This window comes from Catharus ustulatus, chromosome 9 (genome assembly GCF_009819885.2).
Source record: "Catharus ustulatus isolate bCatUst1 chromosome 9, bCatUst1.pri.v2, whole genome shotgun sequence".
Lineage (NCBI taxonomy): Eukaryota > Metazoa > Chordata > Aves > Passeriformes > Turdidae > Catharus > Catharus ustulatus.
In genome coordinates, this window is record NC_046229.1 from 20,324,561 (window position 1) to 20,435,911 (window position 111,351).

The 111,351-nt window shown below is 39.0% G+C and overlaps 5 protein-coding genes across 10 annotated transcripts; 3 read left to right on the forward strand and 2 right to left on the reverse strand.

Moving 5' to 3' along the window:
- Window positions 1–2,488: 2,488 nt before the first annotated feature.
- On the reverse strand, window positions 2,489–11,304 carry EXTL2 (exostosin like glycosyltransferase 2). Of its 2 annotated transcripts, none has more exons than XM_033067834.1 (5): window positions 11,125–11,304; window positions 9,409–9,478; window positions 7,069–7,496; window positions 5,643–5,713; window positions 2,489–5,076 (listed from the first exon to the last, which is right to left on the reverse strand). In XM_033067834.1, exons 2-5 carry the CDS (start codon window positions 9,411–9,413, stop codon window positions 4,585–4,587), a joined length of 996 nt encoding a protein of 331 aa, XP_032923725.1. In that variant the 5' UTR covers window positions 9,414–9,478; window positions 11,125–11,304; the 3' UTR covers window positions 2,489–4,584. The 2 variants fall into 2 exon arrangements, with proteins under 2 accessions (XP_032923725.1, XP_032923723.1); XM_033067832.1 differs by having other exon boundaries at window positions 9,409–9,481.
- Window positions 11,305–11,723: 419 nt separating this feature from the next.
- On the forward strand, window positions 11,724–39,270 carry SLC30A7 (solute carrier family 30 member 7). Of its 2 annotated transcripts, none has more exons than XM_033067413.1 (11): window positions 11,724–11,845; window positions 12,012–12,113; window positions 16,221–16,334; window positions 17,793–17,880; window positions 19,535–19,661; window positions 20,431–20,580; window positions 22,147–22,197; window positions 23,901–24,036; window positions 31,683–31,773; window positions 32,676–32,825; window positions 33,613–39,270. In XM_033067413.1, exons 1-11 carry the CDS (start codon window positions 11,766–11,768, stop codon window positions 33,658–33,660), a joined length of 1,137 nt encoding a protein of 378 aa, XP_032923304.1. In that variant the 5' UTR covers window positions 11,724–11,765; the 3' UTR covers window positions 33,661–39,270. The 2 variants fall into 2 exon arrangements, with proteins under 2 accessions (XP_032923304.1, XP_032923305.1); XM_033067414.1 differs by having other exon boundaries at window positions 16,226–16,334.
- Window positions 39,246–58,012, reverse strand: DPH5 (diphthamide biosynthesis 5). Its single transcript, XM_033067417.2, has 7 exons — window positions 57,878–58,012; window positions 54,647–54,771; window positions 51,345–51,453; window positions 41,934–42,054; window positions 41,539–41,578; window positions 40,361–40,464; window positions 39,246–39,495 (listed from the first exon to the last, which is right to left on the reverse strand). Exons 1-7 carry the CDS (start codon window positions 58,010–58,012, stop codon window positions 39,272–39,274), a joined length of 858 nt encoding a protein of 285 aa, XP_032923308.1. The 3' UTR covers window positions 39,246–39,271.
- A 232-nt stretch (window positions 58,013–58,244) lies between these two features.
- Window positions 58,245–102,449, forward strand: LOC117000065 (uncharacterized oxidoreductase ZK1290.5-like). Of its 3 annotated transcripts, XR_004418703.2 has the most exons (9): window positions 58,245–58,343; window positions 71,064–71,312; window positions 77,514–77,615; window positions 89,578–89,669; window positions 94,714–94,896; window positions 95,429–95,488; window positions 97,574–97,675; window positions 99,749–100,364; window positions 102,233–102,449. XR_004418703.2 is itself a non-coding variant. In XM_033067415.2 (8 exons), exons 1-7 carry the CDS (start codon window positions 58,259–58,261, stop codon window positions 97,667–97,669), a joined length of 867 nt encoding a protein of 288 aa, XP_032923306.1. In that variant the 5' UTR covers window positions 58,245–58,258; the 3' UTR covers window positions 97,670–97,675; window positions 102,233–102,449. The 3 variants fall into 3 exon arrangements, 2 of the variants coding, with proteins under 2 accessions (XP_032923306.1, XP_032923307.1); XM_033067415.2 differs by lacking the exon at window positions 99,749–100,364; XM_033067416.2 differs by lacking the exon at window positions 102,233–102,449 and having other exon boundaries at window positions 99,749–102,226.
- A 1,224-nt stretch (window positions 102,450–103,673) lies between these two features.
- Window positions 103,674–110,800, forward strand: S1PR1 (sphingosine-1-phosphate receptor 1). 2 transcript variants are annotated; one of them, XM_033067412.2, is made up of 3 exons: window positions 103,674–103,754; window positions 106,002–106,105; window positions 107,999–110,800. In XM_033067412.2, the coding sequence occupies exon 3, from the start codon at window positions 108,131–108,133 to the stop codon at window positions 109,268–109,270; it is 1,140 nt and encodes a 379-aa protein (XP_032923303.1). In that variant the 5' UTR covers window positions 103,674–103,754; window positions 106,002–106,105; window positions 107,999–108,130; the 3' UTR covers window positions 109,271–110,800. The 2 variants fall into 2 exon arrangements, with proteins under 2 accessions (XP_032923303.1, XP_032923302.1); XM_033067411.2 differs by lacking the exons at window positions 103,674–103,754; window positions 106,002–106,105 and adding an exon at window positions 106,664–106,792.
- The last annotated feature ends 551 nt before the right edge of the window (window positions 110,801–111,351 follow it).

Consider the following 111,351-nt stretch of genomic DNA (forward strand, 5'->3'; position numbering starts at 1 on the left):
GCCCCACGGGCACCGGGCGGGAGTCCGTACAGCCCGGAGCGGGGCAGAGCCGGAGCGCTGCCTCAGCAGTGCGGGCGGGCTCCGGACGGGGGCGGGCGGAGCGGCTCGGCCGCCTCAGGCACGGGGAGACCGACGGAGCGCCCATTGCTCTACCTGGGACACCCTTTGTGGTGACAGACAAGCCATCTGACCAATCAGAGCCCGCCATGCTACGCCTGCAGCCAATGAGCTGGCGGCGCTGCGGAGAGCGCCCCGCCCCAGGCCCCCCGCGGCCGCCGCTTCCCGCCCGGGCGGTGCCGGCCGCCCTCGGGCGCGGGGCTGCGGGGCCCGGGAGCCGCTGGCGAGTAGCGAGAGGCGCCGCGCACGCCTGAGGCGCGGAACTCTCCCAACGCGCTGCTGCGAGCACTGGGCGCGTTCTTCCGCCTCTGCCCTTCGGAAAGAATTGGTAAGTGCTAAACAGGGCAGACTGTTCGTCTCAGTTTCACAACTCACGGAGAGATTCCTTGAGGTGAGAAAAAAAGGGGGTAAAAAAAGTCACTCTTCCCCCAGACAAACTAACAAAAAAATTTCCACACTTGCAACGCTTTTAAAAGATGTTGTAATACAAAGCCATATGTAGCCCTGAGGTTCACACTAGTGTCACCAGCTTTCCCTTACACTATAAATAACCGGCTGTAGCCACCAGTTCATATAATTAATCCTGGTGTGTCTGCTAATGAGGCTAAATACGAGTGTGAAACACTTCTGACTTTTCAGTTTTTAATCTGGTGTCATAAGCATTGGATAATCCTTAAAGCTTTACAAATAAGGTGAAGTACAGAAGACAGTGCAGCTGCTTTGTATTTGTTTATTTAATTTTTTGTGTTGATTCTAATGCTTTGTACCAATGTTCGTACAGTGGTTTTTTTCAACTCTTTTGGAAAAGCTCCAAAACTAATGTGCTAAATACGGCACTGTTTGTGCCTGATTCTGAAACCCGAGAAAACCCCATTTTCAGTAGTAAGTACTATTCCGTACAAGATGCTTACAAGAATGAGACTGCAGTTTTATGTAGCAGCAACTTAAATAAAGGTTGTTGGAAGGTATTTGCTTTTCATGGAAAACAGTGTTTTTCTTTAGATTGTTCTTTACAACTTTAACTTGTGTGTAAGCCTTAACAAAACCAAGTATTTCACTGATTTTTTTTTTAATTACAAGCAATTCTCTAAGAGGTACTATGGGGTATTAAAGTATATTGTCCAGAACCGCAGGTTTTTTCATGCCAGTTTTTACTCAGAGTTTCACTACAGTTCCATGTAATAATACAGTTCTACGTCAGGGCTGCACTCTGCTGAAGGGGAGTTTGAATGGGCATATTCAAAAGAGCTTTAGCAACACTCTTATGTAACAGAAGGAAAGACAGAAGAGTCTACAGCCCAGTGTCCAATAGAAACAGTTTGTGTTAAAGCCTAAGATATGTAAACCCACCCAGCTAGACTGGTGAATCTAGGTGGCACATATGACTAGAAACTGAAGCCCAGCTGCCAGTTTTTTCTATACTTCTTATGTCTTCTGCAAAGTTAAAAATACAGTTTTCATTGCAGAAAAGTTCTCATTTGTGGCCATCAGCTGCAGCCTTTGTAAGCATCAGAAATAAGCTAAACTTTCTTTTCTTCCCTGTAAAAATAATTGCAAAATAACCTCTCAATTCCAGTATTGTGTCTCATAGCTATTAGTAAGATTATTGAATGAATTTCACTTTGTAAAATGCTAGCTGTAAGAGTATCTTCAACTAGTACAACTTAAGTTACTCTAATCAATACTGTGTACTCGTTTTAACAGTTGAGATCAAATATCAAGGCTGCAGTGACATCTTGTGGCATTTTTTTGTAAAGAAGCAATTTTCTTGTGCTGTTGTATCATTTTAGCACTATATACTGATTTTTATCAAGGATTTTTAAAATAGATATTTTAGATACCATGTTTCAAATCCTGTATTGCATTAACAGTAATTTTAACAGAAGATTCAGAGATGGGGATGATTCTGATAGACTCCAAAATATTATCAAATGACATGTGGATCATCTCTCAGAAGAAATAATCACATACATATTATTTTGTTTAAAATACAATTTTTGGTAATGTATTTTCAGTAAAGAATCTTCAGGCAATTTTATAACTACCACAGGATTAAAAAAAAATCCACTTTTAAAAAATAAGCAAATAACTCATTTTGGTTCCAAAGTACAATGAATTATGTCTGGTACTTGTCTTTTCTTTGTATTTTCTTTGCTAGCTAAGACCAAATGATTAAGGCTGTTGGGTTTTTTTATGAATTTTCTTCATAAGTAGGCCTTACCTAAATTAAATGAATGTATGTGCCAACAAGCACACATTTAAAAAAAAAAAAATCTTAGTGCTGCTCATGACTATGCAAACTGTGAACTTACTTCAGAAATCTTAACACTGAAAAATTTAGTCAATAATCTGAAAATAAACACATCACAAGTCTGCTTTCTGTATTTTATTTTACAATGGTGCAAATTAAATTTAACAGTATCACTATAAGCTTGTTCTATTAATTCTTTCACTGATACAGAGGAACAAAAAAACACCCCCAAAAACAAAACAACTCCTTTGCTCCAACAAAGAGCCCAATAATAAGATTTGGCTGAGTTGAGAGTTCATTTCACATTTCAAAAATAAGGTTAACAACAACTGTGAATCTTCACAACTCTAGCTGATACTGCACAGAAATCATGGAAGACGAGTAAGCAAATGAAATACAGTAAACTACCACTGGGAAATTTGCATTTCTGGAAAGATCATAGACCTGTTTGTATACTACTTAGCACTACAGCACAATAATCAAAAACTACTTCACACTATTACAACAAAATTTTCAGACTTTACATTGCCATGTTAAGATTCTGCCCTTTAAGTCTTACAAAAGTACTAGGAAGACTTACTGAACAGAAATCAAATCCTTTGATACTGATAGAACAAGGCAAAAGAATCCTTCATTCCCCCCAGAGACTGACACCCTGCTGTAAAGAACTTGTCATCTTTTTCACTCTTTGTTCAGCTAACTTATTACAAAAAAATTATCAAATTATACACCATTTGTGCAGATGCTATTTGTGTACTAGGTATTGGCTGTTACTGGTTGCCCACAGCTACCTTTGAACTGATTCTAAGAATCAATTAAAAGCTGATGCAGATGAAACTAAATCTGCTTTGGATGCCAAGTCTGATTCTGTGATCCAGGAAAATCACTGTCTTTTATTCTCTCCTCCATACCACAAGAAAAGCCCAACCCTTCTGCAACTTCATTGGAAAAAGTTTGTCCTGTCTATGTCAATAGCAGGTTTCCAGAACTACAGAGTCCCAATTGAACAAAAGCCATTAAGAGCAGCTCTGTTTCTTCCTATAAATTAAATCAGGGAATTCAGAGACTGATCATAGTCCATCCCTGTCAAATATCACTGTACCTTAAAATACTTTTTTTTAATAATGCTTTACCCATTTATTGTACATTTTAACTCTGTTGTCATAGCCACCAAAAACAGAGGAAAAAAGGAACTAAAAAGTAAACACTCATTGAAAGAGTTGCTAAAAAACCAGTAGACCTGTAAAATTACAAAATGTACACTGTAACACATGTTGAACACCCTGATCTTACTAGGAACTGTAAATAAGAAATTTTTAACTAATTGAGGATTTCCCAGGGTGCACGTTTGTAACAACGTATATGCAAACTATCAAAAATAAAACTAAGTACTAAAGAGAATATTAATAAGTAACATTCCATTCAATTCTTCTGGTTGCTTATGTAAGTTTCATATTTCATGTATTCATATTTCTTATATTTCCAACCACTAGGATTTACCTTTCAGCTGCTTGCAGTGTTTCAGCAACTCTAGACAAATCAATAATAGAAAAAAAGCCACATCAGAGATAATTTTCCATTAATTCAGCAGGTGTAGATATTGTAGGCAATGGTTTAAGGACTATCTGAGATTAAGGTGAGGTACTCTTCTGGCTTTCATAGCAGCTTCAAGAACATCTCAGAACACCGAGTAGCTTATATACAAACTTCAAAGGGGTTTTGTACAGGAGGCCAGAAGCTTGGCCAGCAGTTCACTGTAGCTCTTCTACAGCTTCACTGGAAACTGGGTAGGAGCAGGTGAGAAGTGGGAAGGCAAGAAAGCATCTCAACATATAACTGTCAAAAATATGCCTAGACCTCATTTGACTGCATATGTATATTCAAGGGAAAAAAAATCCAAACCTTAAGATCTGAAGAGTAGGAGTGCATTTTTGTCTGCATATTTCTGAAGAACTGGCCTAATTAAGAGTAGCTTTTCAGGTTTTAAGGAAAGAGGATGATTTTATCACAGCTAAGCATGACTATATGTTCTTTAAGTTTTCATAAAACTTAGCTTTGTCAATTAGTTAGGAAAGAAAACACATTAAAAGCATAGTGAAGAAAAATCAGAGGCTGCAAAGAGGGATGGCCAAGATGCAGTAATTACACCTTCTCTCCTTGAACTCAGTACAATTCACTGAGTATTGTTTAACATTTAACACCTTAAATTCATTGGCTTACATTTTATTTTTGTGATTGGCATAATTAGGAAAACCAAACTGAGAAATCATGATATTAGAATATTTTAAGGGCATGCCATCATAAATATTAACCAGTTTATTTACACAGTAGGATCTCTGTAACAAATGCTCTGCTCGGTGCCACATTCCAGAATAGCCACTGTTAGTGTCTTTTTCTAAATTTCTTATGTCAACAGGCTTCACAAACACTCCTGAAGGCTTTCCAGTATGCTTGGCTACCAGAAAATTCATGGCAATATCATCACAATTTTGAGTTTCATCTATTAAGGCATAAACTGCTTCTGGCTGCTGTTGAAAGTCTTCTAAATACCCACTGTGAAAAAATGCTGCACCGATAAGCACCATAGAATACTGATCTCCGTTCCCAAGTCCAGGGTTCTGCAATTCAAAGCTGCCATAACTGTACACGCCTGAGGGAGTAGAAATGTGCTTTCTAGGAACAAATCCCACTATATGCTCTGGAAATTGCTGAAAGAAAAAAAGAAATGCAACACATATTTCACAGTGTATAATTCACTTAAGTGCGTTCATAAGAGAGATTTATGCATTTTTTAAATGAAAGGAGGATAATATTATTGCCAGGAAAGAAATAAATTGTTGGCATATGGTCCTTTGATCTGCATAAATGTTGCAATTAAATACAGTTTCAAAAAACTGACAGTCTGCCTCATTCCACATCACATACTGCCAACAAAACATCCACCCACAAATGGCAGCTGTGTATTTGGCATTGAAAATAACTTTACAGACAATTTCTCGTGTTTTGCAAAACAAAACACACAGACTACTACACTTTTAAATAAATTCAGCAGTTAGCAACTTCATGGTCTTTTAGAGTTAAAATTTTAGTATGGATTACAGATACAGATACTACTAAAGAACAATTTTACTATTCAACACTTCAAACTTCCTAAAACGTAACATTAAAGCTAGAAAACCAATGGTAAAACAATATGATACAGCATTGCTCTACTTAAAACTATTTATCTCAAGTGCAACTCACAAATACTGCCTGCCAAGATGCAAAACATTACCTGCCAAACGGAAAAGGCAAAAGCAAGGTCATGAGCACTGACTAGTGTGTCATCATCCATCATTAAAACAGCTGAAGGGAGGAAAATAAGAGAAACTTTTAATTGATCAAAAGATTGAATACATGTGCATAATATGCAGCACCATATTTGACAAATGAAACATAAAATTTCTACAACTATTAAGCTGAATTGCGATTCCTTGAAAGTAGATTGATAAAACATAATTAGATTTCAAAGCTAAAGCAAGGTTACAGCTTAGTGGTAACTGGTAACTAAGTAATCTAAAACTAAGTTTCAGATTATTTTCCAGGCTATTACAAAACTTAGCAACCTTTGATCACCTGTTGTACAGCTGGAGAAATATGTGTTAGAAAATTTGGGAATGTCTGGCAAAGCAACTTAAAATTCTACTAATCTCCTGTTAAGATACAACTAGATTAGGGTTACATACTTTAGCATATGAGACTTAAAAGGATTCTTAGTATAAAATTTTACTCATCTCACTACATAAGCAAGTTAAATTGCCCAGGCAACATTCAGTATTAATAACTACAGAAGGAAGACTCTTTGCCTTAAGTTTTAGACAAAAGGCTACCAGGAAGTGGAAAAGGAAGGATATTCTTAGATCTGAACTGCAGATGTATTGAAACTTTCAAGTTTACAGTTAGCACATATCTTACTACAGTAAGTAAAACACTTGGGAAGTTGAAGTTTCCAGAGTCTTCCTAGAAATTGTGTGTTTGGACTAGTAGGCATGATAGGAAGGGGGCAGTAAATAGAATTACCTTTACTAGTCATGAGTAAGGCCAGGTCTGTAATGCAACATATAGGGTTTTTTCCCACTTGAAACAAACAGGATTTATTATTGCACACCTCCTAGGAAGAGCTTAGGAAGAATATTTAGATGAATACCCAATAGACTGGGGAAGTAATCTTAAATAAAAGGGTGGGTAATTTGAGATAGAAAGCCAGACAGCAAGGGAGGAAAGTTTCTTGGAAGAGCAGAACATGCTTGAGAGCTTAGTCTTTAGAGGAATGGACTAAATCAGGTCTTTATCAGATGACTTAAATCCAGATTAGTGCAGACATTCAACAAATACATGCATTTTGACTTTCAGTTTATGCTACAGAAGGAAGAGAAGCTGAACTACCTACATCTGCCTCACAAAGGAAATAGAGAACTGTTGCAAAAGACCTTGAAATGCATTTGACATTCCTCTTTTTTTTCCTTTACTTTTCACTGACAGCCTGGTGATGGTGTGCACCTGATACCATAACATATTTCCTCTATACTACCCACACTCTATTAAATGTTCCAAAAGATCCATTGATTTATTACACAGTATAACTCAACCATCTCTCTTTTAGCATTCAGATTTCAAGCATGGAAATAATATTAGTAATAGTGACATGAACTGCTGCTTACCTTTTGTTTCCAGGTCAGGGAAATTCTGCAGTCTGTTTCTCATACGATTTACAGTTTGAACTTTAAAGACAACAGGGACAGGGTGAGGCCCCAAGGAATTCCACATTTCCTCTGGTGTCTTCTCACCAATGTTGTTCCATACAACAATTACTTTATGTAGGTGGGGTATTGCTTGATAATGATTTAAAAGCTTTAGCAGTAAATCAGTTCTATTGTATGTCTGCATAATAAGAGTGAATGAATCCAAAGCAGACTGACTCTGGGTTTTTGGTTCCCTTCTTGAATTGGGCAATTTGTCATCTTTGATAGTGGGAAGCAAAGCTGTTAAAGCACCTGCCACGAGAAGCAAGACGATGATCACCACGGAGGTGAAGCGCAGTAGGCGGATTCCCATAACTCTTCCTGGAAGCTTACAGAAGTGAAAACACCTTTAAAACAACAGGAAAGGAAGTCAATAAACCCATCTACAGTTTTCTCTCTTGATCAAAACTACCAAAATATTAAGTACATTTTCATTTAAGTAAATAAGGAGAACTTCAGCACATTGGCAAATTACTTTCAACTATCAAGACAGGTGTTTCTGGTACTCAGTTTTTATGTTTACTTGCTTTTCATTTTTTTCATTAACTTTGGATTTCATTTTTTGTGAAAATAAATCTAGAGTAGTTCTTTAAAGTGTTCATCGTTTCCTATTTTCTTAGTAATACATTTTTGATTGAACATTTATGTACCTCACCGAATCTATCCAGCTGAAAGTAGAAAGCAAATTTGTACAGAGATTCAGTGTTTTCAGCATTGCAGGAGCTCCACCTTAACTGGGAAGCAAAAAGGAGAGAAGGTGCCTTCTCAAAAACTGTGGCAGGAAGGAGGAAATAAAATGCTCAGTCTTTTTTTGTTGCTCAGGCACCACACAGAAGGAACAATCTTTATAACTGATTTGCTGGATATGTTGTCAATAGTTTGTATATTTGCTTGATAATGGTAATCAGTACAGAAAATGTGATGCTGATCATACTAAGGTTATAACACAAAGGTGGAGCAAAAGAAACATGCCAAACAGAGTAATACAAGAATGACACAATCTCAGCAACAGCTGAGCTGATACATCTAGAACTCTGAGAAAATGGTAACGTCAGATGCTAGGTGCTACCTATCAGCTAACTGTGAGTGCAGATTTAGTTTAAATCATAGGTTTCTGGATCCTCATGATCTTGGAACTAAACAGAAGCCCTTAAAAAGCAGCTTCTAGAAAGATAGCCCCTCAAATGTTCTTCACAGAGTGATAGGATATCCCAAGTTGGAAGGGACTCACGAGGGTCACTGAAGTCCAGCTCTTGGCTCTGCACAAGAAAGGCTCCAAAATCCCACCATATGCCTGAGGGCATTGTCCAAACATGTCAGGCTTGGTGCTGTGATGATGTCCATGGGGAGCCTGTTCCAATGCCCAACCACCCTCTGGCTAAGATGGTTAGATACTTCCTAATACCCAACCTAAACCCCCTGACACAGCTTCATGCCATTCCCTCGAGTCCTATCACTGGTCACCAGAGACAAGAGACAAGCTTTGCCCTTCCACTTCCCCTAGTCAGGAAGCTGCAGACATCTGGGAGACCTCACAGACCCTTCTTCTCCAAGCTGGACAGACCAAGTGACCTCAGCTGCTCCTCAGATGGTTTCCCCTCAAGTCCCTTCATCTTCGTAGCTCTTCTTTGGACACTCTAGTAACTTTATATGCTTAAACTGCACAGAGCCACCAGGAGGTGGCTGCATCAGCAATCCCCTCCCTTGCCCAGCTGGCCATGCTGTGCCTGGTGCCCCAGGACAGGGATGTCCCTCCTGGCTGCCAGGGCATTGCTGACTCGTGTCCAACTCGCCACTGACCAGGACCCCCAGGTCCCTTTCCATGGCACTGCTCTCCAGCCTCTCATTCCCCAGTCTGTCTGTACATCCAGGGTTGCCCCATTCTAGGTGCAGAGTTTGGCACTTGTCTTTGTTGCAGTTTTTAGAGTTTTCCTTTTCTCCTTCTTTACTTGCAAGATTAGTAGGAATTGAAGAGAAGATGAACATTCTAAGCTTGCTACTAACTCATCTATACATATTATTGTAATACTATTACTCATCGATGCATATGATTCACATTACTCTGAGTAATTTCTAGGTTTTCAGCAGGGAATACTGATCAAATTCAGTGATCCAGGACAGCCAAACAAGTACAATTTTTGACAGAGTATCTGTGTGTTTTTTTTCACAGAAATTTGAATCATTGTTTTCCAAAGTGCAAATACCATGCTTGAAAATATGAATGCAAATTATTTCAGTCTAAAACACCTCATAACTTACCTCATTGTTGCCGCGTAGGATTGTTTTCCCAGCTTGTTTTTTACAGGGCAGTTGTCAGTGATCTTTGAATCTGCTGGAAATTAAAGGGACTCTATAACTGCAGATCAACAGTTATCCTCTCAGTTATTGAGTGATACATGCATTCATGGCAATTATCCCATTCCTTTTCCTATTGCTCAGTTGAATAATTATCTCTGCCTTCAAATGAACACTCCTGAAAGAAGTCATACACCAGATGGTCATAAAGAAAAGAACAGTCTGTTTATCTGCTTGTAAAATTGCTGCCTTGTGCCAGTGCAATGTCTGTGTCTTCTATCCTTAAGTTCAGCCATGGAGATACAAGTAGGTCTCCAGAACCTGACAGCTGTTCCTTTGTTCACCAGGCATCACTGAAACATATATTTGGCTACCACAGTAAGGCAAATAAAATTTTATCCCAATAATATTTTATTTTCTGGGTCATCCTCTTCACACTCTCACTAAGATTATCAGTCGCATCAGAGGTTTAAGACACAGCATTTTGGTGTTCCTTTGAGGCTTGGCAGCTTGGAAAATATGAGTGCAAGCACATAAATGAAGGATATACAAGATGCAGGACAGCAGTATAAGAAAGCTGTGCTCCTGGGTTGTTGGAAGGATTTTTGTTCCTTTAAAACTGGCTGAGCAACCAAAGAGTCACTAATTCTGCTTTGAAAATGGTACCATGAAAACTCAAAACAAGAATTTGTTCAACTTGTTGGATAATTGAACCTCTGTGAAATTCCGTAAGAGTAATTTGTTTGGGCTATATAAATTTGCTCCTTAAAACTACAGATTTGTCATTTGTGTGTATACCAATCTGAATATGTATTCAGATATCCACATATACAGGTCTTCCCAAATCTGAGATAAAATCTTACTTTGTGACAAGAGGTCACTGAAACTACCTCCAGAAGTTAATTGCTTTTTCTGGTTGCTTCATTTTATAGGAACAATCATGCCTGACTTCTAAAAACTATCAGCAGCAGTAGCAACAAAGCATTTCTGAGGTCCACTATATCCCCATCAAATGTGCTTTTGAATAAGTGAAGTTCAGGTCTTTTTTCAGCAGTTCGCAGCCTAGTTGCAATACCTACCAGTGCTATTGTAATGACTAAATAAACTTCAAAAGCATACCTGAAATGTAAATATAAATACTGCTTGTTGTTTATGAGACATGGCTTGCCATACCTTCTAGTGTTTACAATAGATGTAGTGATAGGCAATGATATTACTGCATATTCTCAAAATAAGCGTCTGTTTAGGTGTTTTAAAATCAGCATTACAGCCCTTTCCAACAAGCAAACGCAAGCAAGTTTTGCAAATTAAGTTATGAAATTGCAATGCCGGATTGACCTTTTTTTAAAAATCATACAATACTACCTGCAGAGAACACAAAATTGACAAAAATAAAATCCCTACATCGAAGACCAGTGTATGAATTCTCGTTCCAAGAAAAAGAGTTCTCTAACAGGGTCCCCACCCTTGGCGGGCAGCACCTCTGAACAGCACCCCGCAGTAGTTTGGGACAGCCAGGCATCAGCATCGTCCAGCACCGCGCAGTATGGCACGGCACAGTATGGCACAGCACGGCACAGTATGGCACAGCACGGCACAGTATGGCACAGCACGGCATAGCACCGCGCAGTATGGCACGGCACGGCACCGCACGCCCCGCTCGCCCACAGCCTCACTCACGTTCCACAGGCGCCGCTATCGCCGCTCCCTCCGGCGGACTGTGCTTCCCGGGTGTCACCGGCTGCACGCAGGGCAGGGCAGGGCAGGGCAGGGCGGAGGAGGTACCGGCCCGGCCCCGCCGCTCAGCCCCGCACAAGCCGCTCCGGTGACTCAGGGGCGGCCGTGCGGGACCGCGGCAGCGCTACGGCGGCGCCGCCGTGCCCCGCTTCCTGCGGCGCGTCCCTGCGCTTCCTCCCGGCAGGCTCCGGGTTGTAGTCCAGGGTCCTGCGGCGGGCGGAGCGCTCCGGCGGCTCCGGCCGTCACACACCGAGCGCTCTGCTCCCCCGCCCCGCACCCAGCGCTGCCACAACAGCTGCCCCGGGAGCAGCCGGCATCGCAGGCGGGACGCGAGCGAGCGGCTGGCAGAGGCCGGAGAAGCGTTCACGGTCGGGGCGTGTTGTGTTTTATTAGCGGGTGGCGCAACCGCGAGCCCCGGCAGCCCCCGCAGCCCCGGCCCGGCCCCCGGCGCGCCCCCGCAGCCCCGGTCCGGGCGGCGCAGGCGCGGTGGCGGCCGGAAGCGGCGTGTGGGCCGGCCGGGCAGCGCTCCCGCCCCGCCTGCCCGTCCTGCCGGCCCGGCGCGCCGCGGCCCCGCCGCCGGAAAGATGCTGCCCCTCTCCATCAAAGACGATGAGTACAAGCCGCCCAGGCTCAACCTGCTCAGGAAGGTGTCGGGCTGGTTCAGGTGAGTGGCCCAGAGCTGGCCAGGCCGGGAGCTGCCGGCGCCGCGGCCGAGCCCCCGCCGAGGGGCTGTGCCGGCTGGTGCCGAGCGCCCGGGCCGCCCGGCGAGCGACTCCGGCCTCCTGGCGCTGTTCCGGCGGCCGGTGACCCGTGGTGTGCTCCGTGCACAGGTCTATCCTGGCGGACAAGACTTCCCGCAACCTCTTCTCCTTCCTCTGTCTCAACCTCTCCTTCGCCTTCGTGGAGCTGCTCTACGGCATCTGGAGTAACAGGTAACCGGGGCGGGGGCGCGGCGGGGCGAGCGCGGCTGCAGCGCGCAGGAAGCGGCGCGTCCCGCCCGGCCAGTGCCACGTCTGCTCTCGGCGGCGCCGGGCCTGCTGGCCCGCCGTCCGGAGGGGCCGCTCGGCAGAGCCTTGGGGGCCGCTGCAGAGCTTCGCCCGACCGGGACCGCTGTCGTGGGCTGGACCGGCGCCGCCGTCCCCTCTGCCGGGTCCCGGCGACACGGCGGAGGCGCTCCGGCGGGGAGGCGCGACTCGGAGCCTTGCGGAGGAATGCTGTTTGGAATTGCTGTTATACTCGGTGCTTTGCTGAGGAGGAAGCCTGGCCTTGGCCCGATGTACGGGACTCTGGGGCTATAGCTGCTGCTTGCCACCGAGATCCTCTGTTGGGGAGTGTGGCTTTATCCGTAGGTTGATACCTAGATATCGCTGCCTCAAGCATCCTTGCCTCGAGAGAGAAACAGGATTTGACACATCCCTGTATAGCTGAGTCGTACTTTACATAGCACCAAAATTCGCAAGAGTGGAAGAAATGGAAGGCTGAATTGCCACTGAAAAATCTGTAGCAAGATGTAAGAAGAAATGCAGAATAACTTCAGTACTGGTGTACAGTATAAAGGTTGAAAACAGGCAGTGGTGCTACTATTTCTGTCATGCTTCATTAGTGACAGAGAAGTGTTCTATGATGACATTTCAGTCTCTGTTAATAGTTCAGTTCAGAGTGGACTGGTGTGGAAATGTCATTCAAGTCCAGCAGTGTCCTCCTTACCCAAAAGCTATAATTTGTACACAAATTACTGGAGCTCTTAAAAGTCCTGAGTGAATGCAGCGATGTGAATTTGGAAACGGTTGCATCCTAGTATTTGCCATGTTGTTCTGAATCTCTCAAATGACACTATAAAATCCTCAGCTTTGATTACAGTAATTGCTACTGTGGCACCAGAGAACATGCAGTGGTGGCATGGGCACAAACTGTCTTGGCAGCACTCAGACCATTTTGAATGTGTTTGGTTTTGGCTTTGATGTTAATTCACTTTGCAGTTGTGTGAGAGTTGTTATTGAATGCATGGTCTGACTATTTGAGTATGGATTTTTTTTCTAATGATTCAGCAGATGTAAATATTTTTCTTAGCTATTCTAATGTAAAGAGCTTTGCATTCATGTGGCTTTGTTCAGATATCTGTCTTTCAAAAGTAACTTTTTTTTTTGGTTGAGTGACCTTAAAAGGTCCTGTATATGAGATAACTAAACTGAGAAACTTTAATGACACAGAACTTTGTCACTGCAGAATATAGCATATTGGAATTCAGAAGACACTTATTTTAATTCATACTTGAGTTTGAGAATTAGGATTTACTGCATAACCATTAGTTGAAGCTTTTGTTTGTATTTCAAGTCACTAGTTCTGGGTATCTCTAAGTTTAGATTTTGGGCTAGAGCAAAACGGTGTCTTAGCAAGTTCTTCTTAGCAGAGAGGTGTACTAGAGAATATGCTGAGGAATGTCTTCAGTCAAAGCAGATAGGTCATGTCTTGGAAGAGCAAACATGTACCAAGCAAACAAGGAACGCTATAGGGTTCATTTTGTCATTTGAAGACACAGTTCCATTGCTCCTCGCATGAGAAATTCCCCTGAGCTTCTATTTGCCAAATAGATTGTTTCCTGAACTCACAAAAGAGTGTTGTCCAGATGCTTCTTGAACTCTGTCAGGCTTGGTGATGTGACTACTTCCCTGGGGAGCTTGTTCCAGTGCTCAGCCACTCTCTGGGTGAAAAACCTTTTCCTAATGTCTAATCTCAATCTCCTCCGACTCAGCTTCATGCTCTTCCCTCGAGTTCTGTCACTGGTCACGAGTTTGCTGGCTGAGAGCTTGTTTGCTTGTTTAAGGTTGAAATTTGATATGTGTGCACATTTGTTTAATTTGATGTTAAACTAAAGCAACTGTGGAAGTGCCTTTATTTAGACACAGTGTGTTTGAGTACAGGGTTTCTACTAATCTACTCTAGATCACATCACTCTGGATGATGTATTTGATTTTACAGAGCTCTTGCATGCATCCCATGTTGCTGGTGGTTCACTGTATTGCTGGTTTTTGACTGGATCATTGATTACTTTAGTAATTATTTTGCACCCACTTTTTCTAAGGTCTTGTTACTTTACAGGTCATTTAAAAAAAGCCTCAGATGAAATGAGATCGGTCTCTTACCAGGCTTCCTGCCATTTGTGCAGCTCAGTCACTTGTAGCTGTACCTATGATACAGAGCAGTTATGCCAGGAGGTGAATTGCATTGCAGATGCAGTCTGCTGACCCCTGCTGATAAATCCACGTGCCTCTGGCCACCTGGAATTGTTAGCTTAGGTCTTGAAAGCAGCAGAGCTGTATTGGTGTTGCACTTAAGGTAAGTCTTGCCTTAGTGAGATTTGCAGGTGTGAGCGCAGTGCCATGGTAACTTGCTGCATGATTTCTGGTTCTAGAACTTGTATGGGAATTTGTTAGAGTAGCAGTCCTTATACACTTCTCTTTCCCAGAAGATTCTATTAAAAAAAAAAGAAAAAAAACCCCAGCAAAACCCAAACACCTCAGAAAGCAGTAGTTCTCTCGGCTTAGCTGTTCTTATTCCGTCCATTTCATAATCAGTACAACTTAGGGTTACTGTCACTAATCACCTTCTACCTGAATGTTTGGTGTGCTTTGTGGGTGGGTTTTTTCCCTCACTGAATCTTCCTAACTGCTCAGAACCAGACCTAAAATGAGCTGTTTCCCTAAAGATATCACCTGCTTTTGGGGAGGGGGAAGACATCACCAAAACCCTTCAAGAATTCAATAGCAGTTCCATTTTGCTGCTTTGTAGGCATTCAGCCTATGGATCTTGTTTTAAAGTTTGTTCAGAACAGCTTCATCTCTCCTGCTTTGGTGGCCGCAGCACCTGAGAACAATATACCATGCCATCATCCCTCTGCCTTTAATGTTGTGTGTAGGTATAACTCTGTATGTGTCCATGTACATAAATACACAGAGCAAGACACTTGCTCCTTCCTCCCCTTCAAACCCACTTCTTCCACTGTTGAGCATTTCATCTGAAACGCTTAAGGTTAATATTGTAATTGTTTTCAGTAAGGCTGAAATGGTTTGGCTTTTTCATGTGAGGTGGTGGAGCTTTGGCTAATGAAACTTTGTATTTGACTTCAAGGTGATTATTTGTCTATCCTCTAGAACTTGTTAAACCAGTAATTGCTTCCTGTGCTTCAGTTTCCAAGAACTGAGTTGTGTATGTAATTATTCTTAGATAACCAAAGAACTGGGAAAATGAACTTTTGGAACTGTTGATTAACAATTGCTCAACAGTACCTCTCTATCAAATGTCTTTTAAAATGTGAACCTTTTTTTTGTTGTTGTTGTTGTTTTTGTTTCAATGCAGGTACTTCCCTGCAGACTTACAGAACCTGTTCATGAGTAACTTGGTAAACTGGCAACGCTCATGTGTGGTGTTAACCCAGGTTTACCTATAGCTTAAAAACTGATACAAATTCTATTGACTGGCTAACTCATGAACTAATTTAAGTTGCTTTGAACTTTTTAGCATGCTGGTTGACTTTAACTGTTTCTCAGTCAAGATTGACAAACACTTGTGCATTGGTCTTTGAAATAAGCCATTTAAGATGCGGTCTCTAGCCTCTGATTCCTTTAGCTTCTAGATCTCAGAGCTGTGTATCTTCTAGTCAGCGCCTTGCCACTGCTAAGGCAAAGATTTAAAGTTGAATTGTGTTGATGAGAGATGTGGCTGTCGGTAAATCTGCTCCAGGAGTTTTGATTTGTGTCTGTGGAAGTCACCTTTCACTATCACCAAAATGATATGCTAGGAGGATTTTTTTTGCCAAGCACTCTTCCAAAGTGCCTTCTCTATGCTGAAAAAAGCAATTTTGGCATCTTATTTGTGTTGGTGATGAAGTGTGGATTTCTCCTCTGTGTCAGCAATACCATGCCTGAAGCTTAGAAACACAGTAGATTCTGCAAGTGTGTAAAAGATTAATGTCTGAGGGGTTTTTTCATACCCAACATGTAGTATATTGAACATAACACTTTCTTCCTGTTCTCTTTCAGTTTAGGTCTAATATCAGATTCCTTTCATATGTTTTTTGACTGCACTGCTCTATTGGCGGGATTAGCAGCTTCAGTTATTTCAAAATGGAGGTCAAACGATGCATTTTCATATGGGTAAGAAACTTCAGGATATTACCTTAATATACTATAGTAAATGTTTAGGTAGCAATTTTTCACTTACAAACAAAAGATTTTTTGCAGAACATGGGAAAACTATGTTGAAAGTGAGGGTTTTTTCAAGGTGAGCTATGTAAACATCTGAGTTAATAGAAATAATAAAAATACGAAGGCACTGCTTTTGGGAAGAAGGCTTATCACTTCCAAGATCTCTCTGTTCATACTAATGGAAACAAGTTAGAGAGCAGAAAGTTGCCCTGCATTGCCATGTATTAATGGCACAAACAGCCACGTCCTGAGTTTGTCCTCACAGTGCAGTGAGGAGCATTACAGGGATTCCCAGACTGCTGGTGTCCCACTCCTGCTTTGGAACAGAAAGTTACAGCTGAAAGGAGCCAAGTCTCAGTGATGCTGCATTGGAGATTATAAGGCATTATTCTCAGAAGCAGCAGGATTTGGAATGGTGACTGCCATTCACACAGATCCTCAAGGCTGAGGTGTGTCATCCCATACTGCCCTTGGTGGATTTACCTGCTGCAGCTGGCATTTGACAGGCACTTGGTTCCACTGAACATGGCAGTTGTGCCCTATAAAACAATACTGGTGGTACAATATTATTAATTGATAATACTGATCACCAGCAAATGAGTTGGTGGGTTCCATTCCCTATCCTTTCACTATCACCTTAGCATTCTTGACCTGCCAGCATTTAGCTTCAGCTGCCTTGTTTAAGTGTGAATCATATAGTTTGAAACTTAAAGCACAGTTTAATTTAGGTGGAAGCTCCAGTGTGCATAGAAATCAATTTAGAGAGAATTGCACCATGAACTAATTGCAGTGAAAGCACGTTCTGTATTAATTACTGCTGAGCATTTAAACAGCTGGTGTTCCGTTTATCAGAGAACAGCCACGCTTCATTAAGTCTGATGTTTGCTGCATTGAAATTACATTTTATTCTACACCTGCCAGTTTGTTATTGTCAAAATTTGATGTTTGAAATAATTAATTTCTACTTAAAATTTTTACTGAAAATCCACCTTCTAGTGGGGAAGCAAATTAATATGTGTCTGTTTGATATTAAACATAACTTAACACCAGAAAGCTTTGATTAGATTTCACATGCTTATCTTAGTTTGTGGCTTCGAAATTACATTTATACTATAACTTTGAGTAGAGATAATCTTAAGTGGAAAGATTTTGACATATTGAAAGATTTCTTTCATCTAGATCAGGGAATGGGTAATCTGGATCAGGTAGTTTCTGTCAAAGTACAAAGTAGTTAGTTTTATATACTCATCTGTAATTTTTATGCCATCTTCCATTTAGCAAATTCCTGTGTAATGTAATTGTTTGAGATATAGAAGATTGCACTCAAGTCTTATAAGTTCTAATTTTCAGTATTTAAATTAAAGTGGTAATATCTGCTATTACTTTTTTTTTTGTTGTTTCTTGCAGTTATGTTCGAGCAGAAGTACTTGCTGGTTTTGTAAATGGTTTATTCCTCATCTTTACAGCATTCTTCATTTTTTCTGAAGGTGTTGAGGTATGTTATGAAATCAATTACACTGTTACATTCTATAACTAATATGGACAAACATTTTTATTTTTAATAGTAATAAATCTTTGAAATTTATGAATTGAAAATTCAAATTATGCTCATAATTGATTAAAAGTCTGTGAATTGAACAGTGAATAGGGCCATCTGAAATTGTTGTTTAATGACAGAGAAACACAGCTTTTTCAGTGTATTTGTACTAGGTTCTTAAATAGTGTATTTTGTTTATGTGTTAAGATTCTGTGAGATGGAGCCTGTCCTTTTTTTTCAGCCAGTTAAGGATGTCTTAGAAAGGTCTTCACTCTCATTGTTAAAGAAAAAATGAGGCCAAGAAAGAAAGGCCCAAACTAGTCATTAAGAGAAGTTAGTCATGAGTAACATGCTGAGAAGTTGACCAGCTTGTTAAAGAAAGAGCACTGTTCTCCAAATCTTGAAGTCTGATATAAATGGCAAGTAGTAATAGCTGAAGCATTTACAAGGGCTCTTTTCTTGCAATTTTTTTATATGGTGGTTCAGGTAATAATTTCAAGATTGAAATTTAGATGTTAAGGGCAACATCAAGGATTAAGAGTAAAACTGATAGCTATTTCTAATCAGCTTGAATTAATGCTTTTAGTTTTTAATGGGAAATACACTATAAATTTGTTTAGACTTCTAGTTCAGAGAAGTCTATTGAGTTTTTCTTTTATTAACAGAATTGGGAAGAGCTTTTTCTACATTAAAGATTTTTCTACATTGATAGGCTTCTAAATACTTCAAAATCAGTTAAAACTGGGCTGAAATTCCCTAAAAGCCTGGAAAAACTTCAAATCTAGAAACAGGAGCAAAACTTACTAGAAAAATTAAAAACCATGACAGGGTCAAGGGTAATATTGAAGTATAATTTTCTTGCTGATCTGAGCTCCCATGCTAAGTATTCTCTTTGCTTGTGTTGGTATCTCTCTTTCTCTGTTACTTCAAAATTTTATTGTGCTAAATGTTTTGTTGTCTTACTATTTACTGGCTGTACCTTTCATCCTTGTGGAGAGATGGTAAATGTTTTTCTCCTCTGTCAGTAGTAATTTACACTCATCAACACTTAGCTTCAGATGCAAATTGTATTAGGTCTATAATGTCTCTGAAAAAAAAAATTTCAGAGGAAGTAGGGTAAAAAAGAACTGGAAAAAAAAACAATCTAGAATTGAGAATTTCTAAAAAATAATTGTCATAATTTGTTCTGAGTCTTCATTTCATTCCCCTCATTGCCTCACCTTTCTAAGGACAAAGGAAGAAATGGTATTCTAGAGGCTTAGAAGTCTTACATAGGTGACTTGAGCAATCCACATACTGGAACAAACCTGGTGTGTTCCACCACTCAGATGGTGTTGAGCCACATCCCACAGCATAACCAAATTTTATGCTAAAACTGAGCTAGACTCTCAGAACATTCTTCTGTACTTTCACAGCTTTAATAATAGAACTTTATTTTCAGACACTGAGAATTGGTCTGTGTATCATCCCAAAAACTGGAAGTCCTCAGTAATTTTTAATTATGTCTATATGTATGAGAATGCTCCTGTATCTAAGTAGTTTTGTGGTGCCTTTTAATGATGTTATAGGATTGTAAAACTACATTTGGTTTTTGGTTTGTTTCTTTTTTTAGAGAGCACTTGAGCCTCCCGATGTGCATCATGAGAGACTTCTTCCTGTTTCTATACTGGGATTCATTGTAAATCTTATAGGAATATTTGTTTTTCAGCATGGAGGTCATGGGCATTCACATGGCTCTGGTAGGATTTCCTTTCTGTTTCCTTTCCTGGCAGCCTGTGTTCCAGGGCCGTACTGTCCCCCAGTGAGAGCCCCAGTATTACATTTGATGTCTTGGTAACGACAATCCCAGCCAAATGTGTATGTGACCTCTTGCTATGCTGACTTCTGTGTTTTATTACCAGCCCTGCTGTACCACTGTTGTATTCCTCATATTAATATCCATTAACTGGAGCACCTAGGAGTCCAGAAGCTGCTTTCTGGAGTTCATGCACTCTCCTGCACCTTATTGAGATTTGCAGAGCATCTTTTTGGACAAACTTAAGCAAGGTTCTGGCTGGAAAATTTAGAAATAGTATTTAAACCGAATTTTAAGCATGAGATGATTCTGCTTCAGATGCTTCTCAACTTAGTATCTTTTGAATTTAAATGCAGTATTTATTTGCCTAAATACACATGGTTAACACTATGAGGTTTTTTTTCTGCAAAGCCTGTGGGTCTCTCTTTGAGCTTAACATATAAATTTATATAGACTGGTGGAAGAACATAGTCTTTGGTCTTTAGGCAGCAATCTAAGCTTGAATTTTTAATCTGCAAATGACAGTCAATTTCTGCTTGCTTAAAACAGCTATTTTTAAAGTGCTTATATCTAATGAAGCATACCTTTTCCAAATTCTACTAGAAGACCTAAAAGATGAGTAGGTTTTGAGTAGCTGAGAAACAAATGTAAGTGTATTTTATTGATCATTTATGTGTTCATAAATTCACTCTGATGGTGATATTTGTTTATAGGGCATGAGCACAGCCATTCTCTATTTAATGGTGGTCTCAGCCATGGGCACAGTCACGGAGATCATGGACACAGCCATGAACATAAACATTCCCATGGACACACTCATGGTCATGGCCATGGGCACTCTCATGGTCAGGATTATTGTCATGGTAAGTACTGAGTTGATGTCATAGACCATCCTGACTCAATCTAAATCTGCAATTAATAACTTACTGAAAAATAAAAAGTGTGTTGTCAGCCTGTTGTGATCTTACATGGAAGTGGTTTCATTAAATGTCTGGTATGCTCTGCCACCACCACGTTTTGTGCCTCATTTTGTGTTTCACTTGCAGTAATTTTAATGTTAGGTTTTAAAGATTTTGCTTTACCTCTGGTTTTTGAGTGTGCACTGTAATGCTATGTGTTGCAAAAGATGGAACAGCTGTATTGCAATATAGTGAAATTAATTATCTAGTGCCCTGTTTCCATTTTTTCATTAAAATCAATTGACAAAGTTGAGCGGTTTTGCTATTGTTCTGCATTTTTTCTGTATAATTTTACTCAAGATATTAGAAAAAATGAACCAGTAAACTTTATATACATATGGATTGTTAGTTGTACTTGGTTTGTGATCTCAGATAAGATTTTCCCCATTTTGTGTAGTTGTAATCTGTTTTAAGATGGTTATGGAAAAGATACTTGCTATGTTAGCTATGCTGAAATCTTTTCTATGAAGCCAAACAATCTGAGAAGAGACATTCATGTAAAATGTAAAACCAGCAGCCTTCACTGTGGGTGGAGAGACTGTGTAGGTACCACCTATTTGAAGCAATGCAAATGAAAGCCTTGTGGTAATGGAGGGTTGTCAATCCTTCCTGTCTAAGCCATAAACCGAGATCTGATGTCACTCAAAATGTGCACATTCAGAGCAGGGAATAGTGTGGGAGCTGGCAGACAGGAGGTGACAAAGAGTATAAAAATATTTACTTGTCCGTTCCTTGCTATTCTTAGAAAATTGGTGTTTGTTTCCCGGTAGTTCTCCTGGAATCTGGTTGGAAAACAGGAGTTCCCTGCTTCTGCCTCTTCCTTGCCTTCCTCCTGGCCCACCCTTGTAGACCAGTGGATGTAGTTATCTGTCTTGTGCAGTTTGATATTCAAATCAGCTGTTGTGTAAATTATTGTATATTTATACTGGAAGCCTTTTACTGTTCTCTCACAAGTTTTTCTTATAACATCTTTTAGATTATTGCTACAGAGGCATTAATCTGCTTGGATGAGAAGATTTTTTACTTGCTTGTTCCTTCTCCAAGTCTTATTCTTGTTTTTTTTTTTTTACATTCGGTATAAATGCTTGCTCAAGTGAAGTATTTCTGGTTAGCTAAGTTTTTTGAACCTACTCTTCTGGCTTGTGTTTGTGGCTTGGGTTCTTGAGGGGTCTTATTTTGCTATATACTAGCAAGGTCTTACCTGTTTAATTAAGAACAAATATAAATAATTTATTTATATATATATATATACCTATGTAGAAATCTATTGTGTAAAGCAATGCTATATTTTGAAAAATGCACTTATAGACTTCTAACTTAATTGCTGCATTTAAAAACAATATCTTGAGTAAAAGCTGGTCATTGTGATCTGCCTGTCAGTCCAAGACATTTGTGAAAGGAAGAGTGTAACAGAAGGACCACTAGAGAGAGCCTTTGTCTAGGTTAATGTGTCAATAATTGCCTTCACAGATGACCATTCCCTTGAAGTAATGCCTGGATCCAGCAAACAGATTTTACAAGGTATGATGAGAATAAGTATGATGGTTTACTGGTTTTATCACAGCCTGCCTGCCTGCCTGGGTCTGTCACACACCTGTTCTAGAGGGTTCCTCTGGATAAATGCCACATTTTTCATAAAGGAGCTACTTAATGAAGTTCCATTCTTCCTGTAAACAGCTCTGCTGTATCCTGTGTGTGACTAGTTGTTGAGACATTCACAGAAGTCTAAATGTAATGCAGTGTACACACAGTTAAAGAGACATCCTGAAAGCTGGGATTCAGCTTCTGTTATTGATGCTGAAAAATCAATGAAGAACTAGGAAAGAGTGGTTAAAAGCAGAAAGCTAAGGAGCCTAATTGCAATATATATTCTATAACACAAAGATGCAGCTTGATATAATGCAGATTTATATAATTGTTAAAGAGTACCTGAGCTTAAAACTTGCATTTTATCAAGTTTTTAGAGTTGGTTTTGAGCAGATGGCAATGCATCTGAATTTCTTGAAGTGGTATTGTAGTCCCTGATCTCCTGAGCATTAGTTATGGATAATTTAGATGTAAGTTCTTCCAGAATTTACAGTACACTGTATTGTATGTATGTATACTCAGTACTTCAGTTGAAGATATTTGAAAGTCAGTCTTTTGGTGAAAGACTCACTTTAATTGAAGCATATTAAAAAGACCTGATTTTATTCTAATTTTTCAATACTGAGGGAAAAGCCCCACCAAGTGATATGAAGAAAGTCACTGTCAAGACAATCACTCACAAGCAATCCCATCCCACCAGCCAATAAATGCCTAGGGAAGTCTGAGCAGCAGCTGTTTGGTAAAAACAACACTGCAGTTTTATTGGGGAGCATGGTGTTGGATGAAATGTCCCTCTGGTCTGTTTGGATCAGCTGGCCTGGCTGTGCCCTCCCAGAATCTTGCCTACCCCAGCCTTCCTGCTGGGAGTTACAAGAAACAGAAGGTCTTGATGCAGGCTGCTGTGGACAAGTCCAGCTCTGTCCCAGCCAGACCCAGTACAAATGTAGACTTGGAGAAATCTCCAAAGAGCTGGTTTATAGTGGTGTGTTGTTTTTACAAGAGGAGGTTTCACCTGTCTGGAGAATTGCATTCAAAAAGCTGTTTCTGAGTGACTTCCAGTCACTGCCAGCAGAGAGCTCCAAAGGCTAAATTTTGACTAGCTGCAAAGTACGTGTTCCTTTGTACTTGAAGGCAGTATTACTCTTCAGAATAAGGCTTTTCATGTTTAATTCTCAAAACTAATTGTCTTGAATTTCTTTGCCAAATATCTTCTGGAAGGTGTTGTCAATTATACATTAGTACATGTCAAAGCTTTACAGAACTGTTCCTGTTAACAGTCTGTCCATCTTACACAGAACTCACTACTGTAGGCATCAGGGAATATGGGTTTCTGTACTATAATAAGGGTGGGTACTGAATGAAAAACGTCTAGCTGCAGTTGTTAATTACTGTTCAAGTTAATAGCCTTGCTATGAAATACCCATTACTGCTAACTGCATAACAGAATTTAAATTCTTCAAATGGCCCATATTCTACAAATACATTAAAATCTTTGTGTGCTTGACCCAAAACTGACCACAAATTTAAAAGTATAGCCCATATTTAGTTCTTGAAATTCTTTTCTGCAAAACATCTCTGAAATGCTCCATTAGCTTTAAGAGCAGCAAGTTGTAATGGTATCACTTGATCTCTTACAGGTGTATTTCTGCACATTGTGGCAGACACGCTGGGAAGTATTGGTGTAATCATATCTGCTATACTGATGCAGAACTATGGTCTAATGATAGCAGATCCTATTTGTTCAATGCTGATAGCTCTGCTTATTGGTGTAAGGTAAGTGTTGCTATCACTGGTATTTGGTAGGATTTTTTATGCTAGTTACAGCAGAAATTGCAGCTCAGAAGAAAAAGGGGTTTTGTTATGCTAATAACTTATATTTGCTTTTCTTCCAAGAGTGGTGTGTTACCTCTGTTCTCTCCAGCCATTCTGGTGAGCTCTTACATGAGCTGTCTTTCCTTTTTCTACTGCTACAACTTTCACTCTTAAAACTGCGTATTTTGTCCTTCTTTGCATAATACTACAAAAATGTCTTTCAGGTTCAAACCGTAGAAAGCTTCATCTCTGTATTTAGTACATGCTTATATAAACCAATGTACTCCAGTAAATGGAGCAGAATGGTTTCAGGGCAGCAGAGTTGAGACTGCTGGCACAGGATGTGCCCTTGTCCTTGACGAATCAAGGCTGCTAGGTTTTAATTTTGTTTTCTTATCTTGACAAGAACTGTCTTTTCCTTTGTATTTGCCTCTGAGATATCCTTATCCCTTCTGGATTTCACAGTTGTTTCTTACCAAGATCACTGTGGATATGAAGCTATTTGGATTAGACTGGTCAAGCAAATATTTCATTCAGTGATGTTATGAGGCTTTTTTGGCAGCAGTTTCAATGGTGCCATAGGGCAGTGTGCCACAACTCCACTTACAACCTAATGACTGAACACCTTTGTCTGTTCAGCAGTGGTGAGTGTCATCTGATGAGCTGCAGCTACTTCTGCTGATACCATGTATGGCATGTTTATGGCTTGTGCATGGCAGCATTCACAGGATTATTGATGTGAATCTCCCTGTTAGTCAAAGTAGGGCAGCCGGCTTCAGACACAACACCCACAGAAATGGCTGTGCTAGAAATCACTGTTAAATCACCACTTTAATATAAACTCTGGAGATTTTGACTTCAGCATTCTGTAATTTTATAAATGGCAAATTATTACAAGCTACTTCTAGTACTGAAATCTCAAAAAATGGGAAAGAAAATGTGCAGATTTCCAAGGGGGAAGAGACTATTGCTGAGGTAGAGGTAGTAGCTGAGTAAAACACGTTTCAATACACTTTGTATTTTAAGGGTCCAGCTTTGTGGACAGCAGAAGATACCACATGAATGACAATTCTTTTATTTCTTTCATTCATACAGTAGTTGAAATAACACTGAATTCCACAATAGAGGTGTCATAATAATGCTGTTTATAGGTTTGCTAGCACAGATGGAAGGAACATTTGAGACCTGTGTTCTATGCTGAAAATACTTGGAGAAGTTCACTATTTGATGTGTCTTTTGATCTGATGCCTGTAATGTTAATTTGTTGGTCCACAATGCTATAAATGATCAGTAGAATAATTCTGCTATCAGTGCAGTCAGCTGCATCATAGTTGATAGAAGCCAGCCTGCCAACTGACACCTCCTGGCACATCAGTGGAGCAAACACTAATTGCAGAGTTGGGTAGTTTTGTGTTGGTATTTTATTTGTTTTCTAAGCAGTCCAACAGACTGACCTATCGATGGTTTTGCTTGAAATGCACTTTAAGATCATAAATAAGATGACTGGCAGTTTCAGATGGCTGTTGAGAACTTGAGTCCCTTTTTGTGGGGTTTGACTTTAGTAATCTTCATTTACACTTCCAGATATAAAACCACAGTTAATTTTGCCTTATTCTTCACTATGTTGTGTTTGAAGTGTCAATTAAGAATTAGTGCAAAAGGGTTTTCAGATCTTCCCATAAAATGGTCTTCTGTAACAGTAATATGGGAGCCCAGGTGATACTTGTTGGATATTTAATAGTTTTGCACTTAATCTTTTAAAGTCACCTAAATCTAACCTGGAGAAAAAAACCTGCTGAAGTTCTGTGAAATTTAAAATTTGAGGGGAATAATATTGCAAAAATACTTTAAATTGATAATGGCAAGAGCTGTGTCTAGTTTGGGGGGTGGGGGGGTACATTTGGGTTTTGGGGTTTGTTTGGGTTTTTTAAATTGTCTGCTCATGGGATACCTGTGGGTTTGAGGTGGGAAGGACTGGGATGTTCAATTTCTAGTACAGGAGTAGCTGTCGATTTCTATCGAATTTGAAACGTTGATAAATAATTTTGGGGGTAAATTTGGCTTCAGATTAAATAATTATCTTCTGTTTCAAATGAATATTTGTCGATTTTGTTTGTGTCCCTTTTACTGTTAAACCAACTTTGGTAAGGTAAAGTGGATTAAGAGTGTGTATGTGTGTGCCCCAGCAAACAGACCCCATTCATGTGTGTTTAAGAATCAGGATCTGTTCTGTAATCAGGATCTTTGTGGCTGTAATACAAGAAGCATAGTTTTGAGCCAGAGATGCAAAATCCAGTGTGATAAAGTAATTCAAAAGTTTTAATGGTGTTTGGTGACTTCCCCCTTATTGGAACTGTATCCTCCAAGTTATTGCTTACAGAGTTTGTAGTATATGAGGTTAGATCCAGGACTTCTGTTTCTCTGTTGTTTTGTTACAGTGTTTTGTTGTGGGAATTTTTTTAGTTTGTTTTAGTTGGATTTTGTTTGGGGTTTTGTTTTCCTTTTTAACCTGTATTCTTTCTGTGATACTTTTGTGTACAAAGAAGGGATAAAGGCAGAACAGAAGTCCTTATTGCCTTTTATGGAACTGTGTCTGGGGAACCAGTGGAATATCAAAGCTATTGCATGAGAATGCAGAGGAAAATCATTGCTCTTAATCCAGGATTGCTTGTGGCTACGTGAGATAACTGTTCATTCATTTTATATTGTTTGCTTGCTTTAGTGCTGGGCAGTTCTCTCTGGTTTATTTCAGCCTTGCCTGCTCCTATTAGTGGGTCTTCTTTGTCCAGGTTTCTGAAATGATGGCCACACTCTCCAAAGAAATCACAAAAATACCTGCATAAGATGACTAAAAAACTCACTGGTGCAGTGCAAAGCTGTACAGACTCCACTTTGTAACATGTTTTGCCTTCTGCATGTGCAGAAGGGTTAAGCAGTGCTTCTTCAGAGAAGTCAAGCAGTGCTTTTAAATAAATGGTTGAGCCTTTTTGTAGACAACATCTCTAATTAGTGCAAATTGTCAGCTGCTGACACAGTTACTCTGTTGCTCCTGTGATCCTTTGCTAAGGGTGCTATAGAGTGACATTCTCTGCCTAACTGCTCATGAGTTAGCACAGAACATTCTGACTGCACAGTGAACATCCCATGTGGGATCTGAATTTTCCTAGATGCAATCACTAATACCTAATGGCTCTTTCTTCGATTACTCTGTACTGTCTCATGCAAGTGAAGCATAAATAGGATGTGCTTCAAATAGACAAGTCTGTCTAGCATTTTAATTTTTTTAAACTAAAGCTTGACTATTTTATTGTAGTTTAGGCTGACACTCTGCAAGTTTTTTCCAGTGTTGTTCACATAGTTATATGTGCCTTAAATCAGTAAACAATTTCCCAAGTCTCTGAACTGCTGTTAATATTTAAGGCTAAATACTCATTTAGTTTTTAACCTTAGTGTTCTAAGCCTTATTCTGAAATGTTGAAGCAATTTTAGTATTTCAGTCAGCTATGTGAAACTAGTCACCACGCAAAAGCCGCAACTCTGGTATAAATCAAGTTTGTCCTAAACCACTATTAGACCCACATGTTTCTAGAAAGGCACAGTAGACTAAATCTGATACTAGATTGCACAGAGCATGCAAACTGCATATTAAGTGGTCAAAGAAATGAGGCAATTTACTTTAGTCATTTAGTGGATTGTTTCCATGGGTTACATAAGTTTTTGCATAGAATCTTGAGCTGCTTGAACATGACAGAATATGAAAGAGCTTTGGGGGAGGGGGTGCCAGTAACATTTGAGGTCTTTCGTGTTTGGGGCATAGCAGTATAAAAAAAATCACTTTTTTTCAATGAACTGCTGCTTTCATTAAGATTCAGAAGGAATTTTCTATAGCAAAACTACTCCACACTAGTGTGTTTGTTGTTGGTGTTATTTTAAGCCATTATTGCTAAATGTCAAGTACTACCTTTATTTACAGGGTAATGGTACCTGCCAGCCTTGCTTCACGTGCTACATTGTTACAAGAACAAAGAATTCAAAATCAGTAAAGCAAATGTTAAATCTGTGCTCCTTGTCTTGAGCAAAGCTTGCAGCCTGATTAAAATTGCCATTCCCTAATAAAAAAATTTTATTAAAGTTCTGAAATAGGCCAACAACAGTCTTCACACTGGGGGTATGGATGGTGGCTGGGAAAAAAACCCCAGAATTTGGAAAATTGGCTGTAGATTTTGAGCTGTGATATTTGAAGAACCCTGGCTGGTCTTGATCCTTAGCAATGTTTGTTTACCTTCCACAAAACCTGTCACAAATCCCCCCCCTCTTTTCTGTAGTGCTGAGAGCACTGAATGAATTTCCTGCTACGCTCTGAGTGCAATGTCTGTCTAAAAGGTTCTTTACCCAGAGCTGTTTTCAGCTTTGCAGTCCAAGATCATGACAATGGCAGGGTCTTGCTGGCTATGCCTACAAAAACAAAGGCATAAACAGGATGGCACTGGAATGGGCATGAGTGTTATCTGAATGTGATGCAGTTTAAATAAGAGTCTGATGCTTTCACTCTTAATTTTTAATCCATCCATGTGTAGTAGTGGCAGGCTGGATTTATCAGATTCATGTCAATAGTAAGTTTGTTTTGATTTGTTTGAACATCTTTCACTTCTTCAATAACAGTGTATGTGCAAATGTGATGTGCTGTAACATTAGCTGCGTTGGTTTTTCTGGCTTTTGTAGAGGGTATGTTTTTTTTCCAAATCTTGCTGTGCGTTAGTTCCTCTTTCAAGTTTTATTGTCTTGTAAAAGAATGTGATATTTTAGATTTAAGGCTTGGTAATCAGAAAGTAATGGAATTGTGTCTGCTTTAATAGCAAAACTTACTGACTGCTTATGCATGAGAAAGCTTTCCACTTGGTGACAATTCAGTACTATTTGTTTTCCACAATAATCTTACAAATTAAAACAAACAAGGGGGGAAGCATCAGTGCAATAGTTGCTGTGGAGGCAGCCAATTTTTTTTTTCACTAATGACTAAGCAAAAAAAAAGAGAAAACTTGGTCAAAATCTCTCACTGTATTTTCAGCCAGCTTGGTTTGTCATCTTCCCTTATGTTTTCTTCAGTCACATGAAATGGAACTGATATTTCCAGTGCTTCCTAGTGATTAAGTAATACTGGTTTTAGTTAATGTTTGAGAAAAGAGCATACTTTGTGGCATTCTGGTTTTTAAATTAAAGGTTTTGTACTTCAGTAGTATGCATGAAACAATGGAAAACAACAGGCATCATAAAACTGGATTCTGTTGTTTGTTGTGCTAGTTTGGCTTACAGTAAGATACCAGGAGTTAATATCCGTTTGGGTGGAGAGGGGCATCCATGGCTGCCTTTGCTCTGAACAGCATTTGTGAGGGCCTGTCACATCACTGCAGCTGTCTTTTGGCTTTTCAGCTTTGCAAAAGATAAAACTTTGTATCTTAACGCTGGCTCTAAGACAGAGGAAGAAGGTGTGACTTGGGATATGCTTCAGCTTTCACCAACAGTATCAAGCCACATCCTGATTTACCTCTATTCTTTGGACTTTTAGGATGTTCTTGTTTCATAGCCTGTCTCTTCAAGTATATTTTACAGTTAATTTCTCTTCCATCACATAATGCAGATCAGTTTTATTAAATAGTGCAAATAAGTTATACAAATTAGACATTTCTGTTAGCTTTCTTTCATGGCTTTTCTCACTTTACTGGTATGTTTCAATAAAAAGGCAGACTACTCAATTCTCTATTCCTTTAGTTGTTTCCCTGGGAAAAAATATGCAGCCTGTATGTGTGTGGTTTTTGAAACCTTTGGATGCATATGCTAGAGAGGCCTTGTTAAATTTCTGGGAATGGAGTAGTGTTCAAAATTTTTGCATTCACTTTGCATCCTGAACTTGTGTATTGGTCTTTCAAGGATTTTATTAAGAAGCAAACCTGCATTTTAAATAGGGAGTTAAACTGAAATCAATTCATCAGTGGAGTGTGTTGGCAGCTCCAGCTCCCTTTGATGTAATGCTTGTGACATGGACATTATTTAGTGAGATGGGTCCATTAATAAGAGAACCTTTTTCCCCTAAACTTCTGTAATCCACTGCAGAATGTGACACTCCAATTAAGCTTCCTTTGGACAGATTGACAGTTATTGCATTGCTAAATGTTTGTCTTGATGACAGGTCTAGTTTAGGCAACTCCTCTTGCCCCTAATTGCTTCTTCCTATTTCTGAACTGATGCCTTGGTGGCAGTGCAAACGTGGGAGGCCATGTGCAGGAGGGCACCAGGCAGTGAATTTGGCTGGAACAACCTTTGTGCCTGCAAGAAGATTTAATTTTAGGGTGGTGGTTTTTCCAGGGGTTCATTATACAAGAGTCACGCAGCCTCTTGCTCCCTCCCACCCTGGCCAAAGTTTAGCCAGGGAGTGAGCTGAGCAGTGCATCAGCCAGCACTGCCCCATGTCCAAATGGAAAATCTTTTTAAAAAATGATTAGGTCATTTGTTCACATCTGCAAATACACAGCTGGTCTGTGCCATGCATTCCTCGTCACTTAATGAGATTTTAAACAAAGGTTCTGCAATGTCCTTAACAACTGGTTCAGTTAATTTCTTGCAAATGTTTTAGGTGTGCTTTTAATCCTATAACTCCATGTACTGGAGCTGTGATGCCAGTGCTGAACTCTGAAATGCAGCTTACAGTTTCTGAAATATAGAATCACTTTCAGTCCAGAATGTTAGGTGACTTGTATGTTCTTGAAATTAATTTGCTATTTAAGCTTTACTGTTGGGCTACAGATATTTGTCATCCACTTGAAAATTTCAGAATGCTTTACTGAACCAGACATGGTGCACTACTCCTAAACAAAAAAATCACCATGCTGAATACTTAGAGTATAACCTATTAGTAGTAGCTTTAGGGTATAGGCTTTCTGGTCGCCTGGTTTTATTAAAAACCAAAAAGTAATAATAATAAAAAAGGGTATTAAATGTCTTCTTAGTTTGCTGATTAAACAAGACCATTTGGCCAGGAGGGAACCTCTAATTGCTTCCAAATGTTTAACCCTTGAGCTTGGATGAGACCCTACACTTAGTTCATTTCCAGAATATGCCAAGTTGTCTGACAAAATAACTCTGTTGTAGCTGGACTGTTCCACAATAATTTTGTTTTATGAGAACCCCATTATTATCTTAGTTCATAAGAAAAATATGCCTTAAACCAAACACAAAAGCAAACCCAATTTCAGTTGAGTATTTTTATGGTTGTTTGTGAATGATTTGCCATTGAAGTTGGTTTTGAGCTATACAGCTGCTTTATTGTATAACTTCCAAGACACCAAGAGATTTCATCTTAAATCTCATTATTAAACCATTAATCTTTTGTGACTGACCACCAGTTGACTCTGGAAACCGTGGGGGACAAATAATCTTGCCTCTGGTAGGACACCATAGCAATTTTGTCAATCCTTTCTTTTTCTGTACTGAGTTTTCATGGCTACTTTCTCATCTTTTGATGGAAAAACTAAAGAAAAATTTCTCAGCTTAGGTTGCTCTTTGCACCTTTTGCAAATGTAATAATATCTAATTTCCTTTTTTCTTTCTAGTATTGTTCCACTTCTAAAAGAGTCCATTGGGATTTTGATGCAGCGAACTCCTCCTTCCCTGGAAAATGCCCTGCCTCAGTGCTACCAGAGGGTGAGCTCTTCAGCTGTTTTTGCTCTGATTGATCAAGCTGCTGATCAAGACTGACTGAGCCTCAGCTGTGTGTATGAGGATATTTTATGATTTTCCAATAATGCCAGTGAAAGGTACTTTAGAATACAGAAATGGAGGTACCAGTTTAATCCCGGAGTCCTCAATTGCATGTAGCTTCACCTCAGTTTGTGTTTTAAAACTGAAGCTATTCCTCCCAAAGTATTTTGTGCTTATACATAACATTGGAAGTGTATTTATAAGAATACAAAGATTACTCTGGAATTGGCCTGTTCTACTTAACTTTTCTATTAGGATGCCATGAAGTGCCTTTGCAAAGTTAATACAAAGCATTTGAAGGAGTGCTGCCTTTCCTCAGGTGTTGGGGTTGTAATCATCACATGGAGGGTTTGCTGAAAGTGGAAAGAAGAAAAAATTAAGGGATTGGCAGGACACATCTAAGCCCTCACAAAATTGTAAATGATATATGGATATATTTTTGTTAAAGTTAGAATCTCACAAATTGTTTCATGGCAAAATTTGCACATTTGCAAAAAGGGCAGTTTTAACTGAATGCCATCTCAAATCCAAGAACTGACTTTTCTCTTGTGAACACCTCTATTTTCATAAATGGTTTCAGTAAAATATATATGGAAGGTAAATGCAGCAGGGTATAAAATCACAGCACATACAGAAAATCATGACATGGACACAAATCCATATGTTTTCATCTTCGTTAAAATAACTGAGATAGTAATAAGAAATTTTGGTAAAAGACGACAAAATGCACAGTGAACTAGAAGTAAAAGAATGCATTACTTTTATAATACTTTCTGCACAGACTACTTTCTGTACAGACTATGATTTTTTGAAATACACTTTCTAAAAGTTGCTTCTATTTTTAGGTGCAGCAGTTGCAAGGAGTCTACAGTTTACATGATCCACATTTCTGGACCCTGTGTACTGATGTTTACATTGGGACTTTGAAGTTATTAGTAGCTCCTGATGCTGATGGAAGGTGGATTCTCAGCCAGACTCACAATATTTTTACTCAGGTATGTCTTACTGGTGGAAATCACATCTCAAAGTGTAAATTGGTTGTTGTATGATGTGACATTGTAATTCTTATCAAGGAAGGTTAAATATTTCTGAGTTTGGTAGCTGTTTTGAAAAGCTTCCCTGCTCCAGCTGTCTAGAACAATTTCAGAATACTCAGTTGTACCTCTCTGCATTAGTTTTTCATGCCACTTTATGGAAATAACAGATGTAATTGTCTCAGGTGTATCAAAGGGGCTTGATCTATATTGACCTACAAGGAACTAAGAAAACAGTTGAGGGTTCTCTTAGGATAGAGTTTCTTACCACAGACTGGACCACTCAGGCTTGTCACTGCATTGGCAGCAGCTTGCACATGTGATGGCTTTCTGGATAGGTTCATAATGTAGAACTGGTCTGAACAACAAAGTCCCACGTTACGCTCAGTGGAGCTTAGCTCCATTTTAAACTGACAGTTCTTCAAGCAGCTTGCTTCTCAGGAAGTTAAACTGGCACAAAAAGTAAGAATTGCTTTTGTGCAGCTTCACATGTGACAGTTATTTAGGATGAATCAGAAGAGGTAATGTGGCAAAGCTAATGTTAATAATACATCATTATGTGTGTGCACTTGACTGTGTGAAGAACTCCTTACTCATCTGGTGTTCTCTGAGTGATGTGCTAAGTGTGGAGATGAATGACAGAAAAATAAGATGTTGAGGTTTTTTGCTAGGTTACCTACTGATGTGGGCTGATGTTCAGGAGAGGAAACTGCTTTGGCATTTTTAACCCTCCTTCCCTTTTCCACAGGCAGGAGTAAGGCAGCTTTACATACAGATTGATGTTGCAGCCATGTAGTCAGTTTCTGGACTGGTGCTGTTGGACCAAAGTTTTCAGTACTGTACTGGTGTAACAACACTTCTTGAGACAGAGCCTGCCTCCACCACATCTGGAATTGACTGAATAGATTCCTGCCCTCAGGCTACGGAGGGAGTTCACTTCTAAGGAGTAAATATTGAATGAATGTTATGGACTTCGGGTCTTGTTTTTTTTGGGGCCCCTAAACTTGTAAGTTTTTGAGGGTTTTTTACTTAATAAGATTGTGGTACTGGAAACCCTGTCATGTCTTCAGTAAAGCTGCTGAAACCACTGCTCATTCCCATAAAACCAGTGTTATTGGCAATTGGAAACTTGTTTTGTAGACAATGTCACAATGGCTGACATGCTTCAATATAATTGTATGTTTGTACAATTGTTTGTACTTTGCAAACTTAATGAACCAAACCATATTGGGTTTTCAAAGTGCCTTTTATATCAGGAGATCTATTTGCCAGCATAAATATGGAGCATCAAAGGGTTTTATTACTTTTACAAATAATCTTGTATGCAGTCTGATTATTTACTAGTGATGTATGTGGGGGGGGTTGTGTACTTACATAACTGTAGATGTTAGACTTCCATTATATTTGCATCTTACCAGACAGAAAAATTCTAAATGTAAACGACAAATCTGTTGTGAAGAGACTTGCTTCTGAGACAAGCTGGGTATTTTGTTGCACGTGTCTTGTGAAAATTATTTTAGTCCAAATATTAGATTTAATTCCAATGAGTCTCTTCATACTGTTGAGAATTATGAGACATTACATGATGCTGCTCGTGTTCAGTCACTTAAACAATGGGCAGTTGAAGGAAGATGCTGGTGATGGAAGCAATGCTTGAAGATTGTTTTCCAAATTATGTGGTGGAAAAAACTAAATCCTGAAATTGTGAAAGCTTAAGTCTCCTTGATTTGATTAGGTTGTTATAATTTTTATTAAAGTGATCAAGTTCAAATTTTGCCTTTCCAAATGTTGAAAATAGTTGTTTCTGGCAGTTACACCCAAAATGGAAATAAGGACTGCTTTTCATGCTATTTTAGCTTACACTTTTCCCAGGCTGACAAATCTTACATCTTCAACTATTTTACTGTAGCCATATATGTTTTCATAGGGGAAAAAGTTCTCCGTGCAGTAAGGGTTGTTAAGATTGGTTTTTTTTCCAGGAACATTCTTCCATCATATGTTTTCTAGGATTTGTAATTATTTTACTCAGATATCTGATTGTCACTTTCAAAAGCAATCTGCTATATTTGGTATTGCAGATGATAGTTCCACTATGCTGTAGTAGTTCACCTAGTAATGGAAGACTTTTCAAGAGGAGATTTTACAAACAGAACATGGGGAAGTAAAAAGCAAGACAGGCATTTTCCTGAGAAATCACAGCTGCCAGTGACTGGTGTGGATTTTGTGTTCATTTTGGTACCTGTCAGAGATAATACTAAAATCAAGGCCCTGAGAAGCTGACAATGTCTGTGTAGTAAGTGCTAGGCACTATGAAATTACTGAAGATTGATTTGCAGAAATGGTTTGTTTGCCACCGATATTGTTGAATCCATCACAGATACTAAGAGTTTCTTGTTCCAATATAGCACCTGATTTCTTTTTATGTGAAAACACACTTCCCAAATTTGGTGGTTCCTGAATTTTCCAGTTGAGATATTGAAATGTGAATATTGATTTTGTCCAAGTCACGGGGGTGTACTCTTGTGCTTGGAACTAGAAACTGGGTGCAAAAAAAAAAAAAAAGACAGTACAAGGCCACCTAAAATACTGGTTTTAATCTTTGCTGTCTCTTCGTCTTCAGATCCTTCCACTGCCATTTCCAATCCTGTTTGTTGTCCCTGGGGATGCAGGCACAGCGTGCCCTCCTAGCAGGCTGCACGTTCCACATCTCCCTTTGCTGGCCTCCTGCCTGGCACTCTGTCAGGCTCTCTCCCTGTGCCACCTGGCAGATGCTGTGCCAGGCCTAGAGTTCCAGACTGAAAGATGGAAATTACACAGCACAGGGTGGGGTGCAGGAATCTGCTAAGCAGATCTGAGCGCTGCTGTTTAAGATACCATGTGCATGTATGTTCACAGACAAGGTGATGAAAATCTGGTTGTGATTATAGGGTGGAGGTTTTGTAGTGTGGTGCATAAGACTCTGCTTGCTGGCTGCCAGCAGGACTTCCTCATTTTTTAATACTTACTGTTACTGCTATTTGAAACTAGGGAAGATCAACTGATATCACTTTAAAGGCAAGCACCAGACAGATTCATTGCAATTGTGTACACTATTTTAGTTTCTTAATGAAAAGATAACTGCTACTATTTGTTTCCAAGTGAGAACCTGGCAGAGTGGCTGTTTGTATGATGGTGGTGATGATGTTCTACCAAATTTTTAATATGGAAAATGGAGTGAAAAAGTGTATAAGCCTGTTATAATGATACAACAGTTTTAATAACTTTTGGTAATTTTTTTTTTTGCTTATTATGATTTAGCTGATTGTTGGAAGCATATGTACAAGTGTGAGTTTTCTAGTCATGCAAGATAGCACTTCATTATGCTTAAACTTTTATAGTAAGAAATATATCATCTGTCAAATATAATTTGGGATAGTGTAGGGAAGTCAGATTCAAAACATACTTTTTAGGCTTTCTGAAAAAGGAGAAACATCACAAAATTCTACAAACACAGTATATGACGTTCAGCCAGTAACTGCAGTCACATGGAGTAGGTTAGTAAACAAGGGACATGTGATTTTTTTTTTCACCTCCTAAGAAGATACTTGCTCAGGTTTTAGGAGAGTACAAACCATGCAGTTGAAAGCAAAAGTGCAGCTTTCCTTATCCTAAGAGCCAAAGCACCATTATTTGTGTTTTGCCAATTACTTAAAACTGGCTGCTTATGTAACACTTTGCTATTGACACTTTATTGGAGATGCAAGGCATGATTTAAACAAAGACTTGTGTGAATGACTCCAGAGAGGGGTGAATGTCTGCAGATCATTTGCTAAAACTCAGCTTCCTGGTATCCACTTCTGAATTTTGAATCAAGTTTTCAAAGTGTGGATTTCTCATGTTTTGAGGTAGCTGTTATTTACTGTGGGGTTACTGGTCTATCTTTGTGGGTTATTTTTTTTCTGTGACTGAAACCAGTAACTTAAAACCCTATTGTTCCAAAGACCAAGCCTGCAAACTGCATGATTTTTACCACACCTACAGCAAAATAAGAAGATAAAACAAATGTTACAGTGTCTGCATTAAAACGCTTCAATGTTTTTTGTGCTAAATAACAGTGGAAGAAAACTCCTCTTATGAATATGCACAGTAAGAACTGATCCTTTATAGCTAATCTGGTAAGTGCAAGCTCTGGATAGACTGGCTTCTTTCATCAGGAGGGCCCCTGCAGAGAGCTGTTACTCATGTGAGTTGCTAAGCTAAGATGAAGAGTAAATAAGTGACTCTGCTTTTTATGTAATAATGCCTACTAAAGCAAAAGTTTAGTTGCATCATTAGTAAAAGCTGCTGATGCTATTTTTACACAAAAATTGAAGCTGCTACTATTAATTAAATGGACCTTAGTGACTTAACATTCTTAATTATCTTTTGTTTAAGAAGTAAAGCTGGGTTTAAAGGTGAAGGAAAATCAACGGTTTCTCTTTTTAACTGTTGTAAGTGAACCTGTTCTGGGAATGTAAACAAGATACAAGAGGAGAGAATCTGCTGCTGAATTGCAATCTTCCGTCTTCTGCACATACTGTGCAAACAAATTGTAAAGTCCATGGCTTTTCTTTTACAGTGCAGATTGCAGTGGCACAGTGCAGGTTTTCAGTTGCATGCTTTTATAAATGCAAACCCATATCTTTCTTCATGACATGCAGTCTTTAAATACAAGTGCAGAGCAACAATTTTAGTTCATAATTAAACCCTGTCCTATTTTCTTGAGCAGCCATCAGATTGCTATGACTCTTGATTATCCCACCCCTTTAAGCAGGATTTTTTTTTTTTTTTTTTTTTGGTAATAATCTCTCTGATCCTCAATACTGACTCGGTAGTTAATTCCTCCTTTACACTTCTGTGAAAATCCCTATCTGCAGCTTGCTGGGGTTCCCTTTGGATTTGTCTCCTGTTCAGGCTTTGTTGCAATATCCATCCCCGTGGGGACTTCCTTGGCCAGACACTGCTATAATGTGAAGCAATGCCAGCCATGCTGTGCCTGGCATGCAAAGACTGAGTCTTGCTGTGTGCAAATACTGCTCAACCTACTTGTCTGTTTCAGTGAGCCACAAAAGGTTCCTGCCTATGTGGTAATTTGGCGGAAATAATGTGTAAAAAGAACTGGGTATTTCACTTCCCATGTGCATTGGAGCCTCTCACATGTATGCCGGGATCTTGTACAAGAGTTAAGTGAATCGCTACAGTATCTTGGCTGAAGTGTGAAATAATGTGAATGAAGCAATTGCCAAAATCATTCCTGGTAGCATACAGCATATTGCTTGCCTTTACCTTTAAATTACAGGAATTACCCTTAGCAGTGAGCTTCAGTTCAATAACAAAGTGTGTCAAAATACCTGTGAAGAAATCTTGCAGGTAACACCAGGCGGCTCACTAAAATTCTGAAGACTATGTATGATTTTGTTCTGGAATGCTAATGTTAGTAGCTTAGCCACGGCTTGTCCCAAGTGCAATATTAAGAAATTTTTAATGTAATCTTTTCTACTTGAATACAATCTATATAAAATGTTAAATATCCTATATTGCTGAAAAGCTATGGGATCAATTTTCTTTCCAATAAATCTTCAGTTTTAAAAAAAATATGCATACAGGTCTGCTTTGTTTTCATCATACTGTGAATAACAGTTGAAATAGCAACCACCATCATCTACAAGCTGATTTTTAAAAAGAATTCTTGCAGTTTGTTTGTTGAGACTTGGCCTGAGGTTAATTGTGGTTGCTGCAGTTGAGTCTAGCCCTTCTTAAATGCTAAAATGCATAAATTTCTGTGTTAACATATAAAGAAATCCAGTTCTAGTTTAAGTTGCAGTCTTCTGAACTAAGAAATTCTGTGCAGCTTCTTCCCCTCTTCCAGCAGCTGTCCAAAGGGAAAGTTCTTGGTTTTCTCTGGTTTAGAGCATTCTCACCTGTCTGTATTTGCTCTCCCAAAGCAAAGATGGACACAGACCTAACAAATTTTGGACACTAATTTTTCTATTGATAAGAGAACTCCTAAGTTTCTGCAAAGTTGAAAGGCAAAATTTAACATCTAATGCACTTAGAACAACGTATGCAGTAGGTTTGGTTAATGCACTACAGCAAGTGATGCCACACAGATACCTGGTACTTTTATCACAGTCAGCAGCCCAAGACTGGTGTGGATACCAATAACCTGAATCAAAGGTTTAGAAGCTTCTGGAGGTGTCTGCAGGTAGAAGCTGATACCAGCAGATGCAGTTTGCAGCCTCAGGTAAAAGCAGGTCCATGTTCCTGCAGTGTTGTCCTCTGAAGCAATGTGGAGTCTAACTACCATTAGACATGTCTTAGTCACAGCAATATCTTCATGCTGTAATGCAATTAAAGATGGAATAAAAATGTAAATGCCTCATTTTTATTTAAGTAGTCCTTTGACATGCATTAGTTTCAAAACTGGAACTATCTACAGAGAAAAGTTTCAGCATTTCCAATTCCAGAGGATGCATAGTGCCTGTAACAATTAAGGAATGTAGTGGAGCACCCAATTCCACAGTGGACATCTGCTGTAGTGTGCCTGAAGCAATCTTCTCATCCAGAGCACCCACACGAGCAAGGCCAACACAAATTGTGTTTTCAGTAACTTCTGTAAGAAAGAAGATTAAATGTTTAATTTATTGACTAATGGTCCTATCATAAGGAAAAAAGTACTCAAAATGCTTAAATATTAACACTGCTTTCTTAAACCTCTAATTATTAAATGATTGGAGTGACCTAGAAAGAAACTTGCTCTTCAAAGAAAATAAAGCTTAAGGATGTTTATAAGGAAGAATTCATTCAGGAATTGTGTTCACTTGGAGGAAACTGTGCTGCTTCTGATTCATTCTATGTAAAGGATAAAATGAAGGGATTTTCATTTTAACTGTATTGAAGGAATAAACTTTTTAAATGAGGAGTAGACCTAGATGAATTTATTAGAAAAAATTTCTGTGACACAACTGCACCATCTTGATTAGCTGTTACTTTATCCTTGATCTCAAGAAATATTTCAGTTTGCTCTTGACTAGTGAGAAGGTGAAAATCACAGTTCTGCATCTTTGGGTTAACCTAGATTCCTGCTGGTGTTCACATACAGCAGAGTGTAACCAGTCTAAGTAAAACAGAGCTGAGTTTTTTTTGAAGCCTGACTGATCTAAAATGCTCAGAATCCTTCTGCCTCCTGCAACTCTTAATGGCTCAAAGAGCTCAGAGTTCCACATGGGTGGAAACAGGGTTTCCAGACTGAGGCTTTGACTGAACCTCCAGGAGCCACCAGTGCACCTTCATCGATGCTCACTGAACTGTGCTGTGCTCAAGTCTGGTCAAATCCGTCTCGTGACTAGGATTTAAGGCAGCCCAAATCCACTGCAGAGCAGAATTCTGGGAGTCAGAGGAAGGGAGTGGAGTTCACAGACTCATCAAGAAGTGTGGCTGGAGAGAGGTGGCAGCAGACAGAAGCAGTGCAGTCATACCTGGATTTTCTCCTTGGAACCTTCTGTTTTGAATAATGGCAAGAAGCTGTTCCGCAGCTTGATTCACACTCATGTAGCGTGGTGGCTCGTAAATCTTTCTTCCTCTGCAGAGAAGGAAAAGCAGAGAAATTTATATATAACCTATTTTTGTTATCCCCAGCAATCTTACAGCTTATTTCAAGAGACCTCTGGACCAGCAGGTTGAACTTAAATAGGCCCAGGCTCTCAGGCTGGTCTTTCAGACAAGAGTGGAATTTTTAACGAATACAGAAATCTGTTGTGCTCTCAGCACACCTGTGAAACAGCTGGGCTCCAGCTGCCAGATCATTTAGATCCTAAAAGCAAATTCAGCTGCTAGAAGCAAGATGCAGGTTTTGCAGCTACTCTTGAAGGATGCATTAGATTTAAAACCAAGGGCATACAACTGTTTTTCTGTTAAATGCCCTGTAGACAGATGATTACAGACTAGAAATATATTCTTAAATGAAATGCTGCTTTCTTTGCCAAGTGTGGATTCAAACAGATTTTATTTTTCTTAACTCCAGAATAAACAAACCTCAATGATACTGTGAGACTTCACAAATGTTAATTTAGACCAGTTACAGCATGTGTATAAAAGGAGCCATTTATATTCACCACTGTCAAAACATACAGATTGCAGAGATGAGTAAGATGTGGCAAAAGCTTTTTGAATATAGTTAAACGAGCAGAAGAGCATTTTCTGTATATTGCTTATTTAACTCTTTAAGAAGGGTGTTAGGTATTCTGCACTTTGCACTGTTCCAGCCAGTGTAGAGAAGAATAAATTTAGAACACTGGTTCAGATATTAATCGGTTTCAGGAGGTGACAGAACAGTAGAGAAATAACACTTCATTCACCAAGAGGAAAGCCTATCCCTTTCTGACTTAGTGCAACTTAAAGGAACAGGTACAAAAAAAAGATTATGTTCTGCTGCAACTTCATTCAGTTACTGTAAATAAAGCCAGGCCCTATTGCAAAGAACAAAAGTTTCACTCCTTGTAAGAAACAAAAGTCAGTGGCCACCAAGAAGCATGAAAGGAGAAAGCAGGTAAGTTCAATATTAGACTATGGGCAAAGAAACCTTTGCTCCTTGTACAAAAAAAAGCCTTTGTAGGGGCACTGTGTGTTTCTATGCATTTTCAAAACGGTGACTCACTTCATGAGATTCTCCAGAGACTGCTCCTTCACTTTAATATCTGTAGAACAAAACACATTAAAACACACATTCTCTACAAGTTTCACACTTAGTTTTCTATGTAGGTAAAGCTTTAACAACATTTTAGATATTATTAGTATTATAATATTATTATAGTCAGCTATTAGAATGTGGATCACAATGTACTGTTTCATCTGTTAATCTCAAAATCCTGTGACTTTAAGATTTTAAGTGCCCAGTTGACCAAATTGCTTCTACATCCGTGAAGTCACTTTCAGTTCAGAAGTTTATCAGCACTAACCTTTTTAATATTACATTTGCTTATCTGGTGATCTAGTCAGTTGGGTAAACACTCAATGCATAGACTAAAAGGCAGGAGACTGGCTGCTGCTCACCAAGTAAGCACAGGGTGTGCATTCCGCTCTGCCTGTTCTTCTCAATCTTGTCAAAGAAGCTCTCTGGCTTCCACGTATCTGTCCAGAACACTATGGAAACCGTTTCTCCAAAATTGTACAACTGTAAAACAGAGCAAATGCAGTAACACACATGTGCAATAAGAAGAAATAAGAGCATGCAATCATGTTGAAGACCAAGTCATTAACTACCTGTAAAGCTTTTACTGCATTCACCTTTCCAATAATTAGTAACTTTCAATATATTTCCTATTGTTACTTAATTCTTTTAAAGGCAAAAACTTTGTATGATTAGCACCAAAATTATTTGTTATTTCTTACTTTGGTTAAGAGTTTTTTATTTCTTACTTTGATTAAGGTAAGCTTTGAATAATGCCATAATTGATTCTACCGATACAGTAGTGTTTATATTAAAATGGCATTTTGCTGCAGATGGAAGCTCTAGCAGACAAAAGAAGTTACAGACTGAGAAGACAGTGGATATGAAGATCTGAAGACAGATTGTGCAGAAAGCAGAGAGGTACAACATGGTTTATGCACATATGGTAAGAGTATTGCTAGCAGAACACTGCTAGCAGATTCTATGTCAGGCATACTCACTGACTCTATTCTCAGTCTTAACACATTCATTACCCTAAGTCCCTCATCTTGGTGAAGACATTTGAAGCAATAGTCTTGCCAATGACCTCTGGTGATGCAAAAGTGAAAGTCATATGTAACTTAAGGCAGTATTTGGCTTGGAAGTAGTTTTTTCCCTGAAATAGGGGAAAACCATGCATCAGTTTTGGTCTGTTTAGCTCTGGAATGGGGCCACCCCAGATGGACTTTTCAGCTTGCCAATATTCTGTCTGCTCAAGCCCACCAGAGAAACAGCAGCTACATGGACTTCCCACTTTCTCTGTACTCCTGGAAGGAAAAACTGCTTTTCTAAGCCCACAACAGGAGACAAAGGCACTGTGTGTGCTTTGCCAGAGAAGCCTGTTCAGAAGTAGCTCTGGCAGCCCTGTGCCACGTGGGGATTCCCCTATACATCCTTCTGTTACTGTAGCATTAGGCTGTGGCTTTAACTCCTTTACGCTGGTAGAGCAGAACTTGAATCACAGCAGAAATAGGTTTGTTTTCAAAAGTTCAAATTTTAACCATTCATGCTGATAAAATTTATTCAAAGATTCCTGGAATATAACTGAAAACATTTCCTCTTTTAAGTATTTCATTCTAGCACAAGGACAAGAACATACTGTGTACATTACACAACCTAAAGGTTCTTCCAGTAAATACAGGTTGAACCAAATAAGTTGCTCCTGATGTAACTTGTTAGCTATTTCAAGGCTGTGTTCTAGAAAATGAAAAAAAACCCCATCAAACTATGCTTTGCCTATTTTTCATGTGGCTGCCTAGAACGCATTCCCATTTTGTACCAAATCTGTAGAAAAACTATTAGTACAAGAAGTTTCTCTTTCTCCCCTTCACTGTTAGACCATCTGGGAGCAAGATACCTTTAATCTCCGTGGCAGCATTCCTGCAATCTTCCACAAGTGCTGCAATATCTGATACCAACCTGAGTGTTTCCCATCAGCACCTGAAACCACGCAGCCCCTTCCCTAAAGCAGCAGTCCTTGTTCAGGACAGAAAGTGGCCTCAATTAATCTTAAATCTTACCTTGTCGCTTTGGCATTTTGATAACCCAAGGAAGAAAAACTTCCACCTTGTCCTTTAGGAAAGGAAAGGATGTGCAGAAATGGGAAAAATGTTATTATCTAAGAGGTATTTTGTTGAGAATCAGAACTCCTAAACCACTCTGCTACATGTTAAAAATGAGCTGGACATTCAACTTTATACCTTACAGTGCTGGTTCTGATTGTTATCGTTCTCTTTTCCATTACTCACTACAAAGATTCTCCAGCCTCTTTGCCAACAAGAAGTTAAGCAAGTTATCCTTTTTTGTACAAGCCCTGTCATTCATTCACTAAGCTGTCCTTTGTTTATTGGGTTTTGCATTAACACTGAAGTCTGGGTGTCAAAAAAGAGTTAAACATTTTTATTGGAAACTGCCTGTCTATTCAGTAGAAATACCTTCAGAACACCTTCATGAAGTACTAATATCATACAAAACTGTACTTACAGTCTCAAAAAAATACACCTGTTTTCTCAGCACCTGGAAAGCACAGAAGTAACTTCTAGACCAATAAGATACAGTGGGACATATTTTATTAACCTCCTAGAAATGCTTTTGCAGTTTATACCCCTCCACTAACTAAACTTGTGAAGAACAGATTTCCTAGGATTAATGCACACGTATTTTTACTTTAAATTACAGAGAGAGGAAAGTCCCTGGTATACCATCAGTCTGAATAATGAGGAACTGAAGTAGTAAGTGGATACCTCTATTGTTCTTGAATACTTATAACCAGTTACCTTACAAACACTTCTACAAACACAAACCAATATATTCTTTCTCATCCAGTATTTGATCTCTGCAGATGTGTGACATTTAAGCAAACATAGGAACTGCCCCTCAGCAGGGCAAGCCTGCATTAAAGAAGGAACACATGACTGTATCAGAACTTTTACTTTAAACGCTCTCCCTGTACCTCAGGTAGAATTCAATTTGTTCCTAATTTAGTTTGCACTGCTGTCTTCTAATTTCCACTTCTTGAACTCATGCATGAAGTATCTGACTTTCAAGAAAAGCCTTGCAGCAGAGAAAGCAGTAAATGCCAAAAATTGTACTACTATCCTAAGGATTCAGGAGCTACTGAAGATAGCAGGTCCACTAAAGACAAGACCCATTGAAATGAAAAAGAATTCTTTCCACCAACCATAAAAGGCTGTAGAAGGTCCCAAAACTCCCGGAATCATACGTTTCACTAAAATAGAGCTGTCTGACATGTTTGTTAACCAAGGAGTGTTACAACACAGCTAAGGACTACTGCTGTGCTTTGAGACTGTTCATGAGTGCAGTAAGATGATGAGCTGTGTGTATTTGCAGAGACAGGATCAGGCTGTACAGTGGCTGGCACAGATCTAAAGAGAGGCAACAGCAAATGAAATTGCACAGCCAACTTGTGTGTGCTGCAGTCTACATGAAGCACGTGGGGTTTAGGAGTGGGCAATGTGTGTTCTCTACAAGCCCAAACATCTGAGGCATCACATTTGCACTGAGGAGCAGATTTGTTAGAGTGCCTACACTCTGCTCAGGCACAAAAGTGCCAGAATTTCAAAGAGATGCAGATGGTTGGACAGATATTTTGTGTTTACAGCTCGGAAACCAAACTTCTTACCTTCTCAATGCTCAAAAACTTCACAGAAAACTTTCAAAAGGTCATTTTGAAAGACCTCAGTCTTTGGAAATATCCCTTTCTCCACACCCCCCCAAGCAGTAATTGGCTTAAGCAAAACTTTGTGCACTCAAATTTTGCAATACAATAGCTCAGATCAGCAAAGGAAGTCAGAACTCTCTACTCTGAGGCAATGCCCTGCTGCTAGAGTTTTCTGCCTCACAAAATACTTTATTTATACACATGATATGAAAGAATGATTGACAACTTTTGGTGTTTTTCTGTTAGTATTTTAACCCTTCTATTAATTCTATTTGTTATTTTAATTCTTTTTTATACAAGCAGAATTGATTGCAAATTGAGAGGCCAGAATGAACTGTAGGAGAAACAGTGCTGCACCATGGTCTTGGAAAGTCTTCATGCAGATGAAATTTCAAGGAAACTGCTGAGCTATTTTGAGCTATTTTGTCAAAGTCTGAGCTATTTTGTTAAAGTCTGAATGATATCAGATACCTGAAACTGTCCTGATCAATTGTCCTCACTTGAAATAATGGTGTGGTCAATTACCACAAAAATTTAGGACATAGAAGACAGAACAAGCTGAGACCAAATAGGGAAATTAAAAAAGGAAGATCCACCATCCCCTCTAAAAAGTACTAAAGCAAGCAGGAGAGAAGATGCAAAATAATATTAAAGGTCAGTTGGCCAACAGCTGCAGAGAAACCAAGAAGTAAACATTTCAAAACACAGACATCTATTTTTACAGCATCTTTCCCAGAATTACTGCTGTATCAGCTTCAATAGTGACACAGCAATTTTTCACTTATGAACCTACCTCCTTTCCTAACATTTCAAATAGCTTCAGAAGTGGTCACATATCTGGAGTTCTTCCCAAAAAAAGGAGTTACTGCATTCTTCAGACCTGGCACCATACACAACCAAACACCTGAGACCTGTAGGGCTGAAATGCTATAGAGCTATGTTCTGGTCATGGGTTACAATGCAGATAATTCTCACAGCAGAGAACTGTGTGAGAACAGTTCTCGGTCCATAATAATTTTTTTAATGGATATGAATTATGGAAATTCAGACTCTTCTCAGCCTAATCACAACCCACTGGTAGGAACTAAGGGACTTTTTCTCCTAAGACTATTCCTCAATGGATTTAGAGATTGCAGAGCACCTTGCATTATCCCAGGTTACTTCCTGATAGATCCCAGTGAGCATTCCCAGAAAAACTAAGACATATTTTCTTTATCTTTGTCATAGGGGTTCTGATGTGATGCTATGCAATGTTCATCCTCAAAGATAAGGAACCCGAGTCAGGTTTTACCCTTTATTCTCCCTAACCTGTTAACAACCTTCCAGACCATATACATCAAATAAAAGGGCTCCTGTTCTTTGTATTATGTATTGTTGCTTGATAGCAGCTTAAGAAGTAGTGTGATGGTCAACAAAGAGGTAGCAAGAATCATTCAATCTTTGTTTTTGCTTGAAATTGGTCATATGAAACAACCACAAGCCTAGCTCTAGCCCTTTACACTACCTTATTAGTACCACAGACCTTTAGCAACTTCAAATGCCTCTCATGAGAACCTTCATATGAAACTGAAATGTTTTACCATTCACATATATGTGGCTTTGACTCCTTTTTGTACTGCAAGCCAAGAGATCACCCCAGCTGTCCCAAAAACTTTCAGTATCCTTAGTACATGCCAGAGAGAAAGGAACTGTGAGGAAAACACATTGGCTGAGGGAAACCCACTCCACATAATTGCAGTCTTCAGGAGGCAGCTGAGAAAATCACATAAAATCAGTTGAAGGGACAAGCACATATTGCTTTGGCTGCCTCTTCGGTCTCCTTAGGAAATAGCCACTCCACAAGCAGAACAAAATTCAGCTATCAAAATAGTGAGAAAGCAAACTTGATTAGGAGAGGACTCGCTCCCCAAGGTAATGTCGCCTTATCTTTAAAAACCTTCTAAGATTCTTTCCATCAATATCAAGCAATGTTTCCTTCCTACCCTGAAGTGACTTAGGTCACTACTATGAAATTAAAATATCTAAAAGAAAAAAAACCCAAACCTGATTAAATGGATGTTTCTGGGTCATGTTTGCTGGTGACAAATGGCACTGAATTGGACAGCAATCACGAGTAATGAAGTAGTGTGACTAGCACTGATTTAACCTTTACTTGGCTTGAGAAACAAATGCCAACTTCTTAAAGGCTCAGAAGCTGGTGGTAACTGAAAAAAAAATCAGTGATGGAAAACAGTTTAACAGTCAGTCATTTTGTGTAAAGTCCCTCCTATAAGAGCATAGTGTTTTTGAAGATTAAGGCACACAGAGAGGGTGGGACTCAGATGCTCCACTCCTGCAGCTACTACAGGGTTTCTATTTGACTGTGAGCACAGTAATTAATTATAGCATCTTCAGCTTCCACATCTTTAAGTAGTATTTTTCAACTTGACACTGTAAATGTACTCAACTGTTCAGTAAAAAACTCAAAAATAACACAGTAAGGATTGATTTTGCATTTAAGTGATTAGCTGCTAGCAAAAAGGCTATTTTCTATTTTATAACTGTAATTGTCTTACAAGAATTAAGTGGACTGCAAACAAAAGACCTGAGATACGTCACTGAAAGAAAAAAGGGCACACGCAGATGTTTGTTCTGAAGCTATTCAGGTGGAAAGTGGGTACATCTCAAAAGAAAGGCAGCTCTTTGCTATAACATGTTTTTTTCCTAGCTACCCAACCAAATGCTTTCAAAACGAGCAACAGCACTCAGAAATGAGCGTCTCATTTTAGCCTTTTATCTCATCCTGTGACTTGCCTCCAGCTTTGCACTTCAGTTCTCAATCCTCTTTCTTTATGTTAATGCCATCATCTCAAGCCATTTCAAGTTGCATCATTGCTTCACATATACCACAGGTCAGCATGATGCAAACCCTTCTGGATGTGTTTGACCACCAATAATTCTGCCTCAAGGAAACATTGCCAGCACTGGGTCAGAGAGAATTCTGTCCTGAGAGCACCGCTCTGGCCAGTGACCCTTCCAAACTAACAGATATCATGCAGGTTAGAAAGGAAGGAAAAATATGCAAATTAGAGATCCTCAGTTTCCTACCTCTTTATTCTAGGCTAAAAGCCTTAGCAATCAGCCCTATTCTGAAAAACTGAGTGTGGGCACAGGTAAAGCCTGTGCTTCCCTGGCAGTGAGTGCAGATACCAAAGTGCCTGACTGTCCTCACTGGTGGTTGTTCCCCACTACAACAGGAATCAGAGTGACAAACACACCCACGTGGCAGACTCCAGACAAGGGAGAACATGCTAAGAGGCACTGACATAAGAGCACTTTTCTTGGCTTCTCTCCCATAACCCTATTCACTTGTTTTAAGGGAAAACAGCTTCTTCAACCTTGGAAAGAAAAAATCTGCTGTAGTGAAGCATAGCAAAAACAGTGTAAGAGAGAGGCACAGCAAATCACAGAGCCTTATGCACAGTTTGCTAAGATATACTATCCCAGCACAGTTAATCAATCTGTGAGAGCTTCCAAGAAGTTTAATTTTCAAAATGAAAACCCCTTTCTTTTCTTCATTATTCCAAAACAGCTTCACTAATTCTGTTAAATGAGCAAGACAGTTTAAAAAATGTATCTGAAAATAGATATGCACCCCTCTTTATATTTGGCAAGAACTACAGCTATGGAATGAAGGCAACAAACCATCACTGATGCTCTACCAACTTCACTAAGTCACTGTACAGGGAAACTGCACAGTACCAGAATGTTGTTGGCTGCACAGAAACATTGCTCTGATGACCAGGTTCTTTTGTGACCAGACTGTGCTGTAGCTGCATTTCACTGACAGCCTAATCAGCAGTTACAGCTCACTACGCACATGGCTCTCTGAATGGCGTATAAAGGTGTTTCCTGTTTTTCTCTACTAAGAAAGAGAGAGGGTTTGTATCACAATCAGATTAAAACAAGAAAAAAAGAAAAGCCTTTTCTGTGGTGAAGCAAAAGAGGAATCCCTCCTATACTTGACAGGAACTTTACAATTTGAGACACAATAACTACAAAACTAAATTGATGGCAGGAGGCAGCCATGAACATAAAGGCTTTTGAGAGAAATTATAAACTTCCAACACAACTCTAGTTAATCAAAGGCTGCCTTTTTGTAAGATACAAAAACTTGCTACATAAACTTGCTGTTTATGCCAGCAAGGAGCAATCAAGAGTTAAACATACAACTGGTTATATTCTGCCTGGTAATGCAATCACTATTTCCTAAAAAGCCTTCTATGACAACAGGAACGTTGACTTAGGAGAAGGCAGTCCCTCCCAAGCCAGAAAGGAAAAGAGGACTAATGCCAGAGTGAATAACATCACATTTCCTTTCTGGTCTGCTCCCTTCAGTATGGGATAAGGAAATAGCAATCTAATCTCCAAAACTCTGCATATGTGAATAATCTTATGGGCTGTTTACAGTATACTCATGTTAGGTTTCTGATCTTTTTTTTCAATTAACCTAAAAGCTCTATACTCCTCCTTCCTGTGCCTAGCTGAATTGTGGGGGAAGCGAACTTTCAAAAAACTTAAAAAACTTTTTGGGCCTTGCATCTTCCTTCCTAATGAATGTAAGAGAACAGTAAAAAAAGAGAGCAAGTAGTAGAAACTACTTGTCAACAGCCTGAGAGCAGAAGCAAATTTGCCCCAGCTACAACTCTTGTTTTACCCACCCCACTAAGTGCAGTCGTGCAACAGCTGCTATCTATCTGCTGTAAATGTAGATTTTACACACCAAGAAGCCTGTTCCTTCCTAAAAGATAATTTTGCCCTAGTTTTGCTGCATTAGGCAGGTATCACTAAGAAAGTGCTCACAAGAAGAATTATAAAGAGTGTGAATGCTGCGCAGCATTCCCTTTAGCATTGTTAACAGGACAGGTGTCACTGCATTGGTTTTCAGCCAGGTCAGTCAGTCAAGGCACTCGGATTTCTAATCATAAACAAAGATAATAACCAAACTCATTGCAACAGATTTACTGCTCTTGGCCAGCATTACTATTTGAATGGAGTTTGGAGTACTGGAGTTAGTCAGTGGAAATTTGAAGGTACCAGGTGTTTGCTGAAATTAAAATACATTATGGTTTTTTGTGTACTGCTAGGAAGGAATTCCTCCTTCAGTGATGGAAAGTTATTGTTGAAACCCCCCACTTGTCTGTAGTACCTTAACTCTCCTTAACTCTCCTGTGCTTGCTTTTGGCTTTTGTAAAGTGGGAACTTGGTTTAGGGGTCCCATACACAGGGAACCATTCTGAACCTGGAGAGGGCAGGTTCTACGTTTAAGTGAAGAATGAAAACAAGGGGAGGAAGCTTCATCTCATTTACATGTGATTAGTTAGGATTTATACACTGCCACATGCAGTAAAAGTAATAATGGACCTATAAATGCGTAAAGGAAGTATTTTCTTGGAGAACACTAAACCTTTTCTACTTTAGCCATTCAAGATGCACAAAAACTGCAATTTCTTTTACTAGTCCTTAGCTAGGCAAATCCCTCCTACCTCATCAGACGCGTGGAAAGTGGCGGTAGATCAAATTTAATAAAGAAAGAGTGCATCATATTCAAGAGGCACTCTTTGGAATTAGTTATGATCTGAGTTGGACTAGTGCATGTATTGTGCAGGCTTGTGCATGTATTTCTTATGTTACAAGACCAGCACAGTTCTCTAGAGGATAATAACCTTATAAGAAAAACTTACCAGGTATTACCTGATACCTGATGCTGCCATCAGTAGTAGAAGGAAGCTAACCTGAGCAAAGCTCTATGTGTAAAATAACTTTAAATACCAAAGCCTCCTGGGGCAGAGGGAAGTTAGAAAGCAGAGAACAAAAGTGTTACTATTCATTTTCATACGAGCTCATTGAAAGGGGCTTTTGCTGACATGCGGCATGCTAAAAGGAAGTGTTAAAAAAATCTAACATAAGTGTACAATTGGTACAGATCTTCAGAGTTAGGATTGCAACATGCACTGCCACAGCAGTAGAAGAGCTCACCAATTCTAAGCTTAGCAGTTGTGAAATAACATATAAGCATATACAAAAATATTACCTGTAAACCACAGCAGCCCACTGCATTCATTATTGAAGCATTATGAATGACCTTGTAAGGAATCCCCAATTTTACTGCACGTAGCACTAAATCACTGTGTGTCGTGGCCCTGTGGTAAGAAAAGAAAGTAATTAAACATTGAAAACATGACGTTACTATGTGTTACTAGCACTGTAGTTTGTTTTGAAATAAAATTAAACCCCTCACAACAAGGACAACACAGAGGTGGCAAAATGGCAACAATATCCTAGTGGTTAAAGGAAAATAAAACCTCTAGTACGGCTTCCATGTCATCTTCCCCAGCTGAAATTCCTCAGTATGGCACGGCTCTTTGCAGCATTAAAACTGCAACACTATTACAACTGTTACTTTACAAAACAGCCTTGGCAAGTACTTGAAAAGACAAGTTCCATGCATCGTTTGTCTTCTGGAGGTGTCTGTTGAACATGCATTGAACTGTAAAGGTGAACTCTGTTTGGCACAAACTTCCACAAAACTACAGGGTTTTGTTATTGGCTGCACAGCCAGGCCCTCTCCCATTTGCACCAGTGTGTGCCAGGAAAGCCCCATGCTCAGACAAGAACTCTGAACAGACAGAGGTGAACTGCACATTTACTTAGAAAAAACATCCTTAGACTGAATCAATTTTTATAATATTTAATCTAGATTACTCAAATTAACGATGTCTAAATCCCAGTGATCAAGTTTATTCTGAAAGTATTTATTCTGCAGTTTCAAAACAGGTCTAAGGCTCAATAAAGCTCTTGCAGTGATTGACTACTGCAAGAATTACTGGGTTTGCAGTCAAGCAGTGGAGATTAGAGCCTTTCTAAAATGGTCAGTGCACACAGATTGAGCAAATCTTTGAACTGCAACAATGCTTACATATGTAAATGCTTGTATGCATGCTTATATATATGTGAAATACGAAAATGCACCTACCCTAGCCTAAATTTATCAAACCTGACCAATGACCTTAGACATCTCATTCCCAAGATGTACCACACACTTCTGTGTAGCCATTCCAAAGAAGGAAGGAAAGAAATAACATATGGCCATCAGAACAATGAACTAGGAAAATCGCTTTCACCCTGGCCTTGTTCGATTATCCTAGCAGAATTCCCCTGGTTTTAGCCTGATAATTTCAGTGCTGTGTGTCTGACCAGGACTGAGTCAGCAGATCAGGTGCTTCAGACTGGAACACAAATGTGGCAGCAGCTGGCAAGGCTGTAAAGATCAATATTTAAAAAAAGAAATCCATTTCAGTGAAAGAAAAAAAATTAGGAATGTGAATTTGGGAAATGTGAAACCCTTATACAAACAGGCTCCCAGACCTAGGAGAAGGCAGTAAAGTGATCTGAACCAATATTTTAGTTACTACACAAACATTGCTCCTGACTTCCAGAAGCAAAGGTGATTTTAGAATGTCTGCTCTAGGAGGAGACTGGTTTTACAGCCTTGTGTTATTCCCTGCACATACAAAGGACAAGGAGCACTGAAGGATTTTGTGGTTATGCTAATACTGACCAAGGGATCAGCTGGCTTTATTCACTGAAATTTGTTCTAGTCAGTATTTTTTTTCTCCCAGTAGATCTGTCTATAATGACTGTAGCTAAAGGCAGAAGTGCCCTTAGGAGCACTCAGCTAATACCAGGAAAAGTTTCATGGAGTCATCCCTCCACAGCCAAAACTACAGCAGTATTTTCTGTCACTGATACAGATGTTAAGTTTTAGGGTTAGTAATAATATGAAAGTTAACACCAGCCTAGAGCGGTAGACTTTCCATTGCACTACTAAAGTTGTCCAGTTCTTGTGGCACATGCATGGCTGAGATAAAAACTTGCAGAGAACAACAGTGCCTGCTTTATTGCTTTAACAATCAACCACCAACATCTGGCATCTCCTGTGACTGCCAAGTACTCTGCTCACCTGCAAACAGACTTGAAAGTCTGTGATCAGCTGCAAGTGGCTTCTATCCTCCTCCCCTCTGGCCTCTCTTAGGATGGAAACATTCAGTACTCTGTCCTAGTAACCTCACAAGCCTCCCATAAGCCTTAGGGTTCTGTGAGCCTAGGAGCAGTTCTAGCTGCAAGAGTAAGAGCTAAGAACATAAACATTTAGAGAGAAGCAACTCATTCAAAAAGAAGGGTAGTTTTTAACAATTACGTAGTATGTTAACCAGAACTGATGTATTTTGACATTGAATCTAATGCTAACTAAGGCACATCAGAATACTGCCTACAACTAGCAGCTACATTTCAATCCATGGAGTTTGTTTTTTTCACCTTGTGTACTTGTATCAGTCACTGGACCAGAGCACAAGGCACAGGTAACGTGGCTCTACAGTCTGCACAAATCCTAGTTTTAAAGTAAACATGGACTGCAAGTATAATTAATATTTTTGAAAAACAGGGTCATCTGCCCATAATCAGTTTAATATAATATTCTCTTGCCAATTGCTTTCAAACTGTATTTACATAAATTATCAGCTTTTAACAGATGTGCATATTGCTCCTTTTTTTCATAAACTCCATTTTTTTCCTGACAAATAAGGTGCTCAGATTTCATTTTTCTTGTGCCCCTTAACACTATGGTATAAATCTTGCATCACCAGCTGGAGATGAAAAGCTCTTCTGCATGGCTTGACATTACAGATTGATGATGCTTGACCAAAGAGACAGAAGGAGATCCTTCTGGTCATAGAAAAAGACTATGCTTTTCAGCAGGAATAAAAACTGGAAACAAAAGGCCTAATAACCCAACATGAGAAGACATTTATAATGACATAAGTGATTTTAAAAACTAGCATATATTAAAGCAGATAATACAACCAACAGTCTGTATTGATTCTAAAACAACTGAGTATAAAAGCTGCAACTAAACAGCAACTAAAAGAATATTCCCCCAAAACAGCATATTTCTTATTTATGCAATAACCTAGAATTGCTTCTGTTAATTTCTTCTGTTCATGAGGCAAAGCATTTGTTATAAAAGGTAGCACAGAGAATAAAATTATAACAAATAAAATTATAAGTATCTGCTGAAGGAAAGATTCATACATCCTGGAGGGCCACATTCCTATCTGTAATGGACATCTGGGCAAGGAAACTCCGAAGCAAGATAAAGTGTAGAGAGCTATATGTCTATTTTTAATACAATAAGGAATATACAGACATAAAAAGTGTTTCTGGTCTGAAAATCAGTTTCCTCATAAAGAATTACAGTTACAGAGTTGGCTTCTTCCTATTGAAAAAAAAGAGTGATGAAGCTACAGCAATAATTAAAACATTGCTCTGTCTTACCCAAAAGGATCACCAACCACAAGAAACGCGACATCAGAAACATCAGCTTCTTTTAAAAGGCTGTCTGCCTCTTGTTCCACCATTTCTCGGTCAGCCAAAATCAATTCTTTTCCATAAAACTCTTCCTAGAAATTGAAATGAATAATAAACATCAAAATGGGACACTTAGGAATGTTTTGTATCTCTCTGGGTGCTCAGTCAGGAACACAGTCAATGGACACTGGAATAGGTAACTTCATTATTCTTCCCAGCAGCCTAGCCTTGTCTTGGAGAACCTAACTCTGCTTGCAAGAACACCTGAGCTTCCCATCAAGCAGCTCCTGAGCTGACAAAAATTAGTGAATGTGAACTTTATCCTGATACTGACTTGGTTTTCCATGCTTTCTGTCAGCTGAGGAGCTGCACCTCCAGCAGCTCAGTCACACCTGCACACTGAGGTACCTGGGTGGACTCCAGCAGAGTTAATTTAACCTGCACCCCCTCTCACAGCCTGAGCCTAGCTCTTAGGCTACTTACAATACTGGCACCAAACCAGACACAAATACCACACTAGCTACACCACAACCTGTTCTCTCAGATTTTTCCTCAGTATATTTTAGCTAACCACATCTAAAGAATGACTTCATACTAATCCTTCATCTTGAGTTCTCTTTAAGAAGTACTTTACCAAGTATACAGGTAAACATGTATTTGATCATGTCCTTAATTTTTCTTCAGCAGCTCAGTAATCATTGTGTCTCTTTGTACATTTTAAATGCCTTTATTTCCAGAATCAACTTCACACATGTAAAGGAAACTTCAGTTAGTTCTAGACCATGTTTTCTGGTCATACTAAAAACATCTGTCATGTTGTGTCACCATGCATTTTACATGCTCTTTACATGACTAAAGTTTGTTTTCTAGGGCAAAAACCAAGAAAGGTGTTTTTGTTCTAAGTAGTAGTCAGCCAATTTGTGTGGTATTATAAATACTAATAAATTGATACAACTATTAAAGTTAATTATTGCCCAGCAAAGTTTTCCTCTGAGTTCTGTGACTCCTTTGCCCACACAGAACAGTGAACTGACAAGAGAACTATCATATCTGTACAGAAGCGGCGTGGTGCTTCCACAAAAAGTCCATCCCATAGTAAGAGTAATGGGTATAGGACCTCTGTTGCCAGGTTACATTCCCTTTCCTGAATATGAGTTCCTGCCCATTTTTGGGTAGGTTTTCCTAACTCTACAAAATCAGGATATTATTTTCCTCGTGAAACAGGCTGCAACCTGTACAGATTCAGCAGAGAGGGGGACCAAATAAATGTGTAAGCAAATCTTGCCTCTGTGACTCGGAACCACGGACAGTCACCCTGGAGTAATGCTAACATCTGTACCAAATCAACTCCAGCAAATTCGGGCACCCCACTGGTTTTCATGATGTACCTCAGCCCAGATGCACATCAGCACAAGGGGAGCTGGTCTGTAAAGCAGAGCTCTCCACACCAGCACACATCCCTTTCTGTGGGCTGCCATTGCACCAGGCTGGCTTTGGCCCAACACTGTGAGCAAACGCACGCTCCAGAACAGACTGGGTGCAGTGCCAGGAACACACCTCTCAGTTTGGCTTCATCCAAGGGAATCTACTTGCATGCTTTGAGACTGCTCCACAATGCTAATCAAAGCATGCTAAGTAGAGAATACATAAAATGTAAAATGTAGACTCAATGGGAGGTCACTGGGTCCAAACAGTTCTTTCATCAAACTCAGCACCACTTTGGATGGTCAACATTAAATAACTTAACAAACATTTCAGACCAACCCAATAAACAAGCAAGTCTTGTCATTTGAATTTTATGACCTGATTTTAATACCATCAACACAAGAGGATTTCTGAGAAGTCTCTGCAGGCAAAGATCTGCTCTTTACTTCTTGAGAATTTTCCTGACTGACCTTCAGATTAGTAAATAAACTATTCAGTATTGTCACTTCTATGTAAACCAGGCAGTATTATAACCACTTGGTTATTAATTCCCATATTCCTTCTTAGATGTTTCATGTAAGACAACATTTTTGCTTTGTTTTAATTGATCTTTTTCCCCAGTTATCTCATCTTTGGCATTTCAAGATTTGCAAAAGACTTAAAACAGTAAGAAATATTTGATAAGAAAACCCAAAATAACCACATCAAAAATAGTCAGCATTTTCCTACTATTCAGTGTTTTATTTTCAGATGGATAGGAATCCATTATTTTTTTTCTTTTGATAGAAAATGCTCATTTTGAAAAGTAAAAATCTCCAAGTAATCCTTTCCATTTAACAGTTTTACAACTATCAAACAACTACAAAGAACGTTTTGTTTTGAATGGACCGACTACAAATTAGACGGCTTCAGTGTGCTGAAAAGAAACATAACATACAGAGCATATTTTCATACAGCAGATAAAGCAGAGATGCTCTATATTTTCTAGCCTACCTGGTATGTGGAAACCATTTAATGCTGATTACATGTTCTGTGTATATGCAGCTCCGCATACAGGTACATTATGGCCATAGAGCACCCCCAACCCAGAGAGCATCAGCTTATTCAGAGGCAAGATCTCTGGTCTGTGGGCAGCTATGCTATTTTTTGGTATTATTTCAGCATTAAACTTCATCTTTCTGTGAATATCTATGAACTCCTCAGAGTTAGGATTTGCACATTTTTACTGCCCTTGTCTTCCATCAGGTGTGTTTACTAACAAAAACTTTATCTCCACGTTGTCCAACAGCCCATCTCAGACTGAACTGTGCCTGTTCTGGGAATCCCGGCATGGTGAGGCAGCTTAGCCCACGTGGAAATGTGAGATAATAAAATTGCTATTCCCAGCAGGCATGCCTTAACACCTCAGGCTGATATAGAGGCACAGGACTTCAAAACATGTATTTTTCTGGTATGATTTTTGGGGTGTTATTTTTTGTTTTTAAACAGATAAGACACTTTCTAACAAACTCCTCCAGTATCTCAGGGTCTGCACATATTGGTGGATTTTGAGATGAAAACTAGTGCCAACAGTTGTAGGAAGGAACATTTTATTTCTGCTGCAGTCTTCTTGCCAGGTAGCAAACCACTTTCTCCTATAAAACACAGTATGTGAAGGTCACGTACATATTTCTCCCGAGAGCGAGCACCGCTAATTTCTCCCACGGACCCACCAGCCCCAGCACGCCGCTGGCCCGTGGCACGAGAGGCCTCGGGTCCTGTGGCCAGACCTACCAGCGCTTCCTTGCCCACGGTGAGCACGGACGTGTAGGCCTCCAGGTACACCCTGCGGCACCGCCGCACGGCCTCCAGCCCCTTCACCGTGATGTCCTTGGCATCCCCCAGGCCCAGCCCCACCAGGTACAGCATGCTCGGGAAGCGCGCCCGAGCCGGCACTGCCTCAGGAAGGAAGCGGAATGGAGGTCAGCCGGGGCGCCGCACGCCGGGACCCGGCCTCAGGCCCGGGGACAGCCTGGCTACCAGCTGCTCGTTTCCCGGCTCCCAGATCCCCGTTTCCCCGTTTCCCAGCTCCCGGTTCCTCGTTTCCCGGCTGCCCGCGGTGCCGTCGGGGCGCAGGGGCCGCTGGGAGTTGTAGTCGCGGGCCTCAGCAGGGTCATGGCAGCTGCGGGCAGGCCCGGTCCGGGCGGTGTCCCAGCGGTGCTGCTCGCCAGCGGCCACAGCATCCCGGTGCTGGGGCTCGGTAAGTGGCGGAGGGCCCGCCCAGAGCCCGCCTCCCTGCCAGAGGCATTGTCCGAGGGTGGGGGTCACCCCGGGGCCCGGCCGGGCCGGCTCAGCAGGCTCGGCGCTGCGCTTGGCCCGCAGCCGGACTCGCCTGAGGGCAGCCCGGAGCGGAGCCTCCTGCCGGGCCCGGTGCTCCTCCGAGAGCCCCTGTGGCTGGGTGAAGCTCCGTGCTCCTTCCAAATGCGACCAGCTAGGCCTGCTGGGGAGCGCTGCTGCTGTGCTGCGGGCACACCGCTCCCCTCCCAGCTCACCCGGGCCCTGTGCCGTGCTTCGGTGGTTTGGCTGTGTTTTCTTTGAGGGCTTGGGAGCAGACTTTTCCTTAGAGCACACTCTCATAGGATTAACCTTACTGCACCTGTTGAACTGAGATCCTGTGTAGCAATCTCAGCGTCTGTGAGGCACAAGGGAGTGGTGGATGATGTTGATGAATATTTGATGCAGCTGTCTCTTACACAGTCACTATGTAGTGAGCAAAATGGCTTATGTTGTTCAAAAATTACTACTTTTTTTTCTTTTGCTGTTTTTTGGTTGATTATTTTAACCTGTAAAACAGCCAATTTGCTTTTCTTGGTGATTTTTTCACAAAATCAAAGAAAAAAAATAATGTAAATAGTCTTTTTTAGGGAATGGACTTGGCTGTCTTACAGCCATTGTTTCAGTGTATGCTGAACTGTGATTCAGACTATCTACAGAACCACCTTTTTATTGGAGATTGTAATAAATTTCTTGGGTTATGGAAAGAATAAACTGAGTAGAAAGTAGACATGCAGAAAGACTCCTTTGTGCTCTCCACCCAATAGCTTCTCCCTGTCATTTTGCTGTATTGGAAAGTTTTATTGAACTCATACCACAGTAAATGGATGGTGGCACACAAGAAAACCAAGTCTGAATTTTTCTGGCCCAGTAATTTCTGCCAGGTATGGCTTTCCAGGAGCTTCTCTTGGCTTTCAGGGAACTTCTCTTGTCTTACAGTGGTGGTGTTGTAATGACCAGGATTTGGTTCTTTGATTTCACTTACTTGTTTTGCTAGAGTAACACTTTACATATTGCTTTATACAGTCTGCAGAGCTTTGAGGATTGTGTAATAGATGGGAACCAGTCGGGTCATTTTAAGAAGTCCTTGATACACACTGCAGAATGCTGAGAATTTTAGAAAAGAAGGGAGAAAAAAAAAGGTGAAGACTTGCCACACTTGCTTTTGTGGTCAAGCTATAAATACCACAATATAAAGCCCAACACAATGGGATCTTGATGGTAGCTGTTCTCACCTCTCTTTTCCACATTAGCGGCTTTTTATTACAGTCTTACTGCGTTGACTAATATTTGCAGTGCAAAAAACTTACTCAGATATGAAGTAGAGGCAAACTTTCTTAAATGAGAACGCATTTTCTGCAGAATTTAAGATTTGTTCGTCATTTCCTATCCCTCTAAATATGCAGACCTAATTGTTATCTGGTGCCTCAAAGACAACTTTAATAGATGATACAGATGTTGCCTCTATTGGTAAATAATCTTTCTAGAAGTTTCAGAGAGATAAACATGCTAAATAGACATGAAGGTGGTTGTGTCACCTGCAAGGCAGCTCAGATAGCTTTGCAAGTTATTTAAAAGTGATGAAACCCCTTTGGTAGTATCTGAGAGCTGAATTAAGAGACAGGTAATGTGTTTCTTGGCCAGAACATGTTACTTAGGAGAGTGCAACAACACCCTGAAATAGCATTCTGTCAAAAATATCTCTTCTTCCTTGTCAAGCTTCAGTTATCAAAAGCTTGATGGTAGTTTTTTGTTTGATTTCCCTGTTTTCAATGTGTTTCCATGCCACAGCTTATTTGTCATTTGCATAGAAGTTCAGTAAGTTGGTCAAAGTTCGATGCAAAAGGGAAGATGGGGGAAGGAGGTTAAGTCTTTCATTAGGTTACCATTCTCTTACTGGGTGTCTGTGCTTTTGCTTAAACTGTTCTTAATGAGAAGGATCCATTTCCATTAAAATCTCTAGTGAAAAAGACAAATTTTTACACCAGAGAAAGCCATGGAATGTGCAAAATTTGTGTTCAGTGTGAAGAGTTACTTGGAATAATGTGTACATCCAAAATTTCCTATCTACTTAGATGCATATTCTTAGTGTCTTGTGTGTGGCCAAAAGACCAGTCTACTAGCAATGGTAAAACAAGCTGACTTCCCTGACATGCCAAGCAATTATTATTAGGCAGCTCACCTTTAGGTTAGAAATGTTGTATGGCTAAAGTTTTAATTAACAGATAAAAATAATCTGCACCTTGTTTATTGTAGGATTATGAAAACTGCTGGTAACTTTATGTTTCATATGGTTTAATGTTAACTGTCGTGTTAGCCAACATTATTCATGTGCAGAGGGTTGGGCATGTTTATGGCCAATTTTCATTACAAAGGCTGTTTTCTACTGGAGTGGGCTTAAGTCTAAAATGAGCTGGCATTTTGGCCCTAATGCTTGTCTCAAGTGTAATTCTGTGCCCCAGAGAGTACATTACCTCACAGTGACTGTAGATTGTGTTAGAAAAAGGATACATTCACTATCTTGCTAGTAAGATTAGTGTTTTAGAAGTGCATGGCAAATAAGTGATCTAAAACGTGACACTGATTAGAAGTTACAGATGTAGTTACACTTTTCTGTAGGAGCTACATGTGTCTGACAATCTGTTGGTGAGACTTTTAACTATAGTAGAAAATTATGTTTGCATGGTTTCTTAACTGCAGAGTACTTGATGCTTACCTAAAGCAGCATCCTCAAAAAATTATCACTTGACAAAATGGCACACACAGTATCATCCTTGTCAGGTTTTGGAAGAAAAATGCATAATTTGAATTGTTCATGCTTACTTTAGTTAAGTAGGAAGCTCTCACTTAGACAGTTGTTACTTCCTTTGTTTTAAGTCTGAGGAGTGAAAATGCCACTCTTTATAGCATTTGATTATAATTCACTAGCACAAGGGCTTTTCTTCCTGGAAATATTAGGACCTTTGTCAAGGTCATGTGCTGAATGGTTGACACCTCTTCAGGATTGTTTTGGTATTTTCTATTGAAACTCTCTTCATCCCCTTTCTATGGTAGTTATATTCCCATTAGAACAGGGTTGTGTGTGTGTTTTTATTTGTTAATTTGTGTTTGTTGTTTTGTTTGGGGTTTTTTTAGGGATGGTAAGTTGCTTTCTAGGTAATCTTTGGGGCAGCTAGAATTAATAGCAACTTGATGAGATAAAAAAGTCTCTAATGATACCTTCCTATTAAAGAATGAAGTTATTTGCATATTTGTTTGTGAAGGGGCATCAGGACACACAATTACTAAAGAAAATAACCAAGTCCTTATACTCATTGTGCCTTAGTGAGGTTGTACAGAGTGAGTATTTTATCAGTAGTAATAATGTTCTTTAAAGAAAGTCATTCTAGAATGCCCAGCATAATTTCTGTTGGTACTGTAGCTGGGGAAGCTATGAGCAGCTTCTGGTCAAACAGCCAAAGTCTGGAGGAAGGTAATACACACAATCCTTCAGACTCAAGGGAAACCATTAAAATATCTCTGTCCTCATTTCAGGGTGTTTCATAGATACCATTCCTGATACTCTGCCGTAGCCTTGTCTAAGTAAATAAATTGTAAAAGTAAGTTTTGACTGATTTTTACTTTGCTGATTGCATTAAGACATTGCATCATTTGCATTGCAACCACTCAGGACTTCTTGTATTGTTCCCAGCTCTTTTCACAACAAATAGACCTCCTGGCAAAAAGCACAGATTGCTCCACTTTCACTGCATCAGGTTGTGTTGGGTTTTTTCCATCAAAATGCTACATAAATTTAAATCTTAATGCCGAATGGAAGTGTTTTAACATTCCATTATGTATTGCTAATACAGTTACCTACTTCTTAATTATTAATCCTAGATTTGCTTATTCTCATTCTTAAACTTAGCTGTGGTCAAAAGAAGACTCAGTCCTGCTGGACTGGAATAAAATGAGATTTTGTTTTTCAATTCAATGGCAGTAGAGCCAAGCCTTAACTTTTTTTCATTTTCTACTGTTACTGCCTTTTTTTTAACATTCATGGCTCCTGTTTCTTCATGGCTTTGGTTCTAAAGGAAATTTATGGAACAGTGGTCCTGGTACCAAGACCTATGGCACTCCCTGCTATTAATCTTATCCTGTAATAAGAATTGGCTGTTTATTTCTTCTCTTTGTTTTATGTCTCACCCATTTTTTTTATTCTCTTGAGGCTCTGCTTCTCACCCATGGTTACCAAGTTGCCTTAATAGCCTCTTGTGATGAACAAAATGCCACCTCTATAAATCTTTCTGTCTCAATTCATCCACTGTTCCAGTAGATCTGACCTTGAGAAGTTGTACTTGATCTTTGAGGGCCTCCAGATATTGAACTTCTCTTCTGTGTGGACTGTGGCCATATCCCACGCAGCTGGGTGTTTGTAGGCAGTGGAACAAAGCAGTGTCCTCTCCCAGCCTAACTAAAGCTGCTGAGCTCCTACCTTCCAGCTCCACCTCCTTCCAGCCTCGTGCTCTTTTACTCCCTAAAAAGACTGAATGCTATACAAGTGTTGTTTAAGGGGTGCTAATAAATGCATCTGGGCAAAATGCTGGGCCAACTTTTCCTTACATCACAGTCTACACAGTACAGAAATATTCTCCTTTTTTTTCCTGAGGGAAGTTGCTGCTTTGTTTCTGCTCTCTTGTACACCTGCAAATCCATGAGGTCAGCTTTTTATATGTTTGCTGGGGATTTTACCTTGCATTATGGCATATGAACTGTGTTTTAATAGCAGAAAAATAGCTTCCTTTCTCACACTGGATTCTTTTTGGCAATCACTGTATTGCTGATGTGATACTGATGAATTTTAGAGGTCCCTCATTAAGTCTAAGTAATAAATCAATTTAAGATTCTACCACTGTTCAATAATTAGAACTTCTACCAGTATAAGCAGGGGCACTCCATGTGTACACTTTCAACTTTCCTTTGCCATTAAAACTTTTAAGTGATACAAGCCTAATTACCCAAGAGAATAACAAATTATTTGTAAGCAGTTTGAAATTAAGAGAGAAGCAAACTCCAGTATATATAATTTTTGTATTTCAGCATGTTTCTTTAGTGTAAAAAAATTATACTAAACTTTTTTTTTGGAGGGGCAGGGGATGGGGAAGAAAGCTAAGCTTTATCTTTCAACCTTCATGCAGCAGATTTTAGTCATCATACCTTTCTTTGCCAGAGCTTGCTAGCATAGTTTTGGCAGCATGGTGATGTCACATGCTGCTGTAACCTGAATTGCAGGAGTTCCTCATGCCACCAAATGGGCAGAAGAGAGGTACTAATTCCTGAACTCTCTTCAGTTCTAATGTTTATGCAAAGTACAGCACAGACAGTGATACTAATTCCTTGTTAAAGGGGAAGGAGGGGGAGAAAGGGAGAGCCCTCTTGGTGGTTTTGCAGCAGTTTCATAACTTGAAGGTTCTTAGTGCCTGAATGGAGGTGCTTTGCATTTTAATGTGCCAAGTTCTAAGGCTGAATGTGCAGTCTAAAAGGAGGGGCTAGAAGAGATGTTATTTGTCTCAGAAACTTCTAGAAAATGCATTTTAAATTCTTAAGATGATGTGGGGGAAAACAAGCGTTTAATCAGAAGTGTTCTTTATTGCTCAGTTTAGTTTGCACTAAGGGGAGCTGGGTGCTGTGCTCATGAACACAATTAATTAACACTGGGACTCTCAAGTCTCAGCCCTCGTAGTGTGACATGGTAGTGCAGGAGGAGGATCTGTCATCATTCACAATTGCACTTTGCAAGTAAAGGGCACTGGTATGATGTCAGAAATTACCCATCAGCTTGAATGAGCATGTCACAGTGGTAATTACTGTACATACATTTCATTGTGCAAAGCTGAGTCACTGCAAATCACAGTTTTCTTAATAATTTTTCCTATAATATTATCTTCACAGTACTTTAAGTGGCTTTGAATTATTGGTCTCCTGTTCAACTACACATCTTAAATTTGCTGTCTGCATAATTGGATGTTGGCTATGCATAGTCATAAATTATTTATATAATTTATTTTTAAGTCAACCTTTCACAGTAGGAATGATTTTGATAATGTTCTAATTAAGTACAGAATATGGGCTTAGTGTTTTATTTTCTTTTGATCATTCCTTTTTGTGGAAGTTTTTTGGAGGTGAAAAAATTTGTCATGGGTTTGTCTCATTTGTAGTATTTGTCTCATTTGTAAAGTATCTCTAAATGTCTAGTGTTAATGTCATCCTTATCAGATTGAGTAGTCTAAGGGCATGTTTTAAAAAGGAAGGAAAATAATATTTTTGTTCAGTCTGTTTATTTGCTGCACATAGTGAATATCTTTAGTAGTTATGAAGTTAAGGGTCCTATCAAAGTATGGTAAGTATTGGAAGTCATTTCAATTGAGTTAAGAATGGAATAGAATGAAAATAATTTAAAACTGGTTCACACCAGCAATTCTTCGTGCACTATTAACTGCTAAGATCTAGTCACAAAACATTATTCTGAGGAGAAAAGGTTTAGTGAACCCTGGAAATTGGATTTGATTTATGCCAGAAAATCTGCCTTTTCACTGCTTGAGATTTCTATGGAAGGAAGCCACAGTCTTTTACCAAATGGTTTCTAAGGTAACATCTTATAGCAGAGCATCTGAAACCAATTTGGTTGTTAATGAGAAATAGTTCTCACGGTGGTGGGAAAGTGTGGAGTGAAAGAAAGGCTTCAAGATTTGGCAGTCTGTCTGTGAAGGCATTTAAATAAATGCGTGCTGCTGCTCTGCTTATGAAATTTTTACATGAGTTACACATTCATAATTGCCTTCCAAATGTACAAGGTCTCTTTCCAGATTTTATTGATAGATTCTGCATGATTAAAATATTTGACTACTACAGATGAATAATTTAAATAGCTGGCACTTTTCCAGTGGAAATCTCTTTACTATTGCTGAAAAAAAAATTGCATTTCTGCTGCCAGAAATCCTCTGGTGAATTGGTGCCATATCAGAGCAATAGCATCTCACTGATACCAGATGCCCCTTGCAGACTTCCTGGAATTGCTGTGAGACACATTCTGAGGAATTACTCTTGCACCTACTCTCTAAGGTTCTGAGGAGATAAATGGTAGGTCAGTGAACAGGAATGTGTGGTCATTTTACAGTAGATGAGCTGAATATCCTGTACAGTCAGAGCCTCTTTGGGATGGAGGGAATAGAGTGCTTCTGTCAACAATGGCTCGTTGCCATTTCTTCCTTCCTCTCAGGAAGAGAGAAAACCAGCAATTCTGGCTTCCCTTTCCCTGGATACATAATAAACATGTAATGGCTCTCTCCTACCCTCTTGCCTTGAGGCAAGGCTGTATTCCTGTATTTTGTTTCTTGGTGCCTGTGTAGACTTGCCTGAGTAGAACTGCAGAGTTTAAAATCATGCTTGCTTACTTTTTTTGCTTATGTTACTAAATTCTATTACTGTGTTCTGAGCTGCACAGGGGAAAAACAGTCCCAGAGTGTCACTTTTGCACTAGCTTATGCAAAGCTTAATTGATCATATTTATGATCCATTGCATAATAGATCATATTTAGCAGACAAACAAGCAAACAAAAGAGAAGCATAAGAAGAAGAAGCATAACCAAAGTAAAACTTACATACTTAAAAGCTTAAACTGTTCATAATCCAAATAACTTCAACAGAGGCAAGAGGAACTTGCCTTAAATGACTGAGTTTTAGGTGCACCTGTGTGCTGCTTTCGTTCTGACCAATTATAAACCATTGATTATATAATGGGAGTCTGCTCAGTGTCTTTCAATTATTGTTGATCATGTCTTACCAGTTTTTCCAGAAGCCCATTGTCTCCACAGGCTCCATTCCCTCAGGAGTAGCTGCCCTATTTTATATACACATTGGGTGCCAGTCTTGTACTCTGAATAAAATATCCAAGTTACTTTGTAAAAGTAAGTTATTAAATTTGGATCTCTTACCTTGGAATAGTCTCTAGCTGCCTCATGGAAATTGTATAGTGTAGTAACTTCATGGTGAGGTTGACTTTGGTTTCACCTGCTGCAGGGGGAAGCTCTACACTCTGGAAAGAGAGAGGATCCCTGAATATTTTGTCATCAGATGCTGCATAGGATTTTCAGAGTAACTGACCCTGTTAAGATAGTTTTCTATGGCAGTAAATACACGTGGGTTCTAGTGCTGTGGTCACAGAAAGTTAGTGTGGCATTATTGGCTTCTCTGAGAGTAGCTGTAAGGGTAGTGTTGGGGAATATAACAGAAAGAAGGGCTCCAGGAGAAAAGTTCATGGAGAAGGTCTTTCTGATCCTTTATGAATTGGCTAGGATAACTGTGACTTTTTTTTTTTTTTTAATTTGAATAAAAGCATTTATTAAATTGAATTATTTAACTGCTGCTGCTAAAGGGGGAACTTGTTTTGCTCCATCTCCTGCCCAAAATTTAATGGGGTTTCCTCTCTGAGGAATCATTCTGATTCATGAATAATTCTGAAACTGTACTCTCTATTTTGGTCATTTAATAATCTGAGTCAGCTTGTCAGGGGATCATATGAATACAAAATCAGAAGGAGGATGTAAGACAGACAGCAAGGACAGCAAGTAAGGATTGTCTGTCCTTGAGCCTTTCCACAGAACAGGCATGTGGTTTTGTGAATGTGTTAACAATTGTGTTTTATGTTCTATAAATGTGTTATATGTTCATTTGCATTATGTATGGCCATTTTATGTTTTATCATCACATTTTATCATAAGGTGATTAGGAAATCAAACTATATGAACACCAAAAATTTCAGTAAATTCATAAGATGTGTTATATTGAATTAGTAGAAATAAAACTAATAGAATCATGTATTTCAAGCCTGGTATGGTATACAATACCATATATACATAATGAGTGTGTTGAAGTTGGGAAAAGAATGTTTGAGTTTTAAAATGATTACTTGGAGATAAAATCAGCAAGGAATGGTATTTTTACAGGTATTTTCTTTGTCAACTCTTTAAATTCAATACTGATGTCAGAAGATCATTAATCTCTGATGTGATCTCTGGCTGGAGTTTCACCAGCAGGAACTTTCCTGATGTTATTCCACTGAATTCAAATAGCCAAAGTTATTCATGTCCCTGGAGATTTTTTATATATTCAGATGAATAATAATTTCACAAAGAACATGACACTTCACCACAAAGGGAGGGAGAAAGCAGATGCTGGTTCTGTTTTGAAAAACTGTTGGTGCTTTGGATCTCTCTGTAGTTCTACATCTTTGTGAGGGAGAACAGAAAGTTCAATGAGGCTGAGATTTGGCATAAACCTGGGAGGCGGGGGGGATAGTGGGTGATTTGTTACTTGTTTTGTGCATTTGGTGGACTGAGGGTGGAGGTGTTGCTGATTTTCTGGTTTTGAGGGGTTAGGGTTGGTGTTCCTGATTGACATGTTGGGGTTTTTCCCCTGTAGCAACTGCATTGTGAACAGGAGTCTGCCTTTCTAATAATCGTTGTATCATTTTATGGGTTGTCACAGCATTTTCTCACTTCAATTTTGATGGCAGTGTTCTTCAGGATACCAGGAAAGTGATGAGTAACTGTGGCTAAATAACACTGTAACTAATTAAGCCTACTTTTCATGGATTTGTGTCCTCTGACCTATCCATATTTTCACTGCAGTATCCTTGTCCCTTACAACCACCAGTTTTTCACAAAATCCATAGGAATGTAATGTCTTGCATGTCTTGCAATCTGTCAAATTTGGCTAAGTTCAGTCAGTGAGGTAACAGTGCTCTTTCCCTAGGAAACAAGTTAAAATATCAGCTAAAATATAGGAAGCTTTCCCAGACTTACTTCTATTGGACATAGTTTCTTGAAAGAAATTCCTGTTTCTTATCAGCAAATTCTAGGGAAAAAATGTATTAAATATTTTTGAAATAGGAAGGGGATGGAAAGGGTGCAGGTTCGTACTAGTTTTAAATGCATGATTGGATTCGGTCTTTAAATATATATGTACAGTGTGAATTACATCTCTGTGAGCAAAGGGGAATCCCAAACCTGTAAGAATATTAATGTGGTCAAATAGAATTGTTTCAATTTCTAGCAGAAAAATAATTAGAAAGTTCAGTCACTTCACTTTTCATCCTTCTGCATCTGTGACTTGTAACTTCTTTAATCACATGTGTAAACACAAGAAAATGGTGGTTTCTAAAGTCTAGAAGTGTTATATTAGTAACATAATTAACTTATCAATCTATTCTTCATTATTAAATTGGCTTGCAAAGTGGTAATATTAAATAATTGTTGATTTATTTTTAATTACTATGTAGTGTATACCAGGACTGTTATAGTTCATTTTTAGGCATGGAAATTGAGATCATTTCCTCCAGATTGATCTTGCTGTCTTTATTTCTTGTGTAACAAGTGTGCATGCCATAACTGAATGGAGAACAATAACAAAATTCTGATTTTTCTTTCTTAACCACTCTCTCCCTTCAACTTAAAGGGTTAAATTTTAAAAAAAAGTTGTTTGTCCTAAATGTTCTTACTGAAATCCATTATGCATGAAAGGAGTCCGAGTCCATTTGCAAGACCTCTAAATGAACTCCATTCATTCTGTGCTTAGAAATGTCCATTCAGCCAGAAACAGACACAATAGTTACAACCTCATTTATTTTGCACCAGTACCAGCATTTTGAAAGTAAGGGGTTTGTTGTGAAGAAGTATAGTAATTTTTCTGTGCTAGTTACATAACTCTGTAATAAAATTCCTTTAGGATTTGAATAATGTAAAATTGTATATATATTCTTTGCTCATAGTTGTAACGTAGTAGCATGGCAGTGATCTAAAATTCTTAAACATTCATGAGGATTTTGAAATAGCTATTTTGAAAACCAAGTTGACTTAGCTGAAGTTATTTTGATGTAAAACAAGTTGCAGAAACATTTATTTCTGGTTGGCTCAGAAATTGAGCCAATTAGTAATCATAATTAGTGGCTGTGAAAAAAAATATTTAAAGTTTTGTCTTCAAGAACATTAAAACTTTGTTTATGTTTGGAAAGTAAATTACTTATGATACGCATGTCAAAATTGTAGGAATAGAGTATTATAGTTTCATCGCTTTAAAATCTGTGAAGTCCAGAATTCACTATTCCACATTTTGTTGGGCTCAAATGTAAAGTGGAAATTGTACTTCTGTGATCAGCAGGGTGTTGTGATTCTCATGTTTATAGGTGGGAGATCAGACCATATTATATCTTAGTTTAAATGACTTTGAACAAGACTCACTGGCTTTCCTTCTAAGATCAGGAGTGAGCAAAAATGATAAGCGTTTAGGAAAACCTGGTTCACCTTCCTTGCAAGTTGGACTTTTCTAAGTTCTCCTCATTGATGCATGCTGTTCCAAACATGAGAAAGTCCTGCAGCCTCCTCTGGGTGTTGTCACCTGTTTGGGGTCAGAGGCTCTGAGGAGGAGCACGTGTGGTGCTTTCAGTGGTGGACTTTTCCTGCCATTTGCAGGGGTAATTTCGTAACATGCAGGTAGTGCTTGGGGTAGGAATAGGTGCTGTGCTTGGAGGGAAAGAGAAGGGTAAGAGCAGGTACAAATTTCCCTTGAAATAACTCTTTAACCTGACTCCCTGATTCATTTATTTAGATTGAGCAGTGGCTGAAGCCCTGTTACTGTGGCCTGTCCAGGGCTGTGCAGGGCCACGTCTCAGAGCCGTTTCGTGTTGTTTATGGCAAGAGGGCCTTGAAGTACAAATCATCAGCTTGGAAGGAGGTGCCTTTGGGAGCTGACTGGAACTGGCTGAGCATTTCCTCCAACAAACTGTAGAAAATACTGTTTGTGGGAAGTGTGTGGAGTGAGGGTGAATGGGTGAGGGGCTCATGGCAGGAAAAACAACTAACAGGAAAGGGTAAGTAGAAACATCATCCTCCTTGCTCTCAACCAGTTCTTTATCTGAAGTCCTCCTGCTGGTTGCTTTTCCTGCTGAGTCTCCTCCTCTTTCCGTCCCCTTGACATGCAAAATACACATCCAGTGAATCCCCACACAGTGACAGTAACAGGATTTTGTTGCTGAACCTCCCTGCATGCCCATTCTGTAACTCTTTTGTAGGATTCCATTGTTTTGGTTACTGCTGAATTTGACATTATGTGACTGGCACCTGCACTGTTGCCCAGCTTGGGATTGTACAATGCAATGATGATTTCAAACTACCAGGAGTTCAACAGAGTAAAGGTTTCAGGATATGCTTTTTGAAAAGTAAATGGTTTTAAAAGTTGTTCAGGTTTTTGGGTTTTTAAATATATTTTCATCTGTAAATGTTATGCTTCAGTGTGAAAATTGAGACCTATACTAATTTTCCATAAAGTATGTGTTTTCTCTCAGCCTAACTCCTTGAATCACTTCTTTACAGTTAAATGCTGTTGATATTTGATTTTGGTTGAATTGCTTCTGATTACCACCAGCTTCTCCCATTTCATGCATTTTCCAAGCCTAAAGATCAGTCAGTTCCCATTTCTTTACTATTAGGAAATAAGAAGGTTTTGTGACAATAGATCAAAAAAAAAAAAAAAAGAGAAAATTGAAAACAATGATAAAATATGCCAGTCATAATTCACTGCTGACAATTCACTTCTGCTTTCGTGTGTTTAGGTACTTCCCACCAGGGTGGCTATTCCCATGCCGCAGTGGTCCATGCCCTGCAAAAATGTGGCATTCGTCATATTGACACAGCAAAAAGATATGGCTGTGAATCTCTCCTCCAAAGGGCCATCAGAGAGAGTGGTGTCAAGAGAGAGGACCTCTGGATAACTACCAAACTGTGGCACAGTGATTACGGCTATGAAAACACAAAAAAGGCCTGCTCGGAGTCGTGTGAAAGACTTGGTGTTGAATATCTTGGTATGAATCTTTACATACAGCTCATTTATTGTGCTTTCCATGGGAATACTTGCAAAGATGAATGAATTCTGGAAAAAAAATATGTAGTACACGTGAGTCACAGAAATAAAATTCTACCTTTATTTACACATTTGCAGGTTTGTTGTTCTCTTTGTTCTCTGGGGAGTTTGCATGCATACAGTTGAGAGTACAGAGTTTTATCTTGTTGTAAATGTTTTGCAAAGGTGTTTTTTATTGTTAAATTGTTTGAGGAACAACTACATCAGTTCTCTATATTTTGCTAAAAACACCCAAAACCTATGAAACAAGGATTCATAAACTTTACAATAATATATTGGCAAGAGGGTGACAAAGATGTCTGGTTTCTCCTGTGATCTGTTTTCTTTCTCTCAGGGAATGGGGGTCCTTTCTAAAACTTACTTTGTACTTTTAACTTTTTAAAATTCTGAATACTGTCTTTGGTTTGGTCTGTTTGATGGAATATTCTTTGGAGAAAATGTTAGAAGTATCTACAAGAATTTAGAAAACTAAAATTAAAGCTTAACTAATACTGCGTTTGTAAATTTACCCTGATCATAAACTCCTTGTTGTCAAAGATGTGATATTGTTACACCCTTATTAGACAGGCAAAGCTGCAGTAATGATGGCAATTCTTTTCAACAGGTCATAGGAGAGGAGGTACCTGAAAAGAAACATGATATTTGCTTATTTTAGCAGTAAACAAACTTCAATGAGGAAGTGAATTTCGCTGAATTAATAATGTATAGTATTAATGGCAGCTGTGTGCTGTATTCACTGCCTTTTTTTGCTTGAGTACTTTACCAGGTGAGCAGGGAAAAGCTTGTGTCTGTTAAAGACAGAGGTACTTGCATGCACATCTTTGGCTCCATTCTTTCTGGAAATGTACCCCTTAACTTCCTCCACAGATACAGAATAATGCAAAATTATTTAAGATCCCTTTTTGTTTTTCCTGTGCAAATACAGGTCACTGCAATGAGATATTAATAAACAAAGTTCCCAGCCCTGACTTTCTCCTTTAAACTGAGAAATAACATTATTCCTCTTCTGTGTTTTCTGCTTGTTATATTTTGTGTTTGCTTTCTTTTTTCTTCTGCTTGCTCTGGCACTGGTGCTGAATGTTGATGAGAGGAAAACTTGACTCACTTCCAAGAAGTCATTTACAGTGATTCCTTCTAGTACTGTAAGTTGTTCTTATTATCTCAGGTAATAGATTGGAGTAGATGCTCTCAAAAGTACTGAGTTTCTACTAAGCAGAAATGCTTGAAAGAAGAAAAAGAATGTCTGAGAGCAAGAAATGCTCAGTGCTAATGCTGTCACCCTGTGAGTAGATCCTTGGAATGGCATAAACAGAACTTGTCAGATGTGTTCAGAGCTGAGACTTCTTGTGCACATGTTACTAAGACCAATTTAGGAATGTTACAGCTGCCTGGACAATTAGTCTCCATAGTAGATTTTTCCTCATTTTTTATATTTTTGTTTTAGTTCCTTAATACCCTCAGCTATCTTCTCTCCTTCACCTTTCTTCCACTGATGTGGGGATGTCTCAAAAATTTCTGAAGCTGTTCCTGAACCATTTAGTCTGCCATAGTGACCTAAATCAATGGTGTTTAGAACAAATCAGAATTCCCTGATTTCATTATATGATATTAAACAAATATGTGAAGGTTCACATCTGTAAAGATACAAAGTTCATAAAGAAAACTGAAAGATCATAAATAACATATCTGTGATATTAGAGCTTTATGTTGGAAGGAAAGTGAGTAATTCAGAAGAGTGCAAAAAGAAAAAACTACAGGAACCCTGGCAGCTAAATGTGCAGCTAAGGTCTTTGTTCATGTTTCATTTTCTTGAGGGTCTTTATGAGTTACCCAGTCCATCCACAGACTGAATTAGAAACCTGAGAGATAATCTAACAGGAATTAATAAATGTGTGCATTATCAGTATGTGGAATGCCAGCTGTTGAAAGCAGTCAGAGCTTTTTAAAAGAAAAACTGCTCCATGTAAAATACTTGTTTTGAAGGCTTTTCAGTGAATGTTTTTCAGACAAATGGTACTAGGAGAGTAGTGTTCCAGGGTTGTTGAGCTGGTAGATTATATATCCATGACATGATGGAAATTTGTATTATTTGTGGGCAGTGGTTGTAACAGATACTCTGCTCCTTGCATTTTCTAAATGTGAACCTCAACTAGCAGTCACAGTAAACCAATATGGAATGGCAGCAGATTTTACAGGTTTGGCAGTAGCAGAATACATTCCTTGGGATTTAGATCCAACCTCTAAAGTAACTTCTTGAATGCTGATTTGTGGGTTACCAAATTCATAAAAAATTTTATTTTCCTTTTCACTGTTTTGAGTTTGTTTCATTCAGGCAAATCTGGCCTATCACAAATCCACAGTGGGAGCTGGACAAATGCACTATCAACATCTTCACTGTCATAAATGAACCACATAAAATCAGTGTATTATCATAATTCAGATTCTGTATGCTTCAAAACACTTTGTAGATTGTTTCACATTGTTCCTTACTCAATAGAAGGAGCAAAACAAAAAGGATTGAGTGAGAAAGAAAAATATATCAATATTAAATACAATGACTGTTGAGAAAAGCAAGGAAATATGATTTCCAGCATTAAGACAGCTGGGAAACATTGCAGAATATACTTTTGCTTTTAGGCTTGATAGAAGGTTGGGCTTGTTTTTCATACAATTAGGTTTGTTTTAGTCAAATTTGACTTTTTAAAAAATATTATATTAAGGATTTGAATACAATTGCAAACCTTTATTTCCACTACAACATCATGTTGTCTTTTAAATGTGAAAAATGGCCCTGTACTTTTCTGCTAAGAGGAAGTGTGTTGATTGTAGGTGCTGCAACCACTAAGAAGCAAGAAGCCGTTCTATTTTAAAAGTCTGTGTGAAAGCAACTCAAGTGTTAGTTTTAGTTTTCCTGCACTACTGTGCATTGACATTTAATGACCTTCAGGCCTCTGCTCACTGCTGCACCATTACAGCCTGACAGTCTGCAAAGGATGTTTTAAGAAGCTGTTAAATACAAAAGCGGATTGTGAATGTTTGGAGGTTTTTCCTTCTTTCTCAAGTGCATCCTGATACTGTGAATCAAGGTGGATTTTTTGATTTAAGATAATTTTTTTAAAATACATTGTTGGAAAGCATCTCAAGATACTGATTAGTCTTTCCCGTGCTACAGGGCACAACCTCATTCTCAACAAAAATGTAGTCTGTTCTTAAAAGCCTCTAGTGATAAAGTTATATATTTCTTGATTATTAGAACTTCAAGCTATTTCAATCAATGATTTAAAGCTAATTTCTTGCCTCCAAAAGGAATTTAAGAGTGTTTGTGTTCTCACAGTACCCCAGGAGGGAAAATATTTTAAGCAAAAGAAAATGTGTGTGTAGGTGTAGGGTGTGAATGTGTGTACAAATAAAGATGAAATAATAAACCTTGGTTTGTGAGGTGCCCTTTGTTTTTATTGGCCTGCAGGTATGATGGAAAGTTTTCTAACAGCTGCAGTAGAAGTAAGGTCCTGGCTGTGCTGGAGTGCTGTACATGTGACTGTCCTATTCTTTGTCTATGAGATACAGCACCTTTGCCCCACATCTTTCATGAACACTTCTTGCAGTCAGGAAGACTGTACTTGGGGATCCAGTAGATACTTTCTAGCCCTAAATACCAATATTTTTTTATTCCAATGAAAAAGCCTAAATTGAAATAAACACAACATGGGCATGGTGTACCTGGTAGCAAAATCTTCCTAAAATAAAGGACCAACATTTTGTTTGCATCAGAGGCCTCAGACACTAATACAGAGAAGAGGGATGTGTTGTACTTTTTCAGATGTCCAAGGCCAGAGATCTTTCAGTTATCAAATCTCTTACAAGTCTTTCTTTGGAGGGTGTTTCCTGAGCTGAGTACAATGCATCTGTGTCTGGAAATCCATGATGTAACTATTTCTGTGAGCATTTGCAAACTGTGGTGTCTAACTGAATAGTCAGGCTTTTGGAGAAGTAACTGGTGGTGAAATTCTGCTGAAGTTTTATTATTTTTCTGCATAGTTAAGCAGTTCTTATTAGTCTGGTTCAAAGAACATAGCAAGGAGCAATTAAAAATATATAATTATTTAATTTTTCTGTGAGATAGGCATCAGATACCAGTAACTTACACCTACTTATATATGACACTTGCTTTATACAAGCAAAAAAGTTTAAATAGAAACATAGCAGTCTCTATGCAGTAAGTAGCCCTAGTAACATATATAATTTTGGATCAAAATGAACACTTGATATTAACAATTCCTAATGGTAATCTTTTGGGTTTATGTCTAACATAAATCAGTGGAAATTTTATTAGCAACAGAATGTGAGTAGTCCTGAGGTTTGAACATAACCTCACCAAATGCTTTAATCAATATCCCAATACTAGTTTTCAGTTAAATATCAATTCCAATACTATGTATTGGTATTTACCTTCAATAAATACAACTTTGTTTCTCAGAGAAATTAGTAAAGAAGTAATTAATGATAGATTGGTGATCAATAAGACTGCATGTGGAATTGGAAGTGGATTTTATAGATAAAAGGACAAAGAGTGAGTAACTTTCTCCTTAAATGTGATACAAAACCAGATGCTGCGATGATTATATGGGAATGATTATTGGCTTGTCTGAGCTATTGTGTTTAAAAATCTTAAGAGTTGAAAATTCTATTTAAATGGATTATTGATATCAGGAAGTGCAAATGTAACTTGTGGATTTTGTGATACATCCAAAATAATGTTTTCCTTGCTACATCTCTAATGAGAACAGATGAGAATTCTGTACTGTTCGAATTAGATTCTTAAGGTAAGTAAAACACTACTTGTTGCAATGATATACCAAAACTGAAGCTGGTATATTATAATTAATTTAATGTTACATTTTCATCTTAAATCAAGGTTGAATTTGTATTTTTGGAGGGGAAATGCTAATTTACCAACCCATGGATACAGTAATCATTAGTGTAGTCCTTAAACTGTGAATAAAAGGAATTTTTTTCCTTTTTATTCTCCCCATTTTTTCATAATTCCCAAAGCAGAGGATCTGTATTTTCACAAAGAAGTGCTGTAAATGAATGGTGTGATGTATTCAAAGAACTAAACACTCTTCTCATTGCAAACATGTCAGAGTTTTTTATTTCTTAACTCTATTTGAACTGCCAGAAAAGGAATATTACAGAACACAAAGAAAATGCTACACATCTCAGTCATCTATTTATTTTCTTTTCCTGTTTTTCATCAGACTAATATATGCAGCAAAGGCCAAAACCTGTTTGACTGGGATACCTGCAGATACCTGTTTAATCTGCAGTTAGAATTTGAATAGAAATGTAATTGTTTTCCAAGTATGTCTAAATTTCTTGTTCAGAATGTCTAGCAGCATCTACAAACTTGTAAAGGAGTTATAGATCTGTCATTTTTAAAATTTAAATTTGATTTTGAACTCGTGTGTCCGGTACATTTTTCAATTTATGTTGCCAGTGCTTCCTTTTTCAATGGAAAGAATCCTGCTGTCTTGCAGGAAGGCAGCACACAAAGAGCCTCCTCACGAGGGGCAGTGGAGGGGCTGCATTGGTCCCTTCTCTCTGGCTGACATGTAACTTAGACAAAAAGTCTGCATAAAGAATGTGCTAGAGTTTCCAGCAGAAATTCATAAGTGGAAGTATTCTTTAGAAAGGAAAAAGACAGACTCACTGCTGAGGTTGTATAAAATATCTGCAGAAGTGTCAAACATATTTATCTTCTGTGAAATGGAAGACTTGCAGCACTTAATAAGTAGTAGTCCACTCATAATTCCAGTGACCAAAATCCTTTTGATTTAAATAGGGCTTGTTATGTGTGGAAAGTTTATTAAGTGCATATTTGACCATGAAATTCTGATTACAGTGACCTAAATGTGTGGAACATGTGCAAGTTCTGCTACCCTTAGCTGTTAATGTGATGTTATAGAATCCATTTATTACAACTCACTGGATACATCCAGTAATAATCACTGAGTAATAGTTGCAACTATTATAATGATAATGTGTTCGGGACCACTGTGGAGGGAAAATGCTGTCTCATGTGGTTTGATATATTTATTTTTGGGGCACTTAAGTAAGCAGTCTTGTTCTGTTTCTTTTTTAGATCTTTATTTGATTCACTGGCCTGATGCACAAGTCCCAGGTAAAAGCAATCGAGAGGTCCGAGCTGAAACCTGGAGAGCGATGGAAGAGCTCTATGAGAAAGGTGAATAAAAACAAAGCCTGTCTTAAGAAGGAGGAATTATAGTGTGCTTTGGGGTTGGGAAACTCATAGTGGGAGATGTTTAAAAACAACTTGAACTGGATGCTCATATGTTGGTGGAATTCAGGTGTTTAAGTTTTGAAAATCTCTTTGAAAATTGCAGCATTAGCAATTTGGTCCTTCTTGTAAATAATATGTCAGATTCTATCCATAAGATTAATAATGGTGTGCATAGATTCTTGAGGAAATCTACTGATTCTTTGAAATCTCTACAGAACACCACTGAACATTACAGAACATCTTTGTAGTACCCTCCTCTTTAAGTATAAATCATGCCAAATCATGCCTCCTTTGGATATTTTTTTAATAATTGTATGATTTTTTCCCAATTTATCAGATGTTGTGGTATTTTATAACTGCTTTTGTGTTTTAAAAGTTAACAAAATAAAATGGCTAGATGAGGAACAAATACTCAATTGCAGATTCTTTGGTACTAACTTTTGAGAATATTTTTCAAAGAACAGAGCTACTCTCAAGTTTGAATAAGTTCTCACTTTGATTTTCAGTGCACAGCAAAATTCAGTTTGTGGTCATAGCTATAGGAAGAGTACACATAGATTTAAGCGGAGGATTTTGCTCCTGAAGTATATATAATTATTAGAAATTATGTCAGAGAAGATCCTGTCATACCATTCTTGGGCTATGCTGACCACCCTGTTTACAGTTTCAGAGAAGTTCCTCAAGTGAGGAGAAGACTTCTTGCATAAAGGAATCTATCCACTGGCCCAGAGCTATTGAGAGTGATTGTAGCAGGGGAGTTGTACAAAGGCAGCTATAGGCTGTGTGTCATTTCCAGCTTTACCAGAGCCTCTTACTTCAATCCTTTGTTTACTTTTGCTGTGCCTCTGCAAACACAGAAGTAAATAATCTTTGAAACATCTTTTGTTCTTTTTATATTGACGTGAGGGAAGTTGCTAAAAGTGTTTTCTACTATCTAAGACATTACAACATTCAGTTTTTAAAGAAGTGCTTCACTGACCTAGTATTTCAAAACATGAATAACACATCCAAAGATGGATTATTTCATTCCACAATGCATTTCATGCTTCTGCTGTGAAGGTTTTTTCTGATGAGTACTTAAGTTTCTGCATGCCATTTGTGCCTAAATATGCTGCAAACAGGTTGTATTTTCCACATTCTATTATTATTCCTCTGCTATGAGATTTATTCTGCTTTTGCTTGCGTCTTTGTGATCTTTTCTATCTTACAGGATCTTCCTTTCTCTTCTTAATGGAAAAGATTATGAACATTTCAGTGGTCTTTTAATAAGTCACTGGAAATACTATTGCTGTTCTTACAAACAGAGAGGAAAACTGCTTTTGGTCTTTGTCCCTATGCATGATACCTCTTTAAAGACATCTCATGCTAGATTTATTTTTCCTGTGGTTGCATTTCTTCAATGTTTTTTCAATTTGCATGTTGCAACTCTCAGACTTTTTTTGAATTTAAGCATTCTGTAGACTCATTCATTTAGCTGAGGATAGATTTTCTAACTCTGGTTGTTGAAATTACCTCAGATCATTTACTGGGGAAGGAAAATGTAATGGTCTGGTTGAGTCAAGTGCCTTAGAACCTTAACTTCCACACTTTTGCTTTAGGGAATACAGACTCTGGATGTCCTGACCATAACTATGTGTTCCTGAAATGACATGCAGATGTTAACCTCTCTGGAGCTGGAAATGCAGTGATTCCTGAGCAAAATGTTAAATAATTTGTTTGCATGGTTAACCACTAGATTTTCCACTGAAGATTAAACACTTGCTGCATATCTTTGTGACTTGTTATATATGTGAGCAACATGGTAGCTTTGGTTTGAATTGAATATAGGATTTGGTCAAAATCCTTATTGAGGAAAAGAATAAAATCTTCCTTGATTAGGAGAAGAAATTACAAGTTCTATGAACAAAGGAGTTCTTTTTCTTTTCTGAACTTGCAATTAGTTTAGGTAGTCATTGGTCATGTTTAGAATTCTGTTTATTTGTTTGTTGGTATTTCTTCAGGGGAAAGGTTTATTCTGTAAAAAAAAATTAGAAACTAAATGCTTCACATTCAAAGATAGACATTTGAAACAAATAATTTGCTTCTGCAGTCAATTGACAAAGGTAATACTGAAATTATTCAAATTGGTAGTGGGTTTAGTAGCTAGCTATGTCCACCCTGAAGAGCATCTGCAATTGCAGACTATAACCACTGTCCTCTGTAGAAAGCAAATTGGTGTTGTGGAACTGTCTGCAAGAGTTGTGCAAGATGGTTAAAAGATGTCAGCATTGACCTAAGTCTTTGATCTGGCTGAAGTTACCAAGAATTTCTTTAGTCACTTCTCTGTATTCACAGATAGCTTGAATGCAGGTATTTGTAAATCTCATTCTTCAGTTTAAATCCAGGTTAGTATTTATTCTGCAGGAAACATTATGTAAATTATTCATTATCTATTATTATTATTATTATCAATTACACTGGAAGGGGAGTAAATAAACTGTTAGTACTTAAGACTGTAAAAGTCTTTAATGGAGTTTTTTTTTAAAAAACTTTAATGGAGTTTTTTTAAAAGATTATATTTACTTTTAGATCACGTTGGTCAAAAGTTGACGTAAACAAAATACCAACTCTATCTATATTCATAGCTCTGAGAGAATTTTTTTTTAAGTTATGTCTATAAAGATTCATTCAGATTCATCTGAGAGCCCCCACAGAGCTGCTGGGACACAGGGCTGCTGTAACATGACTTGCAGGGCTCTGGCCTCAAGTGTCTTCCTACCCAGCTACCCGAGGAGAGAGAGAGCTTCTGGGTATCTGCCCAGTCTAGGTCAGTGTGCACTAATTTATAAGACCATGTCCCCAAATAATATAAACTTGGTGCAATAAATTTTAAAAAATCTGAATATATCTCAGAATTATTAAAATAAATCTTTTAGGAAGTAGAAAACTTGCATAAAGAATTAAACACAACTCATACTCTACTGAGTCTGATTTCCATAAACTCCCAACTATCTCTAGCTATATAGGAGTTCTTGTTTATTGGTATTTGAAGGCAGCAGGTGCCAATGAACTTGGTGTGGAATTGGTAGGTGTGCTTTCAGTGAGGTGTGTGGGCATCCTTAAGTTTACTGTTTCTTAATCCGTAGCTTCTTAGTAATTCTTCTTATATGTACTGTTAATGCAGGTTTGGAGTTGAGCTATAACGTCAGAATATTATCATAAATAGAAAGTAGGAGTTTCAAGCGATGAGAGAGATCCTTTGCTATCACTGAAAAATCGCCTTTCTGGCTTACCACTGTTTTTGTATTTCATCAAAAGGGATTTGAGGTTAGCATTTTGTGAAAACTCTTTTGTCCTGATATGATGTTAACTGGAATTACAGACTATTTGAAATGAGAATCTGAGTAGTGTTTGTTGGGGATCTGGTTACCCTCTCCAGTTGATTGCTCATCATACTGAAGTTTTGGGCTGCACTGCTTGGATCCAATGTGCTTTGAAAATTTAAAGGAATGTGGTTACTGCCCCAAGGCTGGAGTCTCAGGAGCACTTGAAAGAAGGTTGCATGTTTCAGCACTCTCCCCTTGGATCCACTCTACAACTGCTTAAGGCAACTGAGCAGCTATCTCAAGATCACTTCAGGTTAAAAACAATTTCCCAGAATCCTGAGGAGTATCATGACAGATATGAGAGCATGCCCAAAAACACTCCTAGGAATTCTAAAGCCAGTGTTGTCTTTTACTGTAAGAGTATGACATACTGCATTAATTATCTGTATTAAAATAACACACCCTAGAAGTTTTACTTTCTTCAGGTGTTTTAATCCCTCTGAATTGCATCTGGAACATGGTCCTATGTCTTTCTGGTTTGCCCTTGAGCTAGAGAGTCTTTGGCTAAACATACTCATCTTTTCTCGGGGATAAGTCCTTCAGTAGTTTCTTAGAGTCTGACAAATGTCCTACCACCATCTTTCACTCTTTAACCTGAAATTTGTATATTATACCCTCTATCTTCTCTTTGCTACAAAAGCAAAATGATACTTTCAGTTTGTAGTATTCCTGTTGTATAGACAGAGACAAGTCATTAAATTTGCTGGTTTCCATTAACATCTTTCTAGGGGAAAATATGATAGAGTTCTGGTCAGCAAAAGTAGATAGATATTTATGGTGGTATCCAAACTTATAGCAGTTGTATCATTCCATACCATGAACCAAACAGACAAATTTTCTGTACATTTCCCCAAATCATACTGAAAGTATTAGAATGCTTATTTTTCATAGTGATGAATTATAACACTGCTTTATTCATGAGACCTTTGTGTGCTGATTAAGAAAGAATTCAGTGCAGAGATTTCTGTTTTGTCTTACAGTCTAGTGTCTTCCATATGTCTTCAGACTCTGGGATTTGCATGCATTTAGGCCTGACCTTGCTTCCAGAGGGAATTGTGCCAAGTCTTACAGTAGTTTGGTAGCTCAGGGATCAGAATTCCGCACCTGGTCTTGATATTCAGCCCCAGTGATCAGAGGATTTTTTTAATGAGTTACTTCCTGGGGAGCTTCTCCTGATCAGCCATTACAAATTCTTGATGTTGAGAGTTAAGAATAAGTGAATGGCAAAGGAGAATTATTTTCTTTACCGGTTTTAGAGTTTTAGTAGGTACTTGAAAGTATAAAACAAAGGATTTGGAATGGAATTTAGTATAGTGTTTATCCAGAATAAAAACTGCCCTTAAAAAGTCCTGTGTGACTTCTGATAGACCAAACTGATAGCTCTCTATTCGTAGCAGAAAAGATCTTGTTGCTAAATTGACTTCTACTAACTCGGGAAAACGTAGTTTTAATAATTAGTTTATTTGAATGCTGTTATTTTTTTATTGTTATCTTCTCCGACTTGTTAATGTGCTCCATGCTGTTTCACAGGAGTCAGATGACTCAGGTCACAGTCAGAGTGAACTACTACACAGTCAGACTCTACTGCAGTGCTGAGAGGTAAAGAATTCTACACCTGTGTTTTTGTTCAATAGGCTGCATTTGTGTTCTCCTTTAAAGAGTTATGGGATAAACAGTGCTGAGGGAAAAGGGAGGAAAAAAATTCTAAAACTTGGTCAGTGAGACATTCGTGCATAATAACTGGTTATTTCTGTTGTAACAGCTGAAATCAACTAGAATACTTGTAATATCAAGGCTATAGTTTAAATTTTTGTGGTCTCAGAATTGTCCTTTTATGGATTTATCTTCTCCAGTACCTCTGAACAGAGGCCAGGCTGCCTACAGAATCCATTCCAAGATACATACATTGAGTCATATATTCCCTTGACAGCTGCAACATTCCTGTATAGGCATTTGTCAGCTGGCAGATGAAAGCAGAGTGGCAAACTGCTCTGACATGGGGAATAGTCACTGTATGTGCTCACTGGTAATTGGGCTGTTCCTAGCAAAGTGACCCTTTCCATAAGCAGTGTCTTTGATGACCTTGATTTTGGCATTGTGGCTAGCCCATCATCTCAGCAAGCTTTTCATACACACATGCACATGATTACTCGTCCCTCTGTCTAAAAATGCTGGGAAGAACGAGGGCTTCCAGCCGGGGCTTTTGCCTGAAGTTGGCAAGAGTAGTACTGTGGTGGTTGTTGTGGGTTCAGATCCCACTAGAACTCACTGCCATTTTACTAAAATTGTTTACTTATCTTTTTAATGCTTAGCAGTGCAGCTTATGCTGGCATGAAATTCAGCATCAGAAATTCCTTGATGTGTCTTGACATATATTTTTGTTATGATTATGTGTGTGATTTGAAGAGTCTCATAAAGTAACAGAAATTGTTTAGCCTGGTAATTAAAGCCATGTAACTTTGTTCTTGAAAAAAAGTTGTATTTTTTAGTTCCAAGTGAGTGAAAATATCTAATTAAGCTTAATATTCTTACCATCTTCGTTGTTGGGAGTAGACCAGTTCAGTCATCATATTTTCTTCCTCCATTTTCTATTTGTTCTTAAAAGTAGGAGGGGAAAAGATTCAGTGAACCAAATGCAGTTTTTGTGCAGGTGGCACAAATTTCTAGCCCGTTCTTTACAAGGTGCCATATTCTGCTTTATGTCTGTATGATGAACAGCTGACAATTCAAACTGTTGTGTTACAGCTCCACAAAATGTTTGCCTTGAGTGTGTTTATGGTGGTGGATGTATGTGAATGCATGTTCATAAGTTGCACTGAAGTTTTAATAAGCAAAAGCAAGTGACTTATTTGCCTAGAAACAGTTCTTTTTCACGTTGATAATATTCTATCTGCATAGATGAGGATGTCTTGTGGGTTGTTATTATGAGAAGCACAGTTCAGTGATGTGTTTTCAAGGGGAGGTGGTTGCAGATTGGTGAGGATTTTGGTTTTGCACCACACCCTCTTCATCAGATAAGACAGCAATAAAGATGTGGAAAAAAAATGTTAACATATTATTTATGTTAAAGATCATAAAGAAGTCTTCATAATTTTTGTATCTTATTTAAAAATAAGAAATTACCATAGAAGTTCTTTTGGTGCAGATGTACAAGTGAGAATGAGTCTAAAGTTGCATTAATGTCTGTGCTCATTTGTTTTGCTAATTTTTCTTTCCTAATGTCAAGGACTTAATGGGTAATTCTAGTGTAAAAATAAACCTTCAGAAGACTTTGTTTCGTGACTTATTGTAGTGTATGGTTTATGCTTTTTCTGCTGGCAAGTGAATAATTTTTGTCAAAACTGTAAATAAGCAAGCTAAACAAGATTTAAAGCAAATGTTCAGAGTTGTGTACCCATACAGATGTGCCAAGAGGTCCCAGTGTGAATACAAGAACTCTTGTAAAGAAGGCGATGTTGAAATATATTTCAAAGGAAAGACCTTGTCCAAATTAACTTCTTTCCCCAATAAATAATGTACATGATTTGTGGAAAATTTATCTGTTTTGGCTATGTTGAGATAAAGCCTTAGATTCTTAACTATTTTAAATTGGTGTTGATTTATTAACATCAGTTAGATTGCTGTTTTTAGTACCACTTGGGAATCATTATCTTCTCTGATATGGAAGTCCAAAAAGTATTCCAGTTCAGGAAACTGTGCCATCATAGTTATAGGGGGAACAAACTATTTAGAATTTTAACTATGTGCTGTCTGTAATATCTTTAAGATGCTACTTTTAGGGGTACATACTCTAGGCACTGAGTAGGTAGCTGAGTTGCTGATAATTTTGATCACATTTTCGTGTCACAGTGTGCGATGGCATAATTGAATTAAGGTATGGTGGGATTGATTTTGTCCTGTGTAGTGGGTTGGGTTTTTTAATCTGGTCTGGTTTGTAATGTCCACTATAAGGATAAAAATATGTCAACATTACTAAAATAACATAGCATTGAAGTAGTTAGAATGAGCAGGCAGGGTCAGAGACAGTGTGCATTAAGCCAGTACTGTGCTGCATTATGCTGCGTACTTTGCCACTTAACAGTTGTGGAAGCTGATTGCTTGTAATGTGTTTTCAGTCAGGAAATTAACAACTGGACTCATGCCTGCTCTTCTGTTGTCCTCACGGTTTATCGGGGCTCACACGTGAGTGTAGCAGGAGTAATGGTCACAGAATTGCAGACAAGCATCTGTACTGTGGCAGTGGATAGGCTGAAAAGAAATCCTTTGGAGGAGGAAGTACAATTTGTGTATTTGCAGTTTTGCCACAGTCTTCCTGTGTGTCTCAGAAAGGGTCACTTAGTCTTCTGGGTTATTTCACAGATTTAGAAGTTAATTCCTCATTGATTCTGTCTAAGAGGAGTCTGCTTTATTTATCAAGGCTTTGGCTTTCCGTTTGCATGTGGGGCACTCTCAGCCTACAGCTTTGATTTAGCAAGTTATGCTGAAATCAAATCTTGTACAGTTTCTATGAGTAGTGCAATTTACACCCAGCATGTGTATCAGAGAGAATGTGGACTTTTCCAACCTGTGCAACCTTGGTTAATAAAGATACAGTGACTGCAGTTGACCTCTTGTGAAAAGTAGATCCATTCGTGTTTTTATTCTGTGGCCTGAATAGAAGATACAACAGAATGGGCACTGTTCACTCGACGTGGGAATTCTCCTTTGCTCTGACTCATGTAGAGCAGCAGGGAGGGGGAGGAAAGTGGGCTCCACAAACCCGGTTTCCAGTTTTGTAATTTACAAAATCTTTTTGATCTGAACTTTGTACATTTAATATTCCGGAGGGTATTTAGAAGTTTGATAAAAATCCGTAGTAGTGCTGGAGAAAGATAAGGCTCACTATTGTACTAAAACAGTGTTGTGGTGCCAAGACAGTATATTTATGCTTTTCTGTTGCAGGACTAACAGTGCCCATTAAACTTTGTATCATTTGGTATTATACAGAGTAAAGATTAAAATATCCAGTCATTCTCTAAGTTGCAATACAAAATAGTTTAAGCTTAATACTCAACTATATTGCAAACCAGTCCATTAACATGATGTAGTGCTTCACAGTAGCTGGGAGAAATACAGTGTGGTGAAATTACCAATGTGGTGGGGTCCAAGATTTTTTTGTGTAGAATAAAAAGATCCTTATTTTTTTCCCCATTATAATCAACTGTTATTTTGTCCATATGTTTTCTGATATGTCTTGCAGAGTTTCATGATAGGTTTTCAAAGCGGGAAGAAATTTTCTGTTCCAGCATTGTGGTCAGTCAGTTTTTAGCATGCATAAAAGAACCAGTGTTCCTATGTTTTTCTTTGAGCCTGTGGAGTCGCAAGGAATAGAACAAAGCCTCAGAAGATATAACAGGAGCCTTTGGGAGCTGATGGGGAGTTGCAAACTCTTTGTTTATTGCACCTGGCAGTTTCTCAAGATGTGCTTCATAGGGGCCAGACCAATCATTTCCTCAAGCAGATAAGGAGGATGCTTGCTCTCCCTGAGTCAAAGCTCTGTAAGTTTGTAAATAAGGTAGTAAAAATGTATATTTTAAGGGTACTTTCTAGAGGGATTATAGCCAATATATTGCAAACTTTTATCTCAGGAAACCTGAACTTTAGGACTAGTTAAAATGGTTAAGTTAAAAAGAAGTATGGACTTTAAAACCACCTACAATCACAACAGCTGGAGCAACATGTATTGTGCCTGAATTGTCTGAAATGAGATTTTTAAGCATTCTAAACAGGCATCAAATTGAAAAAAAAAAAAACCCAACAAACCACAAAAAACTGCCCCCATTTTCATTCTGATGTTTTTGAGACCTATGGCAGGAGCTCTGGGGGACTTATCTCTGTTGGTGCTCCACGAGAGAGGAAATATAAGGAAATGTGTCTTCTGCATCTCCCAGGTTGTTTCAAGGCAATGAGTCAGGACCATTTTACACAACTTTCTCAATATGCAGGTTTTCTATTTCTACTGTTGATATGATTTCATGGATCTTGTTTGATAGATATAGTCACAAGTTTAAATCTGTCAGATAAGGCCCAGGAGCTCACCAAGCCTTCTGTTTCTTATCCATCTTTTCTTAAATCTTCATTCTTAGGAATTAATTCAGAAGATGTAAATGTGGAAATAATTCTGTATAATCTTCTTCTTAAAGGCAGTCTTTCTGACATTTGGACAATGCAGAGCAACTGTGTTAATCTTCCATCAGGCAAATGGAAGCCATTCTCTAGAGTAGAATCCATTGACTGATTATTCAAATCTAAGCTGTTTTCCAGTGTTTTGAATTCATGTTTTCACCTTGCATTAAAATAAGATTTTTTTAATACAGTTAGAGTGTGCTATTGTTTTATTAATTTTTGTATTTTGTATTGTAATTTAATGCAAAACTCAAAACACTTTAACTGTCATATATTAAACTGTAACTAACACCAAAGCAATGGAGTTCAAATGAAGGGTTCTAACTTCACCCAAACCACGTATGTGGATTTAATGCAAGTGAAATGTTTTAAGTGTATTCCCTAAAAAAAAAAAAAAAAAAAAAAAAAAAAGTTCCTTAAAAATTTTTCCTTAAGAAAATACTGATTCTATAAAAACATTGAAATTCTAATTATTTCTCTGTTTTCTGGGAAAATGTTTGCTTTCTTGGCAGTTTTGAATTGAGCTTTCCCTATGGGACATCACTCTGAAGACATGAATGCTATAATACTGATTTCAGTAGGAATGGCTGAGATGACTTTTAATGCAAAACATAACTGACCTGAAACTTCTTAATGAGAAATCTAACATGATGGAGCAGACTTCAAAGTCTCCTGTGAGAAATATGCTAGAAGCAAAACATCTTGGAGTATACTGTAGGGGGAAAAAATGGAAGCTTTTTGTGGAAATGTACTATTTCATGTCTTGACTGAATTTTGTTTTATTTCAACCTGAAATGAAAGCTTTATTCTTCAAGGGCACTAATGTAATTTTTTGTAACTCCTTAGCTTTCAACAATAGTGTATAATATTTTGGTTCACCATTGTGTTAAAACTGTGTTTTTCTGACTGCTGTGGCATAATGATTTATTAGTGTTGACACTCCAGGGTTGTTTTTCAAAAGCTCAGCTTTTGCTCCTTCTGGCAGATTACATGCAAATTATGTAAATCACTATAGTGCAGGTTTTAACCTAATTATGTTATACATCTTGAAGCATGATAATTTCTGCTAGGGAAAGACAACTGGCATTTTAGTTGTTAATATGCTTTTTCTTCTTTTGGTATTCCGTGAAAGAAGCCACGTTAAAAAGTGATAGTATGTGTGCAGGGCTTTTTGCTGCAGTTTATGTTTTACCTTACGCTGCTAAAATATGTGAAAGTTGGTTTTATTCTTTTTAGGACTTCAACAATCTGTTTATACAAATTAGCAGTAAGCTGTAACTTAGAGAATTTCATAGAGGACTAGAAAAATGTAATTTTTTGTATATAGATACACACATGTCTATGCATTTTATAAAATTAGTCTGCTCAAATAAATACTGGATTAACAACAGTGATCAGACTTCTGTGTTCACACAAAGAGACAGACTTTCCACCTGTAGCATTACAAACTGAAATGCAGCTAAGTCAATCCAGACAAAGTTCACATACTGAAGAAATGAGTCTGAGCTGTGGTCCGGAGTGTAGAGCCTAAGGAGAGGCCTCCTAGCCCAGCCCCAGCTGCCTTCCTTGCCGGCTGTGCTTAGCAAAACAGAAGGACCAAACTACCCCAGACAAGTCTGGGCTGAGGGGTGGTGGCAGGCCAGGGCTGGGAGTTGGCCTTTATCATATCTGAGGTTTGAAGGAAGACATCTGATTTCTGGCCTGTCAGCTCTTAATTTGTACACATGCATGCACACTTGAGGTTTATTAAAAAAAATAGCCTTCGTATCACCCAGGTCCCATTTCACTTCATTTGCTTGTCAACAGGAGCTGAGAAATCTAGCTACATTTCTAAGCTTCATGGTTCTTGCTAGATACTGGTCATTAAATTGAAGATTGTACACTGAGTTTTACGTAATATCTTGTTATGATCTAATAGAAAACAGGCAGTGTGACATGGTTCATTTGGGCTGTGTGTCCTTGGGTTGTATTGCTCACACCTTATTAGTCTTCAGCAAATGTTCCACTTTCCTTTAGTTTTGGCAAGCTGCTTGGAACACCATTTCCTTCTTTTCATTCTGGTGGAGTCCAATTGTTCTTTGCTTATACTACATTAGCCTTTCCCAGAATTTAGCCTGGAGGTTTTATTCACTGGGGAGTTTCCAGTGTGTTTAGATTATAAAATGATTTCCTAATGTGACTGTGACAGAACCATGCTTTCAGATAATACTGTCAAACTAGATTTCAGTGCTATTTTTCTGTGTTTCTTTGTGGTATTTTGTGCTGCAGAAATGATGTGAAAAATAATTTTGTCTCTTGAAAGTGATATTTTTCCAATCATCCACACAAGTAGTTAGGATTGTCCCAAAAATTGTGCTTATTTTGTTTTTCTTTAGGTTTGTGCAAATCAATTGGCGTAAGCAATTTTCTTATCAGCCATCTTGAGCAACTGAAGGAGGACTGTGTGATTACTCCACATGTTAATCAGGTGAGTGGTTACATGTATTTAAAGTATCTGGGTTTGGGTTTTTACATTGGTTTTTTTGGTTAACTGCCTCCTCCCCACTCCTATGCATGAAAGGCTACACCCAAACTATTTCCTTAGTCATACAGTTTCTTTTTTCATTTCTATTTGCATATTGAAAATCTTTCAGGAAGATGACCTGAAGGGTAGGGAAATCCTTCCTCATATTCCCCCCACCCAGTATCTCCCAGGCTATTTGTTTGTGTCTGGGTACAAGACACAGACAAATGATCCCTGTGACAGTTTTTTGATGATTAAACAGTTTAGAAATAAAATTCAAGAATCGCAGAACATTTAGCATCTTCAGAATGAACCAGTTTTTGGAAAGCCTGTGTTCAAATACTTTTTTACTTCCTGTAAGCAGCACTGAAAGCCTCAGTTAACTACATACCCATGTAAGGGTGCCCTTCCCTTGCTCCCCCCTCTTTTCCTATTTCACATAAATTCAGTGAACTCCTGGTTTAGGCAGGTGCCGTGACAGCCCTGGCAGAATTTTTTTTGCTGCCCTAGGCAGATCTAGGATGGCCACCTACGTACCGGCAGCCTGCCAGGACACTCGACAAATGTTCCCTTGTTGCAGGTTTCTGCCTACAGCTGTGCTGGAAGTTCATGCTCCCATTCCTTCCACCTCCTGCCAGAGAAAGTGTGTGTGTGCTGACATGGATGTGGGAACTGGAATGGATGGAGTGCAGGCACATGCTTTTCCCCTTTGTACAGGTGGTCAGGATTTCTGGCAGCTGATATGGTTTAATGCCATTAACAGCCATAAAAGTGTTGCTCAGACTGTGATAGTCAGAACCAAACAACTTTGATTTTAGCTGTCCACTATACTAAAGGTTACTAAAGGACAATTAATTAATGTAAAATTAGCATAAAACCATATAAAATATTTAAATTCAGTTATTCAAAATAAACCATTGAAATATATGTTAAGGTAAACAGGTTGATGACTGTTTAATAATTGGTGAATTTACCAAGGTTCAAGAAATACTGATCTAGAAAGACTTACTAGAGTTTGGCATGAATTGTTACTGCCTGTTAAATAATAGTAGCTTTTCTGTGTTCTACTAAATCACTGCAAGGAAAAAATAGTGATTTTTGGTTTGAAATTTCCTCTTACTCACAGTGTCAAAATGTTACCAGTCTTACTTTTTCAGTGGTGTTCATGGAGACAAGCTGTTGCTTGGTGCTATTTGACAAAACTCTTTTTCTGAGGTTAAAAAAGAGGAGACAAAAAGTTGAGGTGGTGGTGATACTGAGGGGTGGGAGAGGACCCCTGCTAGTAATTTCTTTGAGGTGCTACACAGAAGTTCTGAATTGAAAGCAAAAACCACCAATGAATTACCCATGCCATTGCCTAGTGCTCCACCTTAAACAGTTTTATTATAGCATTAATTTATACTTTTTTGGAGTTAAAGTAATTTTATAAATCATACTTCAGCTTATCTTCAAAAAAGTATGTATTCTGTTTCTTGCCTGGTATTGGAGAGTTACTGAATCTGATGGTAAGATTACTTAAGCATCATAAAATAAATAAGGAATTTCTAAATTCAGATTGGGGCTGGAAATGCTGTACTGAGCTCTTACTTCACTGTGCACAATTTATAATACAGTTTTTTCATTATATTTATGCATAAAATTGTGTACTGTTTCAATAGACTTAGTAAATACAAAACATTTGCAAATAGTCATTGTATACAAAGTCTAAATATTGAAGAAACAAATGGGGAAAAAATACTTCTCTTTTAGAATTCAGGGTGTTGTTACAATTACAACAGTCCCCTTATGATGTTAAAATTAAAAGTTGATTTTTTTTTCCGTGAAGAGGAGAAAGTAAGAAGGCAGGAGAAATAAGCAATACTTCTATTTTACAAACCAAGTTTTAAGTAATGCCTTTCTTCTCAGTTCCTGGGAAAAAAAACAGTATCATCATGTCTTTTAAAGAAGTAGGAAGGGCCTGTCTTTTCAAGAATATGGTATTGCTAAGTAATTTATTAATAAGCAAGCACCTTTTAAAAATTTCAATATACTATTAAAAGTCCTGGTAAACACTGTAAAATGAATGTACTTTATTCTAGCATCATGTAGAGTGAAACTTACAACCTAGAAGTTTCAGGTTTGTGTGCCAGAGTTTTGTAATTGGCTTGGCAGTAGGAAGTTTGGATTTATGCTCAAAGGAATCTTTGAAGTTTCTCTGAAGGCTCATAGCCCTGACACTCATTATGGGGAAAAAATATATTTTATAAGTATTTAATAAATATATATGTTTCATGTACTAAAGTCATGCACTGAACCCAAATATAAACTTTTCCTCTATGAATTCCATGTAGAAATTTTCATCAGTATTTTTCCAGTCCTGGAGAAGTGTGAATTACTGTGTAATGACCTCAGAGAGACTTGATTATGTTGTTGATATTGCCATTAATATCGAGCTCTATTGTGTAAATTTGTACAAGGTAGAAATGTATATAAGACATTAGAAAACAACCCCTTTGTACATAAACTCACCTGAACTCTTCCTCTATATAGAAAATATTCATAGGCTTGTATTTCAGTTTCATAAAGAGAAAAAATTGTAAGACAGCATTCGCATTGAGAAAATTACTGAATTCCAGATGTGCAGGAACTTTATCACATGAAAAGGACCACAGCAGGATGGAAAGAGTAAGGTGTCTGTGCACCATCATCTGAGGTATGACTTTCTAGGGCCATGTGTCAGGGTTGTTATTAGGCTCAACTTTTCCCCATTTGCTGAGTGTTGTAAAAAAGCAGTGCTTTCATTGGAGGTCCCTTGTGGCTGGGTATGTGGCAGCTGTGAAGTTCTGTGATGTGAACTGCAAAATGTTCTATTAAGCAGATGCCAGTTTTTACACACCAGTCAATCAGGATAGAGTGCCAGAAAAGATCAAGATCTTCCTCTGCTATCACTGTCAGACACCCTTTGCCTGAGAAAAGTCTGGTGACAAAAATAGCAAGGGTGGGGCAAGACAGGAAGCAAGAATTGTTATTTTGAGGGGAAGCAGATGTTGGCCACTCACCTTATGCCTCTTGTAGCTCAGGATCCTAGTGCCTTGCATTCAGATGCTGCTAGAACCTTCTGAATGTTTGCATTTAAAAAAAAATTCAAAACTGCTTATTTGATGCATTTGATTATTTTAGTAATATATTTAAGAGGAAAAATTCTTGCTTCTACCGGCACAAAACCGCATGTGTCAAAATTTGATTCACAAAATTTGGGAGTCTGTAGATTCAGTGAAAGGCACAAAGTGTGATTTTTTCAGGTGGGAACTAGTTGCTGCTATGTATTCTGCTTATGAAGCAGACAGGTGGTATCTCAGCATATTGCTCTTGATTTAAACGTTTCTAGTCTAACCTGGAAATATTCTGCCTGGACTCTTACTAGACCAGCAGGTAAATTCTACGTGCAGTTTAATTAGTAATAAAAGCTGAGTAAGTCACATGATGCCATAGAGGCACTGCAGATGTTTCAGCATTTGGTCCCAAATATATATTTTTTCTTTAATATTTTCTGAACTACGTTATTTGCTGAACTTACTGTAAAGAATATCTGCTAAAACTCCTTATTACTCTTTTAATGATCCAGTAATACACCTGGCTTGCTCTTTTACTTCTCCCCTCGTAGTTTTGCTTAGATACAATGAGAATATTTCGTATCCAGCTCAGGTGCAAACCAGTGAATAATTGTATGACCTAAGCACTGCTCTTACACATATAAACATGAAATACAAAGGGTACTCAAAGGTCAAGAAACATCAAAGGCTGAAGACAGGGATGTCTGCTGCTTGAACCTTGTTCCCGAGTCCACCTAGTAATTTAGATCATAGCAGCTTTAGGCTGACTCAGCCCAGCCTTCCAGGGGCACAGTTTTTTCTTAGCTCATGTTGAATGACTGCCAGCCTATTGTTCCTGACTATTGTTGTCTGAAAAGACAACATGTACTAAAGATGAGAAACAGGAAATGTTCATTTGTCCTCTTTGTGTCAGAAGAAATTTTCCAGATTCCACGTATTGAGGTAATTGCTCAGAAGAGTATTTTTCTTCAAAATGCGTAAGAGTTCAATCCCTGGAACAATGCTGATGACCAGTCACAAAAATACATCACATGATTTTGTATTTTCTAAAAGAAAACACTAGCCACTTTCATCTAAATGCAGAGTAATGTATGCTTCTTACAATGAATAGACTGTAAAACACTTATTTAAATAACTTATTAAGGAACATTACAGAGTTTCTTTTCAGGTTTTAGCTACATGCCAGATTATGTCTCTCCTCTGAAATCATTGCTTTAATAACTTCTTTTTCCTTTTACTCCTGATAACTGTGTCTTTGTAGCTTATTATTTTTGCTCTTTTAACTGGTTTTTGGCAATTTGTGATGTTCCTTCCTACAAAGGGTCTCCTTCACATGTCATTCCACAGCATGATTGCTTCTGTGCACAAGCTGATGGTGACACCACACACAGAATATAGGATTTGCCATGTGCAATCCATGCCAGCAGGCTTTGCTTCCAAGGTCAGGTCCTCACCTGTTCTGGTTGGTTGCTTGCAAACCCAGCCCCTGCCTGGGGAACTCAAAGATCATTAGAAAGAATCCTTAGTAAAGAAACAGGAAAGGACATAGATTTGGGGAAGAGAAAGTAGTCTCAAAATATCAATAAAAATGACCTGATGCTGACTTCCACTGTGCATTTGTATATATTTCTTAAAAACAGAGCAATAGTAAAAGTCCAGCTGCAGGTCAGGCAAACAACTTCTGAGGGAAACATAAAATACAGTTAACTTTTGTGCCAATTACTGGTACAATATGTAATATTAATACCCTTCATTTATCTTCGAAAACTAATACCTTGTATATACTTCCCAGAAGCATTGACTTCATTCACATTCTATTTTTAAAACAAGAGAAAAATTATTTTCATTTTCATTGATATTTTCTACAAAATGTATTTTCAGGGTTTTTACTACAAGTTTATTTCTATTTATCTAAGGTTGAATACCACCCTTTCCAAAGACCTCAGGAGCTGGTTGATTATTGTAGGAGCAGAAATATTGTTTTTGAAGGCTACTGTCCTTTAGCCAAAGGTGAAGCACTCAATCATCCTACTGTCACTCAGCTGGCAAAGAAGTATGGCAGAACTCCAGCACAGATTTGCATACGCTGGAGCATACAGGTAATGAAGAATGGTAATAAAAATGTGGCTACTTTCTCAGGGAAAAAATGCAGAGTTTGGGGTTTGTGCATCAAACCAGAATTTATACAGAAGATATTTCTGCTTTCAGTATGTTGATACTGTGTGAACTGATGGCTGTACTGGAAATTTAGAATGTAGTACACAGATTGTGCCAGTATTTAATATATTAATTATTTTAAATAATCTGATTGTAGAGAATAAGAGCCACCAGTAAGAGATGTTTCCAAAGTAAATGTTACAAGCAGTATTCCTCATCATTCCATCTCTGTCATTCAATACAAAGTACTAAGCAGTGAAATAATGTATTGAGTTTATATACACCATGTAATATGTTGGAAATCAACACCGTGTATATAACTGCAGTTGCAAATGGCATAGAGAAATGTCTGTGTTCCCCAGAAAATGAAATTAAAACCTCGGAAGATGCAAGGAATTTCTTGTAATGGTTTGAAGATAGATAACTTTCTCCAAATCTGCATATTTTAGTGATGAGAAACATAATTCTTTTCAGAATGGGATTGTCACTATTCCAAAGTCAACAAAGGCAGAACGGATAGAGGAAAACTGCAAGGTAAGATTTGGTTATGTATTCAAGTCTGACTAACATCCAAGTAAGAGTTTTTAATATTTTGATTTGCCTTTCCAATTTCCTTCCCAGTTTTATACTGGGACAACTCAGTCAAAATTGGCAAATGATGGTACCATGAAATGACCACAATGTAGGAAAAAATTATAACTCAAAAATATCAGAAAAGACCTGGAGAGCTAATCACTGTGTATAAAGAAAAATCCACGGAATATCTTTTGTAGTTAATTAATAGTTCTATTTATTACTTGTCTGGTTGTAGAACATCCTAATCTGGTTATGGCTACGTTCTTTTTGTGATAGGCACATAGGTCAAATGGAAGGAGTTTGGATGCTATGCATAACAGTTTATGAAAGCTTTAAAACTCACTTGGGGATAACTCCAACATGAAGACCTTCCAAGGAAATCACAGTCTTGCCAGAGCTGACTCTTCCCCTACCTTCTCCTACTCAATGTGCAGAAAAGGTCCCAGCATGAAGTTACTGGACAAAGAAAAGTGGGAATGAATGAGAATTGGCAGTGTGATTCTTCCCCCACACCCTTTTTTAATTTCCTTTTCATACCAAGTAGTTTTAATTTATTATTTGCTTTGTCTCTCTGTTTCTCTAATCTGAAAGTGTTCTTTCTTTAGGGTAGGCAGACCACAACTTATTTCCAGAAACATCATAGGAGTATGAACCTATGGCAAATCTGGAAGAAACTTTGCAAGAAGACAGGAAACTTCTGTCTGCTATTTTTATCCTTGTTTGTGTGTGTGTGTCTGTGTGGAGGTGAGAATGAATATACATGTAATGAGGATTTCTGCTGGTGGCCATGCCTGTTTATACAGCTCTTGCCTTGACTGTTTATTCTGACATACACACTGCCTCTGTGGTGCAAGCACAGCTGCTTGTGGCACTGTATTGGGAACCAGATCAGAGAACAAAACCAGTTTAAAAATCCTTCCTTATGCTTTTATTTTTCCTGATAATATTTTCAATCCAGAGTTTACTCTACGGCACTACCAATTCCTTCTACACAACTGAGGGAATGTGTTACATCCAAACTTAAAACACTTGAGATGGAGAGAGGAAGGAACTGGCACAGTCATTAAGTGTTGTTTATCACACTTCCCTTCTTTTGCTTTCCCTCATGTTTCTGTGTTGGCCTGAGTCTCTACCACTTACGGTCAACTTGGTCCTCACTGAATTTCTGTGACTGGTTCCTGGTTTAAGCTTAAAAGGCTTGAGAGAGCACTGAGATTTGACTAAAAGATCAGTCCAGAAAACAGTGGTTGCTGGATAATGCAGGATAGGAGGAGTTCATTTGGCTACAGTTCAGGCTCCACAGAATCTTTTTATTGAAGACAGAGGAGCTCTTACAAAGAGAACAGAAGCAACTTCTTGATGATAATGTCTCAATAGGACGCCTACTACGAAAGCACACCATCGTTCACAGTGCAGGTGTGGCCGTAGGAGAAGGCAGTGGCTGTAAGAACCTGTGTTTGAAGACAGGTGATTGCTTTCAAGTTTAGTTAGTACTGAGACACTGTAGCACTGTTTATTTAGCTGATTTGTGAGAGTTTTGTCAGTCATAGAAAAGACAGATGCAGCCTTTGGCTTGTTAGCTTTGTGAATGTCCTGATACCTTCTAAAAATTCTCTTTGTCTGAAGTTCTGAGAAAGAGAACTGCAACACTCTAAACTGAACATTGGGATATAAGTGAAATTCTGAGCTCATTCTTCCAAAGAGATTGCTGTTAGGGTATTCCTATACCTACCTCTGGCAGTGACAATAGAGAGTCTTGTCGATACAGCTTTGATACCCTAGTCTTGGATCCTTGCCTGAGGCTGGAGTGCTACAAAATCATCTTAGTATAGTCTGCAAATAAAAATGAGTCACCCAATGGAGCCTGTCAGCTTGATGGAGTATTTTTCTATGACAAAATATAAGAAAAATTTTCCAGAGGAAAAATATATAAAAATTTGGCCTCACATTTAAATGAATCTTGGTCAGTTAAATACTAGAATGTATATCAGGTTGTTGATTATCTCTGTGTTCTTGAAGTTAACTATATATGCTTTCCCACAGGTGTTTGATTTTACAATAGCAGAAGATGATGTTGAAATTCTGAATGGAATGCATGATGGGAGACATGTTTCTTGGGATCCAAGTTCTATTGTGTGAATCAAGGTTTGAGCTATTTTGCTTTCTCAGGGATCAGTGAGTCACACAATGTAATTTCAATTCAGAGGTTACAGTAAGAATCTAATCAAGATAGTGATGTCTGCTGATAATGATCACTGATTTGAAATCCTTAACATTGGCAACAGACAAAAGATACTTTTGAGGGTAGCACTTTTGTACAACACTCAAAGAGATTTTATATTTCCATTTCAAATGCTCAGTTTATTGAAGTCCATACAAAGACTCCCATTTATACCATGGGACCCTGCATCAGGCTGTTTAATTCAAATGAGGAAATAAATACTTCTTGAAAAATGTAGAGCAAAAGTGTTATCTGTTAGTGTGAAGTATAGGTGTTGGGTATGAAATAATTTTTCAAATAATTTGTTAGAGAGATACAATATATGAAGAAGAAAAAGCTCGATGAAAAAATGTTAATGCCATTGTCATAACAGTACTTAAGTTGTACAGTATACTGCAAATCTCATTGTAATACACAATATCTGAGCATCACCAAAAAAAGTTTTATGTATATCACAGCATTACTATGGCATTGACTCAGAGAGTTCTATGCACATTAGTTACTAGCCTGTAGAGAAACCAAAGTAGAAATCTTTCCAGACAAGTCCAGGTAAAAATAAACTACAGGGGCCGAAAGGTAAGCAGCAAGCTCCAAGACCCAGAAAGATATCTTTGTTATTACTTACTGGAAATTGGGGTGAGTTTTTTGTAGCCTTTTGTGACAATTAATTTATCTTTCACTTTGGGTTTGTTCAGGAGATCCCATTAAGAGACTATATTGTTCCTCAGATTTTCTTATAAAATAGATATCTCTGTAGGGAGATGAATACGGATATATGTACACAGATCTGTTTTGAGAAATATGCCTGCAGAATCTATTGGCTTAGTATTCAACTTGCAGTCTCATTGGTTTGATATTTTAGGAGTTCCTGTGTCTAGAAAGGTATGGAAAATCTGATTATGATTTATATTGTGTGTGGACTTCCTGAGGCAGTTTTCCCAGTGCTGTTCTGCTTTAGTCATATTGTGAAACAAAGCTCCTTAGCTTTTTATCAAGAAGTGGCTTACAGCAGTCACATATTTTAGCCTGCATTGTTTGTCCTCCAAGTGTAGAGCTTCTATACAGCTTGGCTAAAATCCAGACAAATTACAAGAGCTGCTCAGAATTATTGTCTACTTTTTTCTAGTAAACATATCCACAAAAATTTGTCTAGATTTGCCTCTAGAATAATTTCTATGAAAAACAAGATATTGTATGAAATTATGTTCACTAATACCTGCACAGTGAGGTGTTCTGAGAAATAGACACAATCTCCAGAGCCAAGGTTATTTTCTAGTTTCAAGCATGACCTGCAGTCTGGGGGGCTCCAGTACCTGGGAATGCCACTCTAGATATCTAAGAACAGCTCTGTACCTGGCTCAGCTGTTGTGATGAGGGGTTCTATAGTTCCAAACAGTAAGGCTCATTTATAAAACTAATGTAGTTTTTAAGGTGTTTTTTTAGCTTTTACATAGAACTGTGGCAATGACTAAGTGAAAGTTGGAAAGATTGTCCAGAAATAAAACTTTCTACCAGTGGCTATAAGCTAATACTGCTTTTGAAAAGTCACTTTCTAAAACAATGTCTTAGTGACATGAAAAAAAAAATGGAACTGTGCTGTTGAGGGACTCCTTGCTTCACAGTGCATCTAAATTAATAAAACGAGGTGCGTCATGTGCCTGATATTCCCTAAATACGGCTTTTGGCAGTGGTGACGTTCTAAGAATTTACAATACACAAGTTGGAGTTTCACCTCTAGTTCTCTCTAAAGAAACAGACATCACATCAACATACTGCTTCCAAAATAAATGATGGTCAAAGGAACCAAATCTTTATGTAGGTTAGCAAATTCTAGCTCCAGTATTACCAGAACAGTGTCAGTTAGGACTAACTACATGGGTACAAGCTCCATGCTTGTTAGAACACTTTTGGGTTTTTGCACTTGATTCTGGCTGATCACCTCCCTGTTCTGAGCTAATTGGAATTAAACCAGATTTTCTTGCTTATGCCTCACATAGGTGACCCTAGGCTACTGTGACAATGACTTTGAATTCATCAATATATTTCAGTGTTCCTTCTGTCAAAGAGATTTTCCAATGTTTCTGGTGTCTGCACCTGCTTTTGCGAGGAAGGCAAGCCACCCTTTTCTCAGTCTTGGTCATGGCATCTAAACAGTTCAGTGAGTAATGAGGAACAATCAGAAATAGTATTACTCAAAAAGCATTCTTCTTAAGGAGTAGCTGTAGCAAGTTGCAGTTTTAATCTTACACTTTTCTAATTACAATCAGGGTGAATTGTTGTTGATTTGGGACTTTTTTCTGCGGTGGGGTTTTTTTCATTATTGTTTTGTAATCTTTCCTGGCATTTCCATTGCTGCCAATTAGTGCCTTTAGAACTACAGAAAAGTTTAATTTTAGCTATGTACTAAGTGCGGTGTAATTTGAGACGATACAAGTTTTTAAGTGCCGGGACTCAGCTGACCCAAGCTATCTTTCTCCCAGGTGTGATGAGCAGTTTGGCACATTGTGCCTCACTAATAGCCATTGTTTCCTGCTATAATTGCCCAAGAGTCTGAAACCCTGTTATCTCCTGTGGCCTTGGGATAGATCACTGAAGCCTCTTCCTTTGACTGTGGTATTCACAAGTTTTATATCATGTTTGTTAGTTTAGAATCATTGAGCAAGTTCTTTTAATTTTGGTGAGGTTGCAGAGGGAAAAACAGAATCGACGGATTCATATTTTATGCTCCTGTCTACAACAACGTTGGGATTACCCTGGCAGTAATAATTTTCTTCTTAAGCAAAGGATGCCAAAGAATAAGTCCACATCACCTCATCTAAATGAACCTTTCTAAAGTACTCCCAACACTGATCAATGAAATAAGACAACTAATAAGAAAATGGCAATTGAACACTAATGAGATTTAGGTGTAGCGGGGAGGAGTGATTTATAGTAAGAGGAGCAGAACACAGAAAACCAAAAGGGTATAAAAAACATGGGCATGCAAAACCAGAAAGTTTATTTCTGTTGTTTATTTCTTCTTTGGTCAGTTAGCCTAGAGGTGCACATTTTTTAAGATTTTGCTTTGTTTTAAGCTCAGAATTTATCCCTCAAGTAAATTCTTGGAATGATATGCATATTCTTCCCCAGGGTTGAAATTCTTCCTCTTGCTCTTATTTTTGTAAAAGAAACTTGCCCTAGAGAGAAAAATTGTTCCCCTTTCTGCAGTGATCCTTTTTAAGGTACATCAATGCATCCATTTCATCTGTGTAACCCATCATCTTGCCAATAGGATCAGGGAATACACCAGAAAACTGAAGGCACTTTTTCTTCCCTATCATTATGTGATTTATGGTAGTGACTGATTGGGACACTCCTTTTCAGTTGAGATAAACCATTACATAAAGTAAGATGCAATTTATCTGTGCTATCTACCTAAATGCAGTCAGCTGCCTTTGCTGGAGCTGTGTCTCCTAATGGAAGGAAACTCTTGAAACAAATAAGGAAAAGAAAAATACAAACTAAAAGTCAGTGCAAAGGGTGAGGCCATTTTCTGTGCAGCCAAGTAGCTTCCTGCCTCACTCTGAGCAGATCCCTCTCCTATTTTTCTTGCTTCTTTCTGGTTTTCATCTCTTACATTACTGGAGGTGAAGGCACCTGAGAATGTTTCATTGGAAAATAATGGAAATGGATTTTTGAAGTGAATATTCAGGATTTTTTTTAAAATCAGACTGCGGAAGTGTTTCTATCACACCTGTCCCCCCAACATGACTTCCAAGGCATTATTTTCTGAGTAGCACGTGTAGAAAATAAACTGTAATACTGGTAAGTTCACAAATCTACTAGGCAAAGCCAACTGCATAATCGTCACACCTCTGCGGTTAACCCGTGCTTTTGAAAATGGGGGTAAAGGTGGTGTAGCTCTTGCTCCTACTGATTGAATCCAAGGCAGTTAAATCTTTCCACATTGCCACGCCCCTCCCAAAGCTTTGAAGCTCACCTCTCACTGTAGTGCATTGGGTAAAAATAACAGATAAGCCAACCTTCTGATAATGTATTGTGTTGCTGTATTGGGAGACTTATTTGTACCTAGTTTTTAAACTTTTTTCAGCCTCCAGTAAGATATCTACACACCTGAAAGAAAATGTTGAGTATCTGCACTGTGTTTCCCAGTGTTGTAATGCGTATCCCTCTGCAGGGCACTGTAGGTGTGGCCAGAGTTGTGGGATGTGTTGTCCAAAGGAGCACTGCAGGGATGGATTGTAGCAGATCTCAGCAGCTGTGCCCAATAGGAATGAATGACAAAATGAATCTCACAAAAATGAATATAGTAAACTTTTTACAACTGCCTTTTAAAACAAAAAAGGCCATTTAATTAATATTATTTATAAATATCAAGAACTTAAAACCAGACCATCCAAGTTATAGAATACTAATACTGAAAAACTATATGTGCATTAGTCTTTGCAATGTTCCTGTGACTTTTTTTTTCTCCAAACCAGGTTTCTGATTCTAATATGAGGAAAGAAGATATGGAATTTTTGAACACAGTGAATATCAACAGACAATTAATTCATCTAACCTATTCCCTGTGGAAAGAATAATTTTAAACCAGATTGTTCCAAACTGGAAAAGTGATGTAACTGAAACATTAATTAATTTTAAACTGAACAAAAAATCTGAATTGTTCTCTTAGGTACTCAAGAATCAATATTAATGGTTTGTATTTACTCTTATGATAACAAATTAATAAAATAATTTAATTTATTCTGTGTAGCTTTCTTGCAGATACAGAAATACTTTCAGCGTCTTCTCTGTTCTCTTGGAACTTTTTGGTATAGTCTCCCAGTATGGGTTGATTTATGTCACAACCTTATAATTTTCTTCTGCCTGCATGTACTTCACTTAGGGTGTCATTTGAACTCATTTGTACAAATTAGATGTATTTTTTCCTTACAGATTTTGAAAAGTATCAATTACTAGAAGGCACAAAAGAGAATGCTACAATACATATAAATCTTGGCAAATTATTCAAAATAGGGAATGTTTGTTTAGGAATTGCAGCAGAATAATGAATCCAACTTTTATATTTGTTCTAGTCATGAGAATTTTGGGGGATTATGCAGGCCATTCTTGGTATTTTCTTGATGACCAAACTTACACTCTGGTACTGTTTCACAGATTTCCTGTCATGATCCAACACTTCAGAGAGGAATGGCTCCCTTTGTGACCTAAGTTGCATCACAATAAATAACAGTAGTTTTTACTTATATGGACAAAGACTCTGAAAGTGCAGAAGAATGACGTGTTGGAGAAAAATCCTTTGCTAATCTCTCTTGCAGGGATTGTCGCTATCTTTTCAAGATGGATAGTGTTCAGACACTCCTCTGATGCAATTGTGAGTTGTCCAGCTGCACTGGGAGAGCTCGGTCTGGTGGTGTCAGAGGCCACCAGTCTTTTGATATGCAGGGATTGGGTGGACCCCAGCTTACAGCTTATTTTTTGACAAGATCAAAGCATTTTCCTGCAAGGAAACTGCTCTGTGACTGGCCAGGTTTCTGCAATCCCCACCACACTAAGGTCTCACTGGAAGTTCCACAAGAACTTAGGCTGTCACACAGAGTCAGTATTATTTTGTTGTTGTTCATAACATTCCCTACAACGTGAGTTTCTGCTCATCCTGAAAACTACCTAAGAGCATACACTCAGGATCCCTTGTGAAAAATGCATCTACCCCTTTATGCTAGTAGACATGTTGCAGAGCATTTTTTAAACCAGTTTAGCCAGGTGAGATGTCTGTTGTATGTCAGTTTAGTGTCCTGATGTGTGCAGCCTTCCTGCTGGCATTTGACTGAGACTTGCATTCTGGTTATTTCTGAAATGCATGAATAACATTGTTTTGTTCTTTCTCCTTATTTTGACCATAGGCAAGTCCAGAGTGAATTCTCAAAGCAGCTATATATATACTGGATTTCTGTAGTAGAAGTGCAAGCTTCCTTACTAGTGGACCAGGCAGTTGGAAAGGTACTGAGAGTTATTCTGTTGGTGGCTTGTTCTCTGGGTGAGGCTGGAGTATAACCTTGGTGTAAAACCCCTCACTAAATACTTACCAGCAACTTCAGTTTTGGCAGAGTTGGCTGAACCAGCCTGAGTCCAGTGTTTGTGTTTTAGCCCTTGTAAGCAGGTTAGAACCTGTGCAGTTGAGCCATGTTAACCTAGCTTCTCTGAGGGTTTAGATAGCCTTCAATGAAAATCCAGCTGATCTGGCTCCATTTGCCTGTGAAGAGTGAGGCTGTATTTCAGTTTCCTCACTGCCAAGATTTCAAGAAGGCTGTAAATGTGTGTGGTCGTCTAAGCTGAATGATGTTTTTTGTGATACAAATACCCACCTTTTGGAGTGGAACTGAAATTGCCTGCATATTTTGTCCAGTGTTGCACGTAAGTTGGGGTGACTCCTTGTATCACTATAGGCTGAGAGAGGCAGAGACGAAGGACTTGAGGGTGCTGGTAGATGAGAGGCTGGACATGATCGTGCAGTGTAAGCTTGCAGCCCAGAAAGCCAAGTGTATCCTGGGCTACACCATAAGCAGTGTGGGCAGCAGGTCAAGGGAAGGGATTCTGCCCCTCTGCTCTGCTCTGGTGAGATCCTACTTGCAGTGCTGTGTCCAGCTCTGGGGTCCTCAGCACAGGAAAGACATGGACCAGACATGGTCAGAGCAGGGCCAGAGGTGAGATGCAAACAATGATCCCAGGGCTGGAGCACCTCTTATGAGGAAAGGCTGAGAGTTGGGTTTGTTCAGTCTGGAGAAGAGAAGGCTCTGGCATTACTTTATTGTGGTGCTTCAGTATATAAAGGGAGCTCTACAGGAAAGCTGGAGAAGGACTTCTTACAAGAGCATGTAGTGTCAGGACAAGAGAATAGCTTCAAACTGAAAGAGAGTGGGCTTAGTTTAGATATTGGTAAGAATTTCTTTGCTGTGAGGGTGGGGAGGCCCTGGAGCGGGTTGCCCAAAGAAAGGGTGGATGTGCCCATCCCTGGAAGTGATCAAGGCCAGGTTGGATGGGGCTGTGATCATCCTGGCCTAGTGGAAGGTGCCCCTGCCCATGGCAGTGGAGTAGGAGCTGGGAGATCTTTAAGGTCCATTCCAGCCCAAACCATTCTATGGTTCTGTGATTTTACACAGCCTCTGTCAATTAATTTGTTGGATGTCACATCTCTGAGCAGGCATCCTCTCAGTTGGTAACCAATAGCCTGAACATGAAAGCCTGCACATCTGACTAATGAAACCCTGAGTGAGTCATTCCATCCTTTAATTAAATCTTGTTCCTTTAATATGTTCCTCTTAAAATTATGTGAGAATTATTTCCTAGAGGAAAATGCCTAGTGAAGGCACTTTTATTTAGCATTTTCTATACATTAGATAAATAAGGGGAAAAGCTTGAAATATCTGGGATACATCAGGCAGTTGCAGGGGATACATATGTCAACCTCAAGCATGATTTATGTCGTGTGCCTTTTCTGACAGTTGTGACTTAACGGCTGTATTTTCCTCCAGGCTCTCAGGAGGCTAAATATCTTTTCAAGTTTCTAGCTTTGTGGTGGAAGAGTAAATGTCTGTTTGCCAGTGTAATTTATCTGAGTCATTCTGGGAGAGGCGTGGAGCAATTGAAGCGTGACTATTAGCATAAATAAGAGAGGGACCCTCTTCCTGAGGGTAGAATACTCGTAGTGTCTTTCAGAGGAAAGCTGCTTCCCCATAACAACTGCTACTGCTATTTGATGGGCACGATGCTGTAAACTGAAAGACCCAATATATTGAGCTTTGGCCTATTGTGATACTCTTCTACATTTCAATTTGAAGTTAACCAGAGCAGAGGAAGGAAGAGGAGAATTTCTGCAGTAAGTGCAACAGCAGAATACCACCAGAGCTGGCATTTCACATACACCAAAGGTGTTTTTTCTTTTAAAAGTTTGAAGGGAGAAGGAGTTATAAAACCTAAACTCACTTCTGTGTCTGTCCTTATATAATACAGTGGTAACAGAGTTAAGCAGTTGGCATTGCCAGTTTTGTTCCTAAAAAATATATTAAAAAACTTTTCTTCATACTTTCAAACATAGGTATTTTACAGCATCCTCTGAACTTGCAGAAGTTAGTTTTGGGTTTTTTAGTTTCTCGGAGTTTTTTGGGTTTTTGTTTTGGGTTTGTTTTTTGATGGTTTTTTTTTTTTCATGTGGAAACACCAACACCTGGTGCTGTTCGACGGTGGCAGGAACTGAGTTTATCTCCCATGGGCCAGATCTGGCTTCTGCCCCGCAGAGCACGGCCTGGCACCATCCTCGCCCCATCGCTGCTGCCTCCCGGGGGGAGCCGCTGGTGAGTCACTGCTGCACGAGTGCGACTGCGGGTGGCAGCCACCGGGCCTGCCACGGCAAAAACACACCTTGGTGGAGTGAGAAAATGGAAGAGCTTCTTCCAGGTGTTTCCTTAAGCATGACGTACGCTGTCCTCTAAGAGGGAGGACGAAGGTAGCTTACGGGATGCTGCCTTTGGCCATAGCCTCTCTGTGCCTGCTCGGGGGGCAGCTGCCCCCGGCACCCCGCGAGGCGCAGCAGCCGCGCTCGGAGCCGGCCGGGCCGTGCCAGCACCTCCTTCCCCGGCATGCGGCAGGCGGCGGCTCCCAGGTCACGGACGGCTGGAGCCCGGCCGCGGCGTCCCCTCCCCGCGTGCCCCGGCCGGCAGAACGAGGGGGTCCCGCGGGGATTTGTTCTGCTCACACCTTCCCGTGCCGCCGCTGGCCCCGCAGGGTCTGTATGAGCCCGGCATGGCAGCGCCCGCGGCTGCTCACGCCCCGGCAGGCGGGGCAGGGCCGGTGCGGCGGGCGGGGGTGTCCCGCCGGCGGTAGCTGGGCTGGGCTTGCAGGGAGGAGACAGGGAAACGGGTGGAGAAAACAGCTGCAAAAACATTAAAACCACCGAGCCCCCCAGCCCGCCCACCGGAGTTGCTCTGCGGGCACGCAAGATGTGCGGGGCCGGTCCGGGCTCCGCGCCGCGCTTGAGCGAGGTAAGGTTCGGGGAGCCGCGGCCGCGCACCGCCCGCACCGCCGGGACGCCCGAAACCCCAGCGCCGCCGTCCCGGCTTGGCACGACCCCCGGGAACACGACCCAGAAAAGCAGGGGTGGGCAGGGGTCTGTCTGGCCCCTCGGAGGGGGTGCGGGACGGCGGCCGTGCGCGCTGGAGACCGAGGCGCAGCAGGAGCGCTGCGAGTCTGAGCCCCGAAGCGGTGCGGGACAGAAGATGGGAGTTTTTGCCCGGGGGCGATGCGGGCTGGATCCCGGGAAGAGAGCAGGGAGCCGAACCGACTGGTCTCGCACTTCTTGCTTTGCCCCGCTTAGGCTCTAATTTAACAAATATGCCTGTTGTTCTTTCCTTGTGTGATATTGTGGGTTCAGTTCTTTTTAAATGTCCACTACAAAACCTATATATATAAAGGGAGTTTCCTCTATATGTGTATTCCTTAATTATGCCCATTTCAAAAGCTTGCAATACTAGTTATTTAAATGCAAGGAGTTTTTTTGACATTGTTTCAGACCTATGGAATGGGCTTGCTCTCTAGCTTAATTACATATTTTTCTTGCTTTTCTAAACTTTTTACTGCTGTGGGTTTTGTAAAGCATGTTCTTACTTGTACTTAGTAAGGGTACTCCTTACCTGTTTACAGCTCTGAGATGATCTCTTGTTTATATTTACATCAGTAAACTTACCACTGAGATGGCATCAGTAAGTTGCATAACTACCCCCTTCCAAAGTGTATTCAGACTTTATTAATGGAGGAGAATACGGGTATCCTCTCAAGTAATTTCTGTGCAGACTTTCATACATTTGGAGTTAAATCCAAGCAAGCAAGCCCTTTACCTTTTCAAATCTCTGCTGTTGTATTTCCCGTTGAAGAAAAAAGGCTAGAACTTACTGCTGGGGAGCTTTGAGATCTTTTGTGTTGGAAGAAGTCCAGTAATGCAGTCCTTGCTGACTCCGACTTGTTCAGTTCTGCGTGACAGAACTTTTTTTGTCTTATTAGCTTTACCTATTGAATATGCCTAACCACCTCTTAAATGTATTTTACCAGCTGAATGAAACTGATTCATGTGTGAATACATTTATGAGTCTGATGCACAGTTAAACCAGCAGATTATCTTAAACCCTTTAGCATTTGCTACACTGTTTGTCTTCCTTCTTTTAAGTCTGGGTTTTGTACCTCTTGTTTCTCAGGGCTGCAGTTTGTGAGGCTGTGCAGCAGTGCCAGGCAGGCTGTGGGGCCAAGGAGCTGCGGGGCAGCCACCGGGATTGCGGTCAGTGTCACCGTCCGGTGGCCGCTGGGGAAGCCGTCCCCAGCCAGGCACCATGAACTCCGGCACCACTGCCCCGCAGAAGGTCACCAGCAGCCCCACCAACACTGATGTCAACTATGTCATCAAAGAGCATTATAATTACACGGGAAAGCTAAATGAGAGTGTGGACACTGGAATTAAAGTGACGTCGGTGGTTTTTATCATCATTTGCTGCTTTATAATCTTAGAGAACATTTTTGTCTTGCTTACCATCTGGAAAACCAAGAAGTTTCACAGACCCATGTACTATTTCATTGGGAACTTGGCTCTTTCAGACTTGCTGGCTGGTGTGGCTTACACTGCCAACCTCCTGCTATCTGGACACAAAACCTACAGCCTGACTCCCAACCAGTGGTTTGTAAGGGAAGGCAGCATGTTTGTTGCCTTGTCAGCTTCTGTGTTCAGCCTGTTGGCCATTGCCATTGAGAGATACATCACCATGCTGAAGATGAAACTCCACAATGGCAGCAACAGCTTCCGCTCCTTCTTGCTGATCAGTGCGTGCTGGGTCATCTCCGCGATCCTTGGTGGACTCCCAATCATGGGCTGGAACTGCAAGAACCTCTTGTCCAACTGCTCCACCGTGCTGCCTCTCTACCACAAGCACTATATTCTCTTTTGCACAACTGTTTTCACTGGCCTTTTGTTATCTATTGTGGTCCTCTACTGCAGGATCTACTCCATGGTGAGGACTAGGAGCCGCAGGCTGACATTTCGGAAAAACATTACCAAAGCTACTAGGAGCTCAGAAAAGTCACTAGCCTTGCTCAAGACAGTGATCATAGTCCTGAGTGTCTTCATTGCCTGCTGGGCTCCTCTGTTCATCCTGCTTTTACTGGATGTGGGGTGCAAAGTGAAGGCCTGCCCCATCCTCTATAAAGCAGAGTATTTCTTAGTACTGGCCGTGCTCAATTCAGCCACGAACCCTATAATCTACACCTTGACAAACAAAGAGATGCGGAGGGCTTTCATCAAGATTTTGTGCTGCTGCAAATGTCCCCCAGCAGATTCTGGGACCAAATTCAAACGGCCAATCATTGGGGGGATGGAGTTCAGCCGGAGTAAGTCTGACAACTCCTCACACCCACAGAAGGAGGACGGTGACCATCCTGAAACCATCATGTCTTCGGGCAATGTTACCTCATCTTCTTAGGAGTAACCATGGGGGTGTATTTCAGAGTCTTCCTCTGAAATCAGGGAGCTGGGACGCCTCCTGCTCACAGCAGCAGCGTTGGGCTGAGTGAGCAAGTAGCATTAGTTCTAATGAGGCAAACGGTGCATTTGCAAGGCTGGAGTTCAAGAAATGGGACAGACTGTTCTGGCTTGAAAATCTTTCTCCCTGGAGCATGTTTTGTCTTTGCACTGAGGCAGCTCAGGATTGTCAGGCGCATTCATATCCTGAAATCTCCTTAGTAACTCTGAAAGACTGATGCCTTGGTGAAATGATGCCTGGTGTGTGTGAGAGAAAGAGAGAGGGGGAGGAGGCAAAGGGAGAATGAATCTTTTTTTTTTTTTTCCCCTGTGAAAAGAATGTGAAGTTTTTTCTCTTCACAGCAAACCACTGACACAAAGATCTTTCTGTACTGAATTTAGTGGTGGCTCTGGTATCATTGGTAAGAAGTGTGTTTGTTTAGTACATAACGTGGAAAGAGATCACACAAATATAACTTAGACCACATACAACCATAATTGGCATAATTTTGCAGAGCTTTTAGTTAAGTCATAAGGTTTTATTTGCAGAGTCCAAAGCTCTTGCGGTTTTACTTAGCAAGATCATAGCTGTGAATTTTTGCTGTCAGTCCGTATTACATTTGAAGACCATGAGCTAGATTCAGCAGTTACTTCTGCCTGTACAATTCCATTGGCTGCATCAGATTTAATGGAGTAGCTCAGAACGGCATTTGGCCCCGTATTTTGATTGCCTTTTTATTCTATAGCATTAAATAAACTGCATTATCATGAAAAATGCAAGGAAGAACTAAACATCATTTCTCTTCAAGATGACTTGAAAGTCTACAAAATAGTAAAAAATACTATTGACAACTGTGGGATTTTTGCCTAAGTAAGAAGAGCTAAAAACTGAAGGGGTGTTTCAGTGTCAGGTTCACAGTCTTTCCAAAAGTAAGGATCAGTTGGAAAATCAGAAAAGAGTACGTTGGGTTTCAGAAAAAATAAAGAGAAAGTTGAAGTGAAATGACTATAGATAAATGCACTTCCATAACAAAATGCAATACATTTTGGCACATTTTATTAATGTTTATAATTTCAGCAAAGATGTCTGTATTTTATCATGGAAGAAGTATACCTGTCGTTAAATTGAATGTATTTGTTTTACAGCATCATTTTTACTTCTCTATTTTTCTAACCTGTGCTAATGGGGTTGAATGTGTACAATGTAAATAAGGAGTCTTCATGTGCCTAGAGTATTACTATAACATATGTGGTATATCTGGGATAGCTGAGAACCATTGACTTATCTACAGTCATCAGCACTCCTAGGACTGGTATTTTGTAAAGAAAATGTATTGCCTTTGTAGTAAAATTTCCAGTGCAATTAAACTGATGGGATTTTTTTTCTGGTTTAAAAAATAGTATTTAAAATGTTTCTGACTTTTATTGTTCAATTTGCACATAGCTTTATTGACTTCTAAACATTAATAAACTGATTTTTTAAATGATTCTATTGTCAGATTGCTAGCGGTTTTGTACTGTTGTGTGGTTTCGTGCCAGGTGTGGTTTCCGCAGAAGTCAGTGAAAGAATTCCTTGATTTTAGTACATTCTGGGATTAAGTCCGTTTTGTGGAGACACAATGTGTAATGTCACAGGATCATGTAAAATACAAAACTAATTTTAAACTATAAATTTCTTGTGCTGTGTGGCTGAAATGCCACTAGAAGAATCTCTACAATAGCAATCCTTCTCCGACAGCCAATGAAGTACAAAGAGAAGGAAAACTAGATGGCTGCCTGTTTTACCATGACTGCCTAGAGTAGAAAAGTGAAGTAATTCACTTGTGTCACCTATATAATTCATAAATTCAATTCTTAGCTTATTGCTAACGTCAAGGGAGTCTATGAAACATAGAATGATGGCGTCAACTGCGTGGGTGCTGCAGCTCCATTGGGTCTGCCAGCGAAGAGCGTGGCAGTGTAGTTGAACGGATACTGCATTACTTCTTCCAAAGGTTTGACTTCCATTTCCTTTCTGGGAGCCATTCCCTCTCAGAATTACTT

Excerpts from the sequence above, each read along its gene's own strand:
- EXTL2 (XM_033067834.1), bottom strand. Across the intron at positions 5,714-7,068 it reads CCCTGACCTGGAAACAAAAG|CTGTTTTAATGATGGATGAT; the intron begins GTAAGCAGCAGT and ends TCCTCCCTTCAG. Across the intron at positions 5,077-5,642 it reads TTGCCTTTTCCGTTTGGCAG|CAATTTCCAGAGCATATAGT; the intron begins GTAATGTTTTGC and ends TTTTTCTTTCAG.
- SLC30A7 (XM_033067413.1), top strand. The coding sequence starts at position 11,766 with ATGCTGCCCCTCTCCATCAAAGACGATGAGTACAAGCCGCCCAGGCTC. Across the intron at positions 20,581-22,146 it reads TGGTCAGGATTATTGTCATG|ATGACCATTCCCTTGAAGTA; the intron begins GTAAGTACTGAG and ends TTGCCTTCACAG. Across the intron at positions 22,198-23,900 it reads CAGCAAACAGATTTTACAAG|GTGTATTTCTGCACATTGTG; the intron begins GTATGATGAGAA and ends GATCTCTTACAG.
- DPH5 (XM_033067417.2), bottom strand. The coding sequence starts at position 58,012 with ATGCTGTACCTGGTGGGGCTGGGCCTGGGGGATGCCAAGGACATCACG. Across the intron at positions 54,772-57,877 it reads CCGTGGGCAAGGAAGCGCTG|GAAGAGTTTTATGGAAAAGA; the intron begins GTAGGTCTGGCC and ends TTCAATTTCTAG. Across the intron at positions 40,465-41,538 it reads TCTCTGGAGAATCTCATGAA|AGGAAGAAAGATTTACGAGC; the intron begins GTGAGTCACCGT and ends CCTTCTCTGCAG.
- LOC117000065 (XM_033067415.2), top strand. The coding sequence starts at position 58,259 with ATGGCAGCTGCGGGCAGGCCCGGTCCGGGCGGTGTCCCAGCGGTGCTG. Across the intron at positions 71,313-77,513 it reads ACTTGGTGTTGAATATCTTG|ATCTTTATTTGATTCACTGG; the intron begins GTATGAATCTTT and ends TTTCTTTTTTAG. Across the intron at positions 77,616-89,577 it reads GGAAGAGCTCTATGAGAAAG|GTTTGTGCAAATCAATTGGC; the intron begins GTGAATAAAAAC and ends GTTTTTCTTTAG.
- S1PR1 (XM_033067412.2), top strand. The coding sequence starts at position 108,131 with ATGAACTCCGGCACCACTGCCCCGCAGAAGGTCACCAGCAGCCCCACC.